Source organism: Ceratotherium simum, chromosome 9 (genome assembly GCF_057802395.1).
Source record: "Ceratotherium simum simum isolate JZ-2026a chromosome 9, ASM5780239v1, whole genome shotgun sequence".
Classification (NCBI taxonomy): Eukaryota; Metazoa; Chordata; class Mammalia; order Perissodactyla; family Rhinocerotidae; genus Ceratotherium; species Ceratotherium simum.
The window spans coordinates 81,586,053-81,700,744 of record NC_141908.1 but is presented as its reverse complement, the minus strand read 5'-3'; the positions used below and the strand labels follow the sequence as shown (position 1 = coordinate 81,700,744).

The window sequence follows — 114,692 nt, the reverse complement described above, 5'->3', positions numbered from 1 at the left end:
TGCACATTGGTTTGTTAGACATAATGCTGTTGCACACTTAATAGACTACAGTATAGTGTAAACGTAACTTTTACGTGCACCGGAAAACCAAAAAATTCATGTGACTCGCTTTTTTGCGTTATTCGCTTTAATGCAGTGGTCTGGAACCAAACTTGCAATATCTCCCAGGTCCTGTATTAAGTGACCTTTCTTAAGATGGTAAGAGAGACTTTGTTCAGGACCATAGCAATAAGTACAGGGACCCCTCCAACTGGGACTTCACTGTGGAGGAGAGACTGGGCTCAACTCGGAAGACAGCATGGACAAGCCATAGCGGAAGAGCTGGGTGGGGGACAGTGGACGGAAAACTGCTAAGAGGAACATCAAGGATAAGGAGGATTCTGGCTAAATCAACTAAGAGAGCTCTGCTGAAGGGTGACCAAACACCACCTGGAGAATGGGGAAGGAAGAGGATTCTGAGCAGGTGTCCAGGGTGATCCGAAATGGAGGGTGGAGGGTTCTGGTGAAGCCGACTTAGCAGGGTTCTTCCTAAAACTGGACTTCACAAGGAAGTGCACAGGTGAGCACGGCAGATCCCGCCAGACAGAGAGGATACCCCTTGGACCGCTTGGCCTCACTGACTGGACCCAACAGCAGCGCCACTGCCTAAAGGGCACCACTGCCTGCGGTACACTTGCCGCTGATGGCTGCTGCATTGTGTTGTCTTTTGTCAGGTGTCGCCTTTATTTCCAGCCTAAAACTGGGGAGCTGCAAAAGCTGAGTGCTCCTTGTGCTCCCCTGTGGAGAGCTGCTCACGGTGCCACGCTGGGCCCTGCGTGTGGGCCTACGGAAGGTGCCGCCAGCATTGCCCCAGGCGGTGCCTGGGCCAGAGTCCAAGAGCCCGAGACTCAGTGCTTGGGGCACTGGGCCTTTTCTCCATCTGTGTGCTCTGGCGAGGGAGTACTCGGTAACCCACTCTCCCTCTTCTCCCCAAGCTTCTCTGAGTGAAATGTCAGCCTCTGCCGAGAGGTGGGAGTGCTCTGCTGGAGCGCTCCTTCAAGTGTCTTGGACAAGTGCTGTGCTTTGTGCACACTCCTCAGGGGATCAGGCCGTGCTGCTGTCGGATTTGTACCCCAACCCAGTGGTCTACAGAGGGTCCTGTCCCTGGAGAAATAAAGACACTCTCAGACAAACAGAAACAGAGAGAATTTGTTGCAAGTAGACCTGCCTGTGAGAATTGTCAAAAGATGTTCTTTAGAGAGGAAAAAAAAATATGTGTTGGAAACTCAGATCAACATAAAGAAAGGCAGAGCATCACAGGAGTAAGTGAAGGTAAAATAAAAGTCTTTGTTTTCTCATTCTTAATTGAACTAACAGATAACCGTTTATTCAAAAGATTAATAACAATGTATTCAGTTATGTATGCGTATGTATGTATCTTGTGTGTGTGTATATATATGCTTATGTGTGCATATATACAAGTGAAATGAATGACAGCAATGATACAAGACACAGGAGGGAGGAATTAGGATTATTTTGCTATTATAAGGTACTCACATTACCCATGAAATTGTGTAGTTAATGGAAAGTAAACTTGAATTAGTTGTAAATGTATATTGCAAACTTTAGGGCAACCATTAAAAAAATTTTTTTAAAGATATCAAATTAGATATTGAAGTTGACTTGAGTTTGCAGGGAAAGCTATAGACTGTCTGTCTTTGGTGGTCTCTATGAGAATAGAAATGTGTCTGTACATAGTAGATCCTAAATACTTATTGAACGAAGAAATAAAAACCCAGTCTGAGGTATTTAAATAATCACCTACATGGATGCAAAATTCATGTGATTGTTTGACATTCTTATTCTAAAATGTTTGATCATTTTAATTCTCCCTCCCCTTGGTCAGCTGGTTTCTGACCAATGTGAATTCGGTAACTGGTGGGTTTTCTTGCTTATATCTGTATAATTATATGTACATGTAGCATCCCAGATCCAAAACTTAGTTCTATGAAAGGACAAATACAATCAATAAACTTTTCATTAGAAAGACCAAAAACTAATTGACTAATTAAAATTCAAGAAATAAGAAAATAAAAAAAGAAGTATAGTTGATATGCCAAGAAAGGAGAGAAATGCTCAATTAAAACCACAAAAGGCAGAAAAATAGTGGAAGACAAAAATAGGAACAAATAACCAGGACAACAAATAGGAAACAGTAACAAAGATGGCAGGTATTGATCCACTATGCCAATAATCACTTTGAACATCAGTGGTCTAAATACACCCATTACAAGACAGAGATTGTCAGAGTGGATCAAAAAACGAGACCCAACTACATATTGTCTACAAGAAAGTCACTTTATTCTTTTTCGTTTTTCGTTTTAGTCAATAAAAAGAGAATTATTTATTAAAAAGATCTCACGTTACAACATTACACAGAACTACTATCCGACTGTGCTTTCCACCTGGCGTGTGCCATTATAGATAGAGTATGTACAGATTGTGTACAGTATAGTTAACGGTTTGACAAGGGGTCCACAGTGCCCTCAGTTGGGTATGCAAAATGTTTGCTTTCATGAAATTTTTAATTATGAGAAGTGTTTTTTTCTCTATAGTTCAATTGACATTATACAAAAATGCAGTATCTTTGGTGATTTAAGACTGTACGGTTCCTATCCCATCCAAGAAGAAGCCCACTCAGTACTACAGCTGAAAATAAGTTCCTTGATGAGGAATGCTGTTCTGCTTTCTACAAAGTAATAAGTATGTAATACATAAGTACGCAAACATTGAAAACATGTTGTTTTTGGTGTGTGTTGTTGTTGTTTTTTTTTTTTTTTTGGTGAGGAAGATCAGCCCAGAGGTAACATCCGTTGCCAATCCTCTTTTTTTGCTGAGGAAGACCCGCCCAGGGCTAACATCTGTGCCCATCTTCCTCTACTTTATATGGGATGCCGCCACAGCATGGCTTGACAAGCGGTGCGTGGGTGCGCGCCCGGGATCTGAACCTGCGAACCCTGGGCCGCCGCAGCAGAGCACATGCACTTAACCACTACACCACCAGGCCAGCCCCCAAAACCTGTTTTTTTAAAAATAGATTTATGATGCAAAATACGTATTCTGTGCATGTTGAGTGAGAACATCCCATATCTCTGATTCCTGTAAGAATACATCAAACATTCTATATGTAAATATTCTGTCAGATAGTGCCATCCATCAGCTAGTTGGAAATATTGCTGAATTTGAACTTGCCATATATTGACATTGTATTCTATTGGGCTTTATTTTATAAGAATGTCAGTAATAATTTGATTCTTAAAGTTCTTCACCAAGTCTAGTATAAAACACCATGGAAAATGAAGAACATGGTTTGATTGATCAAATATGAAGTAAAAATTATTGCCCATTCTTTAATATTCTTGCTGCATTTTTTTCAGATGCACAATTTGCTCCTACAAGCTACACGTACTCAGGAGAGCTCATATTTTGCCTGTTAAACAGTTAGCGGTCCCTCTATCTGCAAAGTCCAGCCTTTCCCACTGGAAAGGAGGCCCTCAGGGAAGGTCGCTTGGTGGTTACTATTCAGAGCTATCAATATTCATCACCTGTACTGTAATGTACTGTCGTAATCTGTTAACTAAAATAGTCTTTTAAATCACTTCTTGTTTGTTTATGGGTGTCTTGGACATAATTCCCCACAAAGAGAATGAATAACCAACATAACTAGTTACACTGTGGCTCTGAAACCAATCTTTTAGGATGTTCAGAACAGAAACTCCAATCTCTCCTGTTGCTGCAAGGATTAACCTCTAGAGCTAGCAGTTTGAGCTCAGTATCGCTTAATTTTGCTTACTGTTAGAGATGCAAATAGAATTAACAGATTTAGATTTTATAAAAGACAAGAAACTACTCTTTGTTCTCACATTAACATCATCTGTAAAACTGTTGTTTCTCCAGGCTCCTTTTTGGCACAGGACTTTGCAGTAACTATCCCTTCAGGCACCTTCTTGGGTGTAATATGAACTCTGGCACGTTCCCATATTTGTTAGAACTTCCGGAAGACATCATCAAGTAGAAAACTTTTCCCTCCCTTTCCAGCAACTGTCTAGGACCACTTAGATTCAAGTCGACTCCTCAACCTAGCAAATGAGGATCACCTCCCAAGTGGTGCACAACTGGTTAGACTAGCTGAGCCGCTGTACTGAGACCATGTTTCCACAGCTTCCTTTAAAAACATCAATTTATCCAAGTGGTCCTCTTTATTTTAATAGTTGGTAAGATTTTATAAGTGGTATGTGTTGCATGGAACTGTTTAAAAAATAAAAATTTATTTGTTATGCTTGAACCATTTAAATCCACAAACTATGTGTGCATAATTATTTGCACAACAAATTTTCATTGTCCTTAAAATTATTTACAATTAGGAGAAAACCTTGGACGTAATTCAACCTCTGCCTTGGCAGTAGGGGTGGAAATGGGGAAGCTCTGCCCGTGCTCATTTCACCTTCAAGTCAGCCCCTTTGGCAGCATGTCAGTGTCTGCAGTTTTTAGTGATCATATTGTTGTGTGACTTTAAACTATCTTTTGTTATTAAAAATAAATATTTGCTGTATTTGCAGCTAGATAACATAGCTCTTGATGAAAAACAATAGCACTTAAATTCATTTGGACTCACTCTGTTGACTTCACACTAAAGTAAACAGCTTATTCCTCCCTGATAACCTACTCCGGAGAGGCACACAGAACAGCATATTGACAAATTTTGCTATTTTGCTATGCAAGCATGCAATGTTTTTAGAGAAAATCTCTGTGTACTTCTCCTATAATGGACAACACAACTGAAGTATTCTTTTTTTTTTTTTTTGAGGAAGATTGGCCCTGCGCTGGCATCTGTTGCCAATCTTCCTCTTTTTCTTTTTTCTCCCCAAAGCCCCAGTACGTAGTTGTGTATCATAGTTGTAGAGTTGTAGCTCTTCTATGTGGGACGCCGCCTCAATATGGGTTGATGAGCTGTGAGTAGGTCCGCACTCGAGATCCGAACAGGCCAGCCCCAGGCCGCCAAAGCAAAATGTGCGAACTTAACTACTATGCCACCGGGCGGACCCCTGAAGTATTCTCCCAATCTCCTGCTGGTTTGTCAATCAGAATAGCCGAAGAGAAAATGAAAACACTAGACTCTGAGTCTTAAGCAAACTTTTCGTTCTCAGTTTGTATTTGTGTTTGAAACAGATTTGCTGGAGACCGCTGACTTAACAAATAGATGGCACGCTCTCAGTCATCAGATATAACATCAGATTTCAGCACATTAAAAAAGTGAAGAATACTTATGACAGAAATTATCTTTGCTTATAAAAATTTATTACATACAGTCTGCATATTTCTATTGGACCAAGAACTGTCCTCTCCATTTAGAAAAACCAGGAAGAAACCTGATGGTAAGTACCACTCCCCAGAGCCTCTTGTGTGTGCACCAGGTGCAATCCCAAGTTTTTAAAGCTCATCTCAGGATCCACCTACCCTGCAGTCTAGTCACCACTGTTATCCAGCTGAAGCAAAGCAAAGCAAATAGTCTCCAGTTTTCACCAAGAGGTTGAAGGAATCATCCACTCCAAGAGCAGTGTTCCTGATGATGAAGACGTGGACAGAGTGTGAGGGGTCAGCTGAGCGCGGGGGATTGTCCCACCTGAATACGATGGTTCCCATTTTGGGAACTAGCCGTTCTAGCCCCTCCTTCCCTGTAAGCCCGAATACATTCAAAATGTGGTATATACATACAATGAAATGCTTTTCAGCATTAAAAAAAGAGAGAAATCCTGCAACATGCGACAACATTGATGAGGGGAGATCTGATGCTCAGTGAGATAATCCAGTCACAAAAGGACAAATGCTGCATGAGTCCACTTGGTTGAGGCAACTTTAGTTTATAACAGTGTATAAATTTCAGGTGTACATCATTATATTTTGATTTCTGTATAGACTACATCATGTTCACCACCCAAAGACTAATTAATCCCATCACCACACACATGTGCCTAATCATGCCTTTCACCCCCTCCCTCCCCCCTTCCCCTCTAGTCACCACCAATCCAGTCTCTGTCCCTATGTGTGTGTTTGTTGTTGTTGTTGTTGCTTTATCTTCTACTTATGAGTGGGATCATACGGTATTTGACTTTCTCCCTCTGACTTATGTCGCTTAGCATAATACCCTCAAGGTCTATCCATGTTGTCACAAATGGTGAGATTTCATCTCTTTTACGGCTGAGTAGTATTCCATTGTGTATATATACATCTTCTTTATCCATTGGTCCCTTGATGGGCACTTAGGTTGTTTCCAAGTCTTGACTATTGTGAGTAATGCCGCAATGAACATAGGGGTGCATGAATATACCTTTTGATCAAGAAATTCCACTTCTGAGACCTATGTACAAAAATTTTCACACACACGCACTGAGAAATGTATGCTAGTGTTTTTTTCCAAAACATTGCAACTTGAAAAACAACTACAAAGTAGCTAAATGATTACAGTAAGAAAACTGACCCTCCCCCAAATGGTGATCTATCCATAAAATGGGATACTATCCAGGCATTAAAAAGTGTGAGGTTAGTCCAGGGGTCAGAAGACTGTGGCCCGCAGGCCAGATCCAGGATGTGGCCTGTTTTGTGCAGCCTGCAAGCTAAGAATGTTTTTCACATTTTTAAATGGTTGTAAGAAAACAACAACAACACTTACACACACAAAAGAATGTGTGCAGAGACTATATGTGGCCCACAGAACTTAAAATATTTACTATCGGGCCCTTTAGAGAAAGTTTCCTAATGCTTGGGTTAGATCTTTATGTCTCACATGGAAAGATTTCCAAGCAAAGTCATGGACTGATGTTATCATATTAATGTTTTGTTTTTGTTTTGGGGGTTTTTTTTTTGTGAGGAAGATCAGCCTTGAGCTAACATCTGTTGCCAATCCTCCTCTTTTTGCTGAGGAAGACTGGCCCTGGGCTAACATCTGTGCCCATCTTCCTCTACTTTATACGGGATGCCACCACAGCGTGGCTTGACAAGCAGTGTGTCTGTCCGTGCCCAGGATCCGAACCTGCAGGTGCCAGGGAACCAAAGCAGAGCATGGAAACTTAACTGCTATGCCACCAGGCTGGCCCCATGTTAATGCTTTTTTAATTTTTAGATATGTGTGTGTACCTATACATACAAATACATCCAGATGAAAGATTAGACAGACAGCAAGCAAACTGGTGTCTGTAATTTCTTCTGGGGAGTAACGTGGGAACTGAGGAGGACATTCACTTTTTACTCTACAAATTTCTGTTTTGTTCTTTTTGTGTGTGTGAGGAAGATGTTAGCCCTGAGCTAACATCTGTTGCCAATCTTCCTCTTTTTGCTGAGGAGGACTGGCCCTGGGCTAACATCTGTGCCTGTCTTCCTCTACTTTATATGGGACATGCCACAGCATGGCTTGACAAGCGGTGTGTCATTGTGCACCTGGGATCCGAACCTGCAAGCCCCGGGCCACCGAACTGGAGTGCACACAGTTAACTGCTTGCTCCACCGGGCCGGCCCCCTCTGTTTTGTTCTTATCTTCTACAAAGAGAATATATTCATGTATTACTTTTATAATTTAAAAATAATAAAAAGATTTAAAAAGTACCTTGACAAAAAGTACTAGAATATGTAGGGGAGGACGAGAATTCCGCTACCCACTCTAGGTCCTTCTGGCTGGGCTGTGAATTAAATTGACATGAGACAGAATAACAGGAGAAAATCAAACAAATCTTTATAACATGTATACATGGGAGAGAGCCGAGAAAACTGGGTAACTCTCCAAAAGGCCGAGCTGCCAGATTAAATAGCATCTTCAGCTAAAGACAAAGGAGGGTCTTGGGGGTGGTGGTTTGGGACTTCAGAGGGGAGGAGGGCAATTCACATGGAGAGGGAAAAGCACATGTTTGGTCAACAGAACTTTGATAAGAATGGGCTCAGCAAGGACCCTCCCAGTCTATCGATACCCAGAGTTATCTATGGTGATGGCCTGTCCTGGGGATAGGACTTTTATCTTAAATTTTTTTAGGCAGTTAGGGGGAAGGCTAAAGTTTTTTCAGAGTCTTTTCTTAAAAATAATCAAGGCAAAGAGACACATTTTCAGGTGACCAATTCTGATCCCCCACAAATGCATATGGGATTAGTGCTCAATGTCCACTCTGCTGTCTTTCCAGTGAACCCTCCTATATGAGAGGATGAAAAGATTAAAGAAAAATAACCCTACGTGTTCCAGACTCCCTTACAGCCAGGGTTCTGGATTTGATTTAAGTTCCTCTCATCAATGAGGAGCGAGGAGGCCTGCTTTTATTGTTTCTGTGTTTATGCTTTAAGATGGTCACAGAGGTGTGTGGTTTGTCTGTGGCACCGAGCAGGGGCCCCCACATCCAGGCACTGGCTCTGCTGTCGAGAGGCAGGGCCTACTGTAGCAGGCATGGCGTGGTTCTGAAGCTGGAGGCCCTGGGGGCAGTTTTCTCTTCATGAAGCCTTTCTGACTGAGTCAGTGGTGGGTCACTTCACGCCCAACAACTGCGGTGGCAGCTTCCCAACTTAGCAAATGGCTTCCTGACAGTAGAATACATGGCAGCTTCCTTGGTGTCCTGGTTCTGCAGCGTGGCCTTGAGAGTCATTTCTACACACCCAGCCTAGAATCTGTTTCTTCAGCCCTCCAGATTGTGACTACTTTTCCACTTAAACCAGCTTGAGTAGATTCTGTTCTCAATTAATGAACCCCAATTGATAGAGCAACCTAGCTCCATCCTATAACAAAGGCTATGAGACTAAAAAGGAATTCCAAGGAGGTCACGTACATTCTTTCTAATCCTCACAGCAACATGTGAGCTAGGATTCCCATTTTAGAGAAGAGAAAATAGACTAAGACGGATGAAGTTACTGGGGTAAGGTCATATAATGGTTAAATAGCAGAACTGTAATTTGAACCCATACCCATCTGAGTGCATGACCCATGCTTTCCATACACGCAGGAGCGTGTAGTCCACTTGGCCGTCACAAGCCTCACGCTCACTCTGGAGGTGGTGGGGGTGCCTGTTGTTGTCATCATCATTTTAAGCACAAATCCACACACGAATATTAACAGGACAGAGGTCACATGTAGGTGGTTTTATGAGACTCAGAGTATTTCTCTTCTTAAAGTACACCCATAGTTTTTAATCTTTGGGAGGGACACAAACCCCATTGAGAATATGACGAAACTACAAATCCTTTCTGCAGAAAAAGTTTCCATTCAAGATGAGGGAGTTTATGTACCCAAGTTAAGAACACATTCAATAAATGTCATTCCTTTGAGCTTCCCCAAGTCCCAAGGTTCTGAGAGTTTGCACAGTCTTAAAGCAACCCTTATGAACTTGATTCTTCCAGAAAATTAAGCCATACGACCTCCCTAGTGAATTTTTCTTATCAGATTTGTCTCTGCAAATCATTCCCCATTGTAGGCTTTCTTCAAGGTGTCAAGAAGCCCTGGCCTCTGTGTGCTTCTCACTTCTTATAAGTTTCTACCCAGGTTCAAATATAGTGGAACCTCCAGGCTCACAGAGTATCTGCCATCATGCTTTGCTTTACGGAAAAATATCCCTTAGTGCCTGGTTCGTCCATGAACGTGTTATTGTGCATCCGCTCAGCTAAATTAAGCAACTCAGAGAGCGTGGCAAATAATCAGAGCCGTCTTAGTGCAACGCACAGTCTCCAGCCATGCCTGTCACGAGAGGTCCTCTAAGAGGGTAGCCTCAATTCCATTCTCATCCATGCTGGGGGAATGTCTTCTCTCCCTCAAAATCCCCCTAAATGTGCTGCTCATCTCTGGTGGGTGCCTTCAGTGTGTCCTTGAGGCCACCCTCCCTCTTCCTCACTGAGCAGTCAGGTCAGGTGCCTCTGCAGCTACCACAGCGCTGCAAGGCCGTGTCCTTCCTGCTCTCACCGTGAGTCCCTGTGCCCACTGCCTGTTCCAGCAGCTTCCGAGGAGGAAAATATCCCTTGGAAGTAAAAATAGTTAGAGCAAGCTTCCAGCAGTCACCTCCGCCTTCTAAGGGGCCATAGTCCGTGTGCGATTCACATCCAGAGACAAAGAAACGTCTTCACTTCCTCTTTCTATGCGGACATGGGAGAGGGGAGAGGAAAAGTGAGCCTGCAGTTTCAGCGGCCCAGCTCCCCTGTGCTGCTGGGCTGTGTATTGCAAAGTAGGTGGCCCACTGTTTCAGCAGAGATGCTGATGAGACCTCAGCTCTGAGAAGAAAGGCCTGAAGAATGGAGAGAGGGTAGAGAATTTAAATTGGTGGCAAGGCAGGAAACGCAGAAACTAGGTGTCTTGGTGTCAGATTTTCCCCAAAAGCCTCCCCTGAGGACAGCTTGGGTGTAGGCAGTTTGCTTGGGAAGCGTTGCCAGGAAGCAGAAGCGAGGGGGTGAGAGATAGGGAAGAGAGAGAAGCCTGGGAAAGAAATGCCAATGAGGGGCTCACTGGTGTGGGCAAGCTCGTGTCGTCCTGCCAGGGACCCTCTGGGAGCCGTGTAGAACATGCCGCAGAATTGTCCCACGGCAGGACTGGAAGGCTGGGGTGTTTATTACCTGTTTATGCCCCTCAGTTGGGGGGTGACACGGGTGCATTGAGCCCCATCCTGGGCCTGAGGAAGCTCTTAGGCAGAGAAGCATGTAGGGCCTTGAGGTGAGGAGTGTCAGCATCCTTGATAACTGGCCACGAAAGTGGCGGCTGGCCTCTGATTGTTCTGCAGTGAGACAGGAAGACGCTTCAGGGGAGGTTAAGCAATATGTTGGTATGGTACAATGTCTGGACTCTAAACATTCAGTCAAATCTGCCTCATGTGTAAACACCTTACGTGAGGGCATCTTTGGAAAAACGCAGGAGAAAGAATCATGGGAAAGTGCCTGAGCTCCAAATCCAGGTCAATGGAGAAGAGAAGAGCCAGGGGGCAGGGGACATGGATGCTGCCATGGGAGCAGGAGTCAGAGATGACCGTGGCGCAGCCCACAGGACATCCAAAGAGCAGGGTGCTCTCAGGTGAGGCTTCAACGTCAGGTCTCCTGGTCCTTGCGGTATCTCACCGAGGTTACAGGTGGGCATCTCTTTCTGTCTTCACTTGATGTTTGTTGCAGCTGTTTCTCCTTCTCGCCCTACTCAGGAATGCAGCCCTGGGAGGCAGCCCAGAGGGCAATCTGAGTGACAGACCCCCGCCATGCTGTCCTCAGAATCCCCTTCCCCCCACACTTGCCTTCTCACTGACTTTGAACCAAACCTTTGAATTTCAGCTCTTTCCTCCTTTGAGACCATTTCTTTTCCATGAGGCTCCTAATGCAAAGGTCCAACCCCGCCACACATCAGCCTTCCGGACCATGCCACAGCAAGTCTGAACCCTGGATGAGCCTGTCTTAGGCTGTCAGGAGGGGTCCCTGCTACGTTAGCAAACCTGCCTGGAGGGTAACAGGCCCAGCTCTCCAGTCCCGGGCTAACGCGGCCTCTTGAGACCCCGCTGCGTCAGCACTTCCTTCCACACTCTTAGAGCATACCCTGCGTGAGCCAGAAAGAGCTGGTTTTCTAACCTCTGGAAAAAATCTAAGACAAAGCTTGGTCCTCTGACGCATTAGCCAGGATTTTATGCCATGGGCAAATTAATCACATCCCTGCCCAGTGGGGCTCCCCGGAGGGAAACGGGGAGAGCTGCTCAGTGACCAGGGCAGTGCCTGAACGATGGCACCATGGTCAAGGCAGGCGACAAATTACAGACCCTGCCTGGAGATGGGGCAGGAGATCCTCACACTCCCTCAGGCTTGGTCCTCAGAGTTTCCAGGCCCGGACTGGGTCAAATTTTCCAACCATTTTATTTTCCTTAGTCATGTTCTTGAATGCTTACAAGTCCTTTGCAGACTTCCTAAAGTTTGGAGTGTCTCATTCTGCAATTGCTTCCATTCCTGTGAAAAGATACGTAAAAACCGTCTCCGAAAACACAGAAGAACAGTGTGAGGTGCTCAGGGAACAAGTACAGCCATTCCCAGAGTCAGCAAGCGAAAGGCAACAGTGGCCTGCCACTGGCCTGGCCGCAGGAGACAGAGAAGTGCGGGTGCGGACAGACTGCGCACAGGAGGACGAGAACTCTCCCTCAGCCGCGCCCCGCTGAGTGAGAGCCACATCAGAATCCAGGGCACGTCTTTTATATTCCATTATGTTAAAGAAGTATCCCTAAGTCAGATGGGCCAAGTTATGCTACAATAACAAACAACCCCAAAATGTCAGTGGCTTAAAAACAAAGGCTTATTTCTCGCTCTCTCTACACACCCATCACACCCTGGCTGGACGCTCTGCTCAGCGTCCACTCGCTCCAGGACCCGGGGGAGGGAGCACACGCTCTCTGGAGAATTGCCTGTCTCTCTGGCAGAGGAAAGGACAGAGCCTGGTGCTAAGGACTGAACCATGGAAGGAAGAGAGAAAGGAAAGAGGGATCTCCCCTTCCTCCCTGTAGAATAGCTTCACATTCAAAACAAAAAAAGTCAGCAAACCAACCTTTCTCAAAACCCTCTAGTCACTGATACTATTACAATTACTGTTATTATTTCTTTTAGTATCTTTCCAGACTTTTAAAAGTAAAATCTCACTGTCTCCGCTCCCGAACTGCTCCCTCACTGATTAAACCTCAGATCATTTGGTCTGGCTCTTCCTAAGGTTGCCGGTGACTCCTTGTTGTTTGAACGGAAAAAGGCTTTCCCATCCCGCCTACCATCACTTCTGAGGCATCGGGCTGACGGCTGCTCTTCTTGAAATCTTTCTGTGTAGCATTAGGACACTGGAGTATTTCAAAAGCCCAGATATTATATGATTGAACCCATAAGTACCTCCGTACGCACTGCTAACAAGGATACTTTCTAACATAACCACCTTTCCATTATTGCATCTGGTAGAATTGATAAGGATTCCTTTACCGTCTCATCTAGTGCCTGGTGCACACTCAAGTCTATCTGACGGTCACAAAGGCAGTCAGGATTCAATAAGGTCCACACTTTATCTGGTTACAAGGTCCCTTAGATCTCTTTTATTTTATAAGACCCCTCCTTCCCCCTTTCTTCCTCATGCCATAGGTTTGTTGGAGAAACGTTTATCCTTTAGAATGTTCCATATTTGGGACATGGCTGATTGCTTTCTCATGAGGTCGTTTGCCTTTTCCTCCATCCCCTGCATTTCCTGTAAAATGGCAGTTAGATCTAGAGGCTTGATTAGATTTGGTTCAATTTATTTTAGGCAAGAGTATGCTGTTGGCGATGTTGTGCCAATTCTCTACTAACAGTAACAGTCAACTGCAATGTAAAACTTCTTTGCAGTTCTTTCATCCTTAAATTACATCCCACAAGGATGTGCAGGCAGAATATTGTATTTTAAAGTCTCTTGAAGTAATTTTTTTCTCTGTATGGATATGCTACCAACTTGATAGCTATTTAGGTTCATTTGTTTTGGTTTGTTTTCCATTTTTAAGGATTGTGCTTGAAGAAAACCAGAATATGTCACCCCAAAATATGCCAGTTGGGCATATCGATTACTTTGAATTAAAGGCACTAAAGAAACAGCCGGTGCAAGAAGGACACTCTGACCCTCCTTTGTCCTCTTGAAAGCGGGAGATCAATGTCCTCTCTGAAAGGTCCCCTCCCTGTGCTGGGAGGAGGGAAGGCATCCTTATCACCAGAGACAGGGAATTTGGGGCCGAGAAATCTGTGCAAATAAACCTTGCTAAACTCACCCTTATCTCCCTAGTTACTTCTTCATCGTTTACTACCCCTAGCCCAAACCCCTTTGTCTAGCCAATTTTTCACAAATTTGTTACTTTGTCTAAAAGGTATAAAAGTTTCCTGCTCTGGTCACCCCTTTGAGTCTTCATTCTCTTGTGAGGGCTCCTATGCACATGGAAAAATTTAATAAAATTTTATGCTAATCTGTCAGGATTATGTCAGGTTAATTCCCAGGCCCAGCCAGAGACCCAAAGAGGGTCTCCCGAACTGGAGACATTTTCCTCCCCCATATCCTCTTCATTTGATTCAATTTGTTTTTTTAATTATTTAAAACAAACATGGTTACTGACAAAGAGTCTTTGACCACTGTGGTCAGGCTCCTGACCCTTCTCCAAGGCCCATCTGTGCACTTCCTTATAAAACCTGGTACTAGCAAGAACCCTGCTAAATCTGGTTAGAAGAGCCCCCATCTTCCAAGGGAAGGGTCCAAACCACTGTTGTCTAATATATCCCACAATTGGTCCTTCCGTGGTGAGTCGTACTGTGTAAACCACACACAATGACTCAAGAGAGACCCAGGAGCTACCAAGCCACCATCTTGGTGTTTCCAAGGTCCATTGAGGTGGATTAAAGATCCAGCTTTTCTCCATTCAATTCTCTCCAAGTCTGAAGCTGCTATTTGGGCCGTGCAGATCTCTTTTACGATTTCCTTAGAAGTCATCCTAAAGAAGTTCTCTCCCTCAAGGGAGGGTGAATAATCCCACCAACGATCTCGGGCCTTGCGATGGGACCTCAGGATAGTCCGAAGGCTTGGATACTGCTTGCATTTCTTGGGTGGTTGAGGAAGAGGCTGCTAATTTAGCATATTTATCTGCTATTTATCACTGGGGAATTCTCCTAAAATGATTTAACAGGATTCTTGCTAAAACTGGATTCTACAAGAAAGAATCTTTGTTGCAGAGAGTTCAGAGGAGCCAGAGTAAAGTCTGGTCAAGCAAAGACTCTTTGTCAATACACACATATACATACATACATAAGCACACATCCTGTCTTACTCAAAAGGCAACATATTACGACACAGTTATGGACCTATCTTTTCTTTATTAAAATATATCTTGCTGAACACTCCACATCAGTACATAGATATGTTCTTTATTCCTTTTCATCTGCAGAAGACTCCACTGTGCTGAGGTACCATAATCTCTTTGATTTAGGTGTGTCTCAAATAAATAGCATAGAATTGAGTTAGCTTGTTTTTTAATGTCATAAAATGATTCACAATTTTAGAATGTGGTTGCCAGTTCTATTCCCATATACATACAACACGTCCACGAATGGCTGCCTAGAAAATGTTTCCTTCCACTTAAATTAGGTCATAGTTTGGATCAGCAGGACAGAAGGCCGGGAAGCAATGGTCTCATCTTTCGTGTTTTGTGCATCATCTTGGACACTGTGGCTGCACAATAAGATGTCTCAGGACGCTGCCAACAGTCGTCAGAGAAGCTTGTCTCCTAAGACCAGTGAGAATAAACTTGGGATGAGATAAATGTACTTCTCCTGGGAGCTGTCTCTGACATTTTATTGCTCGTTTACAGCTTAGCTAAAGACAGTGTGGTGCTGAAACAGACTGAGCCAATAAACAGTCCTCCTGAGCATGTGACTTGTGACTTCTCTCAGGGCTTCTGGCCAGGACATCCATCTGAAAGTTTCGGTCACCCATTGGTCACATTGACCTCCACAGGTTGGGGTGAAGGTCCTCGTGGATGTGTCCACCACTCAAACACTCCACACAGAGCCGCTGAGTTCATTCCCACCCCATGTTGTGAAACCCAGGTTGTCTCACCAGCAAACAGGAGTAGAGAATAAGGAACGCTGAGCCGAGCTCTGGGGACCAGGCACGGCTCACCTTTCTGATTGCACGTCCTCCCCGGACACCGAGCAAGGACACGATCAGTTCAGAATGCCGATCCGGGTACCATTCTCGGGTTTCTCTCATGTCCCAGAAACACGCCACCAGGAGTTCACCTGTTGCTGCTGGCACTGTCTTCGAGTAGAAGCCACCCCCTTTGTGCTGCCAGGCTCCTGAGGCCCATCATTCTCCTCCACGCCTCGCCTTCTCCATCGCTTCTGAGCTGAAATCCTCCTGAACAATGAATTCATCAGACAACGAGTTTAGGAAAATAGTAATAATACAGAATATCAGCTGATGAGCTATAAAAATGACCGTCCTGGTTTCTACTCCGAGGGCAAGGCCCGATTTCTCTGGCCCGTTTCCCTTTGTGAGAGCACTACCAGGTTCGCCGCCCTGACCCATTCTCACCACGCACAGGGCCTGTACCAGGAGGCCAGTTCACTGAGAGGTTGATCCTCAGTCCGTTAGGTTTTCTGTTTGTTTCAAAAACAGACTTACTCAGGTTACCTCACACAATTACACTTTATTATAACAATACCTTGAATGATGAAGTTGTCATTACTTTTCAAGGATTTTAGCATGATGTGATGTACGTGAGTTACAATTTGCTTTGGTAACATACAACAACAACAAACTCAGAGTAATGGTGACCTAAACACCTAAAGGCCTGTAGCTCAAGAAACAATAAGTTTGGAGGTGGAAGGTTGTTGGTATTACTTCAGTGCCTCGAGATTTTCAAGGCTGACATCTCCGGGATTCTAGATTTTTGTAACTTCTCTCCTTCCCTTGTAATTCCAAAAGAGCTACGGAAGCCTCAGTCATCATGGCGACCTTCCAGGGCGTGCCTCCAAAGCACAGCCAGCTTTCCTTGAAGCCCCAGCTCGTGTTTTCCACATAAATCATGGCGGCCGTCCTCCACAAAAGTGGAAGCTGGAGATGCAGGTACACTGCTGGATACATTGCTGTCCTAAATAAACCTGTGGTTCTGACGGTAAGAAAGAAGGAAGGATTTTGAGGAGGCAATGGTGGCCCCTGTCCCAAGGTGAATAGGTAACAATAGCACTTATCAATCGATAGTTTAACTGGAAAGCAGCTTGGGCAATTCGTGGCAATATCATAACATAATGTTTATGGAGACCTGACTCTTTACATGCTGTCTGTACCATCTTACTGAACCCTCTCGACAACACTGTGACATACAATATGTAGATAATATCGTTATCCCCATTCTCCAGATAAGAAAGCCAGGGCTCGGAGAATTTCAGAAACTCTCTCCGAGTCACTCAGCCCGTTAGTGGGGCAGCAGTGGAACCAGAACCTAGGCTCTCCTAAAGCCACCACCTGGCCGTCAGCACGTGGTGGTTTCCCCTCTCCCTCTGAAACAGGTGACAGTCCCCAAATCGAGGTCTCTGCTCTGGAGAGGAAAGACCTGTCCTGGGAAGTGTGGTCCAGCCTTTCTCAGGACTGGGCCCCTCACCTCAGGTGCAGTGTCACTCACTCCATCAGTCTGACTCTGCTTTCTCTCCCAACCAGTAGTTTCTTCAGAGCCATTTCCATTTTCTGTTTCGGCCATAAGTGCCCTGCTTTTTGTGTTGATCACCCTTATGTGCATTGGCACCATAATAATTTGGGGTTCTTTCCAGCTAAATTTCCAAGTGTGACATTTATTGTGGCGTTTTGATAGCTGAAATGATGGGAAAGAAAAGAACATACTACGTATGCTCTTTTTATTGTGTTTTAAAGTGCCATGAACTTGTGTTCACTGGAGAGGGCTTGTGGGCGCTACCTGAGGCTGTAAACTTGGGCTCTGGTGCTAACTGGTTCCGGAGGGTGCAAGAGAAGCTTCCATTTTTCCATTTCAATATATTTATAATTCAGCAAAAATTTCTCCTCACTTTAGTTCCTGGGCCTCATATATTTAAATGGAAAATGTTAAATGGCTTAATAGCTGGGCAACGCCAAAAAGCATGCTTGGCGTGACTTAACATTTTTTAAAATATAGAGTCTCGTTATATTATATTTGCCTCATTATTATAATTATGCTGCTGCAAATGTAGTGGATAACACATGACGTAATTATTTAATTTTATGGAAAACTTTCTATGTTGTTTGTTGCCAGTGCCAGATTCTGTCTCTATTTGCTTACTGCAGCCTGTGCTAGGGTTTTATTTCCACTTTCAAGTTTCTTAAAATGTGCTTATCTTTGGGATCCAGCTTGGCTGTCCTTTGTTCCAGCATAAGATGGACCACTGCAATTTTCGTGTCCTAGGACGGCAACAAAGTTGCCACTTTTTAACCCCATGCCTTAAAGAACATCTGTAGAATGTGCTATTAGGCAGTCATTAAAAACATGTTTTTAATAACATACAATGAATGACATGGAAAAATGCTCACGGCGTAAGCAAAATGGGCGCATTATAAAATTGCAAGTAGAACCTAACCACACAGAAATATTTTTAAAATATAAAAATATGCCAAAATGTCAAGGGTTTGGTTTCTTGAAATGGTGAAGTTAAGGATGATTTTAATTGTCGTTTTATGCTCTTTTGTATTTTCTGGACATTCTTTGATAAGCATACTACTTTTTTAGTAGAGAAAAGTTATTATTTTAAAAGTTCCTTTGAGCGGGTGGGTGGGGGAGTTATGGCGGGAGGCTGACCGCAGAGCGATAACGCCCAAGCCAGCAGCTCATCTCGTTCCACGGGCAGTTCCCGTGAAGGACACCCCGCATCTTCAACGACTGTGGCAGAGACCACGGCCGGCCTTTCTAGCCTCTGCAGGATCCCACCCCCCACCTCCCGCTTCTGGCAAGTCAGGGTCCCCTGTCAGGACCTGCTGCGCTGTCTTTCCACCCACATTGCCCCTGTGGGGCTGGGGCCCTCACCCTCCACACGCCCTTCCTGCTACTTAGCCTGGGGTCCTTCCTGTGTCCAACCTGTCTGTTGAAATTTCTGTTAAAAATTCAGTGCAGAGGCCGGCCCAGTGGCGTAGCGGTGAAGTTCATGCACTTTGCTTCTGCGGCCCTGGGTTCATGGGTTAGGATCCCGGGCACAGACCTACACACCGCTTATCAAGCCATGCTGTGGTGGCATCCCACATATAAAGTAGAGGAAGATGGGCACAGATGTTAGCTCAAGGCCAATCTTCCTCAGCAAAAAAAAAAGAAAGAGAAAAAAATTCAGTACAAAAACAGGAATTCTTATTTAATGGGTATAGAATTGTACATTTGGAAGATTAAAACGTTCTGGAGATCTGTTTTATGACATGTGAATATTGAACTACTGAACTGTATACTTAAAAATGGTTAAGATGGGGCCAGCCTGGTGGCATAATGGTCAAGTTCACGCACTCCACTTCGGAAGCCCGGGGCTCATGGGTTTGGATCCCGGGTGCAGACCTACACACCGCACATCAAGTCATGCTGTGGCAATGTCCCACATACAAAATAGAGGATGATGGGCACAGATGTTAGCTCAGGGACAATCTTCCTCACCAAAAAGAAAAAAAAAATATTGGGCTGGCCTGGTGGTGTAGCAGTAAGTTCACACATTCTGCTTCCTTGGCCCGGGGTTTGCCAGTTGGGGTCCTGGATGCAGACCTATTCACCACTCATCAAGCCATGCTGAGGTGTCATCCCACATAGAAGAGCTACAACTCTACAGCTGTGATACACAACTATGTACTGGGGCTTTGGAGAGAAAAATAAAAAAGAGGAAGATTGGCAACAGATGTTAGCGCAGGGCCGATATTCCTCAAAAAACAGTGGTTAAGATGATAAATTTTATGTTATGTGTTTTTCTATCACAATTTTAAAAAAAGGAAATTTTGGGGGCTGGCCCGGTGGTGAAGCAATTAAGTGCTCGAGCTCCGCTTCGGTGGCCTGGGGTTCACAGTTTTGGATCCCCCGTGCGCACTGACACACCGCTTGTCAAGCCATGCTGTGGTGGCGTCCCATATAAAGTAGAGGAAGATGGGCATGGATGTTAGCCCGGGGCCCATCTTCCTCAGCAAAAAGAGGAGGATTGGCATCGGTTGTTAGCTCAGGGCTGATCTTCCTTACCAAAAAAAAAGGAAATTTTAAAAAAATTCAGAACAGAGAGGTCCAACACAGCAGAATAAACCCAGTGGACATAGACACATCTTGCTGAGCTCATGTGGTTACTGAAGGGGATCAGCACATCCCACCCCAAAACACGCCCCTCTGGCAGGAGGATTATTTTGAGTTGAAGACAATTAAGAGACAGCAGACACAGGAGGAACTCTCTGCCCTCCTTCTTTCTGCCCGGAAGCAGGACACAATTTCCCTCTGTAAAGGTAGGTGCCTCCCTCTCCTGGACCGGAAAGAGGAGAAGGACTCTTCTCACTGGAGTCTGCATCACAAACCTCACTGTCTCAGTCCGATTGGGCCACTGTAACAAAACACCACAGGCTGGGTGACTTATAAACCACAGAAACTTATTTCTCATGGTTCCGGAGGCTGGACGTCTGAGATCAGGCTGCAGCGTGGCGGTGTTCTGGTGAGGGCCCTCTTCCCAGTTCACATCCGGTGCCTTCTCGCTGTGTCCTCACCTGGTGGAAGGGGCAAGGGAGCTCTCTGGACCTCTTCTATAAGAGCATCAATCCCATTCATGAGGGCTCTGCCTCATGACCTAATCACCTCCCAGAGGCCCCACCTCCTGATCGTATCACCTTTGGGGGTTAGGATTTAACACATGAAGTTTGGGGGGACATAGACAGTCAGACCATAGCATTTACTAAATCACTCTTATCTACCATGCATTTCCTAGTTACCTTCCCACAGCGTATCACCCCTAGAAGCACGACCACCCCCTTTCTCCACAATTTATTGCCCTTTATTAAAATGGTAAATAGGCTCCCAAGCCTGGTTGCTTCTTTGGGTTTTTACTTCTTTTCTGTGAAGTCCCTGTGTGCATGAGAAATAAATCTTTTCTCTTGTTAATCTGTCTTTTTGTCAGTTTAATTCACAGGCCCCAGCTACAAAACCTAAGAGGGTGGAGGAAAAGTTTTTCTTCTCCTATGTTACCCTGTCAGTCCCTGTGTGCCATGGCAGTGGTGTACCTGTACACTGACACCTGGAGTAGATCGATTTTCAGTGCCCCCTCCTCAATACGACCAAATTATTTTCAGAAATATCATGAAATGAAATAAAAAGAAATGAAGATGGTGAGAATTTTCATTTACTGAACTTTGTCTATATAGTTATGCCAGGAAATAAAATGAAGAATAAATAAATAATACATATTTATAGTACAAAAAGAGGAAAAACAAATGACTATTTCTTCATCAGTTTTTATGTATAATTAATAATTTGACCGTAGATCCCTAGGTTACAGTCTGACACAATAACATTTTATGCAATTAATTGTCCAGTGACAGGGCTCAGGACATGCTACCCAGAATGTGGCACCTTGGCATATTGAATGGTTCAAGCTGAAGGAGTCTGAGAAAACGGCAGGTGCGGGAGGGACTCTCTGACCCTCCCTGAAGCTGCTCATAACACCCTCCCGTGAGGGGGCCCTCCCTGTACCAGAGAAAAGGAGCATCCTTGTCCCAAGACGGAGGGACGCTGAGAGGTGTCCTCTGGAACCGCAGGCCTTGCTCCGTCTCCCCAGTTCCCTAACACTTAGCTCACACCCTTTGTCCTATCATGTCTTCCCATGACTCCACTCCTCACCAAACCCAGCATAAAAACACTCAGTTTTAACCATTTCTTCAGTCTTCATTTCCTTGTGAAGGCTCCCGTATCACATACAACTTACACTAAGTAAATCTGTATGCTCTTCTCTTGTTTATCTGTCTTTTGTCACAGGGGCCCCACCTAGATGGACAGGGAAGAAAGCTACCTTTCCTCCCCCCATCAGCAATTAATAACAGCATTTTAATAAAACTGATGCGCCTGCAGAGGTAGTTTAACATAGGCAACTATTAAATCACGTCATTGCTGTAATGCGTTCACTTCTTGACTCTCATTTTAAAATGATTTTTTAAAATGATTTTCCATTTAAAAAATAATATCCAAATTCAGTAAAAAGAAGTTTGTCTGTGGACTAAAATTTACACTTGCCAAACAAAAAATAGTTCTCCTGGCAGCTCCCTGTTGGTTTCACCGTTTTACATTTTAAATACAACTAAAAATGCCAAGTGGTGGCGTGGAATAAAGAGGCTGACGTGCCTTCAGCTCTGTTCTTCGTCTTGAGCACGACTGTCCGTCGTGTGTGTTTCAGATCTACTGTCGAGATGCACATGCAGCATCTCAGTGGAAACACAACCTGCACAGTGACTTGGACACTTTATCAGCTTCATCTCAATAGAAAGCATCCCTGAGTCCACGCGTGGCACTGGGGTGGCTCTATCATTGGGAGATTTTTCAATTAACTTCCGTGTAAAATACATTGTCTATTAAAGAATAAGTAACAAAAATTAAAATAAGAATAATTAACTTTCATGTAAAACATATTGTTTATTAAAAAATTAAATTTTAGATATATATAAGTATATATGTAATTAAAACTCACAGTAATCCCAGCAATGTTTTTAGAGCTTAAGCCAACAGAAAATTTTTTGAGGGAGGAGTATTTCATCACCGCCCTTGTTAGAATTGCTGGCACCCCGTGACCACAAAAGCAGAAGGGCTTTGGCTGGTCTGACACTGCTTCTCAGTACCCCACAGCAAACTCACTCACTGCCCGCACGGGCACGTCCCTTCCAGGCCACCTGCCTTGGACACCACTGTTCCATAGTTCAGCTGGTGAAAGCTGGTTTTGCTAATTTAATCATATTTTATAATGCATTCAGGTTTTACTAGGGAGACGTAGAGGATTCATATTTTTTAAATGAACAAACCTAACATCTCTTATGCAATAAAAATGATTGCCCAATGATTTATCTTTCTGTGTACTCAATTTTCCTAAATTGAAGAGACTCAACAAGAAAAGAATTAGGAAGGGAGTCGAGGCAGGAGTGCAAATTCCTGGAGGGTCCAGATGGATGCTGTCTGAGTGGGGAGGGCCAGGGAGAGAGGTGTGGAGCTGGAAGGAAGGCCAGCCAAGAGCAGTCCAGGGTCCTGGGGCAGCCTCTCTCAGCCAGCTCCAGCCTATCCTTGTGGGACGCAGGCCTATTGTTACTCAAATCTGGCAATGTTTTCATGAGAAGCCGGTAATCTAAATGGCTATGGAAGATCTCCTGATTTTTAAGTGATGGAAATTAATTCAAGCTCTAGAAAACACTGAGTAGCCAGACAAAACAGACCCACAGCTGCAGGACACCGCGGGCCACCGTCTCCTGACGAAAAATGCAAGGAGTCATGGAACCCGGAAAAGAGGTCCGGAAAATAGGCTTTATTCTCCTATCCTTTTTCTTTCCCAAAGTGTGACATGTTAGAAAAATCCACGTACACTTACATCATGTGCAGAATCTGCAGTTTAACGAGGAAAGCAGCATAATTAGAGTAATGACTGGGAGCGGCCTGAACTCCAGAGCCGTCCCTTCTCTTGAATTGGGACCAGGGACCGTGTCACGGAGATGCGGCTGACTGGGTGACACACACCAGACCTGTTTAACCACTGACAAGCCACATTCTCTTTCCAGGGCATGAGTTAAAAGATCATTTACCTCCGTGGTTACAAACAGAGGAAATACTTCTTCCAAGACTCAGGGTCCTGTGGCCGGTTCCCCCAGAGAAATGATGAACCACAAAGAGGCGGAGCACAGAGCCCCAAGCCCGCCCTCAGCTCCCCCAGCTGCAGCTCAGGGGAGAGTTTGCTTCGCCCTCCGGGGGCTTCAGGCCGGGCCTTCTGAGATCGTAGCTAAATCCTGGCGTGTAGATCGCATTTGATTCGGCGTTGGGCGAGTTACAAGGGAAGGCTCATTCAACTTGGCAGTAGCAGTGGCAGCTGTCCCCCACGTTTCCGCAAGGCAATCACGGCTTTGTGCCTCTTAATTAGAAAGATGTGCCGCTGAAGCCTCTAACCTGCTCCCTGAGTGTCCTTAAGGCCCAGGGCCTGCAGGGCAGACAGACGTAAAGGCAAGAATTTGGAGGAGGCCTTGTCCTTAGGAATTCTGAGATCTAAATGGCATGGAAGCTGCCCGGTAGGGCCGGGTGGGTGTGGCCCCTCGGGGTGACCTCCTGAGTCTGCGGCCGTGAGTCTGTTTCAGCCCCTCGGAAAAGCTCTGCTTGGTTCCAGCCTCACTGTTCAACCCAACAGAGGCCCCACGTCTCGTCCGGGCCCGCCCACCCTGAAGAGACAGGCTGGAGGACACTGACCCAGGGACAGCCATCCCCCCCGTGTGACAAGGGGAAAACTTGAAGAGGAGGGAAGTCTCTCCATTTTTCACAAATCAGCTTCTTTTATAAGAAAATATTCATTTGTGTAATAATACCTCTTTTCCAGTTGTTATGTTCTGGGCTGATTTTTTTTTTTTTTTTCATAAACAACGACAAAAAGCTTAGAAACGATCATTAACAATAATCAATGTGACCCAATTGTATTCTCCCAAAGATCTGTTTCTGAAATTTCTATCACCAGAGTATTCAGGTATTGGGGGCAAGGGTGCTGTTTTAACATCAAACCAGAAAGGAAAAGAACTATGGCATCCCTGATCATATGACACAATGGGAGGCCATGCTGCTGACCCCAATTTTGTCTGGTGGGGTTGGGGTGGGGCGAGAGATTGACTGTCTTAAAATAGCCCAATCCATTCTCACTATTAGAACATCACTAGAGGGGCCAGCCCAGTGGCTTAGCAGTTAAGTGCTCACTCTCCGCTGCTGGCGGCCTGGGTTCGGATCCTGGGCGCAAACCAACGAACCGCTTCTCTGGCCATGCTGAGGCCGTGTCCCACATATAGCAACTAGAAGGATGTGTGACTATGACACACAACTATCTACTGGGGCTTTGGGGAAAAAAAGGGAAAAAAGAAGGAGGATTGGCAATACACGTTAGTTCAGGGCCAGTCTTCCTCAGCAAAAAGAGGAGAATTGGCATGGATGTTAGCTCAGAGCTGATCTTCCTCACAGAAAAAAAAAAAAGGACATCACTAGACTAATACAAAGCTCCTCTTTTAAAATGTAATCTCTTCAAAAGAACAATTCTCTAACAGTGAAATTTCAAGCATAAGTGGAGAAAAGATATTTTTAGGGAAAGAGACATCCTGCTCCCAAAAACAGTATGATAGAGGCACTGTGTCCCTTCTCCTCTGAGCACAGCCGGCCCTACAGGCCTGCTCACGCACACACGCCCTCTAGAGACCCCACAAAATCCTAACACAGCAGGTTCAGAGAACTTGCAATGATTTAGAAAATGGTAGAACTGTCCTGAAATCTTTTTATCTGCCAGAAGTTACTCCTGCCCCTTCGTTCCCTTCACTCAGTTCTGGAAACATCTCTTCTCACAGAGAGACAGATAGTCTAACGGCCAAGTCTCTTGAAAGCATGGTGTGTGGAGTCAGAATGCCTGGGGCTGAGCTCCGACTCTGCGACCTACGACCTACGACAGAGGCTCTCAACAGATCTCCCGGAACTGACACCCCCACCCCCACCCCCCACCCGATGCACCCCGCAGCCTGGCTGACGTCTGCTGCAGCATAGAACTTGCGGGGGCAGGTGAGTTATCTCCAGCTCGTCTGAGCGCTGAGATCCAACTCCTTGTGAACAGTGGATCAACTACATGCAGGCCTCACATGTCCATGGGCTCCTCAAACACACAGCAAACTCAGGGCTCATTGGCTAAGAGATTTATTTATGGCTCCTGATTTCTTTGGACCAATTTCAGAGCTAAGTAAGCATATGTTTCAACTCTGTCGTTTTAGGCAGTAGCTAGAACATAAAAATAAAAATGCTTATGCTCTCCTGGGTTCCAGTCTGGACTGTGCTGGAACTCTTCCGGGCACGTGGTCACCGCTCGCTGAACGTCGACTCTCTTGTCTTCTTTCTCAATGCTTCCTGCTCTGCCACCAAAAAATAAACACAAAACCACGTAAACTAACCACAACTTCCTGAAATTCTCCTCAAAATGTCTTTTGTGGGTGAAATTATGCTTTTGTGTGATTACAGAAGATAGCATTTAACTATCAGTAAATACTGATATTGCTGATACGAAAGAGCGGGGGCTGGTGGCCAGACCTGAGCCTCTAGCCGGCGCTCCACCATGGCCCCCTTGCACCACCACGTCCGTGCTCAGCACTGAAAAGGAAGATGCCACGATGATTAATGGTGGTTATTTCTGTGGAATGAAAGGACTGGGGCAAATGTGGGGGAGTGTATGTCTTTACAGGGCCGAGGGATATTTGTATTTGAAAAAGCGCACCGGCCCCCCAGGACTATTCCAATGGGCTCCCATGGGCTCCCACCCCACCCTCCCCCCACAGTGAGGATCTCTGCTTTCGATTTTCTAGACTTGGTCTTGTAGGGGAGGAAAAATAATTTCCTCTCTACCTGTCATTGTTCTTGGCTAAGACCTCCCTGTAAAAAAGACAGATTAACAGGAGAAAAAAGCAATTTTGGTTATGTGCGTACAGGAGCCCCACAAAGATATGAGACTCAAAAGGCGGCCAGAAGATTGAGGATTACAAGCCACCTAGAGAGAAGGAAAAGGACAGGGGTCTGGGGCTTAGAGGGGGGAGGCAATTCCCGGAAGGTGAGATGAGGAATGTTGGGTAAACAAAGGTCGTCCCTGCAGTGAGGGTAAATCTGTCGGGTGGGACGGTACTGGTAACAGCCCCCTTTCTACTGCAAAGTTCCTTTATAAACAGAGATTTCCCTCACAAAAGGGAACTTCTACTCCAGTTTCAGAGCTTCCTTTGTGTCTGCAGTTTCTTAAAAATAATCAGCTCAAAACAATCCTTGTGCCAAAGAGGCGTGTTTGCGGTGGCGCAGTCTATGGCCCTGGAGTGTCTCACACAGTGAAACCCTGCTCTTCTCCGGAGCTCACCTGAGTGTTCCACACGTGCCTGACGATGTGCCATGACCTGATAATGCTCACTTTCCAATGTCACCTGGGCAGGCTGCTGTTAGACCTCACAACGCTCGAGCTAGCTCTGCAGACGGCAGCTGACCACATCCAGGCCTGCTCACATCGGCCTCCGTGCTGCTCACCCCTGCATGTCTGACTTCTGAGTCCTGCCTCAGGGACACGGGTGAGAGGAGGGATAAAAGGCAAACCTCTAGCTTCCTCAGAGCCTGGGAAGTTCTCTCTCAATCCACCCAAGTAAAGAAATAAATACTGAAAGACACACTTGACTAACATGATTCCGCTTCTCACCACCAGAAGTACGCTGACACCCCATCGGTAAGCCTCGCGCATGAGCCCGACCTCGGCCGTGTGTTTGCAGGGCTCTCCTCCGACGTGCTGAGGGTCTCTTCCTTCCCCCTTGGAATGAAGTTGAACTTGACTTTTCATAAGCAAAAGCCCAGCCCGACAAAGGAGGGACTGGAGCCCCCTCCGTCGCTGCTTTTCAGCCTGCGGCCCTGCAGCCAACAGCAAGGATTTCCATTCAAAAAACAAACCTGTTACACCCGCAGTCACTGAGCTCCAGACCTAATCTGCGCAGTGTGTTCCTTTGCTGACTTTTTCCTGCAATTCATGAAGAACTTGTATGGGGTGGGGGGGAGGACAGAACCACATAAACGAAACCCAACATCCTTCTCCACAGGGGCATTTCAAAAGCCAGATAAAAGCCAAAAGAGGAGGCTGGGAGGAGAGCGTACAACGCAGCCGCTCTGAAAACCACCCCCCATTTCGTTCTGGAGCTGAGGTTACACCCAGGCATCACAGCGGCGTCTCTCCTGCAGATTCACTGCTGGTAAGTGCTTCCTTGTTTGTTTTCCTCACACTGGCACACGTGCAGCTGACCTGGGGAGATTCCTGCAGACAGTTTATTCACAAAACAAGAGTGTGGACTAGCCACCCGCTGGCAAAAAGGAAAAAGTCTCCTGATGGTTTAGGAAAAGCTGTGTGCAGAGTCTGATTTTGGGTCCTGTGAGGAGTTTTTAGGGAAGATCCTAACAGAGTTTGCTACAGCTGCTGATTAATCTAAAACACTGGGAGAACATGAGGCCGTGGCTGGGGTGGAGGGTGGGAGGGCAGAGAAGAACTTTCAGTAACTTCCTCAGCTTTACCTAGAAAATTGCAGCCCACGAGTGTGGGTTTAAGTAGCCGTGACTCAGAACTAGTCAAGCCTCACTGTGGAGAAATCCAGCAGGAGACAGGGTCTCTCGGGTGAAAGCTGAGTCTGCCCTCTTTGACCACAAGGTAGGAAAAAGTTCTAAATTGAGTTATAATTGGGTTTGGTTGTCCCCCCCCCCTCTAAGATGAATAGCTTGTGATTCTTCAAAACAAACATCGCTTTGCTTTGCTGCATGTTTGAAGCCAATGGCCTGTTTGAGCAACGGGCGGGGGCTCTCCCAAGGGAGGACAGCGGAGAGGGAGCTGGGAGGGGGGCTCCGCTGACCTGATGGTCCCTTTGCTGGTCAGACGACTGCGAGCACCAGTGGCTTTTTGTCTAGTAGTTTATTCTTTCCTCCAAATGAAAGCTAGTGAAAACCAAATGAGGGTTTGACAACAGAACTTGCGTCAGCAATTACTCTCTTAGATTGGCCCTTTGCACTTAAACTCATTAGCCCAAGCTTCCACAAACTTGTTGCTAAATTAAATCCACTAGTATTTTTCTGTTTGTTCTGTGAAAAAAAGGCCAAAGGACCTTTCTCTGGGTCTCAAGTTACCTAGTTCGAGTAATTCCTCTTACTGAATGATTCTCACCCTGTTTGCACATCGTCCAGACCCTGAATGGATTTTAAGTTTTTTCATGGCCTTTACTTATGATTTTACCTGAGACTGAAGTCATTTAGTTTATGAAAGAATGTCATACATTTCTATGTTACTTTATCACTAATTGTCATCTCCCTGACGTAGAAATTTAACCCAATATTCTGCTTTCAAAGGCCACAGCATTTGGAGCTAACCTTCAGAAGTAATTTTAAAAGGAGAAAAGCTTCATGCTCAAAGATTTTTTTCCAAATTATTTATAATTTTAAAAAATCAGAAGCAATCTAAATACCCCACAGTAGGAGGCTAGTTAAGGAACTTCTTATGTATCATCTCAATGAAATATTTGCAGTCATTAGGAAATCATAATGTGGAAGGTTATGTAGCATCATGGATGGGTGCTTATATTACAATGTTAATGATTATAATTACATAAAAAATAAATGCAGTTAAAAAAATTGAAGAAAATATGAAAAATTGACAATAGTTGTGTTAAGCTGATGGCCCGCTGACGGTTTGTCAGGAAGGAAAAACTTTACCTTCTTAGGTTCAATTCCTGAGGGCCTGCAAGTTAAACTGACAAAAGACAGATTAGCAAGAGAAAACACAAAATTTAAGCACATATTTTATTAAGGTACATAGGGGAGTTCACAGAAAAATGTGATTCAAAGGGATGATTAGAATTTGGGCCTTATATACCATCTTAACAGAGCAAGGGAAGGAGAAATGTTCTTGCAGGAAAACAAGAGACTTCTTAATAAGGGAATGGTAGAGGAAGAAAGGGCACTTATGGGAAAACAAATGACTTTTTAGAAAGACTAATAGGCCTTTGGTAGAATAGATGGGTGATACGTGATAATGTCTGCTTAGGTGTGGTGTGGAGATTTCTCATCTCTGGTGATAAGAGTCAGTCTTCCCTGGTTGCGCCCAGGGAGGGGATTTATGACAATTAAGTTCTTCTGAGACCTCAAATGCCTTCTGATGCCACTTTGATGCCACTGTGGCATAAGCTGGACTCCTTCAGGTGATATATTCCTTCTTTTTCACCCAAACTTTCTCTAACAGTCCATTACTTTTATTATTTAAAAACTTTATAATATTGCAAATTCCTATCTATTTTTTTCTTCAGGGCTCAATTTTCATATAAACCATGAAAAGTTAAACCCTTCAATCTGTGGGGGCTCTGCAGTTCTAATTTACCTGGTTTCTTTGGTGACATTAACTTTAGTAAAGGTTTCTGCCTCGTAAAACTTCTAATAAAAGTTGTAAAAGCTAAGACCAGGATAAATACTGATGGTACAAAAATTTAAAAGATAGGAAAAACATTAACTAATCAAATGAAGATGCTAACATAGCATTCTCTTAAACTGGACAGTTTCCGAACACGCCTCTCGCCTGTGGCCGCACAACATCTTTACATTTGCTGTTTGATTTTGCCTGTCACCCCAGAGCTCCAATCCCAACTCTGCCTCCAGCTTGTTTCTCGGCTGAGGCAGAGCACACTCTGGATCTCGGGTTCCTTTCCTCTAAAATAAACCTGCTGGGCTGGTTCTTTCCCTTTTCTTGACCTCTGCTTGTTAAGTCATCTTGAAGTGCAGTGTATGCAGTGGGCGCCCAGCACATGTGGTCGGTACCTACTAAATATTGGGAGAGACACATCTTTTACTCAGGCTATTTTTTCGTGTTCTTCAGTGCTCAGAGTATGTTCTGATTATTCCACTGATACTCATGTAAGATGAAAATGCTCCTCATTGTTAAAGAAAATGGTGTCAGTGGGAACACAGTACACATGATTCAGGCACAACTTTCTCCTGGATATGCTGAGTCATCCGTCAGCCAAATGAGGATGTTGTCCAGATGGTTAACTGGAGCATGGAAGGGCAGGGGTCACACGGGGCCTCGCTTTGCCCGGGGAAGTTTCACTGTGAAGCAGACTGACCCAGGGGAGAGCGAACCGTCCAGCCTTGGTCTCCTTGGCACCCCGTTCAGCAAACACTTCAACAGGCCCATGTGACCTTGAGTGTCTGAAACGCTGCAGACAGCAACCCTACAGCACGAGTGCAAACACAGACTTTGGTTTGTGACAAAGGAATTCATCAAGTCAAATGAATAAGGCCTGCTAGGGCTTTCTGAACGGTTTAAATCTTGTTTTGTTTTAGTCTCCGTTTTCACCTCCATGTTCAAGCAAAGGAAGATGGAGGTTGGAAAATTTGGTAGTTATTTGGAAGTCTGCTATTTTCCATATTTTGGGGAGGAGGGGGTTGTTCGTTTGTCATTAACTGAGAGAGGCCACGTCACAATCATTCAGGCAAATATGGACTGAAGCCTTGGCCAGTGTGGTGGGAGAAGACACAGGATTTTAGTGGAAGTTCTCACCCTTTAGTGAGCTTCGAGTTGTGCTGCCTGGGACACAGACTTAAATTATACACTAAAGGGTTTTAAAAGTGTGTAGTTCCTGCAGCATACGCAGTTCAGAGAGGGGAGGGAGGGAGGGGAACGGGAGTGTGCAAGGTAACAGGCCAGGGAGGAGGTGAGACTGAGAGGTGAGCATTGGTGTCCCATCAGAGATGAAAAGACATGGACTTGACTGAGCATCCAAGGGCGTGTGCCCACCAGAAGTCCTTCTGGCCTGAGGAGCCTCGTGGAAGGACTTGATGGGGGGAGGAGCCCAGAACAGCTGTGGACCTCCGAGAGGAGGGGGTGCGAGAGCAGTGGGCAAGTGAAAATTCCTAGCTGTTTCCCCCAAAACGTCAGGGCACAAGCAGCCCTACTTCAGGTCTCCTCCACCTCCAGCCCAACGCCCTCACTTTAGCGCACAGCTCCGCCCAGCTTTGACAAGGCAAGCAGCCCCGTGCTCTGGCCGTGCTCCTGATAGTCTTTGCACCCAAGAGGAGCAAACTGGTGTACAAACACGTGTGCTTCACCTCCTGGAGGCCCCGAAATACTTTCTAGTGAACTCTTCTCAGAGATGATATACTTATTGGGCAAACGCAGTGGGTTCTGCATCAGCAGGTGGGGACACCCCAATGAACCCCGAATTAAAACTCTAAATACTACCCCCTTTGTTCCCATTGTCAACGGGGAAATTTTCAGGTTACAGTAGAAATGTATTTGTATGGCACTGTCCACTTTTCACTGTGCTATTTCGACAGCACTGCCGACTGCTCTCCTCTAGGGAACCCACATCTAACTCAATTCTGCAGAGAAGGTTCTCACTTAAGTCCTGAACACCTGTAACACCAGTGGTGCTGATCTATATACCGTCTTTCCGAATTTAACCCAGCCAGTAATACAGCTGTGCTCAAAGCCAGGCTAACCCAAGTGGGACCAGGAGGTCGCCAAGTGGACTTTGCTTTGGGTGCAGTTTTTGAATTGAAGACTGGGGTAGAGTAGGAGAATTCAGGCCCACAATGGATCAGGTGCGCATTCTTAGAACCAAAAACGGAGGCCTGGTTGGGATCACCGGCAAAATGGCTGCCCCTAGACGACAAAGTTGAAAGTGAGGTGAAGCCAGAGTCGTTCATTCACGAAGTTCAGACGTAAAGAATTCGATAAGCAGAGGTCGTGGTCTCCCTCCGGAATCCTGCAGAAGCAAAGCAGGTCTCATGTGTGCTTAAAACGGCCGCCAGGCCTACTCTGTGAAGTTCTAATTGTGTTTCTTTTTATGCAAGAAACAAAAAAGTTATTAAAGAACTGTCCGTGGTCAACCAGTCAGTCACTTAGTATAATGACTGAATCAGCTGGGTATGGTTCCTCCATTTTAAATGCTTTACACAGTCGCATGCAGTAGACCCTGGTACTCAACAAGAAGTGATCATTACAAACACGTGTAATGTAATCATCAGAAAGTGTCTGAGGAACACTAGGGGGTGCCTCAGGTCTTGGGATACGGGCAGAGGTCACAGTGAAAGGAGGACTCCGTGGAGAAGGACTGTGCAGGGAGCTCTGCAGCCCACTGCTTGGAAGAGACAGGGAGCCCCAGTCAAATCTAATAAATACCTGTGGGGTTGAATTTTCATTAGGGCCGATTCGTCCCTAAAGACAGGAAAAATAATTTGTGTATAAAGTTAGATTGTTGGGCCCAGAAGAGAGTGCTTATAAATAGGACACCCTTAATTTTTCATGAAACTTTCTGTTTGGCAGTTTTAATAATAAACCTCTATTTGAGTGGGAAAAATGTGATAACAGAGCATTCTGCTTAATTGTATAACTAAGAGTTGACATAGTTTTTTCATTAGGTTGAACCATATAAAAGTGCTGTTATTTGATCTTGACTGTTTTTGACCAAAAAAATGGCAATTTCTTATGCTTCAACATAAAACCTAGATTACTAATTTAATAAAAAATAGTTTGATATATTTATATATAATTATTTCTTTTGTTATATAAATATTTGTTTGATCTGTGTTTTTTATTTATACACATTATATAGTTAACTCTATTTAACATTAAAACTGTACTAAACGTACTATATTTTGATGATTGAGAAAGCACTTCCCCCTCAGTCACTAAACTTATGGAGCACCCATCATGTTTCCTGCCATCTGCTCTGTGCTTGAAACAGGAGGATGAGTAAATGTCCTTGCCTCGAGGCTTTCACAGTTCAGTAAAGGAAATAAACACATTACCAGATTATTACCGCAGGAGGCCTCATGTACAGGATTAAGAAGGAAACCCCGAGACCAGACAGACCCAGAAGTATTGTCTCCGTGATACGGGGCAAGAGGGCCGGGGCCTGACGCACATGAAAAGCCAATACTTATGGCACCAGCTTTTGAGAAAAGAAAAGGCTTTATTGCGAGGTCGACTATGAAGGAGACAGGAGGCACGGCTCTCAGATCTGTCTCCCCGATCCAGGGTTTGGACGAGACTTTAGAGGTTGGGGAGCAGGCTGGTATGTGGAAGCACTGGCGGGGCAGGTTCCATTTGGAGGGCTTTACACATTTTTGGTGAGTGTGGAAGGGGCTGTAACACCAGATCTTCCTGGACAGTGGGCCCCTCGCTTCTGAGGAGAGTCCTCATGTCCCGGTCCTTTGGTTCTGTGGGGGGAGAATCTTTGGTTCCAGGGTTACCTACGGTCAAGATTTTCCCCTCTGCACTCGCTCCAGCTACATGACTGCTGTGTGGGCTTGCTGCCCATGCAGGGTGACTTTCACGTTCTGTTGCTAGACGGGTCAGTTTAAACTGGTCCCTCGGTTACGTGGGCTTCACCACTTTTGCTAATTGCCCAACCTCCCTTAGCCTCCTGGAAATGGTAATAGTCCCTCACAGGACTGTTAGGAGGAGAATTAAACGTGAAAATTCGTGTAAAGTGCTTAGCATTGTGTTGTACTCAACAAGTACTCAGGAAACGTTAGGTATGACGGTAATCTGTTAAATGCTACTTACATAATTAGATGTGCTTGCTATTTGCTTCCTTTTGGATGTAGTTAGATAAACTGGTTTTAATTATAAGCAATATATGACTAGAGAACTATATGGTTTATAGTGAACTTGTTTGCTCTTGGTAACAGTTTGGAGAAAAATCTCATCATGTTTTCCTGGAAATTGGACCTGTTTTCATTCAAAAGTCCTGGTCTAATTAAGTGGCTGAGCAGATTTAACACATCTCTCAGGAGTGAGGCTAGCTTTCTTAGGTGTTCAACATCCTTTTTAACACCTTTAGTAGGAAAGAGGAGCTGAAAACAGGAACTAATGGAGGCAATGATAATTAAGTACTTAAATTCCCTTCTCAAATTCCCCTTTGCCTTCTCAGACAAAAATAAATGTTAGTTATTGCCAAAATACCCATGGGCATGAATGCCTTTTATCAAAACCCACTGAACAGTCTTTCGGCCAGTCAGTAAATGGTATTGAGTTCCACTCTTCACCAGGCACTGTGCTCGGCTCTGGATGTGTAAAGGTAACCAAACCACAGTCTGATGTTCATCAAATAAGCCTGCGAACACATAGCTGAAAACTGTGAGTGAAGAGCAAGGAGCAGGGACTCTGGTTTAGGCTGGGCGGAGGCTGGAGGTCAGGCGAGAGTCCACTTAGGAAAGTAGTGTCTGAAAGTACAGCTCACTCTGTAGAAGTCTGGTGATTTTCTCCTTAATTCCAAAACCACTACCAAGTTCAGGAAATAAAAGCTTAGTCAAATCAATTGTTTGGTTACCTTATGGAAAATACTAAGTTGATGTCAATTATTGATTCTATTATCCAATAGTGCAGATAAATATTAAACATGACTTTAATGTTTGTCTTTATGCCCCATATGGGCTTTCATTTCATGGCTTGATTCGAAATAAAACCATTCACTTCTGGAGTGATTTGATCACAATCAACACACACACAAAGTGTATACTTAATTACAGTTCTTTACATGCACTAACCAAGAAGATGTGAAAAATTTAGAAGACGATAAAATGACTAAGCTCTCTCTACCCTCTCCTTCTGTGTCTGGGAGGGATGCCTTGCTCTGGAATATTTCATGTATAAACATGGCATTTCTCCATCATTTGCCTCTGGTTTTTTGAAAGATTGAATGAGGAGGGGGCATTTCAGCACACACATGAAACTGCTGGTCTCATAGGAGGGATTATAATATCCCCAACACTATACGAAAGTGGTATTTTCAGATTTCCTCAGAAATGTATTACATCTCCCAGAACACAGAGAGGAAAAAAAATAATTATAGAGTATCTCTCCATTTTAACTTTTTATTAGAATATTTGTAAGAAGATTCATACTCATTTATTTCAGCCTTAAATTAGCAAAAACCTGATTTTTAAAATCTAGATCTATTTTCTAGCCAGGGCAAATGGACCCTGCTCAAATCCGCTGACTGCTCTCAATAATTTCCTAAAGAATGACAGTTTCTGGGGCCGGCCCGGTGGCGCAAGCAGTTAAGTGTGCGTGCTCCACTACAACGGCCCGGGGTTTGCCGCTTCGGATGCCGGGTGCACACCGACGCACCGCTTGTCAAGCCATGCTGTGGCGGCGTCCCATATAAAGTGGAGGAAGATGGGCACGGATGTTAGCCCAGGGCCAGTCTTCCTCAGCAAAAAGCGGAAGATTGGCAGATGTTAACTCAGGACCGATCTTCCTCACAAAAAAAAAAATGACCGTTTCTTCCTTTTTATGCTTTGCTCAAGCAATCAGTAGGTAACTTATTCATAAACCTAAGAGAATGCCTTTTTCTTTGGAAAAGCTGGGTTTTTTCTTGCTAAGCCAGACAATTGATGTGTTTTCTAGCCAATTGAATTATAGCAAATCAGTGAGATTACAGCAAGAAGCCCAGCTATGTTGTATTGATCTCCATCACAAGAAATGAACTCATTTACACAAGTCATTTGGTGCAAAATAAACAAGACTCCTTTAGCAGAAGAGGATCAGAGTATCCTACTTTGGAAAGGAAGGAATGAGCACAATGTAGCTTTACTGTAACAGCAGGAAACCATTATTTTGTTGCTCATGGTGGTATCTCAGCTGATGCTTTCCCTTAGAATGAAACATAAATCCCAAATGTTATTTTTAGATAACAAGCTCTCTTTAGAGCCATTGATCATTAAATTAGCTGGAAGCCCGAGAATTTGCCACCTTTCAACAAAGTCATATGTTAGTTATGTGCATTATTTCATGATGCTCCCTAATGACAGGATTAGTGAAGCAAGATCATAGCAATGACATTTCACAATTGGAAAGCTCGTCTGTGAGCCAGACACTGTGCTAAACTCACACACATCATCTTGTGGAATTCTTACAGCAAACTTCCAGTGGTTTACTGATGCGTTTTCTCCCCCCATCACAGACTAAGAAACTGGAATTGATTGTAATTGAAAAATGATATGGTATCTGTGACCACTGTCTCTGATTTGCTATTGTAGGGAAGGAAAAAATATCTTTTCTTCCTCCTCTTCTGAATTCTTGACTGGAGCGCCTGTAACAAAAGACAGGTTAACAAGAGAAAAGCCTACAAATTTATTTAATGTAAGTTGTAGGTGACACGGGAGCCTTCGTAAGAAAAGGAAGACCTGAGGAAACAGTAAACCTGTGTTTTTGCGCGAGGTTTGATGAAGAGTAGAAGTTGTGGAAACATGATAGGATGAAGGGTGTGAGCTAAGGGAGTAAACTGGGGAGACAGAGCAAGGCCTGTTTGTCCAGACTCCTCTCAGCATCCGTCCTTCCTCAGAGACAAGGATGCTCCTTCCTTGGGTACAGGGAGGGTCAGAGAATCCTCCCTGCACCTGCTGTTTCTCAGACTCCTTCAGCTTAAACAATTCAATATGCCAGGGGACCATATTTTGGGGGTAGCGTGTCCAGAGTCCCATCAGTACCTATGTTGGATTGAGGGAAAAAATGTGAAGTAGTACCTACAAATTAGAAAACAGGAAATAGAAGTCCACCCTGAATAGAGGGAAACAGGAAATGGGAGACTGGAGATAGAGAAGAAAATTATAATAGTCATAGAGGACCACGTATCAGACGCTGAGCTTCACGTAATTGCCTCATTTCATCCTCCTAGCTGCTAAGTAAAGTCTATATTATTATTATCTCTATCTGACAGAGGAGAAATGGGGGCTTAGAGCTTTTGATGAACTTCCCAAGGCCTCACAGGTCGGTCTCAACTGACACCGCAGTTAGAAAGCAAGGTCTGTGACCCCAGGGCTCTAGTTCCTAACCACCATAAAATCCTGCCCAGAAAGGCTTCTGGATTAGTAACGGTTTCTGGATTACATCGAAGCACTTGGTGAGGATGGACTGGTGGGAAAGAGGGAGGTTTAGCAACTGGAGAGACAGGGTTCCGGAAGAGAAAGAAGACAGACATGGAAGACTGGGGAAGGGAATGCAGAAATAAGACTCGACTTGATGTAAACACCCTAGAAATATGTAGTTATCCCAAGGGAGGGTTGAGCTCGGGCAGTTACAGGTTAGGTGTAACTGGACGTCTTCGGTGGCTACTGTATCCCACTCTGGCGAGGCAGATCGTGTCCTCAGGCCAAGGAAGGCATTCTGTGCTCTCCAACTGCAGCGCTGATCAGGCAAAGCGCCACATCTAACCAATTAGCTTGGAGTTTGGGGACGGCCAGAACATGGCTTGGCTCCCTTCCTCCGTGTGAGTAGCTGCAGCAGCCATCAAAGTGGCCTCAGACTGACTCAAAAAAAGAGATCCAGAGAGAGAGGAAAGGAGAGCTGCACGTACTCGAACACTGTGTTAATGTTCTGGCTGTGCGGTTATGATCACCTTGCTTACTGTCTCTCGATTCCAGCAGCCACTTTAAGGACCCAGCTTCTAACACACAGTCCTTAAAGAGAACAGAGAACAGAGAGGGATGAAGGGCAGAGAGCCTGGGATCCCTAAAGAAAGAATTTGCCTCAGCAATGCCAACTTGTGGTGGTGTCAGAATTCTCTCCCCTTAAACCCTTCCCTGCCTGCCTGGTATTGCACTTAACCCCGCTCCTCTAAGCAAGTGCTTGCCCGTCCTGATGTGCAGTTCCACCATCATCCTAGAGCCGAAAGTAAATTTAGGTTTTGGAAATTGAGTGGACCCAAAAGAAACTTCATACACATTTTTTTTTAATGTTACCCACACCCCTACCCTTTTCTCCCTATCTCAGTTGTCCTCCCAAGGTCAGACCAACACTTTTGGGTTAAAGACTTACTAAAAGATAATTTTTTTAAAAATTGAGCTCACAGATACAGAGAACACACTGGTGGCTGCCAGAGGTGGGGGGTGGGGGGTGGGCGAAATGGATGAAGGGGGTCAAAAGGTACAGACTTCCAGTTATAGGATAAATAAGTCATAGGACGTAACACAGTGCTGTGACTATAGTTAATAATACTGTATTACATATTTAAAAGCTGCTCAGAGGGGCCAGCCTGGTGGCGTAGCAGGTAAGTTCACAGATTCCACTTTGGCGGCCTGGGGTTCACCAGTTTGGATCCTGGGCGCTGACCTACTCACGGCTCATCAAGCCATGCTGAGGCGGCGTCCCACATAGAATAGCTACAACTCTACAACTGTGATACACAACTATGTACTGGGGCTTTGGGGAGAAAAAAGAAAAAGAGGAAGATTGGCAACAGATGTTAGCACAGGGCCAACCTTCCTCAAAAAAAAAAAAAAGTTGCTCAGGGAGTATATCTTACAAGTTCTCATGACACACAAAAAAATTTTGTAACTATATATGATGATAATGTTAATTAAATTTATTGTGGTGATTATTTCGAAGTATATACAGATATCAAAGCATTATGTTGTACACCTGAAACTAATATAATGTTATGTGTCACTTATACCTGAATAAAAAAAGAAAAAAAACCTAAAAAAACAAAAAACAAAAAAAGACAATTTTTTAAACAAGTAAATCATGACTCCCATATAAATATAAAATTAACATGTGTCAAGGTTTTATTAAACTCATTAATTAGTGATAGAATCAGTAAGATGTTACAATGGGTTAAAAGGAGAATTTGGTATGATACATATAGGCCATCAGGAATGTTGACATGGATTTATAAGCAGTTGCAAAACGGGTCGGTATTCACAGAACAACAATCAGTCGCATTGCGCTGGACACCATTCGCTTGTGTTTCTACGGACAAGGATCATTTGCAGTATTATAAGTTGTCTACACCTTGCACGATTGTAAAACACTCAAAGGCAGTGACAGAGAGAACCTGACAGAGCACACCAGACCTGATTCCCAGGAGTCTTTTTGCCCATTTCACAGTCCTTCACCATCTTTCCTGACAGGCCCTAAATACTGAAAAAATTATGATAGCCTTCTTCATATGTAATTCGATATAAAAAATACTAAACCAAAACTCACAAATTTCATAATGAAAGTAAAATAGCTTCTTTCTAGAATTTCTTATTGCAAAGTTATGGAAAAATCTGTGGAAGTTAACTCTTTTTAATGTTTCCCTGCCTCTGCTTTGCTAGTGGGCTGAGTTGGCTTTTGGAGCGATCCTCCCCTCCCGGTCACTTAGCTCTTGGCCGCATGGTGAGTCTTTGGTAAAGTCCTCTTGTGGGCCGAGCCCTAGGGTAGGCCAACGGCTGAGTATTTCTCAATGAAATGAATCTAAGAAAAAACTGCACAAAACCTTACGCAGTGCTGTCTCTGTAAATGGGTAGAACATGTGAAAGGACACCAACCATAGGTCGTACCTTTCAGGACACGGACACCTCGTGAGTCAGGTCTTCCAGTCACCTCTTTACTAAAACCACTGCCCTGGCTTAGTCCAGTGTTCCACCTCAGGGGTCAAGAGGCCGAGGAGTGTGGTCCTTTATAACAGTGTGATAAGATGCCACCTTGAAAACACTTCGGGTATTTGCTGAGTGTGTCAGTTAAAAGGATAGTTTTTTAGTATTCAGCACAAAATAACTGGTTACAAATTTAAACAAACTATTTTAAATAAAAGTTGCCTCGGGAGCAAGCAGCTTTCTAGATTTGAAAATGAGAAGGTGGGGGCTGGACAGGAGGATAAAGATGAAAAGCGAAGGCTCTTGTTACCCTGGGCTCCACTCTCTGGTTCTGAGCTGGAAGTAGAAGCAGTGAGTATAGTTCAAGTAGACCATACAGAAGGCTCTGAAACTACAGCAGCGTGGGTCTCAGGGTGACACTTGCAGGTTAGGGTTGAGTCTGGGGCCACCAGCACCATCAGCAAGCCCCCAGTGGTTTCTCATGGTCATAGGAAGGACACTTCACCCAGCCCGAGGGGCAAACGTCCAAACAGGACAAAACGATGCGGGGCCTGCTGCCCGCCACGTCCACGTGTCTCCTGCTCTCGTCTTGATTTCTGCATCCTGACGCTGGCTGGCCGTCTCGGGCAGCGTATTCCTTTCTGGTCCCACTACGTGCTGACACTCTGCTGATACACAAGCCGTATTCAACGATGCTGGGTTCACACAGCCCGCTGACTGCACTCCTCCACGCGTGGTGGAGCACCGGCTCTCTGGTTCAGTCAGCTCGATCCTGTGCGGTGGGTCGTCCCCCGGGCCCTCGGCTGTGCTGCACCTCTTTCCTCAGAGTCACTGTACACCTCGGTCCCCTGGTCACTGTACACCTCGGTGCCCTGGCGGGCTCCCTTCAAAGAGCTCTCTGTGCCTCCTGCTCCAGGAGCCGGCGGCACTGCCTCCAACCGCTTCCGGCTCACTTCAGCCAGACTAACTACTTGGCTGCGGAAATATTTCCAGAATTCTGATTCTCCCAACTTGCAACAGAAAAGAGGAAGTAAGCAAGAGAGTAAAGCCACATTTAATTGTGGCCACAATGATGAGAACTGACGTTTAGTAGGTAAAATTAGTAACTGCACACGATCAGCTTATTCCAGGTCTCCTGCACTTGTTCTTTCCCAGATACTCACTGAGCACATTCCGTGTTCCAGGAATTGTAGCCAAGGCTGCAGCAGAGGACAGGAAAGACAAAGCAGGGTCCTGGGAGGTCACACTGCACAGCTGAGGAGTTTTCTTAGAGTGAGGAGGTAAATAATTAACAAGTTAAAGTGTTCTACTTAGCGAGGGGAAATTTGAGGAGTCTAATTGGCATGCTAATCTGAGTTCTCTCAGTTAATCACAGATAGAGGAACCTCTAAACTCCCGCAGCAACCTGCAGGAGAGGCAGTGCTCCGAAGGCAAGGCCTTGCAAAGCTGAGACATTCCAGGAGTTGATAGGCTAGTATGGAGAACAACCATGTTCCTAAATCGAGATCGGCTGTCAACATTCTGCTCTATCTGGTTCATCTGTAATTATTTATGTATGTATATATACTTTAAATTTTTTGTTGGAAAATAATTTCAAGCTTACAGAAAAGTTGCAAGAAAAACACAAAGAATCATCTCATACCTCTTTTCCCAATTCACCAAGTGCTAACATTTCCGCCTTTGCTTCAGTATTCTCTGTGTGTGTGATGCGAGGGGATAGTTCTGAACCATTGCAGAGGAGGCTGCGTACACCTTGCCCCTTTTCCCCCCATATGTTTCAGTGTCTGTTTCCTAAGAACAAGGACATTCTCCCGAGTAACCACTGTATACTTATCAGCTGCAGGAAATTTAAAATTGACGCAATACTTTTAGCTAATCTACAATCCATATTCCAATTTTGTCAATTGATCCAATAATGCTCTTTCTGGCATTTTCTTTTTCTGCAGTACAGGATGCAGTCCAGCATCATATATTACATTTAGTTGTCATATCGCTTTAGTTTCTTTTAATCTGGAACATTTCCACCCCTTTCTTTGTCTTTGATGAATTGGCATTTTTTAAGAAAACAGAACTTTCAAAAAAAAAGTTCCTCATTTGGAGGTTATCTGACATCCATCTTGTGTCACAGGTTGAGTGCTCCTAGAAGAAGCTTCTGAGACAGAGTTTAATGATGATGTTTATTAGATTGTGCCCTTAGGATCAATACCTGTGTGTGGAAGGGAGTGGCGGGGGACAGGGACAGGACAACACACAACTGATCAGGGGAAGAGATTGAGCTGTGAGGTAGGACTGACGGCCAGACCTGACTCTAGGTGGGCCTCTGAAGCTAAAATAGACCCATCAGAATTGTCCCCCATTGGGTCAAAAAGACCAGGCCTTTCTACTTCCATTTTCTACTTCCCTGGAGTAGCACCAGTCCCTAGGGCTGCCAGCTGGAGGCTGTCTCTTCTCGACAGCTCTCCCAGGAACTAGGAAAACAAGCTTTTCCTTGAAGGGGGATCTGGACACTGCATTTCCATTCACTGCATTTCATGGTTAGAATCAGACTGTACGTTCCCAGCTGGACAACTATGTATATTTTTTCCGAATTTTTTGGAAGTAAGTATAGACTTTAGCCCTAAAAACTTCACCTTACATTCCCAAAAAAGAGCATTCTACAAAACAATATCATTAACACACCTAAGGAAATGAAAAATAATTTCTTAATGAGATCCAACTCATATTCAAATTTCCCCAGTTATTCTCAAAATATCTTTTATAGCTTTTAAAAATCAGTATCTAATCAATGGTCACATATTACATTCAGTTTTTGAGTCTTTTTAAATCTGGGACAATCCCGAGATTTGTTTTTCCATGACAACAATTTTCTAAAGCGACTAGGCCTGGTGTCCTGAAGAATCTTCCTCTTTTTCAGTGTTTTTCAAATTTGAAAGTCATAAGACTTAATGTCACAAGAAGTGAGGAAAATACCATTTGCTTTTACGTATTTAATGCAGATAAAACAATTGTGAAAGAAGTGGACTATCTTTGCTTGAATAGTAATTGAAGGCCTGCTTTTATGTTCATTATTAATTAGAGTCACTAGAGGAGTAAAGAGATAAAATGATTTATTGTACCACTTTTATTACACAGTTGTAAAACTGAATTAACTCCACTATGTGTGTGCGTACATAGCCAGATTCTACTTAACCTTCATGTCTTCTCTAACAAACAATGAAACAAAATCAAAAGCTGCTTCGTTGTCTTTGATTTGCTGGGAAGAACAGGGAATGAGGTGATTGTCTTATCCCGTAGTATACTGTATCATAATCGTATTATACCGTTACTAAAGCTTCTTCAGTCCTTCATATGTAGCACTGTCGTTATAAGCAGCTCTAATCCTCTTAAAATATCGTGCTCCATTCATTATGACAGATGAAAAAGGACATGAGACACAAGAATCTTTTCAGATTATTTCCAAACAGGCTTCTTTCACTAATGTCTTACAATTGAGCTGGTTATGAGTTTTCTGATGGAATATAATTATATCTCTGCTCGGTGTTAGGCAAAATACTTTCAAAATGTGTCAGTGGCCACCATCTTGACAATTGGCAAGATTATCTTCCTTTTTCCTCCCTCCTTTTTTCCATCCCTTCTTTTCTCCTTTTCTTTTATGGAAAGAATTTACTGTTAAACCTACATTATAGGACTCATTATCCACCCAAATTAAGATATATTCCATAAAAATTAAAGGAAGTGGGAAATATAAAAGATTATACAATTTATGTGGGATAAATATAAAACTAAAGATTTAGTGTTATGAGTAGGATAAGATATAATATAGAACAGGTCAATTTTACCTATTTTGAGCAAATCTATTTTCATTCAGCACCCTTCCTTGAGCACCCTCATTGTATTTAAGTCTCTGTACTGGACCCTTTGATGAGTCACAAATTTAATTGATTTATTGATCCATTCATTCACTTTTATAGTCTTCTAGAACTAGAACAAGTTTAGGAAGGAGAAGGAGGTGGTGGAAAAATACACATTTTTCCATAGGCGTTAAACTATGAGGTGAGCCATATTCCTCTTCGTAGATTTTATAAGGCTAGTTTTTTAAAGAACACCATGCTGTCTGGGCCAAGTGGTTTCCAGATGCACAAGGTATGCCTATTCAAACTCCCCATCCAGGTGACATCAGTGAAAATAGCAGAGTAAGGACCTCGAAAAATTCTCTCCTCCACGAAAGCAACAAGGAATGGGCAAAATGGTCAGAATCAGAACTCTGGAAATTACCCAAAGGCTTGCAATAATCTGGGGAGTGCTTATTCAAAAAAAAAAAAAGAAAGAAAGAAAAAATGGCTCAATCTCAGTGAAAGAACTAAGCTTTGTGACATTTTTAATTTGCCCTGGTCCCAACCTGGACTCCTGCTTTGTGATGTTCTTCAAAACTAAGAGCCTGAGTGCACAGGGAAGACCAGCAGCCTGGCAGCCCCTGGAAGGAAGAGAAAGGGGCTGGATCTCCTTCCAAGCTTCGTTCCCTGAGAATATTATATGGCGCATCTGGTGGCTTCCTGGAAAACCTCGCTCGCAAGACTGTCTATATTTGACCTAACTCAGAGCTTACCTGGTGTGAAAAGCTTTTTCTCCATAAGCATTTGTCATAAACAATTACAGGCAATTACTTAACTTTGTAGCTTCCTGAGGTGATGGATACCAGTTGGGGGAAAGCATTAGACCAACCAAAAGCCTAAAAAGAAAAACTGGGGAATGAGACGTACAAGGGGCTTTGAAAAGCTCTGACGCACCTGGGAATCAAGAGGCTATGTGTGTGCATAGGGTTGTGCTCGTGCCCAGGACTCTGCACATTGCCAAGACCTGAAAAGGCCCTCCGTTCTCACCTCTGGATGACTTGCTCTGTGCAAGCAGAAAGTGAAGGCTAAGGCAGAGTCTAAAGTGTACCCCCAACATGCACACAGGGCCCCTCACCAAAACTGGGAGACTTATTGGTTCCAGGCATTTAAGGAAATGTCCAGGTCCTACGTTATACCTTCCGAGCTTCGCATGGCGGTAACAACAAAGAAACGGTCACAGGGGCCTCAAGACAGCCAGTAGCTTTGAGGTCTCTGGATTCTGGCTCCCGTTTCAGTTCAGGCCATCAGGGAGTTTCCTTACTTTCTTGCCAGCTCAGCCATACATTTAAAAACGTGATTTTTACATTTAGTCCAGTGTTTTTAGAGGTTTTGTAGCGAAAATTTTCTAGAGAATGTCTAGATAACCATATTGCCAGAAACACAGCTCCACCCAGCTTTTGAGCTCTCACTTCCGCATTGGGGTTTTTGGGAAGGCTCTACCTACTTTGTCATTTCTCCTCTGAACAGAGTGAGGTGCAGAGATTGTGTAGACTGCAGTGCCTGCACTGTTGGGGAGCCCCACGTGCCTTTTTCTGCTCTTCAGCCTCAGAGCTAGGCATCAGCCAGCTTGCTCTGCTCTTGTCTTTGGGGACCCAGGAATTCAGACATGTCCCTCTCCCTCGGTCACTGACTCTACCCACTTCTCCTGGCACAGATTTCTCCAATTTCCATATTCTTTGCTCCACAAAAGTTTATTTTTTTCTTAAGGCTTTTACTATTAATCATTAAAGGAGAACAGTAAATAACAGAAACATGATGAATATGAGAAATTTACAAGCATTTCACACTTTTTAAAAGGTCATATAATTATGGTACCGATTTCCTTCTGGGATCAGTTGTCTTCTCCAATTTTCCTTTCTTAAGGAGTTGTTCCATATTTAGGTGAAGACCTTGGGGACTCTGTTTTCAAAAATGACCCTTCTTCCTAAACCGAAGACATAAGGGCCTGTGATGCTGTCAAGACAGGACAACAGGTGTCCCTCTCCTCTCCAGAGGACCTCTGGTGCCTCTGAGAATCACCAGATTGAATGATGCCCGAAATCAGTCATCCTCTGTCTTGATCAGGAATATTATGGGCATTATTTTATAATCCTTTATTATTATATGATCAAAACACCCAAATATAAACTAGATTCTGATTGTGGACCCACTTTTACCTACCTGATTAACACAGGGCTTTACCCGCTTCTGAAACTTTGATTTGATATGTGTTAGATCTTCTTGCTCTCTATTCCTCATTTCTTAGCCTTTCTCTCATATTTTCTATCTCATTGTCTCTCTGTGCTACATTTTAGATAACTTCTTCAGATGTTTCTTCGAGTTTACATTCTCCTTTCGACTGGGCCTAAGCTACTATTTTACACATCCGTTATATTAAATTTCAATATTAACTCTACGTGATTCTTTATAAACTTTCCTGGACCAAAGTAGATATTCTGCCTAAAATTCTAGTAGTTATTAGTGCTTCTGTGTTCAGTATTCAGGTCTTTTAAAGTGTTCTGCTAAATTTCTGTTTGCCTGTGTATAAAATGAAGGGATGAGATTAAATTCTCTCTAACATCCCTTCCCACTGTAACAGACTGATTCTTTGCTCTTCAGCCACATTGACTCCATCCTCTTTCAAAGAGATTAAAGATTGAAAACTGGTTTGTAAAAGGAGAACTCCCATTCCCCAACTAATAATGGCAAGTTGAAAAAGAATAGAAGTAATAAAAATGACAACCAGACCTTTAGGGGTGAATACAGCATGTAAGAAAATTGTTTCCCTTCACTGTACATCATATATGAAAAAAATTTTATAGAAATTTAAAGAAATTCTGCCCTCCATGCCCCCACCCCCACCCCGTCCCTCAGAAGACTTGGTGGAGGCAGCCCTGCGTGTGTGCGTTGATTGATAGAAGCCGGTGGCTGAGCCACAGACTGTGCGTCCCGACCCGTGGCCAAGAGAGCCATCCAGCTGCAGCAGGTGTAATGTTAGAGTCCCCAACACAGTGTTTCAGGGTTGGCAGAACTTTAGACATCATCAAGTCCAGTCACGTTTAATGCTTGACTTCCTGCTTCAGAACCTTCCATTTAAGGTTGCCTCATTAACCATCCTCAAGTGTGAGAAAGGTGCCGTCATCTGACACAGCTCTGTACGGAAAGAAAGCTCCGTGGTTTCTGTTCACTGCTCTTCACAACTGTCTCTCCAGGGCTCAGGACACAGGGTAAACACTCAGCAAATATTTATTAAATGAATCAATGCCATTTTTAACAACTAAAATCTTTAGAAAGTTTTGCTTTAGATTGAGCTAAAATGTCTCTTTCTCTCATATTCCTGGTTTTACTCTCTGGCCAGTAAGGCAGTTCCCTCTTTGGCATGCCAGCCCTTCAAGCTTGTGAAAAAGTCACCCTGCCCTTTCTTTCCAGGATAAATAGCTTCCACCACTTCCTTAAACGCTCCGCACATGATGTAATGTTAAGCTTTCTCTCCATCCTGTTCCTTCTCTTCTGGACATGCTCCAGTTCCTCTGAAATTGTAATTCTCGGAAAAGAATACAGTACCCCCAGGTACAATCTGACCAGCTCAAGTAGAGTTGGACAAACACTCCCCGATTCTATTAGAACAGCCCAAGGGCAAATTCACCTTTATTTTTTAAAGCTGTCACATCCCTTTCTTGACTCACATTGAGCTCGTGGTCAAGGAGAAAGCTTGTATTAGTGTAGAAATTTGGCATCTCTGAAGGTCAGAACGGGTTACCACAGGACGCTAATCTCAGTGCCTGTGGTGAACGGAGCACATCCCGTGGAAAGCCAGTGGACGATGGGGACCCCGCCGGGCGATTGACTCCCTCGTCACGGCCAGTGAAAGGCACTGAATAAGCCCTGAGTTCTCATTACATATCGCTTTAACGTAGGCGTACCTTCCGTCTTAGGAAAATAATTCAGGGCCTGTAACTGCTGCCTAAGCACATTATCAGCGAGGAAAACCTGCTGAAGAAGACAATTCACTTTGTACTGTCACGGGCATAAACTCAATGCAGGTGTCACTTAACAAGCACGTTCTGAAGTGAAAGAACTCAGGTAATTTCTAAAGGACGTTCTGGACACCGCCTTCCAGTCCCATTTTCCAGGTCAGTATGGGAGAATTAGACTCTTTTAGAAGTTATAGAATGACCATTCTGAATTTCTCTTTTCAGAACCTTCAAAACTTTGTCTTGAATGCAAGCTAAACTAAAGTGTCTGCAACTCAAGATATCTGTGGTTACTATTAATATGACTATTCTTAGGTGGTTTTAAAGATGAGCTTAGAATTGTCAAGCTTTTTTGCTTTTAATAACTAGTCACACAAGTTATTAAACGTGGTTTTGGGGAACCAGACTTTAGGCTTAAAACGGATTGTCTGACTTTGCCTTGTTAGAGAAAATCTGTGATGAGCAGAAAAGATGTAGAAACCTGTTCTAAAGGTAGAACTTTTAAAAAGAAATTTTATTGTATCAAGTGGTTTGTTACTGAGTTCCTTCCAAGTTCTTTATCAGGAAATAAACTGCTTGCATTATGTTTCAATGAAAGCATGTTGTATTATGTACTTGCCAGGATATTTTCTGACTACTTTCTTGGACTTGAGCACTTGGCTTTTGAGTTCTCCAAAGTACTGAGACGAGAGAGACGGTGTAGACACAGGCCTGCGTCCATTCTTTCTCATGAACCACCATACTTAGTGACCTTTAGAAGGTCATTTATTTTCTTCAAGTACCAGACCTCTGTTTCTGAGACAAGGTAATATCAAATATGAAAGAGACTAAAATGATTTACTGTATATTTACTGTGTCCAGAACCAATTTGCAAAATAATATCGTTAAGAAGTCTCAGAAGTGGTTCTTCCCTCACATTTCTACCCTTGGTCAGAGAGTAAGTGAATGGAAAAGATGCCATCACATAAAATGAGCTAAGAACAAAGAAAAGAGCTCTTAAAATATAGTCATATGTTTTTCCATTGAACCAGTATGGTTTCCTTCGCTTCCCTCCCTCCTTCCTGCCTTCCTTCCTTCCCTCCTTTCCTTCTCAGTCAAGGAAAGAAGAGGACAAGCTAAAGAGGGGTTTTAGCCACGTGCGCATGGTCCCTCGCCCTGCTCTCCAGTTATGGAAACTTAAACGAGAGGAGCCAGCCGGGAAGCAGACACTCTGTTTCTCCTGCAGCTCTACAGCTGTTCTGGGCACTGCTGCGCGTTTCGTTTATAACCTTCTCTCACAGATGTTACATTTTATGAAATGTGACTCATTCGGGTGGTGCTGGTATCTTCAGATGGAAAGAAATCTGTGAGGGCTGAATGATTACACAAGTCTGCTTCACTGAAGACCTGAAATATTTGAATAGAATATTTCCTGGAAAAAAAAGGCAAGATTTTGCCATACTTACATGAATCAGAAAGACCAATGATTTCAAATTCATTCTTTTCTCTGGGAGGAATGAGGGAGGGACAATATTCTTGTTTGGGGAGGTTTTATTTTCATTTGCAGAATGTTTTTAATTTGTGTAGACTTCCTGTTTTGGACCTTGATCCATATTTTTGTTCCAATGTGCAAAAAAAGATTTACTAGAAGACATTTTTTGATGCCCACTCAGTGCAAAGCCCAGGATTTGGTGCTAGTTGGAGGCGTGGAGAACTGTAAAGGAGCTGGAATACGTAGCTCTGCCATCTTTGAGCTTCTCACAAAAGTTTAAAACTAGACGTCACCTGTATTTTCCAGATGAGGCAGCTGGGGTCTCCAGTGGGAAGGGGACTCACCCACAGGCATGCAGCTGGTGACATGCAGAACCAGAACTTAGAACCGTGGACATAAAAATGGGGTCAAGTGTTATGGCAGGGCCAGAACTGGGGTGAGGCAAGTCAGGCAAAATCCCAGTCATCGAAACTAATGCAAAAAAATCCACGCTGAACAAACTGTCAACATGCCAAGTGAAGTCAGGGCCTGACCCTGCGCTCACAGGACCCAGCTCCTTGCCTCACCCTAATCTTGGCCCGACGTCGTGCAAGCTGAACTTTTTGGAGGACCAAGGGGGAAAGCAAAGCAGAAAATATTCCCGTGGCTGGGATGGTTGGAAAGGAATCCCTGAATGTACAGAGTGAGTCCAGATGTTCAGAGATGGATCACAAACTCTCCACAGTAGTGTATTGAGATGAAATAGCTCTGATTTGTCTTAATAAGAAATTGGGACTGAAGAGCATAGGGGGAAAGCTCGGGATGTGACAGTGGGTCACGCTAACCTCTTGGTGACACTGCTCCCGTAATGAACCAGGTTCCCTTCAAGGGCTCTGCTAGGTGGAGGACAAAAAGGAGTCCTGAGCCTCACGGTGGGGTGTGGATGGAGGGCTTTGATGGAACTAGAAACTGGGCTAAAAGTTTTCTTACCCTTTTTGGTTTTCTTCTCTCATCCATGCCCTGTGCCTGAGGCGATAAGCCAGGACCTGGCTGTGCACCATTTGAAAGTACCCTTGACCTTAGAAGGCCAAGAAGAAATCACAGTGGGCTCCAGGAGGAAAGGCGAGGCCCTTGGGTACGTGCCGTCCTCCAGGGTCACACGTGGTCCAGTCACCAGGAGAGATCAAAACGGGACTTGAGACTTAACCTGCTATGAGCAGAAAAGAGTATGCATTTGCCTGAATGTCCTCAGAATCTAGCTGCCTTGGGCTCCATGGGAGTTGTTTTAGGTTCCTGCTCTGGCAATTTGGTTCTTTGCTTTTCCACATTTTGCAATGACTTTAACAGCAGAGTCAGAACCAGCCCCAAGAATAGAATAGATCCTGGGTAGCTGTGAGCCTCTGACACAGTGCTAACATGCAGCTATGACAGGAGCTCACAGTTAAAAACTGTTCTCTCAAGAGGCTCCATTGGGCCTGGAGATAGGGGTAGGAGGTGGGGAGTGGGGAGGAAGAGTCTAAGAAAGAACGAAAGCAGCTTTCTTTTTCTTGAGTTCTTCTGAGCTTCCTCCTACCTAGTCATCCTCATTTGCAGGGAAGGGTGGTTTATTTTTTGTTTTGTCGTGTTTTTTCATTCAGCCACAGGAATAGCTCTCGAAAAGGAAGGTAAAATTTTTCTGTAAAATTCAGCCTCCTTCTCAGAATCTCTACTGCTTTAAACAGTCTTGAGAAAGGATTCTTGTGCCTTGGGCGCCTATAGGTTAAGAACACGGGCATTTACAAATTTGGATAAGTGGAGCCCGTTCTTGTGCACAGCTGTGGTTTTCCAAAGTCTTCTCACAGTCTGTTTTGCAGACTCAAGAAAATACTCCTAATATAGATTAATCATGACAGAATGGAGTGCTGAGGGTGCTTGTCTTCATTACCATAAAAGAATTAAACGTGTTCATGACAGACATCTCTAAACCTTCACAGTAATGACTCTGGCACCCAGTTGTGTGGTGACGCTCAAGGGGCCAGTCTTTGGACTTGTGCTTTCTTTATCTTCCATGACCACGTTTTGTCCCACGTCCCCTCCTGTCTCCTCCTAGGGAGAAAAAAGGCGAGAATATTTTCAGGCGTAATCTTGTATGAATGGGAGGAGGTTCTAGAATTGTCACCCTTCCCTCCTCCCCCCACTTTTTTGCTGCTGTGTTGAAAAAACATTCCTGTTGCTCCCAAAACAAGTTTCTCCTCCCCTCCCTTCACCAAGTTCACGTACTACGTTTCTGAAAGATGAGCAGTATTGTTTTGTGAAGTGGCTGCAACTTCAATATATTCTGCAAGTTCCTTGACTATTGTTCTTTCTCCTTTAGAAGAATAGCCTTCTCTTTTTTTTTTTTTTTTTTTGAGGAAGATCAGCCCTGAGCTAACATCCATGCTAATCCTCCTCTTTTTGCTGAGGAAGACCAGCCCTGAGCTAACATCTATTGCCAATCCTCCTCCTTTTTTTTCCCCTTTTTGTCCCCAAGGCCCAAAGACAGTTATATGTCATAGTTGCACATCCTTCTAGTTGCTGTATGTGGGACGCCGCCTCAGCATGGCCAGAAAAGTGGTACATCGGTGCGCACCCGGGATCCCAACCCGGACTGCTGGTAGCGGAGCGCGAGCACCCAACCGCCAAGCCACGGGGCCGGCCCCAGCCCTCTCTTTCTTTAAGAAAGGATATATTGTCACATAAAATGAAATAAGAATGTAATGGCTGCCAATTCACCCTAAACCATGTATTCCCCCCAGACTTCTGTAAATGTCATCGACAATATGTGATTGAGAACCAACAGTCTGTAGTGCCAAGTAGTGATGAGATAGAAAACAGGTGTATTATGGTAGCAGCACAGACTTCCACTGTGCGCCCCCAACTTTTCTGAAGCACATCTTATATCTTTGTCTGCAGAGATTTCAGGTCATGGTTAAAGATTCTAGACTCACATAAACATAGGATTTTCAACCTTTAAAAAAATTTTTAAACCATGGGTGGTATCTAATTATGAGAAGTTTTATAATCTGTTAGGTACCCTGTTGTGACTACTGCTTCCAGAATCAGTTCCTCAGTAGACATAACACTGCCCAGGAGACATTAAAAAAGACTGAAGCTTTAGTTTTGACCATGTGTATGAATGAAAATATTCAAAACATAAATTGGGACAATCCAGATCTCCAGTAGCTATCTAGTCTTATGCCCTACAAAAATAAAGTCACAGAAGTCCTGTGCCATCAAGGTTTTCAAATTCAGTGCTTTCATTCTTCCTCTAAAAAATTACTTGTATACGTAGAAATCCCTTTTCAAGGAAATACTGATTTGGGGATTTCTCTCTGCTATGACCACAGCTCTGAAACATTCCATTGTTGGTGGGGGTGATTCTTTCCCAAACTCTACATAGAGTTTGGAGAGAAGTGAGATAAAGGCCTAGACTATATCCTTTAATCAAAAGTGAATAAATATCTTTTTAAAGAGAGAAGTCAGAGAAGTACAATGCTTTACAGTATTGTCTTTTCTCACCACTCTTGGCCAGATACGCGGATAATAATGGCATCTGGGGGCAGACACGGGGCCTCCCAACTCGAACACCTTCAGAAGGCCGGGGTCTAACAAGGTGTGAGCGCCATACAGAGTCAATATTTTTAAAAATACGGAGCACACAAAACAAAATGAGTTTTAAAATCTCTATGTAAATCTTCTCACCCTTCTCTTGAAATAGCGCACAGAAATGCCACTCTCTCCACCTTCCCCCCCGCACTGTCTCCTGCTTTTCATCTTGAACTGTAGCCAGTCGTCAACAGCTAGATCACCGCGCAGGCTGTGTGCCAGCACCGAGCTGATGGCTGCTGGTGGATTCCTGATGTGATCCTCAGGGCAGCCCTCGGCGTTAGTCCTATCACCGTTCACGTTCTACCAGAGGAAGCTGAAGTCGGTGGGGGGCGGGGGGGCGTGATTTGTCTGAGATTCCAGAGCCAGGAGGGGCAGGACTGGGATTTGAAGGCAGGCATTCTGATTCCTGAGCCCAGAGACCACTTTATTGCCTGATATTTTAGTTATACCTGAGTGTTAATTATCTTAAAGTCTCACAAAGACATGAAGCCTAAAAGTTTCTCCCTGACCCAAGGTTAATCATTACTCTGTTTCCTCCCAGCAGTCAGCGGAGCCGCACAAGCTGTACAGTCCGGACACTAACCTCTGGTGGAACGTTAAGACAGCGGGCACGTAAGTAGGCGGTGACTTTCCAAATACAGCTGTGTCTCCTGAGACTGTGCAAGTGAAGCCTGGGGGTTGGACCCGAGGGTCAGCCTGCAGCCTTTTATGAAAAGACCCGATCCCAGCAGAGTGAAAATAGGTATCATTTCATCTCCACTTGGTTTGATTGTTTCTTTTTTTCCACAATGGAGAATCTTTCTCTCCCAATCCCACTGCCTTTAAAACTGAATAAAACATTTGTACATATAAAATGAGTTAGCTTTTCTACCTGAGGTTGATTTTCAATGCCAATTCAATAAAAAAATTATCGTGGAGTTTATACTCAGTTCAGCTTCGTGAAATATTCTCTTAATTTTCCTAAGGAATGTCTCTCAAATACGTCTCCCTCATCTCCATGCTGACTTTCACTGCTTAAAGGCCTTCCATCTTTGACGTCAATTGTGGCGATATTCTCCCAAACCACTACCAGATGATCTTTACAAAAACAAAGACTCGGTGATGTCACTCCCCACTGCAAACATTTTAATTTGCTCCCAACTGGCAATGGAATAAAATCCAAATGCTTAAGCATGACATTCAAAGGTTTTCATGACCAGAACACTCCCTTTTTTTGTTCTTTTCCAGCCAAACCAGACTACTTCCATTCTTCCAATACACCAAGGAATGTTGTCACTTGTCTTAGCGTCTGGCATTCAGCAATAAACGACATGTGAGCTACAGATAGGAAGATACTTCTCTGCTACAGGATAGGCTGTGCCAGGCTCCGGGTGCGAGGGTGCAACCTACGGGCACTGCTCCACCACCTCCAACCAGCTGTAGCGTCAGAATCACGCCCAACCTTCAGTTTCCACTCAAACTTCCTTTGCTTCCCTTGGGGGCATAAACAGGGTATCTTCATGGAGCACCGCCGTGCCTCAACACCTTCCGAGCAGATTTCGTTCCTCCAAAGGGCAGCCAAATATTCTACTAGGGCCAAATATCTTGAGTACAATCTGGGGTGTGGCATACAGTTTATATTTGATAGTTAGTGGAAAATACTGAGCAATGCCCCCAAATAACACCCCCCCCACACACACACATGCTTTTCAAAGAAGACAGCCCTTGAAAAATAAAGTTTGCTAACCATATGTGTTTGCTAGGTCATGGATCTGTGGTTTTCCCAGAGAGTTTCTCTTTCATGTCTATGCATTTTTTTCTACTCATTCCTGCCATCCACTCAGAAGCAAAATACATGTGCCCTCAAGGGCCCTATGGTTTTCACAGGAGAAACATTCAGTTCCTGAGTTCTTTCTCCTCAGGGTGTAAGGGGGACTCTCCACAGGCACTCTACATAGACAAATCCTTCTCTCTGCTCAGGGTAGACAAGGGCCTCAATTTTCCTAAGATAACTGTTACATTTTTGCAATGGTCCATGAAAACCCATCTAAGCCAACATCAAGGAACTAAATTAAACCCCTCTGCATTCACCAATTGCTCTCCCAGAAGGAGTCTTTGTGTTTTGTCAAGGTAGATAAACACAATGTTTCCCTCGGTAGCCCTGCCCCGTTTGAAGCCACATTTAAAAGTTTAATGAGACACATTTCTACCAGATGTCCTTTCCCCAAAGCATCTGGATTTCATAGACTATTTATCACTACACGTTCTGCCAAAACTCTTTCAGTGAAATCTGTTTATTCAGAAAAGAGTTTCAGCTTTACCATCTAGTAAGTCTGAATCAATCAGAAACCAGCCTGTTTAACTCAGTAAATAGTTCTGTGCCCCAGAACTAGACATTTGTCACTAGAGTAGCTGGGTGACCGTTACCCAGGAATGTGGGAACTTGGGTCCTGCACAGCAGCTGAACGCCTCTTCACATTCTCTGGAAACCAAACCACAGCCTTCAGGGATGGTTCTCTGAACTTCGCTCCACACCGAGCATTTTTCACACGCTTCTAACAGACTTGGGTGGACCTGCATATATCCATGTCCACAGTGCAGCGGGCACTTACTGGAGTGGCTACTCAAAAGATTTTATGATCATGTAGATCTGTATTAGTCTTTCTTAAAGTCAGAATTATTTATTTGCCTTTCAGCAGCACATATGGTTTAAGACAAATACAGTAGCTCTTTCCTCTTTTCAGCCAAGTCTAAAAGCCTCATCCTGGCATTGTTACTGTACTCTTCCAGGTTGAGAAAACTACACGACATCTCAGTGGAAAATCAAGGCCAGCCAAGACCGTTTGACTCTGCCTGTTTAATAATTGCCAGTGTTTCCTTTAAACCAGGATTTAAAGACCTAATTCTGCCTGCTGTCCATCTTCATTTCTGGTGACTGCCAAACAAACCTCCTTCCCGTTGCCCAGACATTCCTCCAGTTTCACCTCTGAGTCTTCGTTCACATCATCCCATCACTTCTCAAAAAGAATATACATGAATACATAGGCAAAAGTGTGCGTGTGTGGGTATATAGATGGCCAGTGGTTAAACTGAGGACAGATTTCCCCTTATTTTCTTTGTGTCTCTTTTTGCCCTTTGTCTCTTATCTCATTGAGATTAAACAGGTAAGTATAACACAACATGATTGACGATACAGCAGAATATCAGTTTTTAAAGTTTAATCAGTTTAAAAAGACATCTTAAATTTAAATTGGCAGAGGACCGGCCCCATGGCTTAGCGATTAAGTGCACATGCTCCGCTACTGGCGGCCCAGGCTTCGGATCCCAGGCGCGCACTGATGCACTGCTTCTCCGGTCATGCTGAGGCTGCATCCCACATACAGTAACTAGAAGGATGTGCAGCTATGACATACAACTATCTACTGGAGCTTTGGGGGGAATATCAGTAAATAAAAATTTTAAAAAAAAATTTAAATTGGCAGAAATGCAGAAGGTAGGAAGCTTTCTTTGTAGGCCACAGTTCTGCCTTGAGATGGCAGATGTTAATTTGAGGTGGCTTTATCACACACTTCATCTGCATTCTCATGTGTATAGTTTTAATTTTTTAGCAATTTTATTTCTTAATATATATAAGGCACAGTGTCAGCAAAGATTGCAATTCAAGTGCTGACAGCATCCTGGAAAATATAAACGAGTGCTTTGGAAGTGGTGGTGACCAGGGCACACCAGTAAATACCTGGTCTAAGGGGAATGCAAAAGCTGCCATAGGAAATGCAGGCCCATTTTTAACAGATAATATAAATGATCAAGAGAAGCTAATAACTGGAATCTTTTTGTGAAATCTCCGCATTAGCATCTCCATCAAACATTTAAGCACTTTTTCAACCACATTAAACACGGAGACCAATATTTTGCAACCCCTAAAAGGCACAGTTGGTTGGTAGTGGGGTAGACCAGAGCAGGCCAAGCCAGGACTCCAGGATGAGAGCACTCACAGGAAAAGGGCAGGTTCCACAGCAGGAGACAGAAGAGAGGAGTTCAGACTGAGCTCAGTGTGTATAGATCAGGGTTTCTTAACTTTGACATCATTGACTTTTGGGGCAAGATAATTCTTTGTTGTGAGGGGCTGTCTAATGTAGGATATTTAGGAGCATCCCTGGCCTCTACCCACTAGACACCAGTAGCACATGTCACCCCATCCCCATCCTCTGTTGTAACAATCAACAATGTCTCTAGACATGGCCGAGTATCCCCTGGGAGGCAAAGTTGTCCCCGGTTGAGAACCACTGGTGTAGATTTTGGTGGTAATACGAGATGGGAACTGGTGTCAGGGCAATGCCTCCTGGGGTGGTGGGTGAGTAGTCTAACCAAGGTGGGACCCTGGGAGAGTGCAAAGGAGCAGAGTGACGGAAATGTGGTAGCAGAGGTCAGTGTTGGAAAGAACCGAAGGCATAGCAATCCAAAGCTGGAACCTAGGGGCCAGGACCAGGAAGAAGGCAGTGACACAGTTACCCTCATCAAGCAGAGTGATTCTAGAAGTGGGACCACGGATCAGGATCACTGCCAACTTATACTGTGAACAGGCTACGTGGTTGAGTTCAAGTCTGGGGCAGAGCACAGCTTACAGGGAGGAGTTGAGAGCCCCAAGCTGTGGGGATTAGAGCAGTGATGAGGCAGGGACATAGGGGTCTTCTAACCAGAGATGGCAGGAAGCAGGATGAGGGTCCTTCATCAGGGAGTCTACTCACCATTTGCTCTCAAGGACCAGGACCTTTGTCTCAGCTCCAAAGAATAGCTCTGGTCCTGAGGGCTGATCCATTGTTTTGCTTTTCTTCCAGGATCTCCATGGGAACGAACAGAAACCCAGTCAAGTCAGGAACTTGTCCTTGGCATTTTTTTCCTGGAGAGAAAAAGAGTTGTCCCAACTCTTACAGTTAATCTCCTCTATCAATCTCGAGGTTAGTGGGTCTCTGGAGGGGCCTCTGAGTAGCTCTGAATCTTGTGGCTGCCTCCCTGGGGACCAAGGGCAAGTCACTCACAGAGGCCAACTCAGAGTTGCTATTTCCATTCTAATGTATAGTTTCCTCCTTCACTGTGGAAAAGCTCGGTATTTTCAAGAGTTTGCCTGCCCAGGGGTCACAGACTTGGAGCTGGGCTAAATGTGGCCCACAGCTGTTTTGTTTTAAAACGGTAGTTTAGAAGTTGGAAACTTTTCACTTTAAAAATACAGATATCCAACCGTTTTTCAAAAACTCTGGCAACACTAAGCCCTCATTTCCCACATGGAAACAAGTGGCTGGAAGTGAGTGGCCACTGTCCACCGAAGGCAAGTCTCCTGCTCTTCAGTTCACCCAAATCCCATTGTCTCCCCAACGTGGACCACTGCACCCATTAAAGCTACCTGCCCCTGGTGGCATTTACATTATGAAATAAAGGGCAGAGGATGTTAACTCTGCCAACACAGTATATGTCTAGTATTATCACAACTCAAGATCTGCCCCTCATTTTCTTATAACGCAGGAGTCTTACCAGCCCACCATAGTCAACTGCAGAAACTCTCTCATATTCAGTGTCCATGGTGAAAAAAGGAGTCCTTAAATGGCTCCCTGACCCTTGCTGGGGTAAGAGAGGTCCCCCTCACAAAGCCAGTTTCTTCCTCTTTCCGTTGTCCCTCAGGGAAGCTCCCTTCTCTCTCTTCCAGTAAGCTTCCAGAAGCCATGACCATTGTCAGGAGTAGCTCCTACCTCAAGGGTTTCTTATAGTGTCTTTCACAGGAGGTGGGTACTGCCAGGTCTCCATCACAGTGCTTAAAGGCAAGGCCTAGAGAAGCTAAGTTTGTTAGGATACAAGTTCAGCTGCTTTAACAAAAGCCCAAATGCATAATGGGGGAAATATTTTCTCACTTAGTAATCCAGAAGGAGGTGGTCCAGAGAAGTAGGGCAGCTCTGTTCCACGAGGTCTCCAGGGGCCCAAGCTTCTTCTATCTTCTGAAGACCATGTTTTCCTCATCCACATAGTACAAGATGTCTTATCTCTGCATTCTCATCCAGCCAATGAGAAGAGGGGAAAAGGGTAGTGGAGGGCCTTGGACTCTGGTACAGAAGGTCCTAAAGTCTGGGGGTCATTTTTGACTCTTCTCTTTCTCTCACATCCCACATCTGGTCCATTAAGAAACCTGTTGGTTCTATCTCCAAAATGTCTAGAATTCAGTCATTTCTCATCACTTCTGCTACCGCCCTGTTCCAAGCCACCCTCATCTCCAGCCAGGATGATTGCAATGATCTCCTAACTGATCTCCCTACTTCTACACTCAGTCTATTCTCAATATGGCAAAAAGAGCGATCTTCCTATAATGTAAATCAGATTCCTTTTTCCTCTGCTCAGAGTCCTTCAATAGCCTCCCATTTCCCTTTGAGTAAAAATCAAAGTTCTTCAACGCCTACAAACCTCTGTATGATCTGACCTCCCACATCCTTGATGCTTCTTTCCTTCTGCTCTTCCCTTGTTCACTGGCTCACCCTATTCCAGCCACACTGGCATCCTCACTGCTTCTGGAATATGTTAGACCCACCTCTGCCATAGGGCCTTTGCACTGGCTGTTCCTTCTGCCTAGAAATATCCTTATCACTAACTCCCTCACTCCCCAAGCCTGTGCAATTATTGTCTTCTCAATGAGCCCTTCTCTGACCACCTCACTGAAAGTTAACACCACTTCTCCCATTCCCTTCCTCGTGTTCTTTCCCCCCATTTTCCTACAGCACTCACCATCTTCTGACACACTATGTAATTTGCTTTTTTATTATGTTTATTTTTTACTGTCTCTCTCCTCCTGCTAGAATCTAAAATCTGAGAGAGAAGAATAGTTGTCTCATTTAGTGAAGAATCCCAATCAGCTAGAACAGTGCCAGACAAATGCAGGCACTTACTAAATGTTTGCTGAATGAAATGAGTGATCAGGACTCAGGAATTGTGCTTGCCAGCCCTGGGTTAATGTGATGGGTTGAGTTACAGCCCCCCAAAAAGATATGTTGAAGTCTTGAACCCCAGTATCTCACAATGTGACCTTATTTGGAAATAGAGTCTTTACAGAGGTCATCAAGTTAAAATGAGGTCATTAGGGTGAGTCCTAATCCAATGTGACTGGTGTCCTTATAAAAAGGGGAAATTTGGACACAGAGACAGACATGCACATAGAGAGGACACTGTGTGAAGATGAAGGCAAATATCAGATGATGCACATACAAGCCAAGGAATACCAAAGTTTGCCAGCAAAACACCAGAATCAAGGCAAGAAACATGGAACAGATTCTCCCTCACAGCCCTCAGAAGGAAACACCCCTACCTACACCTTGATTTTAGAGTTCTAACCTCCAGACTGTGAGATGATAAATTTCTGTTATTTTAAGCCACCCCAGTTTAGGGTCCTTTGTTATGAGAGCCCTAGGAAACTAATGCAGTTAGTCTCTAGATATTGGGTAGGTCTAAGTGAGGTTTGGAAACTTAATTAGATCTAGAGGCGCCTGTAAACTAAAGCAATATACAAACAAGGTATAATATTAAACAAGAATGTGTCCTCAAGGATTAGCTGTGTCTGCCCCAAGGACTCTGTAGGACAATTTCTGAATTCTGCCTTACTTCTCTTTCTCCATCCACCCCTTCCCTCATCATCACCACACAAAACACCTGCGCTAAGTCATAGGGGAATTCCCAGCTTATATTTCCCATGAAGGATTCAGCTGGGCAGCACTCAGCTCCTCTTGAAGATCTTTCTCCAAGCCTGAACTTGTCCTTGCATCTAATCAACTCATCTGCTCTCTGGAAGATTAGGAAGTTCTCTGGTACAGGGCTTTCTGTTTGAAGGGATTCTGTTCAGATAGATCACTCATCCTCAAGGTACCGCCCCCTGCCCCAGGAGAATTGGGAGGGTGGCGGTTGGTGTCCTTCTGCTGGCTCTGTGATCATTCCGGCCCGGCAGGGTCAGTAACGACACTGGAAGGGAAAGGCTTCTGACTTTCAGTGAGGATAGTGGTTGTGTGCAATTTGGGGTTTTCCATGGACTTTCTATGTTTGGGGAATGAGGTTCCATCTACTCAACTGCTTGGGGTTGTGTAAGGCGATTTAAACCACTACCCAGGCCATTTGGCTTCAGAATTGCTAACAGCCTAAAAGAACATGTCATGGGCACCAGGATGGTACGGGTGTCCTGGAATACAAGCAGAAAACCAAGACAGGGAGTTGGAGGCTAGGCTTGAAAGGATTTGACACTGGGGAGTGTCAACCACCAGAAGGAGCGGAGAGGGCAGGTAAGATCCCAGGCCTGAAAGAACAGGGCAGCAAGAAGGAAGCCAATTCTTGCTGGAGTAGGACAGAAAGCAAAGGACTTGGTATCAAGAGCAAACCAAGATCCTAAGATAGAACTGTGGGTCGTGGTGAATTCTGGCAGTGACGTTCACTTAGGGGTGAACTCACAGATTTTCCTCTGAGGCTTTAAAATTACACCTGGTTCTGAACCAGATTTGTGGCAGAGCCGATCCTTTATGAGACCCACGTTAATCACCAGTCTTATGTTAGGACTTGTACAGGCGCTGCGGGCCGCAGAGATGACAGCCGTTGTTCTCGGGGAGTTCACAGTTTGGTGGGGCAGAAATCAAAGATAAGTCAATGACAGTATCATCTTTTAAGCAGGAGAAGAGAAATGTGACAGGAGAGGGGAATATGGCAGCGACGAAGAGCTCGGGCTCTGGGTCCAGCAGACCTGAATTCAGATCCCGCTGCTCCAACTACAGATTGTGTGATCCTGGGCAAGTCACTAAGCCTCTCCAAGCTTCAGAGCCTTCCTGTAAATGGGAACAATAATGGTGCTTAACTACTTTATAAGAGTCCTGTGAGGATCAAATTAGATCATACATGCCTCAAACCTAGTAAATTCCCAATAACATTGACTATTATTTATAATAATAGTTATTAATACTATCATAATTATCTGGGGGAACGTAATGTCAGGAAATGTTTCCAAGAAAAGGTGGCATTTGAGCTAAATATTGGAAAATAAAGAGAAGTTGGCTGAGTCTGGGGTTGGGAGGACACGAATGAATTGCTTTTGCTTTTTAATTATGCCCTGCCAGATTCTTCAAACAATTTTAGGTAGGATGATGAACTCAGTGTTAGTCGAATTGAGTTTGAGATGCTCTGAGCAACACAAGATGTTTGACTTCATTCTAACCCTACTGTAATCCCAAATCTTACGTTTGCCCCATTAATGATTGTAGCTCCATGAAATGAAGACAAATATTAATATTTTTTCTACTTGATTTTCAATAGAAATAACACAAAATAAAATTGATGATGCTAAAATTGCACCCAGTAAACTTTGTTTTGGTTGAAAAATTAACATTTAAGTCTTCTTAACCCAGGAAAACTAGCCTTGATAGAAGAGAAAAAAAAAAAGGCCACAAAAGAAAACTTACTTTGGGTGAAATTACAATAGAGAATATTTGGTAGGGACAAAAATAAACAAAATAAAACTGATTAATAAATCAAATCTTTGTTGTAAATGTAGAAAAGAATTAATTCAAATTAATTCAAAATAAAGGAATTTCAGTAAAATAAAAATTTAAATAAAGCTTAACTGCACTCTATAGGAAATTAATATAGAAATTAAATGATCATAGTCAAGTTTACTCCAAAAGATACCTTTCGGTTGAAAAGCCTTCCACATTGATGTAATTCTGATGAACACGTTTGCTTTCATAAACATAGAATTAAAACATCCTTGGGTTCAAAATAGTGGGTCAGAATCTCCAGTGCTTGCCTGTGACATCCAGGTGGGTGGGTTGAGGAAGCAGCTGGAACTCTGTCTAGAGCTTAAGAGGGCCGGCCCAGTGGCGCAGCGGTTAAGTGTGCACGCTCTGCTACAGCAGCCCGGGGTTCGGATCCCGGGCGCACACAGACACACCACTTGTCAAGCCATGCTGTGGCAGCATCCCACATAAAGTGGAGGAAAACGGGCATGGATGTTAGCCCAGGGCCAGTCTTCCTCAGCAAAAAGAGGAGGATTGGCAACAGATGTTAGCTCAGGGCTGATCTTCCTCACCAAAAAAAAAAAAAAAAAGAGCTTAAGAAATCAGGGTACAAATAAGGATTTTGAAGTCACCACCATGTAGGTATTAATTTGTTTTCTTCTGCATCGTCCATAAAATAATAATGCAGAGTAAGAACGTAATAAATGCTTGTTGAATGTTAGATTGTCTCTAGTCAGCCCTGCAAGCATTATGAACAGAGGAATTGCACCTGTAGAGTCAATCACTTTAATTTAGCACTTACTGAATACAAAAATGGACTCTCACACCTTTGATAATAATCAGAGCGAAACTGAGGTCCACCAAGACTTGGACATCTGGAGTGTAATCACAAGTCCTAGCAAAGAATATACTATTTCCAGTTTGTAAGATGAAATATTTTTATCCTTATGTTCCGTATCATTCACCAAACATTTCTTCTTCTTTTAACAATTATTTTCTCTCTTTTAGGTTTGCTTCTGTAGAGTTCTTCATTCTCCACTTAGCAAGGCCATGGAAGATCTAGAGGAAACTTTACTTGGAGAGTTTGAGAACTACTCCTATGTCCTGGAATATTACTCCCCAGAGGCTGATTTGGAGGAGAGTGCCCGCCTGGGAGTCGTCCACTGGGTCTCCCTGGTGTTGTACTGTTTGGCATTTGTTCTGGGCATTCCAGGAAATGCCACTGTCATTTGGTTCACGGGATTCAAGTGGAGGAAGACAGTCACCACTCTCTGGTTCCTCAATCTGGCCATTGCAGATTTCATTTTTCTTCTCTTCCTGCCCCTCTACATCTCCTATGTGGCCATGAACTTCCACTGGCCCTTCGGCATCTGGTTGTGCAAGGCCAATTCCTTCATTGCCCAGTTGAACATGTTTGCCAGTGTTTTATTCCTGACGGTGATCAGCCTGGACCGCTATATCCACTTGATCCATCCTGTCCTATCTCATCGGTACCGAACCCTAAGGAACGCCCTGATTGTTATTATATTCGTTTGGCTTTTGGCTTCACTAATGGGTGGTCCTGCCCTCTACTTCCGGGACACTCTGGAGTTTGATAACCAAACTCTTTGCTATAACAATTTCCATGAGCATGATTCTGACCTCACTGTGATGAGGCACCATGTTCTGACCTGGGTGAAAGTCATTGTTGGGTACCTCTTCCCTCTGCTGACAATGGGCATTTGCTACTTGTGTCTCATCTTCAAGGTGAAGAAGCGAAGCATCCTGATCTCCAGCAAGCATTTCTGGACCATTCTGGCTGTGGTCACGGCCTTCTTTATTTGCTGGACTCCGTATCACCTGTTTAGCATTTGGGAGCTCACGATTCACCACAGTGGCTATTTCCATCAGGTACTGCAGGCTGGAATCCCCCTCTCCACTGGCTTGGCATTCCTCAACAGCTGCTTGAACCCCATCCTTTACGTCCTAATTAGCAAGAAGTTCCAAGCGCACTTTCGGGCTTCCGTGGCTGAGATTCTCAAGAACACGCTGTGGGAGGTGAGCTGCTCCAGCACCGCGAGCGACCAGCTCAGGAACTCCGAGAGCAAGAACCCGTGTCTCCTGGAAACAGCCCAGTGAATTCTGACTCTTCCACAAGCCAGTGTAAGGCTTCTGTGTGGGTCGCTGGACAGATGGTTTCAGATTGTTGGTTCCAAGATACAGAGCTGACCGTTTCTTGTCGTTGTTTTTGGTCAGTATATCGGCATCACGTATTTGTGTGAATATAAAACTTAGGATCTTCGTTTTTTCCCCCTGCAACTTAAATTATCTGTGTTATTCTTGCTAAGTAGATTAATCAACACTTATTATTTTTTCAATTTTAATAACTTTTTAAAAGTCCTAAATCTTAATGTTAAATATATGACTAATTTCAAAAATATTAAAATGTTTGCTTAAGCTCACTTTCATTTTGCACAAGTAACCTATTAGACATATTCTTAAAATGTAACATATGTACTTAATTTCTTTATCTCATGTAATCTGTGATATACATTTATGAATTAAAGTAATAGTTGGTTATAGTAGTTTAAAACATTGTTCCAGTTAACTATTAATGTTTACCAAACTGCCCCAAGGTCTAGGTGCTTAAAACAACAATTTATTATTGTTGTATCTCATAATTCTCAGAGTCGGGAATTCAAACAACACACAGAAGGGAGGGTCGTCTCTCTGCTTCACAACGTCTGGGGCCGCACTGCACTGGGATGACCTGAGTGGCTGCATGTCTGGAAGAGCTGGGCATGGGCTGAGCAGCTCTCTTCCCTGCTCTGTCCTCCCCTCACCCCACCCCGTCCCCTCCGTCTCCTGCACTCCTTTCTCTTCTCTTCTCTCTCCACACAAGTGTTCCAGCATGGCACCTCAGGTAGCCAGACTTCTTATATGGCACTTAGGGCAACTTACGGAAATTTCTAGTCCTCTTAAAGGCGATGCCAGACCCTGGCACGGTATCACTCCCACTGTACTCTGTAGGTCAAAGCAGTCAAAGGCCAGCTCAGATTCAAGGGGAGAGGACTAGACCCCACCACTCGATGGGGATACACTCCCGTCTCTAATCCCCCACGATATCATTATAAACGTAAATGTTTTTGGAAAGTTCTGCGTAAGTGCAAGTATGTATGAGATTGCTATAAAAAGGAAGCGTTGACATCCAGATAGCAGGTAGGCCAGCCCAGTCTCAGAATGATTTCAGAAAAAGAAAACATGCATGACATTGATGTTTCCACCTTCTGTTCCTGTAAATCCATAGACACCAGGATAATAAAACCAATCAAGTGTACCTTTAAGTCAGTGACCTCTTCATGGTGCAAATCTGCTGCATTTTAGACTGTGAAGCATTATGACCTCTATTCATCTCTCCCTTTAGCAAATAGATGAGCACCTAAGAGGTATACAGAGCCATGGTAGAGAGATGTTATGAGGGATGCCAAGATGCATACGGTACTTACAGGTTAGATGGTGAGATTACACCTGCATAAAAACAATCCTGGAACAAGGTTACAGCAATCAGGGCCACAGGAGAGCCAGGGCAAGTGTAGATCATTCAGAGGGGTAAGAGACGGCGTCCAGTCGGAGGTGAAGAAACACTGGAAATCTGTGTCCTGCCTGTGGGGTTTCCTCAAGACCCTGCTCCTAGCCCTTGTCTCCGCTGGTACCCTTGTCTCTTATGAATACAAACTCTGCTACTCGTTGTAATTTTAAAAATTTAATTTTCTCTAATTTCTCAATTTTATTTTGAAAGTTGTGAGGGGAGCCATGTTGTTTCTTGAGTCAGTATCCTTTTTTATTTCATCTCCTAGTTTTTGGAAATATCAGATTATTTATTGGCTATGTTCTTTAGTGTTAGCCCCATGCAACAACCAGATCGGTTTTGGAAATGAGTCCCAAAAAATGTGTGGCATAGCTCAGCATATCCCAAACTTGTGTCATTCCCAAATGTCATGTTTTCTACCCAGTCCGGGATGGGTCAGGGAAGGCAGGAGAGAGGATCAGCGTGAGTTTCCGGCTTTTTGTGCAGCCTTTCAATGTGCCCCTCCATCACTGGGCTTTGAGATACTCCACTCTGCGTTCCCATTAGCCCTGGCGTCCCAGAATCAGGAGAAACGCTGGAGGATCCAGAAATGAAGAGAACTCTATGGGCTCATCCTTAGTTTGGGCAAAGGGAGAGACTCTCAAGGCTGAGAGAGGAAGAAGGCTGAGGAGCAGGAAGGGGATGAAGCTACCAGGGGCAGGAGGAGATTACAGAGCAGGTGGTATTCTGGAAGCTACACTTCAGGGTGGCGCTCGCTAACCTTTGTGAGTCATTTTTCTCACTTGACTCAACGGGCACAGCATGTAGGGCCTGTGAGCTTTCCCAGGGCTGATGAAAATATTTGAGATCTTAAAAAACATTATCGGCTCTAAAATACGAAAAGGAAGCCTGAAAAGTCAAAATTAATAAATAATTACATGTCTATGAAATATGCCTTTACATTAATCACATGAAATATTTTTTAATTATATAAAAATTTATAATTAATATGGGATTTCAGTATGCTGCAATGTTTGATATGAGGGGTGGAGCTTCCTAAGGTCTACAGAAGTCTTAGAGGAACTCTGAATATATTTGAGAATCTAATGAAAGTTATGGGTCCTTTCCTCAGAAAAATGCTTTTAAATAAAATTTCAGGGAGTCTTTAGACCCCAGACTAAGAACTTCAGTTTTAGTGGCTTTTAAAATAAAATAGCAGATAGTGGGGATGTAACAGGAATCCACCAAATAGAAAGTAGCAACCAGTGCAGGCAGCTTCCCAGCAGAAAGAGGAGCTGATTTTTTATTCTCAGCTTGAAGATCGAAAGAGTAGCATAGCGCCAAGCATGGACCAGGGTTGGGGACACCAAGCCTCCCTCCGCCCCCCTGGCAGTTGGGATCTGGTGGGTGGGGCTCTCCAGGGGTGTAATGACCAAGAGCAGGATGATGACTGAAAGGACAGGGGGGCTGGAGAGGGGCCGTGCACAAGCCACGTGGGGAGGAAGCGAGGGGCTCCGTGCCCAGGAGGAGAGTGAGAATCCCAGGCTCAGGGCCCGGGGGCATGGACCCAGGGAGATAGACGTGTCTCCTCCTCAAGGGGAGGCAGCTCTTCGAAACAGAGGCAAGTCCCAGGCCTCCGGAGGCAGGATATCTGGATTTGAATCACGGCTCCAACACCTCTTAAGTCTGTGGCTTTGGCTAAAGTAATTCAAATTTCTATACTTCGGTTTTCCCCATCTGCAAAATGCTGGTAACAACAGTAGCACCTGCCACATAGGGCTACTGTGAAAATTAAATGGGTTGATGCAGGTAGAGCACCTATACAGCGGTGCTCAGCCCCACAAGTACCTGATAGATACTAGCTGGTATTCTATTTACCCAGCGAAACTCCTGGCATCTTCTGAAACAGTAACTGCTCAGTAAACGTGAGCTCCCTTCCTCCTCTTGAATGACCGTGAAACCTCAGAGGAAGAACAAGGGAACAACACTAAGAACTTTAAAACAAGATGGTTTATAAGTGCTATAAAAAAGTATTATGGGCTGGTAGCCTGCCAGGGGCAAGAAGGAGCAGAATCAAAGAAGCCTTCTTGACAGAGGCATCTGAAGCGCACCTTGAAGAATGGCTACAATCTTACCAAGTGCAGGTGAGAAAAGAGGCTGTTTCAGGTAGGCGGCACAGCAAGACCAGGTGTTCAGAGGTTGGAAAACATGGGCTGTGTTCAGAAGAGAGACTAGACCCATTAGTGCCACAGGGACGAAGTGACGACAGAAGATTCACAAGTTGGCGTCAGGCTGAATAGTAACCCACCGTTCCTCAGTATTCTTCCACACAGGCAGTACCTCGTTTTGAGATGCATAGTTAGAAGGCTATGGACATTTTCCTTTGATTTTTACTTTACTGAAAGCTATTCAAGCCAATGACATTCCAAATGAGATTCTCACTGGGGACATTTCCTGAATGCAACTCTTATCACCCACAAAGAGCAAGTAACGGGAGAACGTGTGTCGATCAGTCTCAACTTCCATTTTAAGTTTACCCCTTACATGACCTTATCTTCTCTCCCTGAGGGTATGAAGCAAGGGTTACACTGATGAAATAGGATTAAATTTAAAAGCAGAGATGAGGAACTTTCCATTCCATTGCCAACACATCCTCCGGCCTATGAAGACCTGGTTTGAGTTCCTCCTCTCGCTCACTAGGTAAAAAATCCAGCAAGTCGTCTTTCAGAGTTCAGTTTCCTCATCTACACGTGGTGAAAACAGCGTCCGTCTGCCTTGTTTATCTCACAGGCTTGTAATGGGGTCAGATCAGATAACTTATATGAGGCACGTAGTTTTTACTTTTTTATTCTAAGGGCACGAATTGCCATTGCCAAATTGTATTTGTTTGGAAAAATATATATACGTATATCTCAAAACACTAGTGCGACTCTTTTTGTATTTGTGTCTTTGTCCATAAGCTTATCTTTTCATAGTAATAGGCAATGAAAAATCAAGGATTTTTCAATGTTGCTATAGTCTCCATTACTTTTTAAAATAATTACATTAAATTCATAAACTACTTCATTGAGTCTGTATGCCGTAATTTAGCCATTTCCATTTACATTAGGGTTCTAACAGTCCTTTCATTTCTCTGCTTCCATCCACACCATCTCCCAGTCAGAGGTCTGCCTTTGTCTCATCATTGTGTGTCTTGGAAACCTTCAGGGCTCCCCACTGCCTTCAGGGAATGAGCCAGGCTATAATTCAACTGCCTCTACAACTGGCCCCACCCTGTGTAATCCCAGCCTGACACTGCAAATCCAGACCGACTGGTCTAAATGCCTCCCAATCTCTGTTCCCACTCCTGCCCTTATTATTCTGCCTTTCTCACCCTCCTGGAACATTCTCTCTCTTTTTTTTTTTAACGAATTACTGATTAAGGTCCATCCAGCTCAAGTCTCAATTCCTCTAAAAAACTTTTATTCAAGTCTAGCCTTCCCTGACCCTCTGAACTTTCGGATTACTTGCTTAATCACAGAATGACTTTTCTTCTTAACAATTTTGTGTTTGAACCACCTCCCTAGAGTTATTTTCTTAACTCTCCTTTCGTATTTTTACAGCATCTAACAGTGATACCGAATGAATCAGTTTTGAATTCCCACACGGTGCCCAGCCCTGTGCTAGGGATACTGAGTATGAAAAACAACCAAGGTTTCAGAGTCATTGTAATCACTTACATTATGGAGCCTGAGAAAAAGGTGGGCTCTTTTATTTGTTCTGTCTTCCACTTCAAAGCCAGAAACAAAAAAAACCTCTATGTATACCTATTTCTGGGCCCATTGGTTCAAAAGTGGTTCATCAGTACACTGGCTCACAGGCAAATATGAGCACTGCTCATAACTGCCAAAAACTGAAAGCAACCTAAAGATCCAACAAATAGGCTTTGGATAAATAAGGAGACAATGAGTGATGCAACTGTTAAAAAATCAGGGAGCTTCTTATGTACTGACATGGAACATCCAAGATAGAGCTCACCTCCAAGATAAGAGTCTGTTTCTACCGACAAAACGCACGGGGCAGAAGTGCGTGTCGTGTGCTAGTCGGTCTGTGCATGTGCTCACACTAGGACTGGAAGACCTAAACCTGTGACACTGGTTGCTTTCATGGAGGTTACGGGAGGCCTGTGAGACAGGGGAGACTTCACTGTATAACCTCTTGAATTTTGAACTGTTTTTTTTTTGTGAGGAAGATCAGCCCTGAGCTAACATCCATGCTAATCCTCCTCTTTTTGCTGAGGAAGACCAGCTCTGAGCTAACATCTATTGCCAATCCTCCTCCTTTTTTTTCCCCCAAAGCCCCAGCAGATAGTTGTATGTCATAGTTGCACATCCTTCTAGTTGCTGTATGTGGGACGCGGCCTCAGCATGGCCGGAGAAGCGGTGCATCGGTGCGCGCCTGGGATCTGAACCCAGGCCGCCAGTAGCGGAGCGCGTGCACTTAACTGCTAAGCCACGGGGCCGGCCCCTTGAACTATGTTAATGTACTATCTACTTTTTAAAATATGTAATTAAGATACCATTAAATATATCTATTCAAGGCCATGGAGACAAGGTTTTTAAAGTCACGTGCTTTATCGTCATTTTAAGATTTACAAGACAGGGCCGGCCCCGTGGCTTAGTGGTTAAGTGAGCGCGCTCCGCTGCTGGCGACCCGGGTTCGGATCCCGGGCGCGCACCGACGCGCTGCTTCTCCGGCCATGCTGAGGCCGCGTCCCACGTGCAGCAACTAGAAGGATGTGCAGCTATGACACACAACTATCTACTGGGGCTTTGGGGGGAAAAAATAAATAAATAAAATCTTAAAAAAAAAAAAAAAAAAAAGATTTACAAGACAGCTGTAGTTTGAATTGGCCATTCTGAATTTTTAAACTCCTTTTATCTTGAACCAAATTTTTAATAATTTTTTATTGCTAATGATTTTACTTAATACTTAACGTTTTGGTCAAGCTATCTGGTACTCAATCCCTTTAACATGTCAATGATGGTGAATTACTTTTGGCTACTATTCACTAGTTATACTACATCTCTCCATAGCAGCATTTCCAGAATTCCCAGGTTCTCCTGTTCTCCAGAAAATGAAGTGCTGCCCTCTGCTGGCTCTCATGATACTGACAACCTGAAAATTTCTCTGGTGATTTTAGACTGGGTCTGTTGGACTAAATGCCGCTTAGTGGAGGTGATTTTAGTCATCACTACATACATGTCCGAGTAAATAAATTTTTCTTAGAATGCACACATTTCCCCACATTCAAGGTAGTCACATATAAATAAAATCAAATTGAGAGGAAAAAAACCCAGCATCGTCTGGCTTTGCTAGGAAAATTTTGACCTCAAATGATTTAATCTCTTTGGTCTACAAAGAGATTACACAGACGACAAAATAAGGACTTTTAGAGGTCAGCAATCCTCAAACTCTACTTTCATAAAAACTGCTACTGTCAGAAAATATAATCAAATAGGCCATATACCCCAATGTAACTGTTAAAATGCAGCTGTTTCCAGTATTTGACTATCATTTGACTCAACACCTCGCCCTCATCTCAGTACATTAACCTGCAGCACCTCAGCACTGAGGTCCCCCCTCCTAAGAGGATCAATCCATTTCCAAATCCAAGTAAAATGTCCCACTTGGTCCCACCTCCACACCCAAGCCAAGGAATCAATGACCTATATATCCCTCCTTCCAGGAACCAACGCCCCCTCCAATCACATTCCCAACACTTAAAGCAAGTTCTCCCTCAACCGTACATGAGGCATTCTATCAATTTGCAACAACTGCCTTGACAAATTCATGACAAACTCCAGGAATCTGGGTTCCCTCCTCTGGGTTATGGGTCTTTTACTAACGTTGCACATCCCATCTCGTAACATTTGACATCATTTTCAGGTGGGCTTTGTAATTGTGTCATTTTTTTCAGTCACAAGTAAGCCCCAACTCCAAGACGCCAGGTTACAAGTTACTTCGTTGGCCCTTTAAGTCATTGACTGCTTAATCAGAAATGGACTTAGTCCTGTCATTCACCTCCAAATGTTTTATTAACTATTCGGCAAATAATTGATGTTATTCACTATGTGCCCGGTATTGTCCTAAGCACTAACTATAATGTCTCATTTGCAATTCTTTAAAGTATTCCCAATATTCCCATTGAGAACCAACTCAGATATTAAATAACTTTGTAATCCCCTGCAAAGGCCAAGGTTGGAGCCATTATAAACCCAGTGCCAATCATCTAAAATTAGAACTCAATACAAAATGTCCACAAGTGAAGTTTTAGCTCCCTGATTTCTTTTAAAAACAAGGCAAACATGGAAACTTGAAATATTGTGGTAAAAGTGGTACCATCCTGCTTGCTGAGGATATCACTAATGGATACAGAAATTATACTAAAATTTAGTCCATTTCTATTAATTTGTTTATATAATCTACTCGACATCTACGTGTATTCACAGTATTTGTAATAGGTAGTTTCCCCTCTTTTGGGCTAATGTCTAACAAGAATGCCAACCCAAATTTATATTGTTTATGAATTACCTATCTACTGAATTTCTTCCCTCAAAAAGGAAAGAATAAACAACACCCTCCTATTTAAGAGTCAAGAGTCAAGGGTTGTCTTTCAAGCTTTTATTTAAGGGCAACGATCCACGATGGATTTTAGATCTTGTTGAAAGCAGCCACATCCATGGACTGTACATAGTCCTCAAAGGCAGTGATTCGCTCCTCGAGCATATCTGTTCCAACTTTATCGTCTTCAACTACACACTGTATTTGAAGTTTTTTAATTCCATACCCCACTGGAACTAGTTTAGCTGAAAAGAGCATTAAGAAAAATCTTAGTTAGAAATGTCTTATTGATTAATAAAGGTTGAAACTTATATGCAAATTCCAGATGCCAGTTTCAACAAGCAGAGAGTAAACTCACAGGAGCCCCAGACCAAGCCGTCTGCCTGAATGCTTCTGACACACTCCTCCAGTTTGGCCATATCTGTCTCGTCATCCCAAGGCTTCACGTCTAACAGGATGGAAGACTTGGCCACAAGTGCGGGTTCTAAGAAAAAGTACAAAAAACAGCATTATCCAAATACTGAACCATATTTTTTCACCCTAGCCCAAGAAAGTTAACAAATCTTAATTTGTTTGAAACGGATCATCTCCTTAGCCACACAAAACTACATGATACATCTTGTGTTTGTCACACACGTGCCCACTTTCTGTTTTGCAAAGAAAGAGGAGTTTAACTGTGCAACAGTTTCTTTCCCACAGAGGAATGCCACAACTGCCACCGTAAGAACAGCTGCAGCCCAGTGGCTGTGGAAGTTTTAGGAAGAACCACCTCTACAGAAGGTGCTGAAACACTGACCCATTCAACGAATGGGGAGGAAACTACTTTGCAGATCAGTCTTTGAAAAGATTACTCACATTACCATGAAATGAATGAAGTTAAATCATAAAATGACCTACTCTTGGCTTTCTTTGACTCATACTGTGCAAGGCGTTCTTCTCTTAGCCTCTTCGCTTCTTCACTTTCCTGTAAAAAAAAAAAATTAATACATTTCACAAAGCTGGTTGTTGCTCAGCTTAAAGCTGGTGGGGTCACACAACAAAGACCAGCTTTATCAGAAAAAAGCAAATCCATCACGAGCTCAGCCGAAAGATGGTGATTTGATTTTACTCATCATGTAACCAGCGAGAATTTTTAAAAGGCAGGTAATAAAGTGAGGCCAGGATTCAAACCCAGGCAATGTGGCCACAGAGCCTGTGCTTAAGCACAACACACAGCACATCAATTTTTGCATACCTCCTCATCATCAGATCCAAAGAGGTCAATGTCATCGTCATCTTTACTATCTGTAGCTCCACTTCCTGTGGTGTCTTCCACATCAGCAGGGCCGTACTTGCCCAAAGCCTTCTTCACTCCTGGCAGGCTTGAAAAAAATTTGAACTTGTTTTCACTATTATCAACGGACTCCTTTTGTACTAAGAATTTACCCTTCAACACTCCCAGATAGTTTTATATATTTTAACTCCTCACCCAACAAACAATAGTAGCATGTGAGACACCACATTCAACACTATAATTTACTCTTTCAGAATAAGTGTTTGAGTAGTGCACGGGATCCACGTCCCCAAACTTCCACCCTTGTTGGCAGTTTCAGAAGAATGGCCAAGGACTGAATGAATGAGCCCCCCATCTCAACCCAGAGGTGGGCCCCCAGGTCAGGGCCAGCACAGTGGCAAGGCAGAGTGGGGAAAAGTCGAACTGCTGCTGCCCATGTTCTACCTGTTTCCTAACAAAACGGAGCGTTTCAGTCTCTTGGCCTTCTAAAGTCACAAAGACGTTTAGTTCCTAACTTCCCAAGAAAACTAATGTAGCCTGGGTCCCATTTGCCACATGAAAAGGCTGCCTTTGTGACCAACGAACCATGCAAACGAAGAGTTACTGAAAATTTGATCAACGACATGGTCTGTCAAAAGTTTTGCAGAAATTCATGTACCAGTTTCACAGATGTTGGTATCTTGCAGAGAAACTTACACGTTTGCAGCAAGACCTCTACAAAATGTTCCCGCACTAGGCGTCCTAAAGTCATCTCGTCCTCCCCTGGGAGGGTCCACAGCCACATTCAGATCGTGGATGTATGTAACAGCACGCGCCCTGCTGCATGCGCCCCGCTGCATGCGCCCCGAAGGAGCAGCTGTCACGAATAAATCTGTCATGCCCTGCTGTCTGTGCAGCCTCCACTGGCACTGAGCCGGGGGGACACTGCATTGGGAGCCACCCCGGCGTCCTCCCGCGCCTGTGCACACTACAGACCTCTCCTCACCCACTGCGGCCTCGGTTGTGCTCTTCGCTTCGCACTCACCGAGAGAGAACCACCGACTCGGGTACACCCTCAAGCCCGGAAAGGGCCCCATCCTCCAGAGAACTCACCTGGCCTTCTCCCTCTCGTAGGACTTGATGTGGTTGTACCAGCGCAAGGCGTGACACAGGTCGGCGGGGGGCGGGCCTGAGACCGCCTCGAACACGGCCACGTCGGCCTGCGACGGCACAAACCTGCGGCGACAGTTACGCAGGCTTTAAGGGACAGCCAGGGCCCGGCACACGGGGGACCCGCCGACGCCACCGGCCGCCTTAGCCCCCGTCGGAGACCAGCCCTGAGTCGGCCTCCGCGGCCGTGCGCCGTCCCCAGGACGCCCGCCCTCCCGGGGCCGAGGCCGCGGTCTGACCGGCCCGCGGGACGCTGCCCGCGCGGAGGCCCGGCGCCCGGGGAGCCAGCGGCGGAAGACGCGCGGCCCCGGCCCGCGCCCCGCCTCCCGGCCCCGCGCGGCGGCCCTCACCCCTCGATGTAGCTCCGGTCCGCCAGGTAGTCGTTGAGCACCTGGAGGCCGGCGGCGCTCCTCAGGTCCCCGAAACCCATGGCGTGGCCGGGCAGGCTGCGCGGCGCCGACAACGGAGCGCTGCGCGGCGGCGGAAAAAGGGCCGCAAAAGGCCGGAAAGCGCCTTATATAGAGGGTGGCACCTCCCTCCCCGCACCGGCCGAGGTTAAAGGTCAGAGTGCGTTCACAGTCTCCTTCCCCAACGTAGAGCTTGGGGGCTCTGAATTAGACGGCCCACAAGCTACCCGCGGACCTTTGTTTGTCTGGAAATTAATGAATAAGAGGTATTCCTTAAATTAGTACCGCCAAGGCTCCGAAGATTATACGAACCGCCCCTTGAGGCACCGGAGATGACCGAAGACGCTCCGCCTCAGCCTCCAGCCACTTCCGGCGGAACTGCGGGGCCGCCGTGCCCGGCTGCTGCACCCTCCGCCCCGCCCCCTGTCGAGCTGACGGAAATTGCCGAACTCAGGCTCTGCCGGACGTTGTCGAATAGGGGCTTTGCGTCCCTCCTGGCTTGCCGTTCCCAGGCGCGGCTGACGGAGAGCGCCGAGGCCGCCATATTGAATAAGCGGGCGGCCTTGGAGGGTCGGCGGGGCGCGGACGGTTGTGCGGGCGGCCGCGGCGGCGGCGGCGGCAGGGACGAGGTGAGGTCGTGTTTGGTGGGGAGGCCGAGGGGCCTCGGCCGCGGGAGTTGAGGTCCGGACGAGCTGTTTCCTGTGCCCGGGTGCCCCATCCTCCGCCTGTCCTTGACTGGGCCCGCGCCGCTGGTGGCCGTCGCTGTGCAGGGCGGGCGGGCATTCCCCCGTCGGAGAGGGTGGCCTGGGCCTCAGCCCCGAGGCTTCCCCGCGCTGTCCGTGCCCGGTGCCGCGCGGCGTCGGCCGCTGTTGCCCGGGGACCGCCGCCCTGCGGGTGTGTGCTCTGGTCCCGGCTTTGCGTCTGACCGCGTCGGGCGGCCCCGCTATCCCTTCCCGGGGACGCTGGGGAAAGGACGCTCGCCGGGGCGCCAAGGTCGCCCGCGGGCCAGGGCACGGGCGGACGTTCTCGGGGCCGGTGCGCGCTGGAGACCGCGGCGTAGAAAGAGTCTGGTGAGCTGTTTTGGTGAAGGGGCGTCGGTTGTGTTCTGCGGAATGTCATTTTTCACCGAATCGCGTGTGCGTGAAGCGGCGTGTAGAGGGCTGCCGGAGCGCCTGCATGTTTGATTCCGGGAAGTGGAGGTTACGGCCAGAGATTGGAGGTGGAACTCAGTCAGCAGTAGTGATTGAACGTCTAGCGTAAGCCAGAAATGAGTCCGTGGAGGATTAAATGGGTGATACGACGGGGCAGGAGTTAGGAGATGTAGATAGGCTGGTGAAGGAAAGTCTCCCTGAGGAATGGCTTGTAAGCTAAAATTTGAAGGATGAGGAGGGGCCAGAAAGATATGAGGGAAGAGAGTGTCAGTGTGAGGCCATAGCCCCTGGGAAGAGGGGAGAGGCTGTGGGACAGTGTGGAGGCCTGGAGACTTGTCGGGGACCATCGTAATAGTCCAGGCAGGAGATGGCGGTGGCCTGGAATAGGGTAGTGCCTTGGAGGGAGGGAAGAGGGAGGATGCAGGGTACGTGGAGTAGTAGTGTCCCTATACCAAAAAGCGTCTGTCTAGTTTTAGAAATGATTGGTCATTAACGTCTTCCCATCTTAGAGATGGTGATTTCCGTTCTTACGTGGTGGCTAAGTATGTGTAAAGTACCTATCAAAGTTCTGCAAGTCTGTATTTCTTATGTTAGGGCTACGCAGTACTCCATTTGATGCTGGATTCTCAACAGACAGCCTAGTTCTGGTTGATTTCCTGGCTAAAGTGGGCACTACTTTTATTTTCTATTGGAGACAAACAAAATAATAGTATTACAGTTTTTACGTTGTTGTATGAAGTACTGATTCTTGATTTTGAATCTGTCATTACTCGAATTCAGCAAGTTCAGGTTTACCTTTACATTGATATCAATAGATTTTAATAGAGATGCTACTCATTCTGGAACTTGGCGATAAGACTATTTGATGGTTATATTCCCAAGGATTTGGTGCTAGGTCTTCAGTAAAGAGAAATTACCAAAGTGCAATATTTCTTGTCAAGGAACTTAAAAGTTTAGTAGGTAGTAAAATTGATTACTACCCTCCAGTTTAGTAGGTGGAATAGTAAAGATGTATACACATTGTGTGCTGATAGTGAAGAGAAGGAGCACAAAAGAGCACTTTAAAGCTGGTCTTCAGTGGCTGATACCACCTAAATCCAGCTTTAACGTTTAACGTTTATTGAAGTCCTACTAGTTACAGGTAGGCGAGGAAGGATAGTTTTCTTGCTCTATAGATAAAGAAGCAGAAACTCTGATTTACCACACATCACTCACTAGTAGGTGACAGACTTGATGTCTGTGAATTCAGTACCACAAATGCTGAATTAATGAATTTTATGAATTATCTAAGCCTGAGTTAATGAAATTTCCTATTATACGCCATCTATAATGGGTATCTGAAACTTAATGCTTAAAATTTATGTATATATGGGGTGGCCTGGTGGCGTAGTAACTGGTTAGGTTCATGTGGCCTGGGCTTCGGTGGCCCAGGCTTCGCCAGTTTGGATCCTGGGCGCGGACCTACTGACGGTTCATCAAGCCACGTGGAGGTGGCGTCCCACGTAGAAGAGCTACAACTCTACAACTATGATACACAACTATGTGCTGGGGCTTTGGGGAGAAAAAAGAAAAAAAAAAGAGGAAGATTGGCAACAGATGTTAGCTCAGGGGTAATATTCCTCACACACACACACAAAAAAACTTATGTATATGTGCTAGTTTCCATTTTCTTTACCTTCAAAATTCTTTATGTCGATGCATTCTGATCATATAATTTTCATTTTTAAAAGTTCCAAATGAAAAATTATAATTTAGATGTTTAGCCCATATGATCAAGTGAATGGACAAAAAACTAAACGTTCAGATGATTTTTCTTTGTTTGCTTATGTTTATCTTTAATTGGTGTTCTTTATACAATCAACTCCCATTTATTTCAGTAATTCAGCAGACTTTTTAGAGCAGAGTTTCTCAGCTTCAGCACTATTGACACTTTGGATAATTCTTTATTATGGGGGACTGTTCTGTGCATTGTAAGATGTTTAGCAGCACCCTAGCCTCTGCCCACTAGATGCCAGTAGCTTTCCCCGAGTCATGACAACAAACAAGGTGTCCAGACATTGCCAAGTATTCCCAGGGAAGCAAAATTGTGTCTGGTTGAGAACTGCTCTTAGAGCTTACCATGTGCCAGCCTTGGGGATAGGCACTGAAGATAGGTTCGAGAAGTTCCTAAGGCAATGAGGGTAGAACAGACGTAAACAGATCTTTGCACATCTGTAAGATAAATGTAGTACTCAGCACAGAAAATGGCACTCCAGACACATAGAACATTAGAAAGCATAGTGCAAGGAAACAAAGGCAGAAGGGTAGGCTTTATTTTACCTAGCTATTAATGATAAGCTCACTGTTCTTTAAATTTATGTTATTATATAGTAGTGTTTTAAGTTTGATCATTTGTTGATAGTTAAAAACAACAAAATTGTCCTTGACATAGAATCAGAAGACCCAAATTTATACACCAGCTGCTCCTTCTTAGCTCCTTGACATTGTACAAGTCAGTTCATCTCTCTGAGACTTGAGTATTCTCATCTATGGAATTTGGGGGAAAATATCAGGACTTGTGAATGTTCAATGAAATAATGTATGTGAAGTGCTTTAGAACCATAAAATAGTACCAAAAAGACTGTAATTAGGGTTATTTTTCCTACAATAACATAACTCTTCTTTGTTTTATTCTTAGCACTATGTTAAGGATATCTGTAAGAAGGGCCTTGGTAGGCCTTTCTAAGTCTCCTAAAGGATGTGGTGAGTATTTTTTTTTTTTAATTTGCATTTGTGGGTACTAGACTTTTTTTTATAAATTCATAGGTCGATGTTTCTTGAAAGACCCTAAACCCATAGTATGTTTTAAATAAAAATAGAAACAAATGGGCTGGCCTGCTACCACAAGTGGTTAAGTGCCTGCGCTCTGCTGCAGCGGCCCGGGGTTTGCCGGTTTGGATCCCGGGCGTGCCCCGACGCACTGCTTGTCAAGCCATGCTGTGGCAGCGTCCCATATAAAGTAGAGGAAGATGGGCATGGATGTTAGCCCAGGGCCAGTCTTCCTCAGCAAAAAAAAGGAGGATTGACAGATGTTAGCTCAGGGCCCATCTTCCTCACACACACACACACAAAATGGAAACACATGACCCAAGTTGAATAGAATAATTTTCAAAATATAAGTTTACCTTGAACGGTTTATAGAAATTATCATGGAATAGGGGCTGGCCTGGTGGCTTAGCGGTTAAGTGCGCGCGCTCTGCTACTGGCGGCCCGGGTTTGGATCCCGGGCGCGCACCGACACACCGCTTCTCCGGCCGTGCTGAGGCTGCGTCCCACATACAGCAAGTAGAAGGATGTGCAACTATGACATACAACTATCTACTGGGGCTTTGGGGAAAAAATAAAAAAAGGAGGAGGATGGGCAATAGATGTTAGCTCAGGGCTGACATCTGACAAACAAACAAACAAAAAAAAGTCAGGAAAAAAACCCTAAATTATCATGGAATAGAAAGTGGTAGGAACTGCCCATCAGTGCCAAAATGGAAAATGCAGTCATTCTGCTTTTGAAAAGTTGTCTTCCCATGTACATATTTTCAGTGGTATTAAAAGTGTCAACTTAAAGTGCTATTAAAAGTAGACAACTATATTGGGACCGGTCAGCTGGTGAGGTGGTTAAGTTCACGAATTCTGCTTCGACGGCCCGGGGTTCATAGGTTTGGATCCCAGGTGCATACCTACACACCGCTCATCAAGCCATGCTGTGGCAGTGTCCCACATACAAAATAGAGGAAGCTTGCCACAGATGTTAGCTCAGAGCCAGTCTTCCTCACCAAAAAAAGTAGATAGCTATATTCTGTTTGGTATTTAAGATTGGAAAAGCTTTTTTCTAATTCAATATTTTAAAAGTTTGCATCCAGAGGAATAGAAAGGAATAGTATAAAATGAGGGGAAATTTTAGGCTTGTAGGTTAGATTTAATCCATTATCCTCTGCTGTAATAAATCCAACTTTGTTAATTTATTTTTCACCTCAATGTTTTTGATGGTCAGTTCGAACAAGTGCCACAGCAGCAAGCAACTTGATTGAAGTATTTGTTGATGGCCGGTCTGTCATGGTGGAACCGGGAACTACCGTGCTCCAAGTAGGCATATGTTCTGATTCTTTACTTTTGTGTGTGTTCTGATTTTTTTTAAAAATTCCAATTTATTTCCTTTATACTGTTTTTCTCTTAAAGTTTTCAAGATTCCTTGATAAATGCTATATAACAGAACTATAGATGGTAAAATTATATGAAAATGTTTGATTTGCAATCTTAGCATTTCAAAGTAAGCTGTCATTTATCTGTCTCTGACTTTCTCAGTGGATGGTGGCAATTCTTTTGTTTCACTTCTGCCTTACAAACAAGTACCCATTAAGAAAGTTGAAATTGCCTAAAAGAATTACTTAATAATACGTAAGTTTTAGGAAAAAAGGAACCTTTGTTGTGAGCATGCTTGTGCTTTTCACTTTCATGTAGGCTATTTTTAGTAATATTTCTAGGAATGTGTCTTACAAAGCAGGTAAATGGAGGGTAGTACGTTCTTGAATTCGTGCCCTAAACGTTTAATTTCTCCAGATTCCTCCAGAACTAACAAAGTTGGTCATGGAAAAGTGATTCTTCATTTCACCTGCAAGTTAATCACAGAGATAAATGCTCTTTATTCATTTTAGCCGTCATTTCTAGGCTATCTGCCAGGGATAGACGTGTAAACAATAAATATATAACAAAAGTATGTTCAAGGTACAGTGCAGAATATTTTAGCAGGTACAAGAGGTGGTAGAAAGAGATGTTCGGGGTGTCTCGGGTGATCCCTGAGGAGATTTTAAAGAATGAATAGGTGTTTATATGTTGACAAGGAATCTTCCAATAGTTTGGTATTCCTGGAACGTAAGGTGTATGTAGAAGATGGGATAACAGGAAATCAAGTTTATTCTGGTAGGGAAGGTCCAGTCAGGAAAGAAGATATATGTCATACTAGATAAAGAAGCCATACTAAACAGCTTCTAGTTTGACCCATCGAGAGTTTTCATGCCTATTAGGCAGTATGACCGGGACTGTAAAGGATGATGATTTGGAGAAGAACAAGACTGGAGTGAGAAAGAAGAAAAGAATATGTTGCCGTAGTGGAGTGGGAAATGAAAAGACCTAAAACAGATAGTAGCAATGAGGATGAAAACAAGAGGGTAGATTCAAGGGAGAGGGGGTTATAGATAGACAGATTTTTAAGAATGATGAAGCACAGAGGAATTTTTATGGTTTCTGGCTTTGTTAGCTAATTTGGGGATGTATAGTGGGGGGGCAGAAATAGGTTGAATTTTAACTGCCTATGGAGTATACACGTGCAAATGCCTATTTAAGTCTAGAGCTTAGAGAAGTGGAGGACTATCAAGGCTACAGATGAAGGCTTGGGTGTAATCTTCACATGGGATGTGAGCTAGTACGAAGGCTGGAATAATGTCTGTCTTGCTTACTCCTGTACCCACTGCATCTACCACATAGGAAGACTCGATACATTTTTGCTGACTAAGTAGTGAAAACATTGGCTATTGGGCCAGCCCCGTGGCTTAGCGGTTAAGTGCGCATGCTCCTCTACTGGCGGCTCCTGGGATCCTGGCGGTTGGGTTCCTGGGCGCACACCAATGCACGGCTTCTCCGGCCATGCTGAGACCACGTCCCACATACAGCAACTAGAAGGATGTGCAACTATGACATACAACTATTTACTGGGGCTTTGGGGAAAAAAAGGGAGGAGGATTGGCAATAGATGTTAGCTCAGAGCCGGTCTTCCTCAGCAAAAAGAGGAGGATTAGCACGGATGTTAGCTCAGGGCTGATCTTCCTCACAAAAAAAAAACAAAAAAAAACAAACAAACATTGGATATTGATGAGATTGCTTTAGAGTAAGGGGTCTGGATAGAAGAACTAACTCTAGAGGGAATTTGAATATGTTTATGGGCTCAGAGAAGGAGTGATAATTGGTAAAGCAGGACTAATCCCCCTTACTAGGCAAACAGGAACCGGGAAGAGCTTCAGCCACGGTGGGAGTGTGAGTCCTTGGTGGGGTATATGGGGCCAAAACTAGAACGAGATCATAGCCAGCTAGATGGTGTGCAGTGGAGTCTCTGATCCAAAGGAGGAGCGCTCGGCAAAGAGGAGGTCCGGGTATGAAGCCACTAGGACAGTTTGAAGGGGGCGTCTGTGGACAGTGGTTCAGAGTGGCAGTGGGGAGTCCAGCCTGCAGCACAGTCTGAGGAGACTTCATCCAGTTTTTTCCATGTAAGGGGTAGGCATGCTGAGGATACTTAAAGAGGCGGCTTCAGAGCAGACGGGTTGCAATCAAGAGCAAAGAAAGAGGGAAATCTCTTCAGGGATGAAGTAAGAATGAATGAAGATACTGATATTTATAGAGACGAGTAATAAGATAGGTAGGAGATGGCCTCATTTTTTTCTGTGTTTAGGCAAGACAAGGGTAAGATCAGGTTATTCCAATGCAAAAATTTTTTATTTTGTTTTCTAGGCTTGTGAGAAGGTTGGCATGCAGATCCCTCGATTCTGTTATCATGAAAGGTTGTCTGTTGCTGGGAACTGCAGGATGTGCCTCGTTGAAATTGAGAAAGCTCCTAAGGTACATGATACCTAAAATTCCACAGCATGCTGTAGAAGGTAGAAAACGTTAAATCTCGCAGCAGACTTTGTTTAGAATCAATGTTGTTGTGGTGGAGAATCTAGCCCTGTGTACTTCTATCTATAAATTTATTTTCTGCGCACTTGATTCTCTTCTTTCAGAACTGGAAGCACATCGATGAAAGTGCTTTATAAAAGCAAGTGCTTGGGCCGGCCCAGTGGTGTAGTGGTTAAGGTCGCGTGCTCTGCTTCCGCAGCCAGGGGTTCACAGGTTCGGATCTCGGGCGTGGACCTACACACCGCTTATCAAGCCATGCTGTGGCAGGCATCCCACATATAAAGTAGAGGAAGATGGGCACGGATGTTAGCCCAGGGCCGATCTTCCTCAGCAAAAAGAGGATTGGCAATGGATGTTAGTTCGGGGCTAATCTTCCTCACCAAAAAAAAAAAGCAAGTGCTATGTAATTGTAACAGATTTAGAAATTAAAGGTGACTTCTTAACAGCTGTCCATATTTCTGAGTGGCTGTCTGTCACACAACTAGGGTGTGGAGTTGCCAAGCAGCACATTAGTAGTCTTGTGCTGTGCTGTTTTCACTAGAAAAAAGAGTTGCAGTGAAGAGGTTCATTTTCAGCTTAATTTCATTTTGGCTTATGCAATTTTAATTCAGCATTGCCTGCTAATCAAAACACAGTTATTTGATGTTCTGTTTCAGAGCCTCTTATAAAAAATTATATTGACTATTAGAAAAAAATTAAGAAGTAGGATGTCTTATTTGTTTCTAAGAGAAATGTAAAGCGCCAGATAATCATATTATGAATATGAAAACTAAAAAATTCAATCTTCAGAAATACTCTGTTCTAGGGGCCAGCCTGGTGGCAGAGTGGTTAAGTTCACATGCTCTGCTTTGGCGGCCCGGGGTTTGCAGGTTCGGATCCCAGGTGCGCACCTACACACTGCTGGTTAGGCCATGCTGTGGCAGCATCCCCTGTACAAAATAGAGGAGGATTGGCACATATGTTACCTCAGGGCCAATCTTCCTCGCCAGAAAAAAAAAAAAACCATAAAACTCTTTTTGCTTGCTTTCAAATGTATAATTTGATGTGTTTATATACTGGGTTACTTATAATTACAAATAAATACAAATACTTACAGGTTTTTTCCATTGAAATTCCAGGTTGTAGCTGCTTGTGCCATGCCAGTAATGAAAGGTTGGAATATCCTGACAAACTCAGAGAAGTCTAAGAAAGCCAGGTACTTTATTATTACTCGGGGTAGTAACTTTTCTCAGAGCAGAAAATTGCACATTTCAGTATTTAGACCTTTCTGTAGATGAGAAATTCAGTGTCAAACTCTGAAGAAATTGATGTGCTGGCTTTCAGGAGCAGTGGAAGTGAGTACACAGCAGAGAAGATGAAGTCAGAGGTTTATAGTTTTGAGCCTAGAGTGGGATTGGCATTGAAAACTCTTGTTTAGTAACTTGCTCAACTTCTAGGGCTTATTGAACTGAGATTATTGCAGTGATGTATAACTGTACTGTACTGACTCTGTTTGGTTTTGCTTTGCATTTGCGTATGTGTTTTTGTTTTGAATTAATGCAAGTGTTTTCTGAAGACCAGCAACTTTTGATAATTCTATTAAAAGTTATAATTTTGTAGGTTCTCTAATGATATTTGATTCTAGACTCTTGTAAGCATTCTTTACATTGTGCATTTAATATTACTTAAATGATAGTTTCATTGGCATTTCTGATAATAAATGTAAAGTGAATACTAACTTTATCAGAGCATACATCTGCAAAGGTTATTTAAATAGCCTATATGTAAACCATTTTTGAGTGCCAGCAATTTATGTCATTTTATCTATTACAATTTTCCATACAGAGAGGGTGTGATGGAGTTCTTATTAGCAAATCACCCACTGGACTGTCCTATTTGTGACCAAGGAGGTGAATGTGATCTGCAGGTATATAGTCTAATTTCGTAAATCTTTTTGATTGTCTCAAATTTTACTTTCATTAGCAGCATTAGATGAACTCTCTTGTGATCTACTTAAGGACCAGTCCATGATGTTTGGAAGTGATAGGAGCCGATTTTTAGAGGGGAAGCGTGCTGTGGAGGACAAGAACATTGGGCCTTTGGTGAAGACCATCATGACCAGGTGTATACAGTGCACTCGCTGCATCAGGTAGTTTTTTCCCTCTCTCTTCTGGACTATCATTTGTATACTTACTTAACATTCGCAAAATTTGGAGGAATAACAACACTGGAAAGAATGGCAACTTTGGTGGGAGAAGAGAGATGTTTTTAATATTATTTGCATAAACCAATAAAATGAATAAGTGGGTCACTTTTCAGTTAATATCAACCTCAGTTGAATTTAAAAATCACAATCTAGAAGCATTAACTCTGATAACTTGTTGAGCTCTACATCTATGATTTGTGCAATATTCTCTTTACCTCAATTAAATGCAAACATTTATTGGATTAATTTTTATTCAAGGACTATGCTCAGCATTGAAAATAGACTCATATCTTTTTAGTGTTTCGAAAATCATTATCTCTGTGATCATGAATAGGAAAGGAGGCAGTTTTGTTGGATTCGACAATTTGATGGTACATTTTTATCTTGCAGGTTTGCAAGTGAGATTGCAGGAGTAGATGATTTGGGAACAACAGGCAGAGGAAATGATATGCAAGTTGGCACATACATTGAAAAGATGTTCATGTCTGAACTGTCTGGGAATATCATTGATATCTGCCCTGTAGGTGCCCTGACCTCTAAGCCCTATGCCTTTACTGCACGGCCTTGGGAAACAAGGTATTCATCATTGTATTCTTTTACAATTTGTTTTTTGTCCTTTAATTTGCTACTATTAAAAAAATTCAAGGGCCAGCACAGTGGTGTAGTGGTTAAGTTCGCGCTCTCCACTTCGGTGGCCTGGGGTTTGCAGGTTCAAATCCTGGGCGCGGACCGAAACACTGCTCATCAAGCCATGCTGTATGATGTCCCACATACAAAAAGAAGAAGATGGGCACAGATGTTAGCTCAGGGCCAATTTTCTTCACCAAAAAATATATATATATATTTAAGATTCATTTTTTTCTTGAGTTCTAATTGTTTTGGTCTGCTAAGTTTTTGTTTGCTTTAAGTAAAACACTTTTAATGGAAGATAAGTAGTTAGATTGAAGGATAGAATGAACCTGTGCAAATTAATTGTAGTTTTCTTGGAAATTAATTGCAAAGTTTTTGTTAGTGCCATCGAGTTGATTCCGACTCCTAGTGACCCTGTGGACAGCAGAGCAGAACCCTGTTTTTGCACCATCGTTTCTTCTTACAGTACATATCAGACAGTGCTCTGCTGCTATGCACAGTGTTTGCATGGGCAATTCTTTTCGGAAGTGAGTGGCCAGGTTCTTCCTTAACCACAAAATTATTTTATTCACTTCTTCTTCCAAGGAGTAAAATTGTCTTGATTTTTAAAATTTAGCCTCCTTTCAGTGTATATTAAGTTTTCAGCCATGTGGACATATCATACAGTGTTTAACCAGTTCCTATTATTACACAGTTCACTTGTTTCTATTTCTTTATAATTATAAATCTATGATAAACATGTATATTCATAATTTTCTTTATCTCTGATTTTTCTCGTTAAACCAAGAAATGGAGTAGTAGTTGAATATTTTTAAGGTTCTAGAAACATGTCATCAAATTGCCCTCCAATTTTTAAATTCCGACCAGAGTAGAAGGGAGTATCTTAAAATTCCAAATTTTAAACCATGTATTTACGTATACAAAAGGTTTGAGGGGCAGGGTTGGGGAACAGTACATAACTGAGATGTTTAAGTAGAGAATTTTTCCTCCTCTCCTTCTGGGCCTTCGATAATACGTATGTTGCTGTGCCTGTTGTCCCACAGGTCTTTGAGACATTGTTCATTTTCCTTAAATCTTTTTTCTCTTTGTTCTTCAGATTGGATAATTTCTATTGATCTGTCATTGAGTTCATTCATTCTGTCTTTTGCCATCTGAAATCTGCTGTTGAGCCCTGTAGTAAATTTTTTTATTATAGTTATTTTTTTTGTTTTGTTTTGTTTTTGTGAGGAAGATCAGCCCTGAGCTAAAATCCATGCTAATCCTCCTCTTTTTGCTGAGGAAGACCGGCTCTGAGCTAACATCTCTTGCCAATTTTCCTTCTTTTTTTTTCCCCAAAGCCCCAGTAGATAGTTGTATGTCATAGCTGGACATCCTTCTAGTTGTTATATGTGGGACACGGCCTCACCATGGCCGGACAAGCGGTGCGTCGGTGGGCGCCCGGGATCCGAACCCGGGTCGCCAGTAGCGGAGCGCACGGACTTAACCGCTAAGCCACGGGGCCTGCCCCTATTATAGTTATTGTACTTTTCAACTCCAGAATTTCTTTTTGGTTCTTTTTTATAATTTTCTGTATCCTTACTGAGAATCTCTACTTGTTGATTTGTGATTATCGTAGTTTCCTTTAATTCTTTGAACATGATTTTCCTTAGTTATTTGAACATATTTTAATATTTTTGTTTTTGTTTTTAAGCAGGGCTTCTTAGGGGTTGCTCCTGTGTCTGCAAAGCTTAGTAGTTAGATGTTGATCGTGCTAAAATACTTTGAGCCAATAAGGCTTCCATATTCTGCCAGTGGATCTGTGTGTGCATAGAGGAGCACATTCCAAGTTCAGGCTGTTTTCAGGTCTGCCCAGCTTGTGCTTTCCACTGGGCCCTTTGGGTCTCAGTGTTGTCCAGGAGTGTATGAACAGCTTGGGCCCTCTCTGGTCTCAGCTGCACATATGCACAGCCTCCACTAGGAATGCTTGTCCGGACGACTATGGGAGACCCTTGGCTCTCCTCAGCTCAGTCACCTCCCAGATATCACTTCCACAGACAGCTTTGCCCATTGCTCCAGATTGAGTGAGTCTTATCTGCAGAAAAGAAGCTCCCGTCTTCCCATCCTGGCAAAACCTCCAGTTCAAGGTGGTGGGAAAGGGGACAAAAATAGCCCTTAGCCGGAACACCACTGATTTTCACTGTTCTTACTCAAGGTTCAGTTTTCCACACATCAAAGCTGCTCGTGATGTTATATGCCTTTGGTAGATTTCCAAAGTGCTGAATTGATCGTTTTTGTTAATTTTGTCTAGCTTGATTTTTGCTCTGTGGTGGGAGGATTTGTCAAACTCCTTAATCAGCCATACCCAGAAATCTCGCCCCTCTTGTTATTTATTTTGATACTCAAATTGTCCCAGATTTGGCCATTTGGAGCCCTTTCAGTTGGCTTCTGTATTAGATAACAGTTTTAAAGTCTTCATTTTGCAGTAGGAATTTATGTGACGTATTCAAAGATGAGGGTATATTGTTTTATTGCAATTCCTCTGAGGTCCATTATTAAGAAATTCAGAAAGGAAAGTAATTGTAAAATTTTTTGGTTTTGGTAAGCCAGGTAACAGAAACTTTGTCCTTAGTCTCAAAATCAACGCAGTAAATACACGTGTCTGTTTTCTTAGAAAGACAGAATCCGTTGATGTAATGGATGCAGTCGGAAGTAATATTGTGGTAAGCACCAGAACGGGAGAGGTCATGAGGATTTTGCCAAGGATGCACGAGGACATCAATGAAGAGTGGATCTCTGATAAAACCAGGTAAATGCGACATTGTTTTCCTACCTTTTGCAGTTGATTTAAAGGAAATTTTATAATAATTTTAGTTTTAAAGAGCTATCTTTAATATTTGTAAATTAATGAATGAATATAACTTGAAATCTGGATTGTTTTTGTAGCGATTTGGACAAAACTGACATTAGTAGTCCTGGGTATATCACTAGCTTTCATATTACCTTTGAGAAATATTGTTTTTTGTCCCAGAGGGAGAAATTGAAGTAGATTAAGATAACTTAATCTAGTTCAGTTTGTTCATTGGAGAAAAGAAGCTAAATATAAGTTAGAGTTTGCCAACATAATTTTGATAAAATATCTAGAGGTACTCAGTTTTAAAAATAAAAATGATTTGGCTTATTCAGCTATCAGATTTTTTGTGTTGTAATTTTAAGATTATTGAGGTAGCTGAAAATAAATGATAAGAACTCAAACCTTTTAGATGGTGTTTTAGTTTTAGGTGATGTTCATAAAATATTTATTAGTTCATCTTTAAAAAAACCTGGAATAGTTATTTTATCCAGGCATTTATTATTCTATTTGACACTTTAACCAATACTGTATTTAATTAACATTCCTTTTAGATTTTAAACTTGAAAATTATAGTTGCCTCTTAAGCAAGATTCTACAAATGGTGTAATTTCTGTTATCTAGATTTGCCTATGATGGGCTGAAACGGCAAAGACTTACCGAGCCGATGGTCAGAAACGAAAAAGGGCTTTTAACCTATACCTCCTGGGAGGATGCACTCTCTCTTGTAGCTGGAAAGGTAAAAAATTGAAATGAGAATAAATAGTATTTGTGATTTTCAAGGGACATTTTCTTAGTGAAGAGGGGATTTGTGTCTCTTTGCTTCTTTCCTCTTACCGGGCTTACCTTCCATTTAATGAGTGTTTATGCCAGATGTCATGCTAGATATAGGGATGTGAAGACTACTGACACATGGTCCCTGCCTCCCACAGTCTTGTAGTAGAGACAGATGCATAATTGGGCAGTTATCATATGCTGCTGTGGGTAGTTGTGCGGGAAGTGATATATGAGAGAGCTCATAGGAGGGGTGCCTAACGGAGGCTAGCATAACGGGATGCCTTCCTAGATAAGGTGGCTCCTTAGGCAAAGTCCAGAGTGAAGATGAGCTTGCCAGAGCAAAAATGGAGGGAATGGCTTTGGTCAGAGAAAGGCAACATAGATAAAGGACTTGAGGGAGTAGCAGATACCTCAGAAGAAGTTGTGTTTAACTATAACTCCACGGTCTTTACCCTCCAGACCTCATTCTCAGGACCTTTTGTTCCTAATTTAAAACAGCTTCCCTCCAACCTTGGCCCCACATACACCTCTGCTTCTCACTTTTATATTAATCAATAATTGGTGTAAAACTTTTAGTCAGAAGTTTGTTGCTTTTTTTTGTACTTGAAAATGATTATTGTTTTGTTTTCTGAGGAATTCATTGTGGTCTTTGCTGAATGACGGTTTCTTGGTGATATCTTTTCATCCATTTCTAGTTGCAGAGTTTTCAAGGCAAGGATGTAGCAGCAATTGCAGGTGGCTTGGTAGATGCTGAAGCCCTAGTAGCTCTCAAAGATCTGCTTAACAGAGTGGACTCTGACACCCTATGCACTGAAGAGGTCTTCCCCACTGCAGGAGCTGGGTAAGAAATAGGAAGCTAGGATCTAGGCCTTTGGTTTTTTTTTGGTTACAATTTCTGTATAAACCAACATATCTATGGCATCAGTGACTGATATGCAACAACTTGGATTCTCCAACATACCCACCAGTTTATTTTCACATATAGACCAAAGTCAAACCAGGAATTGGAGAATCCAGTTATTAATAGGTATCTGAAATGTTGAGGTAATTTAGGAAGACCTCATAAATTTCTTTTTGTCCATAAAAATTTTTGGAGTGCCATGGGTTTGTTGACATGAGAATATTCCATGGATTGTTAGTGTGTATTAGTTTTAAAGTAAACGTGCATTTTTTATTTTGTATTTCTAGCACAGATTTGCGTTCCAATTATCTTCTTAATACTACAATTGCTGGTGTGGAAGAGGCAGATGTTCTCCTTCTGGTTGGTACAAATCCGCGTTTTGAGGCACCGCTATTTAATGCTAGAATTCGAAAGAGGTTAGTAGTAATATACAGGGTTTTAAAAATATTTATATAATCTGTTTTGTATATGAAAAATGGCTATTTTAGTTGATTCCTAATAGTCTTAGTAGGAGTGAGACTGACAGATAATTGGAGGGCAATTTCTTTTTGTGTGTGTGTGAGGAAGATCAGCCCTGTGCTAACATCTGCCAATCCTCTTTTTTTTTTTTTTTTTTCCTGAGGAAACTGGCCCTGGGCTAACATCCGTGCCCATATTCCTCCACTTTATATGGGACGCCGCCACAGCATGGCTTGCCAAGCGGTGCGTCGGTGCACGCCTGGGATCCGAACTGGCGGACCCCGGGCCACTGCAGTGGAGCGCGCGCATTTAACCGCTTGTACCACCAGGCCAGTGCCTGGAGGGCAATTTCTAACAGATCCATTCCCCTCCTTACCCTCTGCTGATCTTTTAATTTTTTATCTTCTTATTTTGAAATAATTCAAGATGCTTGAAATGGTCTTTGTATACTCATTTTTGTATACTGTTTACTTGGATTAACCAGTGTTAACATTTTGTCACATTTCTTTTATTATTCTCTCTCCATGTATGTATATGTTTGAATGTAATTTTCTGAATCACTTGAAAAGTAAGTTGTGGACATGATGCCCTTTTATTCCTATATACTCTTATGTGGATTTCCTAAGAACAAGGGACATTTTCTTAAATAATCAAGAATTTAGTATTAATAGTATAATTTTATTATCTAATCCGCAGTTTATATTCAGATTTCACCAGTTTTCCCATAAGCTCTTTTATAATCGCTCTTTTCCCGCCCAGGAGTCACACGTTGTAATTAGTGTCATGGCTCTTCAGTCCTCTCTGTTGACATTTTGTTGAAGAGCACAGGACAGTTATTTTGTAGGATGCCTCTCCGTCTTTTTATATCTTAGAGACTTATGAATAGCTCAGTCATATAATTTATTGTCTAAACTGGGACACTGTTGAGAGTGAAAGGGGGAGTTGTTAATTACTCCAGGATAACAGGTGAAAACCAGCACTGTCTCAAACAAACCAGAATAGATGGTCACCGAATTTATAACTATTTTTGGAGGAGCTGGAGCCATACTTCCCTGACACAGAGAATAAATATGAATAATGTAGTTTATTTTCATGAACCATATTTAAATGACTTTAATGGATAAGTAAAAGATAATTGCTCTGCTGTGTAAATATGGCAAAATAGAAACTACAGATCATTTATTCTAAAATTACAGTATTTATAGCTGGCTTAGAGTTAGTATTCTTACACAGCAAATTAATTCATTGAATTACCTTGGTGTGTATTTTTGCAACACTTTATTTTGAAAGGTACGCAATAAATTATGGTATTAAGGTTAAATGTTCTCTGGGTGCTTTTTTGCTTTTTTTTTTTTTTTTTTTTTGGTGAGGAAGATTGGCCCTGAGCTAACATCTGTTGCCAGTCCTCTTTTTGCTGAGGAATATTGGCCCTAAGCTACCATCTGTGCCCGTCTTCCTCTGTTGTGTATGTGGGACGCCGCCACAGCATGGCTTGTTAAGCTGTGCATAGGTCCGTGCCCAGGATCTGAACCTGTGAACCCTGGGCCGCTGAAGCGGAGCATGTGAACTTAACCGCTATGCCACCGGGCTGGCCCCTTTTGTGCTTTTAACATTTTGTAATATAAATAGATGTAGTACTTGGCATTGATGAGACCACTAACTATGCCAAGTTAGTAATTTAGCTCTAAAAATCTTGTTTTTATTTCAGCTGGCTTCATAATGACTTGAAAGTGGCCCTTATAGGCAGCCCAGTGGACCTAACTTACAGATATGACCATCTGGGAGATTCCCCCAAAATTCTTCGAGACATTGCTTCGGGTAGCCATCCATTCAGCCAGGTTCTCTCATATTATAATGTTATCTGCTCTTGTTAATTTTTAAGTATTATATTATTTTAAAACTTTATCGTTTCTGTAATAACAATATGTGATTACTGTTAAAAACTATAGCAATATCTGCAAGAATATAGAAGACAGTAAAACACTACCCAGAATCCCATCACCCCAAACAAGTATTGGTGAAACATCATAATCATCTCTCTATTCATATATAGAGCAAGGTGGATGAATAGATAGGCAAACAAACAAAAATGAGATCATACTGTACATGCTGTTTCTACGTACCAGAGTTTAATTTTAGTTGAAATTATCAGAAAAGAAATTGAAGTGAAACTGAAAGAATTAAACTTCAGACTTCAATGAAATCTTGCTTAACTGCAAGAGTTATTATTCCTAAAAGAAATTTCATCAGTCATTTTACATGACTTTTTCATTACTGCGTTCCTTATTCACATTAATTTCACTGCTGTCTGGAGTTTATAGTTTATAGTTTTATATTTTTTTTTTTCAAGAGGGGCTCATAGATGCACTATTCCTTGAGGTCTTGCTTGCCTGAGAATGTCTATTTTATTTCTGAAGAGAGCCTTGGCAGGATATCAAGTCTAGGGTCTTCTCCCCCAACCCTGTCCTGATTTTTGTTCCTGTCTAGATACTTTTTCATTGATACTTTATACTTGATTCTTTATTCTTGAAATTTAATAACTTCACCAGAATATGTCTTAATGGTGGTGGTTCTCTATCACTTTTTTATGGGACATCTTTCAGTCTGAAGATTCAAGGTTCTCTTTATTTTAGGGTGTGTGTGTGTGTGTGTTGGGGTGGTGATCATTAAAACCATGTAAGGGGTTCCTGCCTCTTACATAACGACGGTTCTGGAGGTGGGCTGTGTGACAGGTGATGTGGTTCTCCAAGGGTGTCATCCAGGAAGGAGCCTGTCTTCTCGCTTTGCTGTCCTCGTGCGTTGGCTCACTCGTGTGTGTGTGGGAGCCTCTCCTCGTGGTTCCAAGAGGGCTGCTTCATTGACAGCCTCAGGTGTGGACAAGAAAAGAGTCGAGTGCACAGGGACAAAGCAGCCAGGTCCAACCCCGTTGTTGTTTTGAATAGGAAGAACATTATCATGATTACAAGGATTAAAAATAATAACCAGTGCCTATTGAGAAGTCTCTCTCTTTCACTAGTTCCCATCCCCACGCCCCAGAAGGTGATTAGTGCTCTTCAGGAAAGTTTTCTTCTGTAATAGATTTAAATGTATTTTCTATTAATTAGATCTGTTCTCTTCATTAAGCACACTTAACAATCTAGACATAGGATCCCCTTTTCGCTCTCCTGTCATTTTTCCTATGTGCTTTTGTTCTTTTCTCGTTTGTTTTATATAATTTCCGATAGCCTTTCTCATTCCTGTATTTACAGTCATGTTGTATTTGTTTTTTATTGTTTCTGGAATGGTGTTCATCTCTGATTGGTTTCTTTTTTTTTTTTTTTTTTTAAGATTTTATTTATTTATTTTTTCCCCCCAAAGCCCCAGTAGATAGTTGTATGTCATAGCTGCACATCCTTCTAGTTGCTGTATGTGGGACTCGGCCTCAGGATGGACGGAGAGGTGGTGCCTCGGTGCGCGCCCGGGATCCGAACCCGGGCCACCAGCATCGGAGCGCGTGCACTTAACCACCAAGCCACGGGGCCGGCCCTCTGATTGGTTTCTCTTCTGGTTTTTTCCTGAGTTCTGTGACGAAAATCTCCTTGTATTGTATAATACTCTCTATTATGTCACTTATTTGAGCTCTTTTTTTTTTTTTTTTTTAATTTTATTTATTTATTTTTCCCCCAAAGCCCCAGTAGATAGTTGTATGTCATAGCTGCACATCCTTCTAGTTGCTGTATGTGGGACGCGGCCTCAGCATGGCCAGAGAAGCGGTGCGTCGGTGCGCCCCCGGGATCGAACCCGGGCCGCCAGTATCGGAGTGCGTGCACTTAACCGCTAAGCCATGGGGCCAGCCCTGAGCTCTTTTTTTAAGTAAGAAAAGAGTGTGTTGTTTTTCATTTTCTTTGAGGCTATTGAAAACTACTTGTCTGAACTCTTCACGTTTCCTTGGGAAATTCCTCTTGTGACGAATTTCCTCCTCTTTGTAGTATCTAGGCCTCATTCTCCTGCTGGTTCTTTGATTGGGGCCAGCTGTTTATGAGAATGCTACAGAGGATTGGCAGGAGAGTGAGCTGTTTAGTGCACAGCTTTACTTCAGATTTTTCTGTCCTCCACCAAATCTTTAGTTTCCTTTGCTCTTGGGATACACTCTCCCTCAGTTTTTGGTGTTCAGGAAGTTACTCTGGTTTAAAGAAAACTGCGTTGTGACCTAGTGGTCATTGCTTTCCCAACCTCCTCCTCCCTGTCTGGGGCATGGTGAATACATAGAAGACAGTAGACATGGTACTTCAGTGTGGTGTCTCCTGTTATACAGGACCATCTGAATCTATAGGGAACATTCCCCAGTTTTTCTGGGACCTACCCATAGTCATTCTCACCAAAAGATAGTTGGCTATGATTTTCATTCTCATTGCTTCCTTTTAGAAAATATGTTTTATCTGATACTTGTTTAGCCTTTTCATGGTAGTATTGGCAAATTGTTTTTGATTAAATCTGCTTAAGTTGTTTTTGAGTGAATCTGGTTGTATGTGTGTCCATAATGTTGACTAGCAAATCAAAGCGATTCACATTAGAAATAAAACTTTGGACAACATATTGTAGATGCAAATTTAGTTTGGTTTGGTTTACTTTTAATGTTCTTTTTTAAGTAAAGTTCTACTTTTTTTTTTCCCAATAGGTCTTAAAGGAAGCGAAAAAACCAATGGTGGTTTTAGGCAGTTCTGCACTCCAAAGGAATGATGGGGCAGCAATTCTTGCGGCTGTTTCCAACATTGCTCAAAAGATCCGGATGAGTAGTGGTGTTACTGATAATTGGAAAGTTATGAATATCCTTCATAGGTATGTCGCATAATTGTTTTTTATACTACAAAATTCAAGTAATTTTGTGTATATGTGTTCTAAATGTGTCACATTTAGATTTACAAACAACTAATATTTAGCAACATTAGTAGCAGATGTGAAATAGAAAGCCTTGCTTTCTGTGTGAGAAGAACTCAAGATTATAAATAATATTAAAAATATCCAAAATAGCAGTAAGTACTGAGAAAATCTTGAAAATCTGTATCATTTTAATATACCTTGGTTCAAAAATTGCAACAAGTCTTGTAACTTTATGATTTAGTTATTGTTGAAATCATACTGTCTATACAATTTTATGTCCTGACTTTGATCAATTTTCATTACCAAACAAGAATTTCCTCCTGTGATTAGAAATTCTTTATAAATATAAACTTTAATGGCTATGTAATATCATGAATAGGGCCGGCCCCGTGGCTTAGCGGTTGGGTGCGCGCGCTCCACTGCTGGAGGCCCGGGTTCGGATCCCGGGCGCGCACCGGCGCACCACTTCTCCGGCCATGCTGAGGCCGCATCCCACATACAGCAACTAGAAGGATGTGCAGCTATGACGTACAACTATCTACTGGGGCTTTGGGGAAAAAAATAAAAACTTAAATAAATAATATCATGAATATTTATAATTTTTTAGCCATTTCCTTCTTGTTAACTTGTGTATTGACGCTAGTCTTTATTTATAAATCATGCAGTGGTACACAGTTACCGCTGAACTTTAGATTATTTCCTTAGGGTAGATTTCCAAAGGTAGGACTACTGGGGTGAAAAGAATAAACATTGCTAAGGCTCTTAATGCTCATTTCCAACTCGTTTTTAGAAAAAAGTTTTAGAGAGGTTGTATCAATTTTACATTAGTGAATGAATTTTCCCATTTCACATAATCCTTTCTACCTTAAGTGTTATTTTTCAAATTCTTCAAATTGTTGAAGGATTGATGCTAAGCACGTTTTTAAGTATAATAGGTAAATTTTTTAATTTAAAAGTGTTCAAATGCATTCTGAAACATTAATTTCAATGTTATATTTCCCCTTGTTGGTTTAAGTTGGCATTGTAGATCATTATGTAAACATTTTTTAAAACTTTATATTTTTTAAATAGAGTTTATTTTCATTGACCACCTCTGGATCCTTTCTAGCCACAATTTTTACTTTCTTCTTATTTTCAATTCACTTCTGCATTCATGTCTTTATTCCTATAGTATTTTTTTCTGAATGGGTACTTAAATAATTTTTTTTTTTAATTTCTGAATGTCTAACACTGTCTTTCTGGTTCCTTCTCATAAGTGACCACTTGACCAGGTACAAAGATCACAGCCTTTTTCACTTTAATACTCAGTATTTTTTCACCATTCTTTCATTTAGTAATTTAGAGAGGATCTCATCTAATCTGAGTTTTATATATGATAACCTGATTTTGTATATGTATGTGTGTCTATCTGCCTGCTCGTCCTTTGGATTCCTTATTTTTGGTGTTCCACAATCCTACCAGCATGTAACTAGGTGACACTCATTTGTCGTTTGTTACCTTTGCCTGGGAACATCATAGATACTCTCCATTTTCAAAGTGAAATTTTTTTGTTTGTTTGTTCTTTTGGTTCAGAAAAAGCATATTGGTTTACCTTTATATTGTTATTTGTTCTCATGCGGAAGCTTCTGTGCGTTATGCATTTGTTGGCCTTTCAGACTTTCGGTTCTCTTATCTTTTCTAATAATTTTTCTCACTTCCTTTTTCTCTGTGTTTAGAGAATATTTCTTAAATTATCTTCTATCATTTTGTGAGTTTTCATTCTGGAGAGCACTGACACTTTGTGATTTTTAATTTATTAACCTTGTTTTTTATTTCATTCTTATCACAAGATTTCTTTTTTATGCAAGTTTAATGGTTTATTAGGACATATCTTTTAATGCCTATTGAGAACATGAAACAGATATTTTTAAACTTTTTATTTCTTTTTTTTTTTTTTTTTTGTGAAGAAGATCAACCCTGAGCTAACATCTGTGCTAATCCTCCTCTTTTTGCTAAGGAAGACCGGCCCTGAGATAACATCTATTGCCAATCCTCCCCCTTTTTTTCCCCAAAGCCCCAGTAGATAGTTGTATGTCACAGTTGCACATCCTTCTAGTTGCTGTATGTGGGACGCAGCCTCAGCATGGCTGGAGAAGCGGTGCGTTGGTGCGCGCCCGGGATCCGAACCCGGGCCGCCAGTAGCAGAGCGCGCGCACTTAACCGCTAAGCCACGGGGCCAGCCCATAAACTTTTTATTTCTTATAGTAAGTCTGTTCCAGAGTAAAGCACATTTTCTAATTCTTGGAGAATCTTTTCATCAGCCCTGTAGTTTTTTTGTTTACCTGTCATTTTTGCAGAGGCAAACTTAGGCTTACTCAGTTTGTTTTCCAAGATGAGGTGGGCTCTTTGATAAATTAGTGTGAGTCTCTGCCTGGATCTTTGAGAGAGAGAGACCTCAAAGCCTAGAATAAGGAAAAATAAGGAAAAAAAACCCTGTGTAGGTGGTGGGGAGGAAGGAGCTAAGTTTTGAAATTGGGACGTATGCATCCTTCCACTTTGTTCATTTTTAAGATAGGTTTGGCTATTCTAGGTCCTTTGCATTCCATATGAATTTTGGGATCAGCTTGTCGTTTTTGCGAAGAATTCAGCTATGAATTTTGATAGGGATTGTATTGAATCCATAGATAATTTGGGGAGTACTACCATCTTAACAATATTGTCTTCCAATCCATGTACATAGGATGTCTTTCCATTTATTAGGGTCTTTAATTTCTTTCAGTTATTTTGTAGTTTTCATTATACAAATCTTGTGCTTCTTTTAAATGTTTTCTATTTTATTCTTTCAATATTGTCCCATCAGAGAGTTTAACAGAGCAGCAGCATCTAATGGGAGTTGGTTTGACGTGCCCTCCTCCTTTAGTAGGTAAAAGACCAGCTAGTTTTATGCACAGTAGGTCCTCAGAAGGGCTACTATTTGTAGAAAGTTAACAATAGAGTAGACCAAAGACTCCCAATTATTCAAAGTATGGTTATTCCAGACCTCTTCTTTTAAAGATTATTTTCTGCTTATAAGAATAATATATATTCATAGAAAAAATTCTGTAAGGACCTACACCAATGTACTAATTATAGTTTTCTCTGAGTTACAGTTTTCTGAGTGTTTAGATTTCTCCCTTTTGGTTTTCAAAATGATCTGATTTTTCTCTTAATGACTGTGTTTGGGTTATCATGTGTTATTTTTTTTTACCATGTGTGATTTTTTTATGATGAAAACACTACAGGTATGCTAAAACTCTGTAATTGTTTTAAAGGATTGCAAGCCAAGTAGCTGCTTTAGACCTTGGCTATAAACCTGGGGTAGAAGCAATTCGGAAGAACCCTCCCAAAGTGCTGTTTCTCCTGGGAGCAGATGGAGGTTGTATCACTCGACAGGATTTGCCAAAGGATTGCTTCATTATTTATCAAGGTAAGTAGCATCTGTGATACCAGAAACAAGAAGAGAATAGTACGTTGTGTGTATTAGAAGCAGTACAGCAATATATTTAGTGGATTGAATATTTTCCATTCAGGAATTTCCCACACAGCCCAGTATTTTTTTAAATCAAATGATAGGTTTTATTTGTTACATAGTTGCTATTGCTATTAAGAATTATTACTTTATGTTATTTAACAACAAAGAATTAGAAGAAACCTAGGGGCTGGCCTGGTGGCGCAAGCGGTTCGGTGCGCACACTCCGCTTTGGTGGCCCGGGGTTTGTGGGCTCGGATCCTGGGCACGCACCAACGCACTGCTTGTCATGCCGTGCTTTGGCAGCGTCCCATATAAAGTAGAGGAAGATGGGTACAGATGTTAGCTCAGGGCTGATCTTCCTCACAAAAAAAAAAAAAAGAAGAAACCTAAATGCCTGCAGAAACAGGAATGGTTAAATTATGGTTTATTTATGTAACATTAAAATTCAGCTTTTCAAAGAATATTTAGGGTTATTATATAATCAGGAAAGCACTTTTATAACAGTGTGAAAAGTTAAAAAATCATGAGTCCTGTGTTACAGGACATTTAATGAATTATACTTAACAGTGCTCTTTTGGTTTTTGCATTTGACTCCTTTTCTTGAACTCTCATTCACTGTAAATATAATCAAGTTTCTCAGGAATAAATGGAATTCAGAGTAATCCTGGGTATTTTACAGAGAAAAATATTACATAACTTTCCACTTCATTTTACATGTAAACACTATAAATTTATAATAAGCTTTTTATTGCCTTAGCACATAAAAAGCATTATGTAATATTTCCTGTCTTTAGTTTGATAAAGTTAAACCAAAATGCATGACTAAAATCCTGTCCCCAGTCCTATCCAGAGATGATCATTGATGACAGTATTGATATGCCTGCTTCATACATTTTCCCGTGCATATACAAACATGTACACAAATGAGATCAAACTTTATTGTTCTACAGCTTTCTTTCATTTAACTTGTTTCTCTTTTCTTCTGATAGTTTTGTTAACCTGTTAATGAATGATGTCTTTCAGTATATTCTTTTCCATAATTTTCTGTTTATGCCCTCTTCAGTATTATTTGTCATATTGCTGTTGTACACTTTTCGTTCCTCCAGTGTTTCAGTCTACTTTATCAAATTTCACTAACATACATCTGAGCATTTCCACTTTGTAGTCATCAAGAGAAATAATATATCTAGTTGCTCATTATATATGTGTATGATATTATACATATTTGCATATTTGCAAAAAATAATCTGGGAAAATATACCAAATGCGTTGAGTAATTTTCCTTGGGAAGAGAGTTGAATTGTGGGCAAAGCGGGCTTTAATTTTTATTGCAAATACTTCAGTACTATATCGTTTTAATTTTTAAAACACTTTTGTAATTTAAAAAATGAGATTTAAAAAGAATGTATACTGTATTCGTGTGTAATACCTAATCAGTTTGTTAATAAAACGTCGTTTGCTGTTTTCTATCTTTTCACAGGACATCACGGTGATGTTGGAGCTCCTGTAGCTGACGTTATTCTGCCAGGCGCTGCCTACACAGAGAAGTCTGCTACTTATGTCAATACTGAGGGCCGAGCTCAGCAGACTAAAGTAGCTGTGACGCCTCCCGGCTTGGCAAGAGAAGACTGGAAAATTATCAGAGCCCTCTCTGAGGTATGCCTAGTGGTGCTGCTGGCCAGAAGTTTGACGTGCGAGCTTGTCAGGATGATTTTCCAAGTCAAGGAAGATGCAAGTCTGAAATGTAGAGATGATTTGAATAATCTCTGCAGGAAAAATATGTTCAGAAAATGGGGATTTGAAATTAGTATTTTTACTTTTGTCTTGTCTTTTGCCCAAAAACACTCTTTTCACTCTCTTTACTGTAAAAAGCATCATGAAATTTAAAATAATAATATACAGTTGTCTGGTCTGTAACCTTTGTATATGATCAGTAATAGGTTAGCAGAAGCATTCATATTTAGCAAAGCATTATCTCTTTAATCATTTATTTCATAATCAGCATATTTTCTAAAGATACTAATGTACTGACAGCTGTTTATGAATTAATAGAAACCACTTGCTTAGTATACATGCTAATAGGCACCAATAGATTTTTCAGTACTACTGTATTATTTCACTGTAGTTGCAATTATATATTATTTGAAATTTTTAAGTATTAAAGCTTTATGTCAATTTTTGGGACCTGATATGTTATAGATTGCAGGTATAACTCTTCCATACGATACTCTGGATCAAGTAAGGAACAGATTGGAAGAAGTCTCTCCTAATCTTGTTCGATATGATGACGTCGAAGGGGCTAATTATTTCCAGCAAGCAAATGAGCTCTCCAAGGTAAAAACTTGCCTGAGTGCAGTTTTCATAATAGCGTATCCTCTGGTGTAGCAGTACTGGTTTTAATGCTATTATTGATCTCTTACTCCTTTTTTTGCAGTTAGTGAACCAGCAACTTCTTGCTGATCCGCTTGTTCCACCTCAGCTAACGATAAAAGACTTCTACATGACAGGTATGCAGTTGTCAGCGTGACTGCCACATGGGAAAGGTGGCAAGGAGTAAGATCACCTAATTTAGCGTTATGATTCCAGCCTCTTAGTGGTAGTGTTTGATATTTTTAATCTCTGAAGATTTTCAAACATTAGAACTAATGTAATTCATATTTTCTGGTTTTACTCTTTTGTTTCTGAAATGTAAGGAGAATTTGAAAATCCAAAAAGAGTTAACAGATTTTAAATATAAAATTTTACTCTTATATGTAAAAACTCTGTGTAGCAATTTAGAGAGAATTTTTCTAAGTGACAAACAACTGTGAAGGTTTTTCTGAGAATTATAGTGGAAGAATCAAAACACTTAAATGTGAAAATGTTAAACGGTGCTTCTGATGTGAATTGTTAGGAATGTTTTTAAGGAATGCAGTCTAACTGAAACTTGTTTCCTGCAGATCCTACAACACTTGATATAACTTCCAGGTTATGAGGTAGTTGACAGAGGATTTTAAATAGTTTTCTATCTAAAAGCAGATAGGAGTAGATTTTAAAATATTTGGTACAGTTTGTATCTAAGATTATCTTTAATAGGCTTTTTAGTTATGTTATAAAAGTTATGTTCATTGTAGAATACATACCTAAGCCCAAAAGAGCAAGGAAGAATCACTGTGATCCCACTACCCAGAGTTAACTACATTTATTTTTAACATTTTTGTCAATCATCCAGGGATATATATATATATATTATTTATTTAAATGAAAAATGAGATTATTCATTTACTGTAGGGTTTTCTTTTGACAGCTTTATTGAAACATAGTTCACATAACATAAAACTCACCCATAAAGTGTACATTTCAACGGATTTTAGTACAAATACCCTTTTGTAACCTATTTTTCAATAACAGTTTGTATGCACATTTTTTCCCTGTGTCTTTAATACTTGCCTATAATATTTTTAATGGTTGAATACTGGCACATTGCATGGCTGTATATAATTATTTAATCAAACAGAGGAATACTTAATAAAGGCATGTAGCAAGCCAGCCCTGACGGTCTAGTGATTAAAGTTTGGCACTCTCACTGCTTCAGCGGCCTGGGTTTGTTTCCCAGTCACAGAACCACACCACCCACCTGTCAGTTGTTATGCTGTGGTAGCAGCTCACATTGAAGAACTAAAAGGACTTACAACTAGGAATACAACCATGCATGGGGGCTTTGAGGGGAGAGGGGTAAGGGGAAGATTGACAACAGATGTTAGCTTAGGGCAAATCCTTCCCTGCAAAATAAAATAAAATAAAAGCATTTAACTAATAAGGGGCTTATCTTTTGAATTTGTTGGTTGATCTCACAAAATTTACATACAGTTGCATAGAGTGTATAGTCTTTTTTTTGTTCCTGAATATGTGCAACAAAAAAGTTTTACTATGTGCTTTTTGAAAGTTGTAATATCAATTGCACATTTTCTTAATATCTTTCAGATCCAATTAGCAGAGCCTCCCAGACAATGGCCAAATGTGTCAAAGCTGTCACAGAGGGTGCCCAGGCAGTAGAGGAACCGTCCATATGCTGAAGCGTCACCAGGAACCCAGTTTTGCCACAGATAGTTCACGGACAGTTATGTTGGAGTGATCTCTGAGAGGATTCACTTTAAAAAACAATCTGAATGATGTAATATTTAAGCTTCTACCATGCTTATTTGAAAACCATATTAAACAGCAACAAAGAAAATGATGTTGCAGTTATCAAAGAACTTCGAGGTTTCAGAACATGTATTGTGTGTAAACGTTGTTAAATAGTTTAATAAACATGTATACAGATGCTCTTTCATGTAAAAGCATTGATAATCTTTGTGACAAATACAAAGAAAATCCTTAAAATGTGAATTGGTCTGTGTGCACAGATCATTTATGTTTGTAAAATGGATGAAATAAGAGCTTCCGTTAGGACCCACTTTTCTAGTGCTAAAGGAAAAATGTAAGCCTTCTGTCAAGCTGGGTATATAGAAAAAATATATGTAGTATAATCATAGATCTGTATCTTGGAAAATTATAATTAGTAATAAGCATGGTAATGATAGCTAGTGATTATTCAGCTTTTTCTGCGTGCTAACCACTCTGGTTTTACGTGCATTATCTTGTTTTGTTCTTGCTACAACCCTATCAGATAGTATTATTTCGTTTTACAGATGAAGAAACTGAAGCCAGGGATACTAGGTAGCTTACCCAAGGCAACAGCAAAAAAGTCACAGGCTCAAGCCTAATTCTGACTCCAAAGCCCATTGTTCTTAACTGCAATGAATGCATAATTTCCTCCCATTAACACAGATTCTCTAGGTTCTTACTTCCAAGAATTAGTACTGAGAAGCTTAATGGATAACACATTTTTCTGTTTTCTCTGGAATCTGTTTATATAATGTCATGGTGATTTATGTGACATTTTTCTTTGCATAATAGATTACACACACACACCCTTGGAATGAGGAAGGTCTCAAGAGAGATAATTTAGGTTCTCACTGGTGTTCTATATTTATTATATTAACACCATCTGCAGTATTAAGTCAACTAAATTATTCCAGTAATAGAAGACAAAACTACCAGCTTTCATAATTTTTAATTGTCAAAACAAAAAGGGAGGGCCGACCCCGTGGTTAAGTGCGCGTGTTCCACTACTGCGGCCCAGGTTCGGATCCCGGGCGCACACCGACGCACCGCTTCTCTGGCCATGCTGAGGCCGCATCCCACATACAGCAACTAGAAGGATGTGCAACTGTGACATACAACTATCTACTGGGGCTTTGGGGGAAAAAAAGGAGGAGGATTGGCAGTGGATGTTAGCTCAGAGCCGGTCTGCCTCAGCAAAAAGAGGAGGATTAGCATGGATGTTAGCTCAGGGCTGATCTTCCTCAAAAAAAAGAGTAAAAATTTTACAGTTAATCTAGGAGATAATCTAAAGCTATATTAAATTGTTTTCAGAATCTAAGTTCAGAATCCTTTCGTTTTGTAGCCCTTATTCCTTTCTGCATTCCTGATATAACAAAGGTTAAGATTTGTAGAATAGTAGTTATATCATGAATACTTTATCTTCCAAAATTGTACAAAGTTTGTCACCTGTAACAGCTTTTTCAGAACTCTGTTTTATCCACTTTAGTGATACATCATGAAGTTGTTTGTATACTTTGCTTAAGTGCTTTGCTTAAAATTCTCAGTTGCCTGAAATTGTATCAGTTCTTGCTGAGAGTCTTTGAATTCAGTCCAAACTTCCTGTCCCTCCCTGCCTTCTTTACCCTTAGCACTGTTGCTGGTCTCGAGGGGTCTCGAGGTGTGTTGAACCTGCCAAGAAGATCTTTGTCTGGGGTAAGTAGTGCTCAAGAACATTTGTTGGTTTTTACATAAAGCAGACATGAAAATCTGTCTCTTGGGCACCTATTAGTCACATAATGCTAGATATTAAGGTTATTGTGAGCGTAAACATTGAAGATGGTTGCTAGAGAGGAAAGGATTCTGAAGAAGAGCCCCCAGATAGAAGAAAAATACATAGAGGTGAGAAGAATAACCTGGCTGGTGGAATTATGGCTCTAAGCAGTGAGGGAGTCATAGATGATCTACAAAGGGTCAAGGCCAAGTCCCTTTGAGTGAAGAAGGCAACGTGGAAAGACACTGGAGTAGTAATAAAATTTAGAGAGGACCTTCTAAATATGTGCCGTTAAAGCTTTAAGTACATTATATCTAATTTTCACAAAAACCCTGCTAACAATAGGTATTAATTGAGACCCAAGAAATATCAAATAACTGCCCCTGGCTATAGAGTTAGAGATTAAAGACAAGGGGGTTTAATTAGATTTTTACTGTCCCATGTTGCCTCAAATAAAAACCTTTTGGACAACTATAGAAATTGAATAGATGTACAAGAAAAATCTTAAAACCTCAACTCCATACAGAATGCCCCCAAATTTATTGTGAATTGTGTTATAATGAATACATTAATAAAAAATTACTATGCGTTGAGCCAGCCCTGATGGCCTAGTGGTTAAGTTTGGCCTGCTCCACTTCAGCGGCCCCGGGTTGGGTTCCTGGGTGCGGAACCACACCACTCGTCTGTCAGTAGCCATGCTGTGGTGGCGGCTCACCTAGAACTAGAAGGAGTTACATCTAGACTATACAACTATGTACTGGGACTTTGGGGAGGGGGGTGAAAAAAAAAAAGAATATTTGCAACAGATGTTAGCTCAGGGTGAATCTTTCCCAGCAAAAAAAAAAGATATGCCTTCTTAACAATACCCAGTATATAATCATTTATTATTGTTTGTTGCTGTTGCTGAGTTGTTTAAACACCATTTCTTGCCAGGTCAGACAGATGTTGTTCAACTTTGGAAAAGTTACTTATAAAGATTTTAAGATTGTTTCTTCTTCTGTAAAATAAGGTAAAAATTGTAGCTACCTCCAACCTCATAGGGTTGTTATGAGGATTAAGTCAGAGAGCCTATAAAACTCTTAGCCTGTTTCCTGACACACAGTAAATACTCAATGTACTTAATAACTGAGGGCCCTCAGCATAGGAAAATGCATATTCAAGTTTTTGCTGACAGTTGTAAGATGTGACAGCTAACCATCCGTGGGAGTCCTTGGGATCCTAAAGTTAAAAGTCTCCATTTTAAGTGAATCAAGTGAAAAACTCAATTCCATTGATTTTGAAGGAAAATCATGCCTAATATAACCTCTAGCTTATACTTTCCTAATGTATTAGGAAATGTATTCCTTTCCTAAGGCTCAAAGGAATTAAATGACTTATCCAAAGTCAACCCAATCAACAAAATACTGCTACTACAGACCATCCACCAGGGTTTTGAAAATCAATTTATTACATAGAGGGCGGGCCCGGTGGCTTAGCAGTTAAGTGCACGCGCTCCGATACTGGCGGCCCAGGTTTGGATCCCGGGCGCACACCGACACACCGCTTCTCTGACCATGCTGAGGCCACATCCCACATACAGCAACTAGAAGGATGTGCAACTATGACATACAACTATCTACTGGGGCTTTGGGGAAAAAAAGGAGGAGGATTGGCAATAGATGTTAGCTCAGAGCCGGTCTTCCTCAGCAAAAAGAGGAGGATTGGCATGGATGTTAGCTCAGGGCTGATCTCCCTCACAAAAAAAAAAAAAAAAGTTATTACATAGAACTCTGATTATTTTGGTGGAATTTTTTCCCGGCGCAGTAAGATTTACTGAGTCTGTTGGATTCTAACCCTTAAAAGAGATTACTCCTAAGAGAAAAAATGGGCCAGCCAGTGGCATAGTGGTTAAGGTTGCATGCTCCACTTTGGTGACCTAGGGTTCTGGGATTCGGATCCCAGGTACAGACATATGCAGCGCTCACCTGGCTGTGCTGTGGCAGGCGTCCCACATATAAAAGTGGAGGAAGATGGGCACAGTTGTTAGCTTAGGGCCAATCTTCCTCAGCAAAAAGAAGAAGATTGGCAACAGACGTTAGTTCAGGGCCGATCTTCCTCACACACAAAAAAGAGCAAAAAGAAAATGGTGCTGTCAGAAGAGGGAAAACTGTATGCTAGTGATAGGGTACTGAGGGAGGGTTAGAGCTATTGATGCGCATAGAAGGGGACAGGTGGATTCTTTTGCCAACATAAACCTTTGGGTAATATAAGCTGTCAGCCTTGTTGCCCAGACAGATTACCCCACCACTGTTCAAGCTCCCAAGGGGAGAGGAACTACAGCAGCTTAGCAACCAAAGCAGCAGTAAGTTACAGGCGTTTGTTTAATGTTAACATTGTCATTCATGACCGTTGTTCAAATGTCACTAGCAAAGCTATTACAAACCCCTGTTACCAAAGGCCCAGTGTGGCTGTGAAAATCAGGGTTCAAGCGGAAATTAATGATCTGCATGTGTTTGTTGTTACGTTGTTACATACCTTCAAGTTGGCTCCAGCTCCTGGCGACCCTGTGAACGACTGATGTGCACAGTATCCTGTCCTCAGCAGCCCTCAGCTCCTGTAGACTCAGGCCTATGGCTTCCCCAAGGAGTCAATCCATCTCATATTTGGTCTTTCTCTTTTCCTGTTTCTACTTTTCCCAGCACTATTGTCTTTTCCAAAGAATCCTGCCTTCTCATGTTGTGCCCAAAGTAGGGCAGCCTGTTTTATCATTTTTGCCTCCAGCAATAGTTCAGGCTTAATTTCCTCTAGGACCCACTTGTTCGTCTTTCTGGCAGTCCAGGGCATCCGTAGAGCTCTCCTCCAACACCATGTATCAAATGAGTCAGTTTTTTTTCCTGTCAGCCTTCTGCACTGTCCAGCTCTCACACCTGTACATAATAGTCGGGAGTAAGAGGGTGTGGATAATCTTGGCCTTGGTCTCTAATGACACTTCCGTACACTTGATGATCTTTCCTAATTCTTTCACTGCTGACCATCTAAGTCTCAGTCGTCTCTTGATTTCCTGGCTGCAGTCTTCACTTAAACTGATGACTGAACCAAGGTAAACAAAACCTTCTAACAATTTCAGTGTCTTCATTGTCTATGTTAAAGTTGTGTGGTTCTTCTGCAGTCACGATTTTTGTCTTCTGGATGTTCAAATGCAGTTCTGCTTCAGCACTTTCTTCTTTCACTTTCATCAGAAGTCACTTCCTGTCACTGCTGCTTTCTGCCAGTGAGAGGAGTGTGACAAACTACTTTTTAGGACATTTTGTAAGGCTAATCCTACCTTAACATAGCTAGATGTTTGTGATTCACTCAACTTTTGGAAACAAGTAGACACGAAAAAAATCTGATATTGGAACAAAAAAATTATGTATATACACATATACGGCCACCTTTTATAAAAAGATGAAGATAGCTAATAATTCTCTAACAATTTTTTAATAATAATTTTATATATCTTAACAATTGCTTAGTGCTTTTATTCGTTTGCTTATTTAATTTAGCCCAGGAGAGAAGAATGTTAATGAGAGAACTATGACTAGACCTCAGGTCTAGACTTGAAGAGAACAAGGATGTCAGAACCAAACACCCGGGCCGGCCCTGTGGCTTGGTGGTTAAGTGCGCGCGCTGCGATGCTGGCGGCCCGGGTTCGGATCCCGGGTGCGCATCGAGGCACCACTTCTCCGTTCATCCTGAGGCCGAGTCCCACATACAGCAACTAGAAGGATGTGCAGCTACGACAAACAACTATCCACTGGAGCTTTGGGGGGGGAAAAAATAAAATAAATAAAAAAATCTTTAAAAAAAAAAAAAAAAGAACCAAACACCCTTTGCTTAAAGTGTTGTTTGTGGTTTTTACCACTGAAAATTTTTAAAGATTGACTTACCTGTGACTGATATTCAAAATCTTTGACACCTTAATATTTTTTAAATAACTGACACTGGGCCAGCCCCATGGCTTAGCGGTTAAGTGTGCACGCTCCGCTGCTGGCGGCCCAGGTTTGGATCCTGAGTGTGCACCGACCCACCACTTGTCAGGCCATGCTGAGGCGGCGTCCCACATGAAGTGGAGGAAGATCAGCACAGATGTTAGCCCAGGGCCAGTCTTCCTCAGCAAAAAAGAGGAGGATTGGCCTGGATGTTAGCTCAGGGCTGATCTTCCTCACACACCCACAAAAAAAAGATGAATAACTTTTATTAATTTTGTTTTTAGAAGCATATAATTTTGGATCTGAAGAGGACTGTAGGAAAAAAACTAGTATTACGTGTGCATTTTATTTTTGTGGAAATGGAGGCCAGAGAGAATAAGGGGCAGGTTAGGGGCAGGTCTTGTGGTTTGAACCAGCTCTTCTGACTCCTGGTTCAGTGACATCTCCTGGCCTTAAATTCACCCCCGACATGTATCAAACATTTGCAGAGTACCTATTGTGTGTCAGGTACAATAGTAAGTACCAGGACTGCAAACAGAAATGAAGTTTAGTTTGTGCCCTCAAGAAGCTAGCAGTGTAGTAAAAGATATGTAAACATCAATTATAGTAACGTCATAACATGTTCTAATGCAGGTATGTACATAACACAGTGGTGGCCGTGGCTGGACCTGAGGTTTCCTAATGCCCAGTGTTAGCTGTTATCCGGGGAGACAGACACACTCAGACATCTGTGCAATATCCATCAAAATCTCAAATGCGCAGTTTGTAGACCCAGCAATTCCACTTCCCAGGAGTTTATCCTAAAGATATACCAGCATGGATTTGCAAAGACGTGGGTAAGATTGTACATTTGCATTAGTGTCAGGTAAAACAAAACATTTAAATGTCCATCAATGGGGGACTGTTTAAAATATTTTGGGGGCCGGCCCCATGGTTTAGCAGTTAAGTGCACGTGCTCAGCTACTCGCGGCCCGGGTTCGGATCCCGGGTTCGCACCGATGCACCACTTCTCTGGCCATGCTGAGGCCGCGTCCCACATACAGCAACTAGAGGGATGTGCAGTTATGACATACAACTATCTACTGGGGCTTTGGGGAAGAAAAAAAGGAGGAGGATTGGCAATAGATGTTAGCTCAGAGCTGGTCTTCCTCACAAATAAATAAATAAATAAATAAATAAAATATTTTTGGGGCCGGCCCCGTGGCTTGGCGGTTGAGTGCGCGCACTGTGCTGCCGGCGGCCCGGGTTCGGATCCCGGGTGCGCACCGACGCACTGCTCCTCTGGCCATGCTGAGGCCGCGTCCCACGTACGGCAACTAGAAGGATGTGCAGCTATGACAGACAACTATCTGCTGGGGCTTTGGGGGAAAAATAAATAAATAAAGTCTTTAAAATATTTTTGGTACAATCATAAAATATTATGCAGATGTTTAAAAGAATGAGCTAGATCTCCAAGTGCTGATGTGGAAAGAGCTCTAAGATACATGAAGAACATATAGTACTGGGGCCGGCCCCGAGGCTTAGTGGTTAAGTGCGCACTCCGCTGCTGGCGGCCCGGGTTCGGATCCCCGGCGTGCACTGACACACTGCTTCTCCGGCCATGCTGAGGCCCGCGTCCCACGTACAGCAGCTAGAAGGATGTGCAACTATGACATACAACTATCTACTGGGGCTTTGGGGGGAAAAATAAATAAAAATTATAAAAATAATAAAAAATAAAAGAACATAGTACTTATACAGTAGTATGTATCTGTGTGTATGTTTATGTGAAAAGTATCTAAGCAGACACAAAGAAACCTTAATTGTGGTTACCTCTGAGGAGTCAGCTGGTGTGACCTCTACCACTTGAACACCAGAAAGTTTTTACAAGAATATATTGCTTTCTATAATTTTTAAAAACATAATTTAAATGAAGAATATGTAGGCCTGGCCCCATGGCTTAGTGGTTAAGTGCGCGCTGCTGGCGGCCCGGGTTCGGATCCCGGGTGCGCACCTATGCACCGCTTCTCCGGCCATGCTGAGGCCGCGTCCCACGTACAGCAACTAGAAGGATGTGCATCTATGACATACAACTATCTACTGGGGCTTTGGGGGAAAAAATAAGTAAATAAAAATTAAAAAAAAAAAAAATGAAGAATATGTAGCAAAACAAAACATTTAAGTTGATGAAAACTAAGAACAGGATACAAAATGGTGTGCGTGCTGCATGTGGAGGCAGCCCCTTAGAGGGCCCCTGGTCCCTGCCTGCTGGGAGGCATGCCCTTGTGTTCTCCCCCGTCCTTGAGTGTGGGCTGGACTTACTGACTCCTGATGAAGAGGGCTGTCCCTGCTGAGATTAGGTTTTAAAAAGACCATGGCTTCCATCTTGGGCTCTCTCTGACTCTCTCCCTCTCAGATCACCACCTGCCACGTTGTGAGGACACTTAGGAGGCCTGTGGAGAGGCCCCACGTGGTAAGGAAGAAGCCTACCAGCAACCACGTGAGTGAGTGAATCCTTTGGCTCCCAATTGAGTCCAGATGACTGCAGCCCCAGCCAACAGCTTAACTGCAACCCCAGACACTTCTAGAAACTGAGATGATAAATTCTTGTTGTTTTTAGCCAGTAAGTTTCAGGTTGTTTTGTTATACAATAATAGATAAGCAATATGCTGTGATTATAACCTAAAAAGCGTATGGCAGGGTGACCCACATCCAGTGACTGGTCCGTGTGGGAGTATGAAGGCCTGGCCAGCTAGACCCAGCGGGCTCAGTGCTGAAGGGCAGTCGCAGCTCCTGAGCTCTCTGGGCGTGGCCGAGGCGCCGAGGGGCTGCACTGCAGCTCAGCCTTTCCCTCTGCCCACTCCTGCTGTCTTCCCCTCCCGTGCTGGTGTGGACCGCCGGGGAACGCCTTAATAAATATTCTGCTCAGTCTCTACCTGCGGAATCCAATCCGTGACCGCCATCCAGAATATCTGTGGATCCTGGGTAGCTGCTGCAGTTGTCACTAAGTCTGAGCCAGCAAGGAGCGGGTGAGGAAGTGGAGGACAAGCACATAACGCTTTACTGACATGACTTGGACATTGCATCGCTTCCACTCACATACAGGCCAGACTTGTGGCCACATTCACCTCAAGAGAGGAGGCTGGGAAAGGTAGCCTCTAGTTGGACAGCCATCTACCAACTAAAACACAGAGGTTCTAAGAGCAAGTGTTCGAGTTATCTTTTGTCATGTAATATACCACCCCAAAATGTAGTGGTGTAAAACAACCATTTTATTATGCTCACGAGATTCCATAGGTCCAAAACACATAAAGGGCCCAGCAGAGATGGGGGCAACACTTCTCTGCTCCATGAGGCTGGAGCCTCAGCTGGCTGACTGGAACACAAGGATGACTCAGAGCTGGGGCTGGAGCAGCCGTGGCTGGAGGACTCAGTCCCCAGGTGGCGTCCTCACTCACATGTGTCGTTCCTGGGCCAGAATGGTAGAAGGACAGGTTCTGGGATGGGACTGTCTTCCAGAGCATCTACTGTGGCCTATTCAGCGTGACAGTCTCAGGATAGCTGTACTGAGAGAGTGGTTCAGAGCTCCGAGCGCAAGAGCATTCCTAGAGACGGAGGAGAAAGCTGCAGGCCTCTAATGACTTAACCTCAGCAGTTCTACAGCACCCCTTCCACTGTACGTTGTTGGTCAAGCCAGTCTCAGAGCCCACTCAGATTCAGGGGAGGAAACATGCATCCCACCTCTTGTGGGAGGAGAGTCAAAGAATGAAAACCGCTACAAGGGTAGGTATTGGATGACAATTAGTTCCTGCCGTGGGCCCTATGATATGTATTGCAGTAATGAAGAGGGATACAGAGAAAAAGAGAGACCATAACAAACTATAGAACGAAGTTTCTATGACATACCAATGAGTCTGTAACTGTTTTCTGATTACTTCCCACATGCCCAACTCTGCTGCTTTAGCATCCAGTATAGAGTTGGTATGTCCCCCGTCATATACAGAATAGAGCTGAGGCCCTTCCCTTTGGCTCAAATTCTTGAAGCTTTTCAATATAGCTCAAGAACCTTGGCACATAGAACTGGAATGCTCTTTGTGGGGTTAAGGCCATTTATAGGAGGAAATGAGCCTTTATTAGTCTGCTCACAGCCTGTCCAGCCTGGGTTGCTGTAGACTGGGTAAGCACTAGGGCCCAAATGAATAGTATTCCTCGGGTAGCATATTTAGTATCGCAGTTTGAGGACAATTGTGGAGCCCAAACTGTAGTTTTCCAGTGTTTTTTATTTTGTTTCCACTTTACAGGATTCACTATATTCTTCGGCAGGATAAGTAACCTCTTGCCAGGCAATGTACTGTACATTATTAATATAAATTATTTTATGAATTAAAAAAGAAAGTCGTAAGTCACAAGGGCAAACTAGGATAGGAACTGAGCCTACTGAGATCTTTAAACTCTTCCAAGACTTTGGGATTTTCCTCATGTTCCTAGGGATAGGGTGATAGGGTGACCTTGTCCCATTGTTCTAGAACCGAAGCATCAACTGTTGCTGGGAAGTCCTGGGATAACGTTGGAAGTCTAAAAGGAGCAGTAAAGCATGACTAAATTTCATTAATCTCAATTTCCCCGCCAAGAAGCATAAAGGCCAACATTTTTTTGCCTGTTTCTGTTTCTTTCTTCTTCTAAGACTGGAAGCAACCTGGTCTTTATGTGAGGTGTATTGCCACGTGGATAAAGTTAAATAATAGAACACATGCCTTCCTGTAGCTCCCCAAGCCCCAAACTACAATTCCCATAAAGCATAAAGCGGAAATTTATTGTTTGCTCAGTAGCAGGAACTGAACAGCCACACCCCTTCCTGGGGCAGCGATGGGGCTCGTGTTGAACCTGCAAGCCTGGCGGGAATGAGGAGGGAGGGTGGTCACCTGGGCAGCAGCCTTCTCTCCGGAAATTGTGTGTCCTCAGTGTGACCCGTGCCCTCTCCTGTCCACCCTTCACTTTCCTAGCCAAACGTGCGTGTCCACCCTCTTCAAAGCTGTCCTTAGGAGAGGGGCGTGCCCCTCACTTCCTGTGCTCTCTCTAGCATTTGCCTCTCCTTTCTCCCCTCACGTTCTCCTCTCGCTCCACACAGCAGCACTGCTACAGGCTCACGTTTGTCACTCACCTCGTGTCCTGCACCTTCCCTTCACTGTGACTCGGAATACAAAATACATTGCCTTTGGTAAAACTGGAACGATTCTCATCCAAAACGGGAATATCAAGACAAATATCTTGTCAGGTAGCTGTTTTAGGACAGTGTGGGACCCTGTATAAATCTATTGATTGCCAGGAAAGATCTACCTAATCATTTTAAATAATATATTTGAGTCTTGAGAGTCCACATCTTATTCCACCGTCAACTTTTTGATTGGAATTGGTTATTCCATTCATGTTTTGTGGTTTAATTCATTAAGTCCCTGGGCAAGAAAAGCAATTTTCAGAAGGAAAATGAAAAACACCCTAAAAAGGGGCAGAAACCTTTCTGCTAGGTGAACCACCAGAGATCATTAGGAGCTTCTCTGCGTCTAATACTGCAAGCGACCTGCTATTATCCTTAACAGCTTTACAATTACGGCCACTTGCCAAGGACTGTGCCTACCCAAGTTTATTCCCTGGGCAGTACCCAGCGCGCTCTTAAAGGTGAACATTTTGACTTTAACTTGAATTTTTATGCCTGATCCTCAAGGTTGAGTAGAGCAAGTGAACTGCTCACCCCCAGGAATGACAGTTCATTTTTCCCGAGGTACTGATTAAGGCACTGGGCAAGGAATTTTCCTAAATCGGCCCAGCAGCCCAGGAAGAG

At 43.0% G+C, this 114,692-nt stretch overlaps 3 protein-coding genes, 1 long non-coding RNA gene and 2 other non-coding genes across 11 annotated transcripts; 2 read left to right on the top strand and 4 right to left on the bottom strand.

Moving 5' to 3' along the window:
• Window positions 1-25,417: 25,417 nt before the first annotated feature.
• On the bottom strand, window positions 25,418-26,711 carry LOC147916363 (uncharacterized). Its single transcript, XR_015553256.1, has 2 exons — window positions 26,629-26,711; window positions 25,418-25,645 (listed from the first exon to the last, which is right to left on the bottom strand). It is a non-coding gene; the product is annotated as an uncharacterized LOC147916363 (long non-coding RNA).
• A 199-nt stretch (window positions 26,712-26,910) lies between these two features.
• On the top strand, window positions 26,911-68,636 carry CMKLR2 (chemerin chemokine-like receptor 2). Of its 6 annotated transcripts, none has more exons than XM_087435687.1 (4): window positions 26,911-26,985; window positions 27,350-27,499; window positions 53,112-53,182; window positions 63,079-68,636. In XM_087435687.1, the coding sequence occupies exon 4, from the start codon at window positions 63,121-63,123 to the stop codon at window positions 64,186-64,188; it is 1,068 nt and encodes a 355-aa protein (XP_087291813.1). In that variant the 5' UTR covers window positions 26,911-26,985; window positions 27,350-27,499; window positions 53,112-53,182; window positions 63,079-63,120; the 3' UTR covers window positions 64,189-68,636. The 6 variants fall into 6 exon arrangements, with proteins under 6 accessions (XP_087291813.1, XP_087291817.1, XP_087291814.1 ...); XM_087435691.1 differs by adding an exon at window positions 57,388-57,507 and having other exon boundaries at window positions 26,922-27,499; window positions 53,115-53,182; XM_087435688.1 differs by adding an exon at window positions 57,388-57,507 and having other exon boundaries at window positions 26,922-27,499.
• A 3,629-nt stretch (window positions 68,637-72,265) lies between these two features.
• On the bottom strand, window positions 72,266-75,278 carry EEF1B2 (eukaryotic translation elongation factor 1 beta 2). The gene is made up of 6 exons (XM_004426837.3): window positions 74,993-75,278; window positions 74,586-74,708; window positions 73,455-73,581; window positions 73,118-73,184; window positions 72,579-72,704; window positions 72,266-72,465 (listed from the first exon to the last, which is right to left on the bottom strand). The coding sequence occupies exons 1-6, from the start codon at window positions 75,070-75,072 to the stop codon at window positions 72,311-72,313; spliced, it is 678 nt and encodes a 225-aa protein (XP_004426894.1). The 5' UTR covers window positions 75,073-75,278; the 3' UTR covers window positions 72,266-72,310.
• On the bottom strand, window positions 72,840-72,972 carry LOC147916362 (small nucleolar RNA SNORA41). Its single transcript, XR_015553302.1, has one exon. It is a non-coding gene; the product is annotated as a small nucleolar RNA SNORA41 (small nucleolar RNA).
• On the bottom strand, window positions 73,265-73,343 carry LOC147916361 (small nucleolar RNA SNORD51). The gene has a single exon (XR_015553301.1). It is a non-coding gene; the product is annotated as a small nucleolar RNA SNORD51 (small nucleolar RNA).
• Window positions 75,279-75,575: 297 nt separating the features above from the next.
• NDUFS1 (NADH:ubiquinone oxidoreductase core subunit S1) lies at window positions 75,576-103,347 on the top strand. The gene is made up of 19 exons (XM_004426834.3): window positions 75,576-75,678; window positions 78,878-78,942; window positions 80,228-80,319; window positions 82,735-82,842; window positions 84,018-84,094; window positions 84,724-84,805; window positions 84,897-85,027; window positions 85,475-85,660; window positions 88,365-88,499; window positions 89,166-89,280; window positions 90,014-90,159; window positions 90,507-90,635; window positions 92,387-92,516; window positions 95,336-95,496; window positions 98,829-98,983; window positions 100,509-100,684; window positions 101,228-101,362; window positions 101,463-101,535; window positions 102,992-103,347. Exons 2-19 carry the CDS (start codon window positions 78,882-78,884, stop codon window positions 103,081-103,083), a joined length of 2,184 nt encoding a protein of 727 aa, XP_004426891.1. The 5' UTR covers window positions 75,576-75,678; window positions 78,878-78,881; the 3' UTR covers window positions 103,084-103,347.
• The last annotated feature ends 11,345 nt before the right edge of the window (window positions 103,348-114,692 follow it).

Excerpts from the sequence above, each read along its gene's own strand:
- CMKLR2 (XM_087435687.1), top strand. The coding sequence starts at position 63,121 with ATGGAAGATCTAGAGGAAACTTTACTTGGAGAGTTTGAGAACTACTCC.
- EEF1B2 (XM_004426837.3), bottom strand. The coding sequence starts at position 75,072 with ATGGGTTTCGGGGACCTGAGGAGCGCCGCCGGCCTCCAGGTGCTCAAC. Across the intron at positions 74,709-74,992 it reads GACCGGAGCTACATCGAGGG|GTTTGTGCCGTCGCAGGCCG; the intron begins GTGAGGGCCGCC and ends CTGTCGCCGCAG. Across the intron at positions 72,466-72,578 it reads CGGCTTGGTCTGGGGCTCCT|CTAAACTAGTTCCAGTGGGG; the intron begins GTGAGTTTACTC and ends TGCTCTTTTCAG.
- NDUFS1 (XM_004426834.3), top strand. The coding sequence starts at position 78,882 with ATGTTAAGGATATCTGTAAGAAGGGCCTTGGTAGGCCTTTCTAAGTCT. Across the intron at positions 80,320-82,734 it reads CGGGAACTACCGTGCTCCAA|GCTTGTGAGAAGGTTGGCAT; the intron begins GTAGGCATATGT and ends TTTGTTTTCTAG. Across the intron at positions 82,843-84,017 it reads AAATTGAGAAAGCTCCTAAG|GTTGTAGCTGCTTGTGCCAT; the intron begins GTACATGATACC and ends TTGAAATTCCAG.